The sequence below is a fragment of the Passer montanus genome, unplaced genomic scaffold, assembly GCF_014805655.1.
Source record: "Passer montanus isolate IOZ18808 unplaced genomic scaffold, ASM1480565v1 scaffold72, whole genome shotgun sequence".
Classification (NCBI taxonomy): domain Eukaryota; kingdom Metazoa; phylum Chordata; class Aves; order Passeriformes; family Passeridae; genus Passer; species Passer montanus.
The window spans coordinates 2,071,967-2,207,204 of record NW_024372370.1 but is presented as its reverse complement, the minus strand read 5'-3'; the positions used below and the strand labels follow the sequence as shown (position 1 = coordinate 2,207,204).

Below are 135,238 nucleotides of genomic sequence, written 5' to 3'. Positions count from 1 at the left end.
GAAACTGTCTTCCAAGAGGAATCAGAGAGAGAAGAGAAGCAGCATGTTCACATTGAGCAACACTGTTATGCAGGATTACAGGGAACATACCTAATGACAGGGAAATATTTTTTTAGGAAATCATTAAGAATTTTAGCAGGAAGATTAATATTTTTTCTGAATATGAAGTGAATTGTGTTCATTTTAGGTATTTCAGCAATTGCGTTTTTTCTTTTGGAACCCAGTTGTAAGGGGCAAAGAGTACCAACAGGTTTTTCAGCCTCTATCTATAAATAACTTTGTAAACACAGTCAGATTAATCCACTTCTTAGGCTAAAAACTTTGGAGTGTGAATTTCATAGGGAACCCCACAGATACTTGAACATATCCCTCAAGAATATTTTCATGTCAGGACAAAAGCAAAGCCTGGGAGTTTACTGACTGCTCCTCAAAATGGCTGGGCTTCTTCCTGCTCAGGCTAGACTCGTTGCTGGAATACACCTAGCCATTTCTTTCTTTTAAGCACATGTTTATTCATATGTGTTGAAACATATTTGTCAGAAACGTCTCCTGGAGATACCAACAAACAAATGATTGTCTGTGGCCTTGTAGCAGATTCCTTATCAAAAAAGTAGCATCAGAAACACAGAAATTTTAGTTCTATAATGAATATTACTGCAGTTCAGGATAGCTGAAAGCTATCCTGAGAAGAGTGAGCAGAAACTCACTTTTTGGCGGCTGAGGCTGGAAACATGTATTTTCAGATGTTTTAAAGAACCCTAATCGTGGCAGATGGGTTCCTTTCCATCAGTGGGTCTTTTTCTCTTTGTTTCTCCCTCCTCCTCTCATAAGACTGGAAAGCAAATTGCCATCTCTCACTTTCTACCTAAAATCCTTTTGTTGAGGGAAGGTTGCGATGGGAAGGAGAATAAAGGGTATTACATGATTGAACTCTTACAGTTTTCACTTCTTAGAATCATGGAATCTACCCATCTTTTAAATACCTCCAGGGATGGTTACTCAACCACTTCCATGGGGATCCTGTTCCCTGGGTCGTGTTACAGCCCTTTCAGTGAAGAAATTTTTCCTAATATTCAGTCTAAACCTTCCCTGTTGCAACTTGAGTCCATTTCCTCCTGTCACCTGCTACCTGGGAAAAGAGATCGCCCCCACCTTGCTATAACCTCCTCTCAGGTGCTAGCAGGAAGTGAGAAGGTTTCCCCTGAGCCTCCTTTTCTCCAGGATAAATAATCCCACAACCCTCCTCCACTCCTCATGGGATGTCGGTTTCAGACCTTTGTTACCCTTCTCTGGAGGCACTCCAAAACCTCAATATCTTTACTGTGGCAAACGACACAAAATTGAGCTCAAGGTTCTTCTGGTGAACATGACTGCTAGGTATGGAGATGGTAATGATCACAAAACCTACCACTAGTTTTATAGTAGCTTAAATGTTTAAAGATAATATGCTGCCTAATCAAAGGTTATATTTTGTTCCATATATAGAGGAAGACTTAATTTTCACTGTTTTCTGAGCTGCCAAAGTTTGCAGAGTGTGTAGTTATTTTTTGACTGTGCAGTTTTATAAATTAACAAGTTTTACAGAAAAAGCTGTTATTAATCAGTCAGTAACAGGCCTAATGGGTTGAAAACAGGTCCAAAACTCACAGCTTTGCTATTTCTTTCTTTGCTATTGACACACTGACACTTCAGTGCATCTAAACTTTTCCATCTGTAAAAACAGAACAGCTATGAGTCTTTGCAGATATCAATCAGATTTTCACACTTTAATTTTGTACTTCTTTACCCTGAAAAAGCTAAATAATATGATAATAAAATATCAAGTCAATACATATATTATTCTAAAATTCTTTACAATAGCATTCTAAAAAAACAAGTCTGCTTATAAGGAGATCATCAGTCAGCACATTGTAATTCTAGTGATCCCACACACATGCTACATGAAAACCTTGTAAAAGTAAGATTTCAAATTGCTCAACCTAGCCAACAGATACACTACATATACAGGAAACATTTTATATAACAGAAGCAGTCCCTTCACAGTGCAAAAGCAGAGCAATCTTTCCCTGTAATCTATACTGAAAAGCAATATTAAAAAAAAAAGAGGGAAAGGGCATGCAAGCAGAATTAATTGCTCTATTTTTTGTTTGTTTGGAAACTGATGCAGAACAGATTAGCTTGCATGTAGTGCTTTCTTCCATAAACAAGCAATTACATTTGGCCAAAAGCAAAGCTGATTAAAACACTCCTAGCTAGCTATATGTAAAAGCTCAGGAAAAAAAAAGTAGCCTAAAATGGATGTTATTACGGAAAATTATAATAAATGCTTGTTATTCTGAAAAGTCCTTAAGACCCTTGAACATTTTAGTAATATACTGTGAAATCATCTTCCAGAGAACAAATGTAGCATCAGCTTCTGAAATTGCTTGAACTGGAGTGGCTGGGAACTGATACTTTGTGTATTAGAAGAGAAGAAGGCTTATCCATCCAAAACTGTAGAAGCTCCAGACAAAGCAAGTACTAGAATATGGCCCACATTTATCTGTTTCAATATTGGAGTTAAAAACTCTTAAGTTCCATATTTAACCTTGTATATTGTTACAAGAAACCAGTGCTTTATTAACACCAGTCTCCAGGACATTTAGAAATTCTTTTTAACTGACATAGTATTGGTCAAAAGTGATTTTTTAACCAAGTCCTGCTACTGCTGCAGCAATACCTCTCTTTTGCTTATGGTAAAAAATCAAGTATGTCCAAGCAGAAATGGTTTATCTGTATTCTCTCCATAAGAAACAGAAATGCATTTTTCATTATACTGTACATACTGAATTGTTTTGTACTTTGCAATTTTCTTTCTGATAAAATCATATTGCTTGTCAATTACAACCTCTCTATTACTTACTGGTGTGTCCCAAAAATAAGTATCCCCAGATACATTAAGTCTCATATTGAAACAGATAGATTTTATTTGGGTTTTGAGAACATTCTTAAAAGGGGATGAGAAAATATGGTTAAAGAACAAAGCATCATCCTCTGGCTCCCATAGCCATTCATTTACAGTTCCTGGAGACAAGGAGCAGTTCCTGCATTCTACTAAAATGACTTCCTATTCTTTCTCTTATCAGATAACCTGAACTTCTAACACTGCCTCTCAGCCGTAGGTGGTTTTGTTAATATTCACACTGACCTTTTCCTTTATGGTTCACTTGGTACCAGCTGATGCTGGTATCTGCCTGGGGCTTGAAATACTCCATTCAATAACCCTTGAGGAGTTCCTCCTTGAGGAGTTTCCTCTGAAGGCTAACAAACCTTTCCAGAAAAATAAAAAAAAAGTGTTAGTGTTCAATTGCACTCAGCTGAGACCCCAGAGGTTTTCATAGGGCAAATACTGCCCACTACAGAAAAAACCCAGTATGTTCAGAAATCTTGTGCAGAGATGGATGCTGTCCCACCAAGGATGTTCACTAACACCCCCCATTTGCTTCATGGGGTTATTAATAAGCAGGAAGACACATCTCTGGTGCAAGATGCCCATGGTCAGAATGGATTGAGGTGAGATTTAGGACACCATTGTAGTACAAGTGCACAGTTCAACATATTTGTGTCTAGCTCATCTTAAACATGATGAGCTGAACCATGCCAACATATCAAGATGTTCTGTCTGGTGCTGACCATGGCTAATGTTTGAACATCAATGCTCCTGACACATGCTTTAAAAGAGAAGCTGAACACAGCGAGGGACTTTGGCTAAATGGCTTATCCAACAGGAAGAAAATTACCTTTTTTCCCCCTGGAATGCCACTGGATCTGAAAGGAATGAAAATGGCCAAAAAAGAATGTTCAGAGACTGGGCCTTGCAGATGGACTGGTGAGGAGAAAGACCAGTGGACTTTATCTAAAGAAAGCAATGATACTGACAGAACCAGGCTGCTGAAAGTGAGCTGGCTCAAAAGTCAGATGGAAAGGTGAGTCCAGGCAGAAGGGACACGCCGCACCTGACTTATCTTTTCCCTTATCATGATTAAATATGTATTTTTCACCTCTGCTGTTATGCAATGCAGCTGTACAGTATGAAACCATTGCCACATCTTCCTAACAGGTGCTGCCACATTTTGTATCGGGGTGAAGCTGGAATCATATTAATTGTGTTGGAAATTATTTGGGATACAGAGGTGCCATTTAACTTTCACTACAGTGCCTCACTGTTTTGTTTTGTAACAGCAGTTTGACATATCTGGTAACCCGAACAGACAGATAGAAATGAAATTATGAAACACAGCCAATCTTTCATGCAGTGGTTCAGTTCTCCCAGCAAAGAGGTTTTAAAGAATTAAGGTTTCAGTAAGGGAGAAGCCAGGCCTGAGGAAGGGTCAGGAAGGTGGATGATCCCTCCTATGATCCCTGTGGGTCTCTTCCAACTCACCTGTGATAGAAGATGCTAATATTGCCAGTCAGTAAATTTTTAAAAAAGTATCAGTTATTCTTAAATATAGGACCTGAAAATGGTTCTGATGACAACTGTATATATTAATTGCATGCAATACATAAAAAAGGGAAACAACAATTTAGTGCATGTTTTGGGGAGGAATTTGTAAACTTCAATGGCAATATAACACATCCTGCTAGGAAATGAGGGAGATCTGTTCATGTCTTAATTTACATATAGTGATATAACTAGCTTAGGATAGAGTCAACCTGATATGTATTAGTCTTAAATGAAAGGAATAAAAATAATTTTAAATATACAAAATAAATGGATTAAGCAAATGGTGTTGAAATAGGTTGAATTGAAATGTTTTCTATCAAATATGTAACTGTTTGACAAATAACTCTGATGTAATGTCATGTGTACTTGACTTGCAATTTGGTAGAAGGGGGAAAAAAGCCAAAATTAAAGACTTACAAGGTTTAGGAGGACCACACCTCAATAAACAGCTTTCACAATAAAAAGAGACAACAAAATATACTGTTTTTGTCACATACTTATTATTTAAGTGAACTCAGTTTGCAGTACAGCCCCACTCATATATCTGGAACTTGAGCCAGAACAGGAACAGCTACAAGAACTTGCAGCCATTCCTAGGACATCATTAAATGGCTATATGAAGTTTGAACAGTTTAAAAATTACAAGTCAGGACACAAGACACATCATGGGCAAAATTCAGTTAAGGAATTCCAGCTTCTAAGAACTTCAGCCCAAGACTTTGTTGCTTTTGACAGGATGAGACAAAATACAGCTTTCATGCTGCATGGACCAAATGACATACCTGTGTTGCAGAAGCTGGTAAATATCACCCAAAACTGAGTTCTTGTTGCTACCTGAAAAGTGGAGGCAGAGAAAAGGAACAAGGTTGAAGTTATAGAATATTCATGCAGGACACTGTTCTCTCACAAAAGCATCCCAGGAATTTCTTAATTTATAAATTTCAAACCACTTCAAACACTAGAAGTATTAGGATGTAGTTGCCTGGAAACTGCTTCACCAGTGCTTGTGATTCAAGTTTCTGCTGTGATTAATGCCAGGCTGAAATCTGGCTGTTGAACACAAGTCTTGTGGTAAGTATAAATGCTGAGTTAAAAACTAGTCAACAAGACCACTTTCTAGAATGATAATGACTGCATTCCTCTGTTTTTCCAAAACATTGTTATAAAATAGCCATGAAACAGAGTAGGTTAACATTAGCTTAAGACAGCTAATGATTTCAGGATTTCAAGTTTTGCTTTTAGCACTAAGACCTAAGAGAGACCACTAGCTCTGAGCCAGGTTAACCATACCTGAAATAAAATTGCAATTAAACAACACTGCATCAATACCTTTGGAATTCAGCACCGTTGATAGTGCTTAATGTAGTTGTTGACAGGGATTAAGAATCTGATTTGAATTTCTAGTCTGAATTTACCTTGCTTCAGTATCCAATCTCTATTATGTCTTCCTTAACCAGACTATAAAAGCCTCGCAGCATTCTCTATTCACTTAGAAAAAACTGATTTTGCGTTGTACGCTCCTAGAATTTTACTTGTTAAGTTGAAGTGCTGTTCCCAGATCTCCTATCACATATTCCTTGAGTATAGATTTTTGTGGTCCTTGTATCAATTCTTCAGTATAACATTTCAAAACTTCAGCCCCACTGTTGACCTGATAACAGAGTGCTTTAACAGTGGCTTCACAAGTTCTGTAGGACAAGGGATAAAATCACCACAACACATTCTGTTTACATCCAGTTCCTGCAGTAGTTCTCTTTGCCACAGAATTGCATTAGAAGTTTGTTTATGGGAAGCTCCATGTTCAGAAGATTCCTTAAATCCATTTCACAGGTGCTATTTACCAAGACATAATGTGTATATTTAAGTTATTTTCCTGTTCCTAGAAGCACAACTTTGTAGGTGATTACACTAGCAACAGACACTAGCATACTATGTTTAGAGGTCTGGTGCAATTGAAACAGAAAAGACCAACTTTTGTTTACATGCAATTTAAATAGGCAGGGTTTTTTCACATTTGTTTTTGGAATGCCAGTGAAAATGTTGAATAGTACCAATATGACACCAATCTGTTTGGGAAATCTTGTACAAAGACTCTGTCAATGGTGTCTAGAAATATTTGCCAGGCTGCACTTCACATTTGGACATAGCTTTGTTATAAAGGCCCACCCATGCCACACTGCTCCAGGGAGCTGAAACAGAGACATTAAGAATGGTTTGAATGAAACATTAGTGAGAATTATTTATGTGAAAGCATGAGCAGCAGCACAGTTTGAAGGAACAGCATGAATTGATAACTGAGGACATGACTAACAGCAATTAAACTAGTAAATGCTGAGGAATGTGCTGTTTACACCAAGATCAGGAGGACTGAGCTCTGATAAGGCCATGGCAGGATGACTTGTCAGCAGAGGACCCGAGGTCTAATAGCAGGAGGATGGCAGCAGGGTTCCAGCATAGTGCATGCCTTGTGCTTCTTACCCTAGCATGGAAAAAGGCCAAAAAGTTACTGAAATGAGGAAACACACAGAGGTAACAACCCTCCCTACAATTTATGGGTGATGAGGTAAGCAAGATTATGTTGGAACATCACCTTGTACTACCTGATGGATACAAATACCTGTGTGGCTCTGGTATTTTTATCTGGTATTTAACCCTGGCAGGCAGCTCAGCCCCACACAGGCACCTGTTCATCCCCCTCCCAATGGGATAGGGGAGAGAACTGGACGGGTAAAAATGCAGTAACTTGTGGGATTGAGATAAACATAATTTGCCTAATAAAACAGCAACAACAAAAAACCCCAAATCACCACCATGCCCTCCTTCAAACAAATAGCAGAAAAAACAAAATTTAAAAAGCTAAAATAGGCAAAGATAAAAAAGCCTTAAATCAAGAAAAGTGTTGCCAAAAGCCTAATTGCTCATCAGCGACAGATGCCCAGCCAGTCCCCAAGCAACTGCTGCTCTGGCTGACCTCCCTACCTACCCTCCAGATTAATTCCTGAGTTCAATGTCATATGGTGTGGGATGTCCCTATGGTCATTTGGGATCAGCTGTTCCACCTGTGTCCCCTCCTCCCAACTCCTGGGGCACCCCCAGCCTGCTCCCTGGTGGGCTGAGAGCAGAAAAAGCTGTAACTCAGTGCAAGGGCTGCTCAGCAACAGCTGAAACATCCATGAGTTATCAACGCTGTGTCAGGCACAAATCAAAACCACCCCATACCAGATACTGTGAAGAAAGCCCATGCCAGCCCAAACCAGCACAATGAATAGGTTTTCCACTGCTGAGGAAGAACCCCAGACACATGGCACTTACTCAAGGGTCACTACTCCTTTTCTCCCATGGGCACCTCCAGCCTGCCTGGAGTAGCTGTTTTGACATGGGCTTCCTGGTGCTTGTGAACACGTGGGTGTGAAAACACAGCTGGCTGAAATCTATCTGATTCAATATGAGGGACTGAAATGGGTTGTGTTTAAAATAAATACCAAGTTCCCTTTCCCTCTGGCCTTGAGTTGAATTTTGTCCCATTAATTTCATCCTGCATCTTTTTCTATAAGCATATTTTACAATTGGCTGTGAGCCATTCTCCCCTGCAGATGTGCAAGGCAAGTTAATCCTCCAGTTCTGAGCCCACATTTTAACAACACAGCTCTTCACCAACACATTGCTGCCTCGTGCTTTACCAGCTGGTGCATTGCTTCAGTTCTGCTTCAGCTCCTGCATTTAGCCATTATCAGTATCTCCGAAATAGATAACAAGCTATTTTAGCGTAGTGTGTTACCTCCCCTATTTTATCTTTCTTAACTAAGTAAGTCAAAAAGAAGAAGAAAAAAAATCACAGTCACAGAATTTGTCTAGGTACATTCAAATTCTTTTTTTCAAGGCTTTATTGTCTATTGTGTATGTATTTTTATAGTCTCCTAGCACACTGTGATGAGGAAATATTGAGCTGTTTCTAATTATGGATGCAGAATAAGAATCCAACACTGCTGACAATGAAAGAAAAAGGCTTTAAGCAATCTTAAAAAAAAAACCCTTTCAACAGGCTGTTGTTGATGAAGAGAGTTTTTCTTTTCTGTCACAGGCCTTTAAAAAGTCTAAGTAGTGATGTTGACAATTTTTCCATCTCATTACACCAATTGTAAAAAGCATTGGTCCCCTTAGTGCCTTGTTATTGATTACTATGGGCAACATGGCTACTAAAGCTTCCCTAAAGGAAACACAGCTCTGGGTTTGTCCCTGCCCCGGCAACGTTCATGGAGTTCTGAGAGTTACAGAATGAACAATGAGTTGAACAGTTTTGCTGAACTAAGGTCCTTTCCTTGCAGTTATCTGTACATCCTTGGGAACTGCTTATCTCTTCCTTTCACAGTCCACACCACTGATAAAAACCCAGGATACTTACCAGCTCCATGAGAAGTTTCACTTCTATCTTGGTACTAATAATGTTGACTGGAGCAAAATGATACAGTAACTTTCTTTTTAAGACTTCTAGGCATCAGAATCCTTTTTTTTTTTTTCCCCAAACATTAAATGCTAACTCAAATTTACTTATCCAGGGGCTACCAACATTTTCTTGCATTAAGTCTGATAACTGTCCTGGGCTCGTAGGCATCTGCTTCCCCTCATACACTTGCAGAAAATGTGATGTGTGTATTGTAAATCTGTGCGTCTGTTGTGTACCTGGGTAAGGCCAGTAATTGCTCGCAGATCAGGAAAACCCGAGCACTGCGGAGGGCACCTGCTTCGGGAGCGCTCTCAAAGCCCCGTTTCTTCCATGGATTTTCCAACCCGCCCTAGCTCAGCTGGGGGGAAAGCACACACAGAGTGCGTGTGTGTGCCACCGGCTGAGGTTGCTCATGGCTGGAGAGAAGTGTGACTGTCACCCTGTTTTTCGAAGTTCTTCTCAACCTTCTGATGTTTACATTCTTGTAACGAACCTTCTCATGCACTTTATGTAAACCATTAATTGTTTTGAATTCCTTTCTGGACCAGTGTCATTGGAGAGGTGTCACTGCCATCCTCCAAGCCACTGTCATTTTGGAAATCTGTAAATGTTAAGAGTCAGAAATTAAACTTCCCCTCTTTTTACCTTAGAAATTCCCGTGTCTGCGTCGTTTTATTTCGTATCCTATAGCGACATCTGACCTTGCGAAAGTTTATTTAGTGTTTAACACGCGCGCGTTTTGAATGTGGGGCTCGCCGGGCCATGAACGCGACAGGCTCCTCGGAGCGGCCGGGGCGCGCCCGGCCCCGCCATGGCCCCCACCTCCGGTGCTCCGTCTGTGCAAAGGGACGCCCCAGACCTCGGCAGGCTGCAGCGGGCCAGCTCGGAGAGAGGCTCGGCTTCTGCTGTGAGAAAAGCAGAAATTTTGTGGGGTTTTTTTCCGATATTCTGGGGCAAGGACGAAACCACAGCCTGAAGTCACGGGGCAGTACGGCGAGCGGGGAGACCGCGCCCCCGTGAGGGAAGGAGGGAGCAGCCGCTCTGAGGGGCCGAGCGGCCCTGCGGTCACCCCGGTAACGGCGGGGCGATGGGCCCGGGCCCAGCCCCGAGCCGCCGGTCTGCAGCGAGGGGGAAGCGCCTCTACGCGGCCACGGGAGGTCTGGGCCGGGGGGGCCGGGAATGTGAGACCTGCGGGCGGGGACGCGCTCCCCGGGGGTGGCCCCGCTTCTGAGGCGGCGTGGAGCCGAGGCGCTCGGGGAAGGCGGTGTCTCGTTTATAGGCGGGAGCAGCTTCGTGGCGGTTTCCGGAGTAAGGAGTTTTGTTTAAGACAGACACAGAAGCGGCGGCGGGGGGCGGTCAGCGCGGCTGGGGTGAGCTCGGCGCCCCTCGTGCCCGTCCCCGCGGAGCGCTCCGCATCTGCGCTGGGAGCCACGGGCGGCGGGCAGCGCTCGTGTGCGCTGCGAGGCTCCGGTCGGAGCAGCCGCTCCTGACACTCCGCACAGGTCAGTAAACGCAGTCCTGCTGTAGTAAACCCCTTAGAAGGGAAACTAAGTTAAGGTACTGTAAGTGTTATTAGTACCGCAGGGGTAAGAGAAATGAGACTTTTCTTCCAAACTTTAAAATATTAATTACTGAAACGCTGCGTGATTTATCAGTTTCTCTGTTTGCCAGATTCTCCCAAGAAGGATCTATTGGAATTTTGCAAAAGGAGATTAGCAGATAGTTTAAGATGGTTTACTGTATTAAATTCTAAAATACCTTCTCCTGCACTCCTGCAAATAAGAAAAGCCAAGGACTCTCTGATATCAAGGGAAACAGGGAAAAAGAGCCAGCTCACCAAGACCATCCTGCCTGAGGGTTTAAAGAACAGCCCAGCTATATTCAGGAATCAGGTGGCAAAGGAACTGAAGAGGGCAGCAACTAAGAATTGCAGCATCCAACCATCCGCCAATAATTGCTGCATCCAGCAGTTGCATCCAACTCACTGTAAGTTTATTCTGTGACACTATTAATGACTCAATTTCCTACTAGCTGCAAAATTATTAACACTGTTGTTCTTATGTAAACCAGAGTGACAGAATTAATAAGGATTTGGTTGAAATTTGAAAGCAAATTCGAATTCTGCACCAGGTGATCCACAAAGGACCTCATTAAACCTTGAATATGCCTTCAGTACACTCACTTCATGGTTACCAAACTGGGCCTGGATAAAAGAAGTATTCATAGTAGCTGGCATTTATTTATAGTTGGCATCTCTGTGATATGATGGTGTGATTAAATATGGAGTAGAGACTGGACAAAGCAGAGTCTTGTTAGTGTCTAAAAGAGAGGGAAATTATACCATTTTAGTTTTTACCTTTTTTTCCTCCTCTATATTCACTGTATTCCTTAGGCATATATTTGTAGCATCGTAGCTTCTTATTGTGACATAGCTTCAGCATTTTTCTAGGCAGAAAGACAAAACAAATTTCAAGAACCCACATGCTATCTTGGTTCTCCATGGCTACTAAAGTTGAAAACAGCTCTTTGAGACACATTTTCATAAACAAAGTACAGCAAGTACAAAGGGGGGTCTCCAGAAAAGGAGCTTTACCTGAGGAGGAATTGCATCACCACTTGTCCTCCTAAGTGGTGATTTTTCTCAATGATGCTAATTTCCTAAAACCTATAAAACTGTATTCACCCCTGTGGGAGTAGGATTTTGTGGACATTTTTCCATAACTGCCTCTGGAGGCCTTCAAATAAAGATCCACTTTTATATTACTTCCTATGCTAATTTTATCTCGAAAGTGTGTGTTGTTTCATTTCTAGGTGGAAACAGGCATCAGAACACCAAGCTGGATGGGAGTCTTGATCTGCTGTAGAGTAGGAAGGCTCTGCAGAGGCATCTGGAGAGCAGGGATCCATGGGCAGTGGCCAATGCTACGAGGCTCAAAAAGACCAAGCGACGGGTCCTGCCCTTGGGTCACAACCACCTGTAGTGCTACAGGCTGGGGACAAGGGGCTGGAAAAGTTCCCAGCAGAAAAGTACCTCGGGGTGCTGGTCAAGAGCCGGCTGAACATGAGCCAGCAGCGAGCCCAGGTGGCCAAGAAGACCAGAGTGGCTTCCTGGCTTGCTGCTTATTGCATCAGCAATAGTGTGGCCAGCAGGACCAAAGCAGTGATTGCCCTCCTGTAGCAGCACTGGGGAGGCCACAGCTCAAGTCCTGGGTCCCACATTACAAGAAGGACAGTGAGGTGATGGAGTGAGTCCAGAGAAGGGCAGTGGAACTGGGGAAGGCTCTGGAGCACGAGGCCTGTGAGGAGCAGCTCAGGGGGCTGGGGGTGTTCAGCCTGGAGAAAAGGAGGCTCAGGGGAGACCTGGTCCCTCTCTACAGTGCCTGGAAGGAGAGTGTAGCCAGGTGGGGATCAGTCTGTTCTCCCCAGCAAGGGATGAGAGGAAACAACCTCAGGTTGTGCCAAGGGAGGTTGGGATTGGATGTGAGGAGAAATTCCCTCACTGAAAGAGTGGTTAAACATTAGAATGGGTGCCCTCTCACCAGAAAGGTGGTGGAGTCACCTGGAAGCATTCAAAAAGTGGTTGAATGTGGCACATCAAAATATGGTTCAGTGGGCAGGGTGGTGTTAGATCTAAGCCTGGACTTGATGATCTTGCAGGTCTTTTCCAACCTTAATGATTCTATCTTTTATGTAAACACACAGCTACTTTCTGAAAAGCACAGCTCCTGTTTGGCTCATCTTCCTGTCCTCTCCCTCCTATACAGTCAGAGCAGCTGTTAAACTCCCTGGGATACGGACTGAAGTCCACCTCTGGGGTTAAGGTGGCTCATGCAGAGCTTTGACTCAGGACTGGGAATGAGCATGGGAAAGGGATAACATTTAACAGCCACATTAACAGCTCTCATGTTACCCTTGTGCTGTGCTAAATGACACAAAATCCTGTCCTGCATGGTGGCTGTAGGAAGAACAGCATTGGAGCATCTTTGACTTTCCTCTTCCTCATCGAAGAGGATGATTTTACTGGTTACTTACCTTTAATTAATTTGTCTCCTTTCCACATTTTAAGGCAAAACCCAGTTGCTTTATTGCCAATATTGTAATCTGTGCATGATGGTCTGTGAATGTTATGATAAACTTCAAGCTGTGAAAGAAAGAGGCAAAAGCAAATTGTGGAGTATATATAGGCGGTTTGCAATTGCTTCCAGAAAATTTTAAGAAACCAAACAACTTTGTATAGATGTTTGTCTGTAACTACAGATAAGTTTTTGCAGAGATTATTCTGCTAATAAGCCAATTTTTAGGAACAGCAAATGGCAGAGGATGGATTCACATGGTGGAGAGAATATGATATTGAACTATTTTAAGTCAAGTGCCATTAGGCTGAGCCAAGGGGGAATATGGAAAAAAACATAGAAGCTTTACAATATATTTGTAATATTATTAAGCATACAGATATACACATTCCTGTATCTAATCTATGTCTGTATTAAGCATACAGTATCTACCTGGCCACGCATGAGTGCAGATTGGGTTGCTAGAGCAGGCATCATTCATTACTCTTGCATTTTTTAAAGGCCAATTTTTGTTTAGAATTATCAGCTGTTAATTTGATTAAGAGGGCATCTTCTCTGTAACAGAAAATCATATGTACAAGACTCTCTGAGTAAGTCTCATAGCCTAGTTTAGGATGCTGCTGTCTAAACACTGTCAAACTTAGAGGTTAATTGTACCTCTTTTTCAGGACACCACATTCAGTACAAGAGAGAGAACAATATTCACAGTGAGAGGTTATTTACCCAAATCCCTCCAGCCTCCTCTTTTTGTCTTTCCAGCTAATCCTTCATAGCACAACCCAAACAGCAAAACAGAACCACACAGCTAGAAAAACTCTCAGTGCTTTTTTCATCATTACAACATGTAGTAATTAAACAAGTTGTAGCAATTTCCAAGGTATTTTACTAATATCAATCATGCCTTGTTTTTACAGAAAAAAGTAAGTTGCAAGTTTTGCATTGAGAAGAAATTACAAAACTCCTTCCTAAGCACAAAGTATCAGGAAAAAACCCCTAATATCTACTACAGTTAACTTGAAAGGGATATAATGCCTAGTCTCTAGATATAATTTAAATTATTTATTTGTGTTGAGATCAAAACATATTTAGAGTCTAAAAGATTCTAAATAACTCACTGTATATTCAATATAATACTTAATAAAGGAAAAAAACCATCAAAATATTTAAAGATATTAAATGGTCACTTTCAAAAATATCATAAAAACAATTCCTTTTTTTCATTATCTGTCAAAGCTTTCATTTTTTTCTTCCTGCAGGAAGCTCCAGGACTCCCAGTCTGAATACAATTAAATACAGAATTTTTCAGTTCATGAAAAACCACAGAAGAGCAGTCTTCATAAATTTTAACAGATAACCTTGTAACATGACAGACAGTGGCTTAGATGTCTCCTTTGTACTGAAGTTTTCTCGTAAAGAAATCAAAGATAATAGAAACTGGGTATAAGAAAAAACCTTGCCCAATTTACTAGACTAGGTGCTTTCATTAAGAGCCAGGTCCATCTAAAGACACCATTTTATTTGAAATAATTCTATTTCAACTTAGATACTTATTCTTAATACTTATTCTATTTCTACTTAAATACAATTTAAAACACTATTTTTAACATTTTTGTTAAGTTTAATTTACTGCTTACCATGTCCATCCTCAGACCCAACTGTGAAGACCTGCATCACCTATTATAAGTTGTTGTTGTGTATCTAACTCTGGTGAAACAGAGAGAGTTAGATACAAATTGACAGACTTTAATTTACTGCTTACCATGTCCATCCTCAGACCCAACTGTGAAGACCTGCATCACCTATTTATTATAAGTTGTTGTTGTGTATCTAACTCTGGTGAAACAGAGCCTGCTCAGCAACTTGAAAAAAGATTTTTGAAGAGTATGAATTGGAAAGGTCCAGTTTCATTTGTCCCTACACTGCCTCATCTTTGCAGTCCTTAAGCCCACCCTTAAGCCCACCATGTGGCTTGGCTTCCTGCTCCCTGCAGAGCACGACAGACTGGTCAGCACAGAGCGATGCAGTCGAGTGGAGGGATCTCTGCTTTGGCCAAAGTCTGTTTGTACATCCTCAGATCCTGTCTGTTACTGTCATATTTTCTGAAAGATCCCTTTGTTCAGGGTTTTCCTCTTGGGAAGCTGAGAAGCCTCAGAAAAAAATTAAAACAATAATTATTTGATTTGCTTCTCTTGTGTTTTGCTGTTTTGAAATGTGTTTGGACATTGTTTACCAACAAGTGGTTGTTTCATTGGTTTCACGTGAATTGTTTTGACTTAATGACTAATCACAGTCAAGTTGTGTCGAGACTCTGGAAGGAGTTTTTCTTTAGTATTTTTTAGCTTTTTGTTTGTATCCTTCCTGTATTCTTTAGCATAGTTTAGTATAGTATTCATTAATATAATATAGATCATAAAATAATGGACAATGAGTTAGATTCATCATTCCTTCCAACGTCATGGCACCCTGCAAATACAAGACCTCTCCTCCCCTTGAGGTTCCCAAAGCAGTGCTTGGTAGTCAAGTGTCAGCCCTGGCAGAGTGCTAAGCTGTGTTTCTGCTATAGCCAGGACATCCTTTTTTAGCAAATATTTGATCACCTCAAGATCCTGCACTTGTTCTGTGGTGAAGTCCCAGACTGCCAGAGGTGACAATCCTTGTCACCTGCCCATACTCTCCCACATGCCTTGCTAGCTACAACCTGCCTCAGGACATACCTCTATGTGATATTCTTGAATTAACCTTTTGAAAAGCTGGATGAATATACTTGAAACATGCCAGTAGGAATATCTTAGTTACCAAAGGGTGTCCAAGATACTGAAGAGTTATTGTAGAAAGGGAGAAAACATCTATCCCACAAGAAAAGAAGGGGAAGCTGCCATTCTTTCTCTCATCCACCAAGTGGTTCTTGGAAAAGGGAAAATGCCTAATTGTTCATTGTCCTCATGAGATGGTTTGCAAAGTGCAGGGAAGGCAACAATGCAGGGGCCAAATACCAGTTTAGGTTCAAGGCCAACTCTTTTATCATAGTTCTCCCAAGCAAAACACAACTAAGTAATACACTGCAAATTCAGCCTTTAACAAGCTCTCAAATTTGATGTACAGCAAATAAATAGGGAGCATGGCAGTGATTAGATAAACTAATACTGTGAACAAGTAAATCAACATTGTGACCAACAACCGTCAAATAGATAACAATTATCAGTTCCTTCTATAACACACTGTGGTCAAATCTGTTATCTCAAACCCTTCAAGCATGATACAGGGTGCCAAAACAGGCTTTATGTGATTCAACTTCATCCAGCTGCTCCCTCAATCCTCTGCAGCAGGATAGAGGACACAATCAGAAGAGTAAAAGTGAGAACATTGGTGGGTCTAGATAAAGACAGTATAATATGTAAAAAAAACAAAACAAGACCAAGAAAAAGAAATTATGTAAAAACCCCTCAATTGCTTGCCAGCAGCTGACCAATGTCCAGCCACTCCCTGAGCAAGTGCTGCTCTGGCAAACTTTCTCTGCAGTTTTTATTGCTGCACATGACACCTGTATGGTACAGGACATTCCTCTGGTCAGTTGGGGTCAGCTGTCCTGTCTGTGTCCCCTCCCCACTCCTTGTGCACCCCCAGCCTGATCACTGGTGGGGTGAGAGGCAGAAAAAGCCTTGACTTCATGCAAGCACTGCTCAGCAACAGCTGAAACATCCCTGAGTTATCAACACAGTTTGCAGCACAAACCCAAAACACAGCCCCATACCAGCTACTGTGAAGAAAATGAATCAAAAACCTGTAGAGAGCCCAAGTCTTTATAAATAAATTACCCCGCTATGGATAATTAATTTATGTGTTACAGAAGTAACAACAGAGAGGGGAAGCTGGTACAGAAGGAATTATTCAGGAGGGAAACGCCCATATTTATTACTATGTGTAAAGCTTAACCAGTACAGGGTGTGTTCCCTCAGAAAAAAGCATCACAAGAGATTAAGTCAATAGACATGTCATTTATGTGTTCATTATTAATGATTTAAGCCTGTGTAAACCTACAGCAATGTCAACTACAGTTTGCTGGTTTTCTTAGGCCTCTGTGTGTGTGTATAGATGTATATGTTTGGGTTTTTTTAAATTTTTTTTTCCAGGATTTGGGAATTCCAGGATTTGGGAATTTTGGGAAACTTTGAGCTGGGGAATTCTGGGATTTGTGAATTTCTGGGAATATTTGGGATCAGGAATTTTGGGATTGGGGAATTCTGGGATTTAAGAATTCTGGGATTGGGGAATTCTGGGAATATTTGGGATGGGGAATTCTGGGATTTGGGGATTCCTGGAAATATTTGGGATTCTGATATATATATATATATATATACACACACACACATACATAGACACATACACTGATACATATTCACTTCTGAATACATACTACATTTATAAGTTAGTTGTCAGATGCATCTTAACTCAAGTGAGGTCTCAGTGCAAAAGGGAAACTGTCAGTTCTGTTCCCAAGGCAAAGTGGAAAAAAGTCAGAAAAAGTGAGGCAATTAAAAGAAGCCATCATGATATACACAATAGCTCTTAATACATGGATACAGAAGTCTTCCTGAGAAGCAAAACAGCTTTACAGGATATATTCTATATTCTCCCAGTAATGAAACACCTTTTGAGGGAGGTGTTCCTACACCCATTTCCACAGACGAACAGAAGTGTGAAGCATCTAGGGCAGAGGAGAAGAAAATGTCTCTTACAGCATTGTGAGTTCACAGCCTAGAAGTGTATGATTTTTTTTTCCTCTTTAAGGAAAAGAATTTTAGACAATGATACATTTTGTTTCAGAAACACAGAGAAAGCAGAGTATATGCAGCATTTCACTGCCAAGATGAGCTGCTTTAGAAAAAGCCTTTGATGAGTAATGGCAACATACATGTTTCACACTATGCTACAGAAAAATGACAGCAAACCTCATGTCATAAGGAAAAGATGATTTCTACTGTCATGTGATGAAAAGTTTTGAAGGCTTCCTAAGATTAACTATTCTGGTGAATAACAACCTGTAGTTAGAGTAACATGGCACTAGAGTCAAATGCAAGGGACTCAAAACTGATGTCTCAACTAATAATTTAATTGCCCTTATTGACAAGGAATATGAAATAAGATCTACAAGCGTCTGCATCTCATATGCAGGATGCAAAAAGCCCTGATTTTAAAATCAAGCTTTCATTTTCCCCAAATGTCAGAGGTGAATTTATAACAAAAAAAAATCACAGCACACAGTGAGAAAAGTAACTACCTTTTTTCTTTTAATATAGATGTAGTACAGAATGTTTAATTACAGCAGGACAGTGCTTCCAGTTAAATAAAATTAAAAACCTTTATTTTCCCCAAATATAAAATTACTAAATTAATGTCTTAAAAGAATAAGAATATGGAAAAAGCTTTAAATTATACCACCATTTACCACAGTAACCATGATTACCAATTACATACTCCATTGCTTTGGCAAAAAAGGTTTTTCTTTTAATAACTGCATATAAACCTACCATAGCAAAGACTGTATACATCTTTATATTGCACTTATTTATATACAGGGATAAATGAACTGTAAAGTCTGCATATACTTGGAATGAGCAAATTTTCAAAGTAAACTGAAAGCAGAATGGTAAGAGCAGGTATGAATATTAAAAAAATGCTTAGAAATGTAATACATTTATGTACAGACTGTACGGACTGTATTAACAAACAATATGTACATAACAATTTACTACTATTGATATTTTAGTATAATTCAGTGTTCATTAATACAGACCTTTGGTTGTATTTAGTTGTTTAGTAAGATCTAAGCTCGCATACCTCCAAAATGCAACAAGGTATAAAATAAAGCACAACAATTTGCCAAATGGTACAAAAACTACTATTGTCAGTTCCATTAAACCCCAAAAACTAGTGTCTCTGTCTAGCCCCAAAATAGTTCTTGTACTTGGAATCTCTATGTGCCATACACAAAAAGAACACCTGAATGTTACATATCTGCAAAATTACATCCCACAACACTTTTTTGTAATGTGCAATTCATTTTAATAATACTTTCTAATGAAAAACAGAAGCTAACTTCATAATTTTCCAACACGAACTTCTGCAATGACATTGTGAACACTTTTAAATTTTACCAGCAAGATCAAAAAATATATATGTGTGTCTCCCTTACTCTAAAAGACTATTACCAGTAACTGCTATTTGCTAAGTGTGCTCAGACATTCGTATGAACTACGCAGTTTGCATGTGCCCGACATTTAGCTTCAAGGTCATCCTGAGTTTGCACACAATGAAGCAAATCCACAAACTTCAAAAGAAACAAACATACTTTCCTTTACAAAACAATCATGCAACTGAAGAAGAACTGGGCATCCCGTGAACTGTTGTGCTTGTCGGAGTTCCACTTATGGCGTTGAAAATGTGCAGCGAGTTGGGCATGACACTGGTCTTTTCTTCCACTGGAGTAATCTTAAAATGAAAGACATGTATTTACCAAAATGCTTCAAAATGGCACAGGCATGTCTAAAACAGCTAACCAATTTCTTCATGTGCTGCTTATCGACTCAACCTCCCAGTACTTTTTCAACTGCACAAAACTTTTTGGAAATGGTTACTCTTTTCAGCCATCTCCTAGATTTAGGAGAAGTTACTTCTCCTATCTCAGTTCTCCTAACTCAGATATTACACATGCTTGGAGAGTTTCTATCATTCCTCCTGCTAACTTTCAAAAGGAGTTTCAGAGTGACAACAAGCTAACTTTTTGCCCTTTTTTGGTTTTTCTTTTTTTTTGACTTAGAGGTATAATTTGAGCATTTCTTACAAAAAGCTATCGAAACACCGAAAATATTTCCTTCTTAACTACTATAAAGAAATTGATGCTAAAATTAGAAATACCATTAAAAAAAAAGAATTATATAAAAATTAGACAAACTAATAGAACAGAAGTAGAGAAAACTAATTACCATCCCATCTGATCATATTGGCAAGCAGCAGAGGAGAAAAAAAAAATCTGTTAAGATTCTTTTATGCATTTTTATAACAAATTTTTTGCAGTTGTTAAGACCTGGTATGGTTACATTACAGCTAATAGTTTATTCAGTGATGCAAAGCTCTTTTTCCCAAAACAGCAATAGGCAGATACATAAAGGAGACATTTATAAAGATTTAAGTGAAGACCTTCATGTTTCTAAGCCTTCAGGGGAATTATCAGTCTAACTGAAAAAAACCCAAAACCCTAAAGCAAAACCACCAACAACAGGGCATGTTTTAATTATGTACAACTAATTAGATTGGTATAAGAACACAGTGGTAGGCCTATAGTCCATATTACTGCAGTCAGTGCTGTACTTTCATATTCTGTTCACAGTATCTTATGGATGGATATCAGTTGTTTGCCTAAATGTAAACCAAGAGAAGAAGGGGTAATGTGATTTACTCCCAAAGTTTCAGTCCATGCTTTTTCTTATCACCAATCTTTGGAAACTCACAAACATCAACATTTTTTAGACATCTACATTTTCCACTGAGTTCAAAGTACTTTTTCCTATGTACAAATTTTCATTTTATTCTTTTACTTTTTCCTATGCCAGGGGAATGCTAATCTTGCATTTATCATTAAATTCTTTGAGCAAAACACTTGCCTCTCCTTAGCAAAGGGGTATTCTGTATCACTGTCTAATTGTCTCATGTACCTTGTTCATCTCAATCAGCTTTCCAATCAGTTATCCTCCATTCCAAATCCTCCTCTGCTTATCAATAAATCACACTGAAATATAGTCAAACTGTCCCACTTCTGTTAGCTAAGCAAATTCTTTTTCTGTTCCACAAATCTTTCGAAAGAGTTTCCTTCTACTACTGTTTTTTATTAAAAAAACAAATCCAACCACATAATTCTGGAAAAATGGTATCACTTCCTATAAACTTTGGTTCACAAAGTTTACATCTATTGATGGCAACTAAAAAGAGTTAGTTGTGTCATAAGCTTTTCTCTGTGGCAGGATATCAAAACAGGTGAAGGAAAATAAAGCCAACATGCTTCATCATAATAATATCACAGACTTACTCAGAACACAGTACCTGAGAAACCAGATTGGGAAATAATGGAAAGCAATAAAGCATGTGAAGTGCACTTTACACAAGTGACACATTTTTGAATAAAAAAAAGTTGCTGCAAAAGTTTTGGGTACCATCTAAGCAAAGGCAGAATAAAGGCAAATCTCTCTTTAGAATTATAAACCATTCTGTGGTTCTGGAAAAAGGTTATAAAAGTAAAAGTGGATGAAAGAAAAGGGAGCTAAGTCATGAATATAATGAATAAAAATGTCAAGCATGTCAGGGATTGAGCACTGAACTTCAGCTCTTCCTGTCCTCCTGGAAATAATATCTTTGCCTCTGAACTCATGAGACATTTCTGCCGTAGAACCCAGATGCAAAGATTGAGTGGTACACTCCACTCCACAAAAGTTCTGGTTTTCCTTCCCCCCATATTTGTAACTTGTCAGTATTGGACTTCCCTCAAGAAAATGTATTGGAATACCTCTTAAAAGAGATTTAACTCTTTGTTGCAAAAGCAACTATTTATACCTCCAACAACGATGAAGAAAGGGCTAAACTTGCAGATCATACATACTAATTTCATTACAATTGTTTTATCTTTATTGTAGTCTTCCTCACCTACAAAAAAACAGGCTGGTGCCAAGAAAACACACAAGCAAAAAAAATGAAGGTCCACAATTTCATGACAGGCTTATATTCCCACAGAAAGGAAAAAAAAACCCATTATTTTGTGTAAAGCATCCCATATATTTCCCCTATTCTTTTCACATTATGGTTACATTCTGAATGATAATACTATCATTCATAATAGTTGCATAATGCAACTTCAGCACATACTTGCTCATGCATTATTTCAGAAAGCTCTTTTGCCATTTCTCTGTAGTTTGCCTTCATTTCTTCTTGATATTCCAACTGATCTTCCTTTATCAGTCGTTCATTTACACCCAGAGCATGCCCACAGGCTTCAACAAATTGCCTGATATAGAGAAAATAAGAAAGTCCTCAAACAGAAATCCAAATGATTGATTATCAGCTTAAAGTATATTATTAATGAATCAGAACACTTTAAAAGTTGAAAGTTTCAAAAATTATTTTTATGAGTCTTGGGAAAAAGGTCCATATTCTTTTTTTCCTCTCCCCCATCCCCAAGAAATCCCAAACCTTACATGGCATACCTAAAAACTTCTTTTAGGAGCTTTACTTTATTGTCTGGATATCTTTTGGTGTTAGTGTCATCTAAGAAAGCTCTTGCATATGCTAATGGACCAGCATTAACCTAAAAAGAACAAGAATTAAAGAACAGTCAGATATATGACATACTGTCTTAGCAGTAACAGGTGCTACAGGTGTGTATTGGATCGGATTTTCTTATGAGAATACATTGATTTCAAAAAAGCTGGACTTAGAAAACCAGAAAACTGCTAAAGATGGAGCACTAAAGCAGGAGAGGTCTCTCCAGTGCTATAAACCTGTGCTGGCACAAAGAAACCACTTCAATGATGTGGCAAAGTAACTGCAGATATTATCAATCTGTCATCTCTGTTACGCAATTAGGGTGGGAAAATGAGCTAACCTGCTACTGTTTGGTCTGTGTATCTACTGAAAACACATTTCCAAGCTGAGAATTCTGCAAAAACCTGCAGAAGTTTAATTGTGCTCTTAGGGCAGCTACAGGAAAAGTGGTTTCAGTGACTTATGACTCATCCTTATTATTCTTCATATTATCAACAAGAGCCTCTCCCTTCTCATCCCATAATACTAGCTTGACAGCTTACTGATTCTGGAACCTTGGTTTGGTTTTTTTTCCCTTTTCTGCAGAATGAGACAGCTGGTCATATCAGATGACTGTGTTAACAGTTTCATTGTTTCCAGTCAATTTAAAATAACAGAGCAGCACATTTGTCACTGCATTTTTTGAAGATCCTTTCCATACTGACTTGTACATGCTACACCTGCTTCAGGTACCCTGTTTTGGTGAATCTGATGGCTTTTTTATACATTCCACTTCCTGCCTGCCTTAGGCAAAAAGGCATGCACAATGAGATTTTCTATGGTTATCTTATTCCTATATGTTATCACTCACTCTTTATCTCCATAGTGTTCTTACAAAAATATCCTAGACCTACTGTGGGCAGACCTACAGCTAGGCAAAATATGCTAATTTATCTTCAGCTTCATCTATTATCTTCTAGCAGTTTCAGCTTTACACCAAAATCTGGTGGGGCTTGGAACGCAACATATTCCAGAGATCAATCTTAATTCTTTTGTGTAACTGTCTCTTCATCTATTATCTTCTAGCAGTTTCAGCTTTACACCAAAATCTGGTGGGGCTTGGAACGCAACATTCCAGAGATTAATCTTAATTCTTTTGTGTAACTGTCTTTGATCAGTTGTTTATATTAAATACTTTTATTTCTTTTCCTATTCAGGAAATAACTGCAGACAGTGAGCATATTTCTAATTTAGGACACTCTTGTATGTGCAGAATAGAAACCAACTATAAAATGCTCCTTATATAATTTTTCAAGGACAGAAGTGAATGACACTGCATGGCAAAGGTCTTACCTGAACACTGACACTTCCCTGTAGCTTCAGCTGCAATTTGATCATATCTACTTCAGCTGAAGAACAAAGCTGCCTAAGCTCTGCAACTTTTTTACTCATTTCATCAATGGCTACTTCAATTGGGTTTAAATCAGTGTGGTGCTGGTACATCACTGGAATGCGCTTTTTCACGTATGGGAAACAATGTATGGCTGTGGACAGAAACAAGTTTAACTTAGTCAGGAAAAGGTTTTTTAATAAGGTGTGCTTTGAGAGAATCTTATGCTAAAATCTCATTTTGATGTAATTAGCTGCCCAATTTAATAACTTACATAATTAGAAATATTACCAAATGGACTGGGAAGCAAGACACTGAAATGTAAATGTGCAGTGTTACATGCATTACATCAAAGAAAGATCACTGTCATTACTGCTGTTAATAACCACCAAGAAATAAACCACTGGAACTTAATTTATATGAGAACCCTGAAAAAAATTGCTTAACATTCACAAATCTCAAGGAAAAGAATAATCCCAAAATAGTGAAGCTGTATTTTCTATTATTTCCTCATAAGTACAGGCCATGAACAGCTATAAAGTCACTTTATTATTATAAAATCACTTATTTGTTTTTACAACTATATTAATACAGAAACTCGTACTTAACAGAGACAAAACACAAAATAGTCTTTTTCTAAGAAAAAGGAAAGCCAGAGTCCAGATTCAGAATTCTGAAAGCTTAAGGAAAAGGAGATAATAATTTTGAGAATTCTCCACTGATGAAATCAATCTGAAAAACCTAGCTGTGGCCAAAAATATGAAAAGGATTTTAGCTGATAGCTATAAAGAACTTAGGTGAAATGAAAAAAAAACCATACAGAACAAAATTAGACCATTTCAACTAATGTTTCCAGTGAAAGCATCCATTCCATCAGTACCTGTCAAAATAGTCCTTCGCTTACACTGCTCTTCTACTCCTCCTTGTCTTTTACCACCTTGAGTAAAAGGCATCTCAAACATGAAGCGACGAATGTTATGAGTCCTTTCAAATTCTGTTTTTCTTTCCTGCAGCTCCTTTTCTTCAAAGTATGGAATTACATGTGTAACTTGAATATATGCGTATTTTGAATCTAAATCCTTAGGATTTACCTTAAAAACAGGACAAAAAAAAAAAAAGTCAAATAGCTACATTGTGAATAAAGTGGATCTAATAGTAGTTTACATGTGTAACTTGAATATATGCGTATTTTGAATCTAAATCCTTAGGATTTACCTTAAAAACAGGACAAAAAAAAAGTCAAATAGCTCACACAACTTCCAGAAATTAAATTTGGTCTCTTAACCTCTAAATTATTGAAACTATGGGAAATGTTCATGCTTTCACAGGGGTTTCCTGTATTCACTTTTTCACTAATAGGAAGAAAGACAGCCAGATGCATTACAGCACGTTGTGGATTTTTTGGTTTATTTTGGTTTATTTGGTTTTTGGAGGTTTTTAACCACTCACTATCAGGAAACCCAGCCCTTTCATCAAGTCCTCCTCTCATTTTGAAGTTCAAATATTGAAATGCCCACCATTACTGCACTTTAAGGCCAAAATGCACAGAAATTTTTGAATCAAGTATTCAAAAGGATCCTTATCAAGGAATAAAAAGAGGCATGAAATTATACTAAGAGGAAATCACCCTAAAGTCTAAGGATGAGGAGAAAAACACCATAAATGCTGAGGTGTGGAAAAGGGAAGAACTTCCAAAGAATGACTGTGCATGAATGGGCAAGGAATATAGCTAACATTAACACAGAATATTACCATAATCCAAATTTGTTCTAAGATACAATTATCGTTTTGAGAGGTAACACTTCAGAAATTAAGCTCTTTGGTTGTTCTAAAAGGCACACTTAGTAGGAGATAATACTCCTCTCATGCCTTTCCAACAACAGAGCCTTTAGACGCAGATGCTCGTGTGCCAAAAGAGTAACAGCCAGTGATCCCACAGCATTTCAAATAAATTAATGAAAGCAGTATATTAGAATTTTTTAGAGAAAATAAAGTTCATACTTTGCCAGAATCCTGAATCATTTTGACATTTTCAGCTCCAAATTTGTCAGAGTAGAGTTTTTGGAGTCTTTGGGAAATTTCTGAAAGAGGTGTGAGTTTAGGCTCTTTATAGATATATTCCTTTCCATCTTCATCCTCAAAGAAACCCTGTAAAAAATGAAGTAATCAAAATCTTGGAGAATAAAACAGAGGAGAAATTACTAAGATGGACATAATGGGTGTGTTCAAAGGAAATATAGACATTTAACATCAGTATTCAAGCAAACATAAATAGACAGAAATTAAAATCTAAGTAAAAAGATTTTCTAAGAGAATAAAAAAACAACAAAAAAATGTAATTCTCTACTACAACATGAGCAAAAGATAATGGAAACACAGAGTTTAAATTTTAAAAGTTTGTAGCAGTTCTATGGTGTGACAAGCCTTTGAGATAAGTTTCCTTCACTTTTTCTTAAAAGTGAACTTGCAGCACTGTTTCACTCGCCAAAACAGGTAGTCTTGCCCAACAGGACTATCTGATTCACAAGTGACAACTTTTTTGGCAGAAGTTTACATAAAAATAATCTGAAATTTTTCCTTATGTAGTTATAAAAAGTTAATTCCACAAGATGAAATATAATTATGCAAAGATCTTACTTTTATGATGTACTATTGGCATATACTTCTTTATTTTTATTACACATACCATTGTTTTTAAAACCACACTTAAATGCATGGAAAGTGAAACAGTTCCTTGGTTTAAAACAACAAGCCATGTTGAGTTCATGTTTGAAACCAGAAAATAAATATTTTTGTCATAAACGAAACAGACAAAATAGAAAAGCACAACATATCATGTATAAACACAGGCTAGATCGACAAAAATACCCACACCAAACTAAGGTGAAATGCAGTAGTTGGTACTGCATTGCTTGCTTTGTAAGCAGTTACTGTAATTACCTCAACATCTGTCTCACTGTCTGTAAACTGGTATTGCTATAAAGTCATAAAAGACAACAGAATACATGTAAAATTATACTGCTCAGAGTATTTTACAATTCTCCATGCTCAGCTGGACAATTAAGCAACTGGGCTATGCATGTAGAGAGTGTAGTACTCGATACTGCGTGATACCGTAGGGATACAGAGGCATTCTAGACACGTACCAGAGGATGTGAAGCTGCCCAATACACAGCCAGAACTTTGGTTTGAAGCATGCAATACTGATGCATAGAAAAGAGTGATTTGTTCTCTAAATGGAGCTTGATGTTACTTTTTGACTTGCAATGGCTATTAATGCATACCAATCTAAGAAGCAGCCTTGCAAACCACACCGTAGCACTACAGACATTAAGTCAATGCGTTGCTAAAAACTGACATTACAGAAAACTTACCGCTGCCTTAAGGGAGTAAACAAAAGAAGAAAAAAGGAAAAAAGGCAAAAAAATTTACTGAGGAAAATTGTAAGAGTTTTACTGGAATTGATAAATGTTTTAAAAATAAATTACTGATGGCATTTCTTTATTTCATACAGAATACACTCCATGTGCTTTTGATGTCACGGCATCAATAAAGACGATGAAAGAATAAACCTTGTAAAATAAATTCAGGTTTTTCCTACTGCATAGAGCAGGCCAATAGAAGCAACACTCACTTGTCCAAAGAATGCTACCCTGAAATAAGTCCCCAGCAGCCTCTTGCCTGTATGCATAACTTCAGTAACTTTACTGTATGCTCGATGAAGGGTGTCATATAAGTGGGCAAGCCTCTAAAAGTAAAAGAAAACAATAATGAGGGAGAAGAACAAAGCACAACTTTCCTATCTTAAAATAACAAATTATGTCCTTGTAGCCAGTAACAACTGAAAACATTCTTTTACTGAATGGTAGTATTAGCAGTTGTACAAGGATGGCAATACGTAAGACAAATTTTTAATTATTTATATTTAAAGAAAAAAAAATTTAAATTAAAACAAACATTTCAACACATTGAAATTTCAGTTACTATTTTAATACTCTTATTATGTGATGGTCAATATGTCATGCAGTTAGACTTGAAAATTCAGTATTTTTTTCTTGCTCAAAGTTGTAAATACCTCAAAATCTCTCCGTTTTTCGTAAATGGGAATGATAAGTTTATATATATCAGCAATGAGTTCATAGCGCTCTGCCTTCCAGAGTCCATCAGCACACTGCTCCAACAATTCCATCAGCACATCCTAGATTTGGATACACAATTGAAAGTGTAAATCAATTCAGTACTCATCAAAAGCACAGCAAATAATTATACCAAAATTCTTCCCAGTGAAAAGGGAAATCTTGCCTCAAAACAGAATTATGTACACTTTGTAATTTAAGTTTTTGTGGCAATCAAAAATTGCTAAAAGGAAACAAAACAAGACAGAATGGTCTGAGTGTAAACACATACTCCTTGTATTTACAAACAGCATGAATCTTTCAGATATTCTTTAAATTTCTTTGGATCTTCTTCAACCACTCTTGCATCACAGTGATGAAGCCAGAAGCTGGAAAAAACTCCTTTCATGTTTTGAAGCTACTCCATTCCACCTCCTGCTTCCCTCTGGTAGAGGACTAAGTCAGCTTAAAGACATCACTAAGAAAATCAATTTTTAACACTGCAAGCACAGACTAAAAATTGGTACCATTATCCATGTGCAGCAACAGACCTTAAAATATTTCCTCCTTTCCCCAGTCAGACTCCCCAGTACCTCCATTCTCAGCAGCCAAGTGGTGACAAGTGACAGACCAGTGTCACTGCTGGACCATAAGGGCTGTCCACAAACACTGGTTTATGACACAAGTCTGAATTCAGACACCAGAGGGCATCCAGATGTAGCAAAGTAAAATTTTGTTTACAAAAGAAAAAGAACATGAAGAGCACAAGCTTCTAGTGGGAGAGCTGATAGGAAGGAGCAAAAGAACACAATATTTTTGAGCCACATGTCTCAATATTTATCTATTCTCATGGGAAAAGTTCTTTTTCACATACACAATATTTCCCTTGACACCTGTGAGAACAGGCTCTTGCTCTTAGTGGTGCTCTTCTTGGAAAAGTCTGATTATGGACTGGACTTTTTCCAGTTTGTTGACACCTGTTTTCGGGGTCAGTGCTGGACACAAGGTTAGAGATGGGGCTCCACAAATGCCAGCATAAAAGGGAAAAAATTCACTTCCCTCTGCTTGAGTCAATGCTCTCAAAACACCACACAGCCTGCACTGGCTTTTGTTTCCACAAAGCCACACTGATGATTCCCATTCAACAGGCTGTCCACTAGAACTTCCAGGTCTTTCTGCAGGGCTGCTGCTTAGCCTGTACTGAGATTTTTCTGCTGATTTCTTTTTTTTTTTTTTTTTAAGGTGCAAGGCTTTGCACTTGTCTTTGCACAGCAATGAAGCAATGAGAGGACACTGTGTTCCTGAGAGGCTCCTTCATTTACCCATCTGCCACCCAGGACAATGCCTCTCATGGAATGTCACAGGCAAACAACTGTTTTTATGAAATGCACACAGTAGCCCTGTTAAAAAGCAAAATCCCAAACTAAATTTTTGGCTAGCTTAGGTAACCCTGGCCTCAGGCAGAATTCTTTTAAAATGAGAATGAAATTGAGAATTCCAAAATTTCAATTTTTTTTTTTTAATGAGGAACTATACAAGTCTTTAGAAAAATCTCACTTAACCATGAAGAGGTTTTTTTTAAATGAAGAATATGAAAGATATTTGACCCTTTTAAAAACATGAAGGGATTCTCTCTCATCCTCCAATACTTGTAAATGCTCCTCTGGAAATTTAACTCTAAAATAACTAGCAAAAAGGGAAATCTCAAGTTTTAAGGGAAGAAATTCCAGATGGCTTGTTACCATGTATAGGAAAAATTCTCATCAGGGCATCATTTTGCTAAGTAGTAGTAAAATACAGCCTGAAAGATGTTTCTGCTTTTTGACTTCTGTATCAAATTGATCTAATTTTTTTTCTCAGACAATACAGTTCTGCTTAGTTTAAACACACTGAGGAAACATCCCACTTATGAATATGTTCCTATTCCTGAAGGAACAGGGCTACCTGTTCTGAAGCACTTCTCAAATGATTTTTAGCCTGCTAAAGCCAAACAGTTTTTCCCTAGTGTTACTCTTGTTATCATTACTATTATTAGTTCTCCCCTATTATTACTTTTCCCATGTTTCAGATAACTTTCAGAAGTTATCTGAAAAACAGTAACTTTTTTCAGTATTTCATCAGTTAGAGTACTACATGGTTAAGTTTAGAAAGGGTTGCATGTAGGGAAAAAATGAAATTTGGCTTGGTTTGATCCTTCTGCAAGCTGTACAGGCCTATATTTTCACTCTGGGCTTACTTCCATTCACGGAAATACTGAGAGATGGAAATAAACTTGTGTAGGGTTCAATGACCCAGAAAAATCTGTATCTTCTTTTTGCAGGGAGTGACTAATGAAAAAAAGAATAAAGACATTCCAATTTTAAAAAATGCATAATAATTTAACTCTGACAAATGGTCTGGCAGGAAAACAGTGACAGAAATTTCCAACAAAACTTTCCATCAGCAGTAGTCACTAGAATTCCTGATCTTCAGTAACTTAGAGCAGCTTGCATTTTGCTTTGAGTAACATCTAAAATTCATGCTGGATCAGAAGAAACAATTATTTTAAAAAGACAGCACAGGAATTGAAAAAAAAAACAAAAACAAAAAAACCAAACAAACCACAAAGCCATTTGCACAGTCAAGTAATATTGTCATACAGCTTTAACATACACTAATTAAAACACAAGAAAAATATTTTTGTTGTACCATTACACTTACAAACCAGAGGGTTTTCCAACATGACTGCTGCCAGTTATAGTCTGCCCCTCTCTGCCACAACTATACCAGCAAATACATAGTGCAGACATAACTTTTCTTAAGCAAGATCATTCACATTTTCATACAGGCTGCTTACTAGGAAAATTTACTGTACATTCTGCACAGATGGATCAGCAAAGACAAAAGGAGTGAAACTTAAGCCAGGAAAAACACATGGACATGAGTTTGATGTCAGCAAAACTACTTTCATGTTATGGCATATTTGCTTAGGGAAACTGTAAACAGCAAAAAACCAGTGACCAGATTTTCATGATTTCTGGTGGAGTAATACTGTAAATCCAAGTCAGTTTTACAAAACAACAGATTTTGCTAACTCTAATAAGTAACCCACACTGGTGTTCATCCTGTCAACTAAAATAAACCCCCAATTTGCTTTTATTCCAAAAATGGAATAAAAGTTGAGTTGATGTGCTAGCATTATATTTTAAATATATGTCTAGAGTAAATTCTCTAAATCTAGGCCACCTCACAGAATTTTTTCATTTCAGCTTTAGGGTATGAATAGTAGATCAGAAAACAGCTATTGTATCCCTTATACCAGTAATTCTCCAGACTGTTGTTTTGGCAACATAAAATTTGCCGTAGATCAGAAAACAGCTATTGTATCCCTTATACCTGTAATTCTCCAGACTGAAACATAAAATTTGCAAAAAAAAACTAGCCCTTCCATGTATGTAAATTTTAACATTTTTATGTTTACTTACTTCATTGAAGTGAACATCTTGCATTCCAACATCCTCCATCATTGAAGCCTCTTCATCTATATTCGGTGTGATTACTCTGAAAGCAGTACAACCTTGCCTAAACATCCCTGTCATTGAAAAAGAAATTTGACAAATTTAATTTTTTCCAGCAGGATAACACTGGGCCATTTTGTGATTCTGGATAAAGCAGAAGCCATGTTTAAATATACCCAATTCCAAATAAATAAAAAAATAGATCAGCCTCCCACTGCATTATTAAAATACAAGACCTTACATTACCGTGAATGTACAAATGGGTTTTAAAAAATTCAAAAACATTAATACCTGGACCCTTACCTACCAAACTAAGTAGTGTCTGAATCTTCCTACTTCATTTTAAATTTGTGTCTAATCTACTCCACCCTAAGTCCAAGGTACTCAATGTAATTTTTACAGTATTTAATTAAAGTGCACTCAGCTGGAACTGAGTACAGGGGCAGGACCTGGCACATAATTTTTTCCAGTCTGAACAATATGAATGTCATTAACTATAAAAAATTATCAAGGGATGGCAAACCAGTTTATTCAAACACAGAAAACCAGGAAAAAATTAACAAAATACCAATCTAACTTACTTTATTGAAAAAAAAAAACTTAACAAAAATGGAGTATAGAATGTTCCAACATGAAACCTGCGTCTTTTACTCATGCTGTTTAGATCTTTTTTAATTACATCAGACTGCTGAATTTAAAAAACAGGATTTTCTCTATCAATTAAAACATCAACGGTGATCAGTAAATACTATGGAAGCTTAAGGATTTGCACATACTTATTTTACAACGTATTCCTGCAAAGATTCTTGCTTCTCAGTTAGGAGTTCTGACCATCAGAGGTTTTATTGAATGATTGCCTCAAATGCAAGGGGCTTTTCTGTTCATAGAAGTACCACAGATAGAAGTCTGACACTCTACTGAGAGGAAACGAGTTTTATATGACAGTATACAAAAACACCAGAACACCCAAAGGACTCACAAATAAATAGAAAATATCACTAGTTCTCAGGTATCATCAGGCTTTCAACTGGATGCAGAAATTTGTCCTAGCAGCTTATTTGACATTTGGTCTCAGAGAAGGTTCTGAAATCACTGGGGCAAAGAAAACAGCCTACACACTGCACAAGCATTTGATGAGAAGCACAACAAGAACAGAGATAAGTCATCTTTTAGACTCATGATTTTACTTAATTTTGAACTGTCATGCAAAGGCAAAGCTAAAAAGATGCAAACATGAATTTGCCCACAAATCCAAAACACTATCTCAACATCATAATCAGTTTTAACAGATTCCTGAAATTTTCTTCAAGAGAGCTCTTTTTGTTAATTTAAGTCATATCTGAAATCCCTGACTGGGAACTCTTCTGATCCTGTAGATGAAAGGCAGTTTTCTACTCTATCTCAAGGGTCATCAGAATCCACTTTTACAAACAGCTGCTGGCACAGAATATACCACAACAAGGTGAAACAGCCTGAGCACTATTGCCATTGATGGAACATCTGAAAATTTGTACAAATTTATTTTGACTCCTCTGGCAATGCCAGGTTTCTCTAGAGGCAGTGAGAGACTGCCTACTTGTAGAAACAGGAATACTCATGGATAACTTTGCTTTAGAAAGGATCTGATTTGAGCTATTAGCAGCTCCAGTGTATAATTAAAATTTTTACTTTCCAAAAATTTTACTTTGCCTTCACTTGAAATGCTGCTCCTCAGATATGCAAGTTTAATCTTTAGTATGTGAGTTTGCTACCTGGTTAGGTCACAATTTTTTTCCCTAGTGGACACTGAAATACCTACAACTTCCCCAAGGAAACTATTTATTTTCCCAAACTCTAATAAAAAAAGATATTTGAATACATTAAAATAAGGTTTTGAAATCATACCTTTTCTTGTGAGATATTCTGCAACCAGTGCTGCTACATGGACATAGCACATTGCTGCCTAAAACAGAAACAGTAACAATCTTTTACAATACAATTAGAATGGGAATATTAAAAACAAGGTATATAAAGAGGGCAACAGTATGAGACAAGTTGTTCAGTTTTCCTTTTTGCTGCTTTGCAGGAGATACTCTATGACTACTGCAAGAATTCTCCACCTCATTTATGTAAAGCAGTAACTGTGCAAGTGCACTCCTTCTCAACCAGAGCACTGAGTGGCATGGACAGCAGCTCACAACATAAGAGTGACCCTGGGTCACAAATCACAAGGCAGGAACATCATGCTGTAATCAAACAAGTGAATCTCTCTTTTGGGGAGAGGTATTTTAAGTGTTAAGCTATTAATGATTCTACTCAACATTTGATAGCCCTTCTGCTAACTTGTTTTATCTGCTTTTTGGCTCCTGATCAAGAAAAATGCAGGAGAAACTGGTGACAGGCCATTTGAGAGCAGCAAGAGAGATCTAATCTGCGAATGGAATTTGAAGGAATTTGATTGGTGCAGTTTGGAAAACAGAAAAAAAAAAAGAAGAGGGACAGAATAATTTTCAGATGTCTGAGTTTTTTTATGGATTTGACACTGACCACTTTTCTCCAAAAAATTAAGAAGATTTCACATTCTCGTTTTATTAAAAAGGCTTAGGCTTTCAGCAAAGTAACTATCAGTTGAACAGCTCAAATGTGGAGGCTGCACAACCTCAAACAATGAAGGTGAAGGAAAAAGATAAGAATCTGCCAGCAATTCTAACTCATACTTTGTATCAAGTTCAACTTGATGATTTGCAGACATCTTCATCTAGTTGAACAGTCAAAGATTCTAAGATTTTAACAAAAAAATGAAAAAAATAACTGAAAAGGTCTAAAAGCCCTTGTCTTCTCAGATAGGTGAAGCTGTTGGGTTCAAGAGACAAGCTAATAACAGACAATGTGTATGCCTTCTGTGTTGCTACCATGCAGGAGAAGAGAATTCTAGTACTAAGAACTGAGTTTGGAAGATAGCACCTTCTATTTCTCGGAGGTCTAAACTTGCTTACATGATGCTCATTTTAACAGATGTTTATGAAATGCAATGATTTCATACAAAGTGATTTACTTTCAGATTGCAAAACCTTCTAGAAAGAGACAAAATTAATCTGTATCCAGTTAAAGTGTTAATGTCTCATTAAGACATATAACAATCCCCAGTTCTGCTTTGCGCTAGAACTGAATATTTTAAGAGCATAATAAAAACAGAAAGCTTTCCTTTTTTTCAAATAACACAAGAAATTATTTGTCAGTTTTAAGAACATTAGTAGCTTTTTTTAGTAAGCAATTTGGAATAAAATCAAGGTAATTCTGTAAGGGCAACTGGAGAAGAATTCAAGGAGTGGCTTTAAGTGTTTAAGCAAGTAATAACGAAGATATTTTTAAGCAAAAGGCCTCTCTTCCATGGCTTGCATTGCGCATTCCATTCTTAGAAGCATGTCAGCTATAGCAGTTAAACATGTTCCTTACATTAATAACTAGAAATTACTTACAGATGTACTTGGGTAGGACAAAAACTTATCAACTATTGAAACCAATCCAGCAACAATTCAAAAATTGTTAAAAATACTTATTATGTTACATGCTAGCAGCTGCATATTGTACATTCCCTTTCTATAAAGATAAGCTTAAGTTTATACCAGAGCTAAAACTTATTTTTTTTTCTTCTTACCTCTGAAAGATCTCCATTTTTAACATGGATCCTTGCCATGCTGTCTAACCACGTCTTCCTCAGTTCAGGTGTACTTGCATAAGACTTTGCCAAGCTGTACTGGAGGTCTACAAGCATTTCTGGATCATTCTCATGTTCCTTCATCTGAGCTGTAGCCATCAGGACTGTTCGAATCCGTTTGGTTAAATCCTTAACGTCAGATGGGAATGTAGTGTGCTAAAACATGGAAAAGTCAGGTTAACTACTGTGTTTTCCTAGTCATTGCACAACAAAGTGACAAAGCATAACCGCAAAAGATGCAATGAAAGAGTCTTCAAGCATCCTTCTACAGTATGGAAATAGGAATAGAAACAGACCTTAATAATTCTGTCATTATTGGCACAATTGTTGATGATGGAAAGAGACTGCTGAAATCTAGTTCCTCCAATTCCAACCACATCAGCAATTAATTGGCTTACTGAAATAATAACCTGGAAAGAAACAAATATCTTGTTAGTGCATATTTCATTAAATACCCTTGAGATGTACCTATGAGGCAATTACAAAGGAAGTTTTGTTCTTTTTAATTGAAAAATCATTCTCCTAAATAAAATAATGTTTGGGTGTTCTTTTCCAATTACTTGTACAATAACATAGGCAAGATAAAACAGGCTTGTGTAAATTCAAGACACATGACTGACTGCTAGGTGAACTAGCCAGAGGTCATTAAACTGGCAAACTACTGTTCCCAGCTTTGTCAAGACACACGATTCTCAAGTTATTTGTTTTATTTTAGACTTCTATGTGCTTGTTGCTGCATTCTTTTCCTTCTTCAGATGCAACAGGATACAGCACTTAACAAACAAAATAACATCTACAAAACAGAATGTTTGTACTGACAAATAAAATTTATTTCCTGCTAAACACAGGGTCATCCAACTGTTTCTAAGTATTTCCTTGTACTGAATATATTTTTATGGCCATCTTCTTAGTCTTAGTACCAGCCTTGCTTGAACTCCAAATAAATTATTTCAAGTCTATCTGACAGGGCTTTGCACACTGTATGCAACTGTGTATCTACAATATTTTTTTTAAAAAGAAAATATACTAACTTGCAGATGTGTTCGAACAAAAGATTTCTTCCCTGTGTAGTCAAAATTATTTCTCATCAAAAAGTACAGTAACTGTGAAGCTTCATTACGAATTGAACTCAGCTTGGAATTACAGTACTTCAGAATTTCATAGCACAGTGCAGAACACATATCAGCTCTACCTTCATAAAATGTAGAAGGAAACTGAGGAAAAAGAAGAAAAGAAAGAATTTATTCATCAAAACTAGAGTCAGATCTTGATAAAATAAGCATGTCAAGAAAAACACAAATGTATTCATAAGCTCAAACTATGGAAAGAAAAATTAGAGTAGTTCATGACATAAAATGATTTTTACAGCAAATCAAAGGACAAGCATTCCACACTGTTGAGATCAGATTAGTCCTTATTCACCAATTTTATTTTGGGATGTTAGTTCTTAAATTCTTATATAGTATATTGTTGACTAAAGAACTGGACAAGTACTTGAAGATTAATTTTTTAAAACTTCTTACCTTGTAAATAAGTGCCCTTAAAGCACTGAATACATTTTTCAATGCTGTTTCAGACTGATTCTTCTGAAGGAAGCAGAGGTATACATCAAATACTTTCTTCATCAGTGGATTATGTCCATGATCAGTCAGTAGCTGATTCTTTAAAACAATAGCAAGGATTTAGGAATTTTGTACAGCAATACATTTATACTACTCTAAGAACATATAGAGATCACCAAAAAGCAGGAGATTTAAAAAATATAAGATGTTTAATAACACACATACCTGAATACTAACTAGATATTTCTAAGACTTCATTAATTTTGCTTACAAAGGAAGTTTTGCCTTCTGAACAGACTTACAGAACACAATTGTTTTTATCAGTTGTTAATTAAATCCATTACTATTAATATCTTTTTGAGGGGCACACTCAAAGTATTAACAGACTTTGCTTACACTGGCTTTAGCAGCTCAGACAGGGGGATTTTCTCATAGCAGTATCTCCTACTACAATGAGATTTTACAAGGTCCTGCTCCTTCTGCAACTCGGGGCACTCCACTCTTCCTTGCCATCACTGCACATATACAGGCCTCCAAAGGAGTGGAAGAGCCTGGGTTCAGACTGGACATAAGGAGAACTTTTTCTACAGTGAGGGTGTTGAGGCAATGGGACAGGTTGCCCTGGAAAGCAGAGGATTCCCAGTTCCTTGGGAGGTTTTTTCAAGACCAAGTGGGATGGGGTTTTGAGCAACCCAGCCCAGTGGAAGTTGTCTCTGCCCATGCAGAAGGGTTGAACTAGATGATCTCCGAATGTCCCTTTCTACCCAAACCATCTGATTTTATGCATTTTAGTGCAGTTTATTGAATAGAAGCTCCTGATTGTCCTGTTTTATTTGTATCTTTGAGATTATTCTGGCATATTCTTGCCTACCTTCTCAACATAGAACACACAGATAACCTTGAAGGATTGTCATTCCAAGCATGATGGGTTGATAATTGAAGGAAGAGTGTTCATTCCTCTTTAGATATTTATAGCTAGGTTATTAATTTTCAATTCTATAACCAGGTCTGTGGACAGAACTGGCTCTAAACTCTACTAATTAAATTACCAGAAAAAAAGGAATCTCATTGTTAATAAGCTCATGTTTTCATAACTAAAGATAAGACACTAAATTTGAATCTTCAAGCAAGAATCTGGATACACTGCCTCAATTAGAGCAGAAACAAGCTAAAGTTATCATCTCTCCTTTTTATGGCTTCGATTTTAAAGTCTGGAAAACCTCAGAAAAACAGCCAAGAGGGGTAAGTAAGTGGGTGTGCTATATAAAGATTCCACAGGAGAGGTACAGCAACTGATACAACTAAAAGAAGTCTTATTAGTGGACAAATGGAAAACAGTTACAGAAGAGGAACACACAAATCACTATTAAGGAGTGCATTACTATAATAAGCAGCCAAGTTCGATATGAAAGTCTGAGAGTATCCAATTATGGTTTTGCCATAGATCTTTCACCTCACATGGCCTTTAAGAGCCACTTTTACCACTAATATTAGATAGATACTAAAGCTCCTAGAACAATTTTTAAGTAAGGTTGAGGAAGGAGCTTTTCCCACAGATTACTGCTGGTGTATGATGTGTAGCTGAAGCCAAAGCATTTTGCTGTGAGATATTATTAGTTTTACATGCAAATAATAAAATACAATGCTAGAGAAGCTAAAAATAGCAATGCTATTTGACTAGACTATAAAAATGTAACTTAAAAAATAGTTTTTAAAGTATTTATTCTCAAAGATACTTAGGGAAAAAGTTAACACCAAGTCATGAACAAACCTTAAAAGCCATTGTGAACAATGATAGAGTGTCCAGAATTGTAATGCAAACTTCAGTGGCAATATTTGCTTCAAGTAAAGACTGGTGAAGGACATCTGCATCTGAATGGCCATAGCCTACAGAAATTCCAAATGAAGTGTAAGTGCTGGATATGCTCATTAAAATGTTTCTTATTTCCAAAAGACTTGCTGAACTAGGAAAAGATTAACAAGCCTGACAGAAGTTAGTATTCAATACAGGAAAATAATTCATATGCATATAAATAGTTTCAAATATGGTCAGACAATTATTCTAACATAATTTGCACAGGACTATATATAGATATATATACAGGACTATATATATAAAATACATTAAGTAAGAATTCCAACAATAGAAGCATTAAACAGCAGTTAAAAACTATGTGATATTTCATATATATGTGCATCTAGACACACATGTATATATATATATAAAGCTACACAGTTATATATATATATATACACACATATATTAGTAAGTACTGCAGTAGGATGAAGTTACAGCTGAAAATATGCAGTTTTGGCAATTTAGTGATGTTACAATGGTTTCAAAGTTAATCACAAGTCAACCAGGAAAAAAATACAAAATAGTAAGAGTTGAAGGAATACAATCCTGTACTTATATGCAGTTTACCACCCAAGTAATGAATTCTGCTCTTGTAGCAATACAATGCAATAGCTCCAGATTTAACAAAAACATTCTATCACTTCTAGCTCCATAGTGAATTTTAATAGCTTTCAAAACGTATCCTGCCTCAGCACTGATAATAATGTGTCACTTATGTTCCCTAACACTGGCCATGAAGCACCCGATTGACAAACATGACTGGGCTGCTTTACAAACATTGGTCTGCGTCATGTTTATGTGTCAGATTTACAGACAACTTGGCATCACTAAATCAATGACAAGGATGACAAATATTTTGAGATCAAGTAAAGAACAGAAGAAATACTAAACCCTTTTGTAATGACACCTGGCCACTTCTTTCTGCACCTTCTGGCTTCCCTAGCTGAACTATGCATGTACACACATAACCAGCAGTTTCTTTAGATTTATATGTTCTTTCTTTAAGCACAAAACTATGCTGAAGTTTCTCAGAGATGAAAAGTGCCATACCAGTATTTCAGTTCTATTTCTAGCTTAGGTGGTTAGAAAGGTTGAAAATAAGTTTATAATTTACAGTAATAGACAACTGTCTTGCCAAAGAATCTTGATTTTAGAAACAAGTAAAGCAACTATTTCCACCAGACATTTCCTTTCTTTATGTATCCCACACAAAATATCTGCAAGATTATTCAAGCTCTGAATGTTACTATGGATACATGATAGAGGCAGACTGACAACTGAACAAAACTGGAAGTTAACAACAAGAACAAAGATATAAAAATCAATTTCACACTTGACGTGCTTTTTACAGCAACATATTTTCAATTTGTAAAACCTTGGTCAATACAATGTGTAATATCCTGATATTTATTAACTGTCCATTAAAAAAAACACCTATTATCATTTTAGACAAAGTTATCTGAATAAGACACCTTCCTTCATAATTTCCTTCAGTTGGAAAAGAATGGAAAGTTTCTTTTTACATAAGCATGCATTTTTTAAAATCTTTCAGCTCACTGTTTCCTAAAAAATCAGTAAACATTGCCAAGTTCTGAAAGCATGAAACCTCTTTGCAAAGGGACACGTTATCTGTTTCTCAGAGTTGGTTTTTTTTTAAACCAGTCTTTATCTGCAAAGTATTATACTGTACCAAATGTGCAGCCACATAGTGTAAAGGCTTTCTTCTGTGTATCAACAACCATGTAGAAATTATGATGATACAGCAGTAGCAGACTGATTGCATGGGGAAAAAAAAATTAATTTTCACATACTTGTCTGACATTTTAAAAGCAAGCAATTGCACTTCTTACATTTAAACAGATGTGATAATTCATTTATGAATAGAGAGGTTTTGTGGGATTTTTTTTTTCACTTTTACACAAGACAACGTGATAAGTCTTGTGCAATTAGGCTAAGTTTTGCTTTATATTACAGATAAAGAGCTAAAAGATTTTAAGGGACAGTTAGATACGCTTTGAGAAATCAAAGAATGAACACAGTGAAAATATAGTTAACTGAAATAATTGTTTTACTGCACACAACTCTTTTCAATACCAGTGTTATATTTTACTGAATTAGTCAACCAGTTTCATTGTTTTTGAAGCTGCAATTTAAGAAATGGTGCTTTAGAATACTTTATATACAGTATATTGCAATTTAGAAGCAGAATGTTTAAAAAGATAGGCCACAAGCAGATTTAGTTTTCAATACAGCAGTCTATACAAGCTGACTTCAACCTGATTAAATCTTACCATTGTCTACAGAAATTCCAAGAATACTTGATATCTTTCTCACACTGAAAACAGAAAAATCACTTCATTATTGGACGCTTTTTCACTTCCAGACAAACTAAATCATGGGCTCACAATCTTTGTAGAAATTCTAAGAAACTTATTTCTCTTCAGGGGATGTCAAAACATGGAGATATGGTCAGAATACATATATTTAATTTGAGACTAGTAGTTTATAAGACCACACAGTACAAAAAAATTGAAGCTTAATAAAACAAATAGAAAAAAAAAAAGTAAATTTTGTTACTGTGCGCAGCAAAAGTTTGAGGTGTACATAATTAAAAGAAAATATTAAAACACAGTTTTAAGACAGACTATATGCTCCATGTTATGGCATCACCCAGCAGTGATTGTTCTATCACAAAGCAGAGAACAGACCATGGACTGCTTCCAGCTATTCGTTTCACCTGGAACAGTAAAAGTCATTGGGATGCACTGGTGTGGCTCTGGCACCTGTCTCTGGTGTTGTGGTACTGGTTGAGGATGACAGATGTTATCATGTCATGAGACTTACTGTGGTTAAAAGTGAGAGAGTTATCCAGGCTGCTCAGCTGCTGCAATCTGGCATGCATCATTCCTGTTCTGTTACGGGAAACAGGCAATGTCTGAGATTTTCGATCATGAACTATGGATCCTAACCCCTCCTGGTTCCTGCAAGATGGGTGAAATGGGATAGAAGCAAAAGTTAGACATGTCAAACTGCAGCAAGAAAGGAAGTGCTGTTAGTTAAGCACAAGAAGTTTTATAGGAAGAATTGTAATGCAACCTATTCACTGTTTTCTTTATAAAACAAAAATAGGTAGCTCAAAAAAAAAGCATCACAGCAAACTCTTTCTTAAAACCTCAAAGCATGAAAGCAAAAGCACACAAGCTTTCTTGAAGTGCTAAATTTACTTCAGAGCTTTAAAAAAAATAGTATATGCAAACATAAATATTCTGAAAATATTCAGAACCCAAAGCTGAATCCTCTATTTAGATTGCAAAAAATTTAGCAAAATAGTTAGGACACACAGCAGTAAAATTAGAAAGCATACATGCAACAGGAGAGCAGGAATTAACTGAGATAGTATCATATACTTCTTACCCAAGCAGGAAGGGAGAAGAGCCATAGACTTTGTTAAATTTGCAGCAATCAAATGAAGAAAACAGAAAAGTGATCTGTGTTAGCAATCAGTACAGGCTAACTTCCTATTGTGTACCACCACCAGAGCTGATGAAAAATGAAAACCAGTGCTTGAACTGCAGAATTCCCTGTTCCCTTTTGTTTTCTGTCATTTGTGTATTTTAAGAGTACGTGCATTGACTGTGATACACTTCAGTGCAGTGACAATGTGAAAGACATGAAAGTTACTTTTACTGGGAAAATTCACAACACCAGATGCTTTCCACAGCTCAACATCTTCAACATGAACATGCAGCACACAGACCAGGTGATCAGTAAACAAAAAAGAGGTGTAGTAGTGTCCTCTACAAACTCATCAAACAAAGCAGTTGGAAGAACTTTTACAAAAAGCCTGAGAATTAGAGACTCCTGTACATCCAGAGTTTGACGTTTGAACACAAAGATTACAATCAAAACCTTAAGAAAGCCAGATTTATTTTTGAGGTTTTTACGTTATGTGAACCATTTTTCCCCCCCAGAAAGAAAATCTCCAAGGAGATAGTCAAGTCTGTAGAAGAAGATTCACATTATCTAAATTAAAACCAAAAAAAGCTAACATTATAGTTAGAATGTATTACCATCCAAAGCCAGCAACAACTTCCTCACTGAGTTCAAGAGGGCCAGTATTTTAACCACACCAGTTTAATTACAACACTATTACCATGTCAACCACAGCATAAGGCCTAAAGAAGTTGCTATCTTTTACTCCATTAAAAAACACTTCATATTTAAAAAAAAATTATTGTAAGGATATTTAAATAAATTAATACAAGTTTCTGACTCCCACAGATTTTCTTCAGACTCCAAATTTAAAAACAGCAGTGTTGGAATGTTCACTACTCACCTTCAAGTAAAAACACTATATATATGAAATTTCTAAAACATTTCAATTTGCGTGGTTTTATGGCCAACTGAGTAAACAAAACAACATAAAATTTCTTTCCCAAAGACATTATTTCAAGGAAAAAAATGCTGTAAAAGATAGCATTTAAGGGGTGGCTTCTGAAGTCACAGACATTCTTAAACAGATACCAGACTTCCAGACAGGATACAGATTTGTTAATATGGTAACCAGTTACTTACTTCAAAATCTTATGCATTTCACAATAACTCTTCTACTTGTGCAATTTGTTTGTTACAGAGGTTCAAGGCATACCTTACATGATGCAATTATTAACAAACAAGACAATGAAATTTAAATTCCACACAGTACCTGGCTATGTATCGCTTCCCCATGTACTGGAACTGATGTAAGCACACTCTGCAGAGAACACAAGACAGAGAAGCCACACTTAAAAAAAACCTTTTCTAGATTAATGTACACTGGAATTTATTCAACAATTATTGTTAACTTTAAACTCTTAAATCATAAAAGTTCTTTATTTCTCCCAGCCTTAAAATTCCCTTCCAGACCCCAAGCTAGGAAAAGGTAAATGTGTCAGTTATCTACAAAGGGACACAAGACAGGACAACTAACATGGAAGAGGGAAGCAAAGAGATAACCAGACATTGCCTATTTACACAAATTTTATAAATTGTGTCTAAGTGTTCAAAATAAGGGCAAAACATTTTGCCTCCCCCCACCCCAGCCTAAACTCACTTGGTTACAAATTGGCTTTTTTTGTTTTGTTGGGTTTTATTTAAGGTCTCCAGATTCCAGGATAATAGTTTCTGAAATAACTATTTTCAAAAGGGAATATGCTTTTATAACAAGATGATGACAAAGACAAATTAACAACAAAAATTTTCATTAAAAAAGTAATCTGTATTATTGGTAAGTGCACAATACTAATGACTAATTAACTAGAAGTCATATTTTAAAATCAAGAAAAGTGGTGTGAGGGAAGCTGTAATACTGATTCTATTTCACTCTATTCACACTGTAAACATTTATTCCAATAATACAGAAAACAATACAACATCCCTTGTTCCTCCAATAAGATGTTCTAAAAGTTCTTCTTCAAAGTGTAAAGCCAAAATGAAAGCCAGTTTTCAGGCTCTGTCTTCCATGTGCCAGTTGAGAATGAGAGAAAAGACTGCCTCACTGACTCTTCAACTCAGCTTCATTTTTTACTGAGACCTTGAGTAGCTCAGCTGTCTCCAGCCTTGCTGGGCAGAATGGTGTTTGCCTTCCCCAAACTTGTCATTCTGAGCACAAAATAACCTCAACTCCCCCTTCTGAGATCTCCTTGTCTTTTAGACTAGTGGACTCATGGTGGAACATTGGACTCATCCTGCACCTATTCCCTTAGGGAACAGCAGAGGACACGTGAGGTTGATGAGTCCAATGCTAGGAGCATGGTTCTGAAGTTATGCAATGCAACCAGTTCTGCTACACAACCACGTATTTGCTATTGAGCAGCTGATATTACAAGACACAGTTAATGCAGAAGGATATCAAGACAGCTGGTTCCTCCTCCATGAGCACTGCAATACTCTGAGCACTACTTCTTGTTCAAGAACTTTCTGAGATCCCTTCTGTACAGCCTGATTCCAGAGACTATCATGGACCTGGACAGACACCCAATTGTGGACATCAAGTTAAGGACTTCCAAACAGATCATGACAATATTATTAAAAAACAAAACCCAACAACAACCAAAAAAGCATTTATACATGCTTATATCCACACTCATGTTGTTCACAGAACAGCAAAACATACAGATGCACAAGCACAGCAAAAACCTTTATACATGCTTATATCCACACTCATGTTGTTCACAGAACAGCAAAACACACAAAAAACAAGCACAGCAAAAACTTACTCTGTAATGGTGAAAAAGTCCATGAGTTCAGATTTTGTAGCCTTGTTCCAATATGTAAACAACGCATCTAGGAAAATGAATAACAATTTAAAAGATAACAATTACTATTTTGAAGCTCTCCTTAAAATTGATTATACAAATGCTCATATCAATTCTCCAAATGAGTTTCTGCAACATGATGTTAATTAATAACCCATAATATTCCCATCCAATTTCATATTTTAGTAGTAATAATTATTTCATAGTAATAATTGTGTAGCCTGTAGTGCCTACAGCCCTGTAACAATATAAGACTTCAGAGTATTTCAGACTGTTAGTCCTATAACCTACTTCTTTACAGATGGGTGCCAACTTTTTTTTTTTTTTTCATTAAAATTAATTCTTTTTTTCTTTGATCACAGACAGGGATGATGCCAAGATGTATGATCCTAACAAACAAGTATGATGTGCCATTCATGCCCTATTTCTATACCTCTGTAACCTTCTCCAGGATGACACAACTTTCAAAAATTCAATGGATCATCTCACAAACATCCCAGGAGAATGAAGAAGCACTAACACCCCCATATTCCAGAAATGGAAATATATACAACAATCAAATCATTTGGTTCCTTGTAATACAGCAAGTTCTGCAGGACAGAGCCCAAGACACTTTTACAGAACAATGAATTATTCTTCACCTCTGTTTTCCAAACCAAACTGTACCATTGCACACAAATGTTCACTTTCTTAAAAAGTCCTTTAGTTGACCTCACACTTGGAATAAATAAACCGTACTTAACGCTTACAAGGTTTCAGTCAGAGTTTAATTTGAGTGATCACTCATATCCACACAAATACTCACTTTCTTAAAAAGTCCTTTAGTTGACCTCACACTTTGAATAAATAAAGAGTACTTAATGCTTACAAGGTTTCAGTCAGAGTTTGAGTGATCACACATATTTGTAAAAGGCAGCACATCATGGTACCTACACCTAAAATACTCTGCTGATTTTGCAAAGTTATTGAAACAACAGGCATAAATCCAGGAAAAGGCTTTGAATTTATAAAAAGCACGAGGAATTACCTACCGTCTGACATGCTTCTTAAAATATGAAGGAAACACATGAGCAGACTTTTGATCTCTGCCTGGTCAAGTTTGTCATAGCGAACAACAGAACTTCCTAAAGTGCTGCTCTGTTGATTCTGAAAAGCAAACAGATGTATTTTGGCTGAAGAGTCCTTAAACTGAAAACAAATGAAATTGTTTTCAATTGCTTTAATAATTCCTGCAGCAGAAAAAGTATCTCCAAATGGAGACAGAAATATTTCATGTAGAGACAGGTCACTAAAACACACATTACACACACCAAGTGTACCAAATTAAACCTCTTTGCTTTGCTTGTTTTTAATTCCTCCTAGGTATAATTTTTTTTCCCTAGGAGCAAAAGGAGAAGTTACCTAAGAGTGATTATTGAACAATCACTAGGTACTCACACTGCAGAAATCAAGCCTGACCCTTCTGCTTAGACTGAATACTTGAAAACCAAATGCTATTGTTAGGTGATACATCTATGCTCCTTTGCTTTTCAAGAGACTTTCTGCTGAACTGTAGACAGGACTGCCTCTACAAAATTCATTCCATTTAAAGATCTCAAGCAAAATTCAAAGATCCTCAAGAAAATCATACATGAAGGGCAATAATATACATTCTGGAAGACTGACTACTACTAAGTAACTTGTTCTTGCCCTCCCCTCCTTCCCCAACATACAAACAAACAAATCCTCTCCCTGTTTCATTTTTTTATGTAATTCCTACTCTTGTGGAAAGTTTATCAGCAACCCACAATACCACTGTCAGTGCAAAAAACCCCTCAATAATAGGTCTTTCAAAATGTATACCACCAAATAAAATGGAAAAACAAAAATTGTAAAAACAAATTAATTGAATTTTGGGCAAAGACTTGTAAAAAATAATTTCCACACAGTCAAGTGTTAAAAAATCCTCAGTCTGAAGCTTTATAGATATACTGTATAAACTTTTGTTTAAAGTATCAATTATGCCCTTTATAGTGCCTAATTCTCACATCCAATATGCCACTTATACAAATGGAAAATGAACCAGACATTTAATAAGTTTTCTGTAAAGTCAACATCTGGTATAATTGATCTATACAACTCTTACTATAAAAAATTTACAAATAAAAAGGTAGACTCAAGGGAGAAAAGCACTTGATTTTACAAACAAAGCAAGAACTGACATTAGAATAACCCTTCCTGGCATACTCCTAACTGAAAGCAGGAGACACACTAACCATGAAGGAACATTTCACAGCAACCATTGATTGCTGAGCCCTTTTTATGCATTCTATTGCATTAAAGAATTCCTGTCCTAAAGCAATCTGTGAATCTGATACCAGTAAACGTGTGAATCACATACTAGTCATTGAATGGATGCACAGTGAAAGTGAATTGAAACGATGATGAATACTAGCCAGAAGTTACTGTAATTTAGGAGGAGGTGGACACCTCTATAAGCCCAATTACTGCAAATTCTAAAGACCTCAAAAACTGTTTATCTTTAAAATATCTCTGGTGAAAAGGAGGTGCTACTCTACAGCTTTTTGGATGCCATAACAGAGCAGGCAACCAATGGGTGACAGAGCAGAAACAGAATTGTGTTTCCAACACTTTAAGAAACTGCCCAGAGCACCAGATAATATTCCCACTAAGACTGTTGAAGATACATACAGATAAAATAGGACTATAGCTACTCAGAAGCTTAGTTTAGAATCATGTCAATAACCTACAAAGTACGCACAAATTGAAATAGAAACTGATATACTGCCAGTCTATTCTGATTCCACAAGCATAATACTACAGACTATTCTGAAAGAAAATTAGAACAAAAACATGTCTCTTCACCATAATGATATCAAGCAATGAGCAAAAACTTGGAGATAACATGCACTGAACAACTGATCCACTAGAAAGTAAGTTTAGAAAGCAACAAATAAGAAGCCAGGATTAAGTATTATTTGGGGAAAATATCAACAGCATGCAAAACATAAATCTTCTGTTACCTAAGTTGGCAGACCAGAGTAGAATTTTCAAAGGATGTTGACTCCTTTGAAAACCCTTTTACTTGGTGAAAACACTACACATTAGTAATTAACATGACAACTAAGTAATAGATGACAGCATTGCCATTTAGCAACAGTGTATACCAAGATATTTCTTTATTACCTTGGTCAATACCAAAGAACTTTCAGTTCTATCAAAGACCACAAGACTCAAATTCTGTAGTTATTGAAACTGATTTGATTTTTTTATACTTGAACTAGATCACATGCATGTACCCCAGGTTTGGACATATTTCACATGGTCAAATTGCATATATTGGGTTTGAGATTCAACTGTTGCAAAGAAGCGGCAAAACTACTGACCACACACTTCACTCAGAAGCTTAACTATACCAAGCACAAAAACCAGATACTTCTTGTAACTGAAGAGAGAAAGTAGTATGCAAAATTTTCTCTGGCAAAGCTGGGATTGTCAGAAGTGAAAAATCCATAGTAACACGGTTTTTCTTTGGAGGGTGAGAATTTTCTTCTTCCTCTCCGCTTGGGCGCAGAGCATGAGCAGAGTGCCTTCTGAGAAGCTTCTCTCTCTGCCCCACGAAGGCATGTCAGAGCCAAGGGGAAAAAGTCAATATGTTGTGACTTGCACAATGAGAGCTAAGCAAATGAAACGTGATCAGTATTGACACAAACTCTAGAAAGACAGGACTCAATACCTCATAGCACCCGCAGCCAGAGTTCCTAATTTGTAACAGCTTTAAAGTGAAATGGTTTAGAAAAGTCAAACTAAGATAAAAGAAATCACCCAGGGAAAGCACAAAAACTGTTTTTTTCAACGTTTTAAAAATGCCAAGTATATTGAGCATAGAAAGGGATGGAGTGATGGTCTCCACAAAATCAAAGAAGCTGTTCAAACTGGAATTCAGTTCCCTCAAGCAACAATCAATACAATTCATCTAGTGCCTTTCAGTAGCAAAGGAAACAACTGTTTGCTTTTGTCTCTACATTGAAAATCTGTTTGCATTTTTTGTGAAACAACTCGGTTAATGCAATTCAAAAGGAGACTGCAAGATAATTATTTCACAAAACAATTATATAAAATACTGCCTTGAAGTTATTCTAGAAAAGCCCATTCAAAATAGAGATCAGAGAAGTTAACTTCTATGAGACTTAGGATGAAATTTTAGAAATACACTTTTAGGATTTATTAGTTTGTTTTTTATTACCTTGTCAAGAGAATTGCTCTTGTCACTGTGTCTTTCTGGGAGACTGTTTCCTGAGTCTGTGCTTATAAGAGAGCCTCTTGAGTCAGCATTCCTCACACTATTAATATTTGGAGTTGATGTGGTGTATGGGGAAGCTAAAAAAAAACCAAAACCACAACCTCAAACAACATAAAAATCTCAAACAATACATACAACAAGTCACTCCATAGCTTAGTCAGAATTTTAAAATCACCATATATTTTTAAGAAAGCAAATAATTAATTATATTTACTTATTTTTAATGAAGACAAATTTATTCTAGAACTTCAGCAAAGTATATATGTAAAGATAAACATAGACTTATGTACAACTACGAGACATGCATAAAAAACATATACATATGCACTTCCATGAAGAAGCATGTCTATTTAATAAAAAAAACAAAACAATCTTTTCCCATTTTTTTATTTTAACTATCACTTTTGACAGGGAAAAAGCAGCCCTGCTTCAGAAAATAACATTAGATTCATATAGAAGAGCAAATCCCAAAAGATCCCAAAAGACAGATTTCATGTACAGAGTGAAAAAATAAAACAGTTCCTCTTTAATTATTTTGTTTTGCTTTTTTTAAGTGCTTACCAATGCCAGAGATAACACCAAACAGATCTTTAGGAAGGTTGTTATCCAATGTGTTTCCTGATTTTTGTGGTGTTACTAACTGACTTGCAGTCGGCAAAATCTGTGCATCATCCTTCGTGCTCTGTTTGGAAAAGAGAGGAAAATGTGATTATTTTCCTATATTAAGGACTCAGTGAATATGTCATGTCTTCTAGAGAAATATTTGTTAAATATTTCTTCCTTAAAATTTAATTTCTATTAAATATGCTCAAAAGAATGGAGATGCTCACATACTTGCATAAGCTTGGAATACCTTAAAACTTAAGATACCTCTGGAAACATTGAAGAAATGAGTATTCTGTTGAATTTGAAACACTATAAAACAGATATTTCAAAAAGACTCACATTAATCATATTTCAAACACCCAAATATTTATCTTGTTGGAAGAGTTTAGGAGATTTTTTTTCTAATACTAAATGGAACACAACAAAATAAGGACAGAAGTAAAATATATGAATAATTAAATCTTAGATTCAATAGCTGTGTGCAACTGTATCAATATACACCCTTCTCAAATTGCATTTTAATTAATTCTCCTGTAGTCCTCTTGCACTATAGGTCTCTCAAAATGACTCCTTTAGGGTTAAGTTCTTCTTTAATTTCTAGAAAATTAACAATCTTTCTGTGGTGCATTTTTTTCAGTGCTGGACTTCGCTGAAAAATTGCACAATTCTGAAGCTTACTAAGCTCCTTTTTTGCCAGAAGTATGCAGTGTTTCATATACAGGTTACCAATAAATTATGATAAAAACAAATCAGAATACCAAACAGAAATTGTCACTCACATTGCTGGAAGGGTTAACAGGAAATGGAGACACATCTTTCACATTGATACGCTGAACATTTTCTATGAGCAGACCAAAGAGTGGCAAATACATAGTGGCTATTCTTGCTTGATGGCCCTAAACAGAGTTTTAACAGTTAATTTAAAAACTACAGTTTTAATTTTTAATCACCTACTAGTTTTAATCTATTCACCCCTAAATTGCAAAAAAAAAAAAAAAAGGCACTTGATAAATATTTGCCAATCCAGAGCTTCATAAATGGCAAAAGAAGATCAACAAATTTTATTTACTGTCTGAATACAATGCAGAAAAACTCCAAAATTTATGTCATTTCAGCTAAGACCAACCAAGTAAATTAAGATTGCGTTAGCTCAATGAATTAATGATACCTTTCATTACAATTTTTTCAAAAAAAAAAAAAAAAACGGAAAAAAAAAGGCACTTGAATAAATATTTGCCAACCCAGAGCTCACTCACATTCATAAATTCATAAAAGGCAAAAGCAGTGATCATCACTGTATTTGATTCTAATTTACAAAAGATCAGCAAATTTTATTTACTGTCTGAATATAATACAGAAAACCTCCAAATTTTATGTCATTTTAGCTAAGACTAACCAAGTAAATTAAGATTGTGTTAGCTCAATGAATTAATGATACCTTTCATTACAATTTCTTGGCTTCTCCACAGCACTGCTGATATTAAAAAGACTCAGAAAATTAAAAATCACTCAAAATTTACCACCATGACTTGTAGTTGTCTTATACCCATTTCATAAATAATAGATGATGGAAAGACAGCTCCAAAATATTAAGAGCTAATATTTAATGAAATGAAGAGCTTAAAACACACTTGTAGAAATCTGATTACTTTAAGCACAGCAGTTAGAGTACACTGTGCTAAAATACAAACCCACATATAATTATATTAAAAAATGTTTTGTCATTTCATTTGGTAAAAAGATGGAATTTGCAGATTGGTCTCAATACCAGTTTTCATCACAGTCTGGGTAGCTGAAAATTAACAAGGGTTTCTTCTATGAAAGAAAAACCATTCTGTAGGTGTGCACACCTAATCTTTATTATTTTGTACTACTAGCATAGCAATAGACTTACCCTGGTGGCATATCTATCATCAAAAGAATGCTTTATCATCAAATTCTTGAGCACACTGATGGCAATCTGCCGCACATCTCTGAACTCTTGTAAGGCATTGCCCACCTCCCTTAGAAGCAGTCCAACCAAGAAGTGATTTTTACAGAATTCATCAGTTAATGAATAGTCCAGCTGAAGGTCTGGAAGTAAAATACAGATTTCACATAAGGAATGGTTTTATTTAAATCAATTTATAAATCAACTTAAAGCTGAAGTAAAACCCAGCACATCAGATACAGCAAACTGCTCCCTCTTTAAAGTACCTTTTGTGTAATAAAAGCATCCAGTTTATTTATGTACTGAATGTATGACCTCTTTAGAGAAACTTCAGCTTGAAGGGCTCATTTATTAGAACATATTTATGTTTACAATGTCAGCTGAGGAGGTGTCCAAGAGTTTCTTGTGTTCATTGTCATTGCTCAATACAGTAATCAAAAACAAGATGCTAATCTCAAAGCACTTTCATTTTCCAAAGAACTCTCTCAGTAAGGCAATACCTCAAGTCAGAAAGAAGCATATCTGAGACAGCACAGCCATTACACAGACATCCTACAGGTGTTCTTGTAACACAAGAGCCAGCCACATCACGTGAGATATCTTTTGCTCAACGCAGCAAAACACAGCCAGAAATACTTCTTATAAAGGTCTTCTTTCCTAGCTGAACTCCTAGCTCCCAGGGAGCATTTTATACTCTTCTTTATTGTGCAATCAGAAACACTGTCTTCTCTGGTTTTTCCATTTTCTAAGGTTCCCTAAGCTCATAGTCTCGCTTTTCTAAGAAAATATTTACGCAGTGTTATTAACCAAGACACTCCCAAAGCTAAAAAAAACCAAAGACATAAAAAAATTCTAAGCATTTGTTCAGCTTGTGGTCTCAAATCTTGCTTTATCTTGCTCAACCTTGTTGAAAATGTTAATTAGTGATATTCAACTTTACTAACTAGCAGAGCCTACGGAATAAATATTTCAGAAAAAATAGCCTATTCTACAAAAATATGTTAGGCAGGTTTACTTGTTCCTTGTAAAAGCACCTTCCTTGCCTCTGTTTAGTGACTTCTGCTGTAGTTCAGTGCCTGGAAGAAATTAATGTGTCTTCAGAAGCAATAGCAAACATATGACTTGCTTTGGCACAAGACTGGATGTACCAGGAGCCCAGCTGGGCTACACAGAACTTTCATGACTGAGCTCCTACACACCCAACCACAACAAAAAAAAAAAAAAAAAAAAGAAAAAAGAAAAAAAAAAGAACCATGAAGTGGCTCTGAGAACGAGCTACAAAAGAGGAATACAAAAGTATTCAGGGAGAGTGCCAGAAAAGCCAAAGCTCAGCTACAGCTAGAAAAGAAAAGAAAAGAAAAGAAAAGAAAAGAAAAGAAAAAAGAAAAGAAAGAACCATGAAGTGGAACTGAGAAGGAGCTACAAAAGAGGAATACAGAAGTATTCAGGGAGAGTGCCAGGAAAGCCAAAGCTCAGCAGAAACTGGTAATGGACATCAAGAAAAGCTTTTACCACTACATTAGCATTAAATCCCTGAATAAGGAAAACATGAGATATTTGCTAAATGGGGATTGTGATTTAGAGACAATGGGCTTGGATAAGGCTGAAGTACTCCATAGCTTTGTTACTTTATCCTTCTCTGACAGGAGTCCCAGGCCTTAACAATCCAGAGACTATCTTCAAGAAAGATAATTAGTGCCAGTGGATAAGGATCAGGTCAGATTGCTCACTGTCACCTTTGTTAAGCCATGGTGAAGTCATCTTTCGACTCCTGAAGGAGAAGAGTGTGACTGGGAATGGCCAAAATGAATTTTTAAATTTTAAATCACGTTTTAAGACTGGTCTGTTTTAAGGGGAGAATAGCAGATGTTGACATGGTCAACATCGTATCCAAGCTGGGACATTTCAGTCTAGGTGAAGAGACACCCAAATGTGAAAAATAACTATGTGGATCACTGGGCTCAAAGCTGGAGGTTAATGGTTTGTACCCTACTTAGAGACAGCTGTAAGGAATTTCCCAGTGGCTATCCTACTTATTACTACTTCATCAACAACCTGCAAGGAGAGATGGAACACACCCTCATGAAGTTTGTGGGTAGGTACAGTCCATTGCTCAAAGGGCAGAGCAGCATTTTTGAAGAATCAAGATTCTACAGAAATGGCAATCAAATTCCATAAGGAATAATGCAAAATTCTGCACCTGGGATGGACAAACTTCCTGCAACGACACCAGCTGTGGAAGGATGAGCACTTCTAGAGAAGGGAAGGCCTGACGTGATCAAAGTAGAAAATTGGGCTACAGACCTACTCAAGTCCCTTTAAACCTGAATAAATATATGAAAAAAAGTTTACCATGTCTCGCTTTGGAAAGATTACTCTGCTACCTAAGCACTTCCTTTAGCTTTCAACAAAAGAAGTGAAACTTTAGACTTGTATTTAACAATTTGAAGCTTTCCATCATCTCACAGACCTGAAGTTACACAGTGCACACATTTAATAATAAAAAGCTGACATACAAGAAACATGCCATACACTACTTCAGAAGAATTTACCTTGGTATCTCTGAACTCTGCCTTTTCCAAATGGCATTGGTAGATTCAATGGTATATAGTGCTCATGATTACAGACTACACGAAGAAATTCAAATTTGAATTCAAAAAGAGCCTGCAAAAAGAAAACATAAGTTAAACAACTGATGCAGTGATTTGAAAAACATATTAAAAACAAATTTCTAACACAAAAGGGTGATTCACTTCAGTCTTGCACTATGTTGTATATAGATCTGTCAAAGTTCCACATGTCAGCACAAAATAAATCTAGAGTAACTCATACTTAACAACTGGTCTTATTTACTAAACCCACTGTCCAAAGTTTACAACCCTATTATATACTGATGTAAGAAAAGTTTGGACACACAGCAGAATCTCTTTGGGCATCTGACACATGCTTTCCCCATTCCAGTAAGGGTAGCTTACAATATTCAATATCAGCTCTTCCAACTTCAGACTTCTTGTACTCAATGCTTAAAATTTGTGCTTAGTGTGGCACCCCCACACCCCACTACTTCTGTGATTCACACACTCTAGTGTGGCCAAATTGCACCTGAGGATGGGAATCAAAATAGGAAACAGTGGTTTGATGGAAAAAAAATGCTTTAGGCACAGAGCAGGGACTTCTAATGTTACTGGGAAAAGACTTAATGCAGGACTTTATCCCCATGCATCAAGAAGAGACAACACTTAAAAATAGCTTGTTTAAAAACACCAAGTACCTTGGGATCTCCTGGGGCAAAGCAGCTGATGTAGTTATTGATCTGCTTGAAAACAAAGCCTCTGTCCATAAAAGTGAAACATCTCTGGGGAGAACAAGTAAAACCAAGATAGAATTGATTTACTGCCGTCTCTGCATTCAGTAATTATATTTCTGTATTTAATAAGTTTATTTTTGGAGCACATTATTGACATTTCAGTTTGAATATAAAAACCAATAAAACAAGCAAACTAAATATGTGTATACATATATACAATATATATAATGTTTATGAATACCAAATTTTCCCTTAAGAGTGCTGATCATAAATCACAAATAAAAAGTGGTTTGAAAGGAACTCTATCTTGACAGAAATGAAAATGTCATGCCACTAGAAGTTTTATCTATCACTTCAGTTCCCATCCTTTTCTATCCCCCTGTAGATATTATTGGCTGAAAAATAAAAGACAGTGAAATAAAATGCATTCTAACAAAGCACTGCTGAAAACTATTGCAGGATTTGAAGGCAGCCTAATGGTATTTTTAAAGGAAAAAAAAAGAAAAATCAAAATACATTTTGAATAAAATACAAATTCATTTCTTAAATTGCCAAATTTCTGAATGGATGTCATCTTGTTTACAGAAGATGCAAATCATACTTCAAAGCTTTTAACATGGATATAAAACTATATTTAAAAGGCTTTATGCATGTTCAGCTTTATATGAGTTGGCTTTCAGATTCCACAACAACCATACAGAAGCAATATAACTGAAAGAATAACCACAGAGTCCAAATGTCTTTGTGTACCTACTTTTATAAAGGCAGCCAGGCTATGGTTTGCATTTTTTGAGGCCTCTGGATTGTCTCTGTACTTCTGAGTGATGTGTGGCATTAGCATATTAACAACTGTTTCCACTGCATGATGAAAGGAGGCAGAAAATCTCTGGTTTCTCAACAGCTAGAAATTAATTCAGATGCAATATTAAATATGGTTTATAACACTAGAATATATCAGAAAATTTATTTTAGATAGCATAAAGATAATCTGACAGGAAGAGAGAAAACAGTTTTTGAGCTTTCTCATTTTCTAGAGTGAAGGATCATTTGTTTAAAAGAAAATATTGTAACATGCACTAACATCTATTACTGAAATTCAAGTAAGGCAGTCTTTGATGACAGAAACCACATGTATAAAAGCTTCTAGGTATAATGCATTAATATTTTTATATACTGAGATAAACAACACAAGCTTAAGAAAAAGAGGGAATCTTTTAATTTTACCCATCTTCCTCTCCAAAGAGACACCAGCAGGTTCACATATACTAATTACACTATCAGACAGTCTTTTCTGTCTTGAAAAACAACCCTTTTTTTGCTGTTCTGCAACTATCATGGTAATAACTGCTTTCACCATTGAGAAACTGTCATCCATGCTTCTTTCTTTCTCTTACTCCTCAGCAACTTCAAAATCTCAGCTCTTCAGGCATCAGAATTTTACTCTCTGTGTTTTTAAGTTTCCACAATCAGAACTCTTTTCTCTTACTTTTTGGTAGTTTGCCAACTAGCTTAAAAGATTTCTTCTTCATTTATAATTTCTTTCTTTCCACTCACCAGCTGTATTATCTTCATCAATGAATTTGTACACTATGACAAATTGGTTAGTAAGTGCTCCTCAGCTTTTTGGCACTGCAGATTTTCTTTTATTTCTCTACATCTTACAACCTTTACTACAGATTCTGTCTTTTGTGTGAAGAGACTAAATGACATGTGGTGTGAGGCTGATGGCATTGACAAAAATTGTTTCAATTGTACAGTCATTATCTCTTTTCTTTTTGAAAACTGAAAGTAAAACATGTGATCTAAGTATTTTTATACAAATGTAGTTTTTTGAACTGCATTAAATGCAACATTCCTAAACAGAATAAGTCATTGTCAAGGCCCTGCATAAATCAATGATTACATAATTTGCTTCCTTTGTGTTGAATTCTGGTCCAAAACCTCCAGCTTTAGTTTAAAACAAAATTAAAAATAGACATTAAGGCTGAAAAAGATCCCTTTATAAATATAAACAGTATTATAAATATAAACAGCAAGAAGAAACAAATAAGAACTAAAGGTTGTTTTGGTGAGTATGCCAGTGTCCTACAACACCCTTGTAACTCAGTCTTTGTTGGACAGTAATTAAACATATTCCTTGCTACAGAAATAATTTGGTGCACATAGAAATGCATCTTTTTATCAGATATCATAAGCAGGAAACATCTGAGTGCATGTTGCATTTATTACATTATCTAGTCAGGCAGAAAAATATAAAGTATTTAGCTAGATTTTTAAGGGGCTTGTAAATCATGAAGCAATGTTCAGGGGTGAAAATACTTGCAAACTGTAGCAAGTTCTACTCCTCTCTCTTTCATATTACAGAGAAGGTGACAATGAGGTTCATTGAACTGGGACTCAAACTCTACTGATGATACCCCAGAATACAAAATGTAGAACTATAAAGCTTTTTTCCTGATTGTACAGTTATTTTTCTCTCATGTACTTCAGGCTTCCAGTTGTATTCTAAATACACAGTGAGAATATTGATAACAATATCACAGCTACCTCATATGTTACTCAGATGAGAATATGCTGTAGACTTGAAACTTTCAAAACTTGTTTCAATCCAGAAGTAAATACACTAAAAAGTTGTCAATAATGCAAAAACCACTGCCTACAGGCTAATCTTGTAGAAAAATGCATTTCTGAAGTTTTAGCATTCTCCTTCCAGCATAGGAAATAACACGAAATTAAATATTGACACTTCTTACTACATACAGAAGACTGTAAATTTCATGACTCACTGTTCCCAGGGTCATTTAATATCACAGCTACAGTACTGCTCAAGAAAAAGCCCACATTTTTTTGGATACTGCTTACATCAAATGCTATCTACTGGTCCCAACTTCTTTGTACCACAAGAATTACAAATTCTTAATAGAGAGAGTCTGATGATTTACACAGACTGCTCTACTACATGAATTTTAAGGATTTCCATTATTTTATATTAATGTTGAATCCAGCCCTGTAGTTTATTCCATCTATTATTTCAACTGATTTCTCTTGCTGCCTCTTTCTCTCCCTTTCTTTCTAATGTGCAATAAGAAACATGTGATTGGAGGAAGAAGAGACCATCCAGATCTTCCCTACAATATTTTTGGCAAAAGTTGACATACCTTCACTTTGGAGTTTTCTATCAAATGTTGAGCCATTGACTTTATCAGAACTTCAAAGAAAAACCATGAATACTGCAGAGGAAAGAAAAATTCAGTAAGATTGCCACATGTGTTCAACAACTATTTCAGTACACTTAGTTCCTGTTTTTCAGTTATGACTAGGTAAGAAGAGGCAACAAAAAGTGCAGTTCAACACATACCTTAAGCAGTTTGTTGCTTGTAAGAAAGTCAGCAGATGGCTTTAAAATTGTTGTCATTGACTTTGTCAACTCCTCATGTACTGTCTTATATTCAGAAGCAACATAGGGTTCTGCTTTATATGCATACTTGGGGAGGAAAACCAGAATTAAATACAAAATTATGGCACAATACAAAAGAATTGAAATTAAATAGATGCAACTGAATTTAAATAGATTCTTTCTTAGGGAAATAAAAAAAGGAAATATTTAATTTACTTTTACCTACCTTCACATAAGATCTCAGGTAGCTATCCAAACCTTCTTCATGACACTGAGCAACAATATGGATAATAACCCTAAACATAAGTCAGAAAACAAGTAAACTTATAAGGAAAGCTGTGATTGCAACAGCAAAAATGCTACTCAGTTACAGATTTATGTGATAACTCAGTCATCATGTATGAACCACTTTAAATTCTTTAAATTATTTATTTAAATTCTTTACCTTGTCACATTGACTGCAACTTCCTCTTGAGTTGCTCTGGTAAGAACTCTGAACAACTGGTTTAGAATAGTTGGCAGGAAAGCTATCATCACATGGCCTTCCATAGCATGAAGGCTCTAAAAGAGAGTAGTAATGCTGTCACTCCTGTGAATCAACAGCATTTAAATCACAAATTCTGAAACCAAAAAATTTATTGAAAATCTTTTTCCAAAAATACAAGCTGATTGCACCACTTGGTGTTTGTTACCAAAAATATGGCATAGAAAGCAATTGAGGATCTTTTCCAAAATAAATATTTAGTAAATGGTTTCTACAGGAAAGCAAATTAGGGATGCAAATTAGGTGTTATTAACAGCATTTTAGAAGTACTTATTTGTACTTTTCCATTGAAATGCACTCTAGGTAATGATTCAGTGAGAAGTCTGTCCATGTGCCCAACAGCACACTGTTTTGTATTTCATCCACCAATGCAGACATTTAGCAAACATAAGTTCCACAAAAACATGCAGATTTCTTGCCTGAGCTAAGTGCAATACTAATTATACTAGTTACTGCTAAACAATAAACTAACAACAATGTTAAAACTGAGGATGAACTAAAATCCCTAACTACTTAATGGAAATTGGAGACTGTGAATTATTAATGACAATTTCTTCCTGAAATGCCTTTGCACTCCATCACATGCAAAAGATCCTACAGACATAACCACCCAAACAAAAAAGGAAGTGTATGAAGTTAATCCTACAAAGTATTATGCCAGAAAATTCCCTGGCATTAAGAGAATTTGACAAAAATAATGTATTTGCTGAATGTGCATGCGGATAACAAATGTCAAACGTTTCCATTTAGTGTTGGGTGTTAGGCAGCTGTCTTGTCTCTGACTGTTTGCCTGCACATCCACACTATTCAGGAGACAAAATGGCCTTTCTTCCTAAGTGATCTGTGTCAGAAAAAATTGAAGTGGAAACCATTCACTCACTCTATTGATCTAATCTCAAAAGAGAACTGAAGACATGACAATGATGACCTTCTAGGCAAAATTTTAGAAAAACCAAGAGTTGTGATTCCTTACAATTTCCATACAAAGTTCAATTTGATTATTTTGACAAACTAAGCCATTAGTATTTTGAAATCATGACTCATAAAGCTGACCAATTCTATCTCATTATTTCTTTGTGGTTTCCTCTTACATTGCAATTGTAAATTTATTTAAGGCTTTGTGGGCTTTTTCCACAGCATATTCCATTATTACAAGTCATAGTCAAAGTACTAATCCTCACACTGAAAAATGAGACCAGTAAAATGTCTGAAGCTCCAAGGCTCTGCAAAATCATAAATGAATTATATAATCTGTTATTCACTCTCATTTTATACCTTAAGATATTTCACAAGATCAGTTCCTAGTGCACGAGCTCCGGACTCTGTTTTCTGACAGTACTGAAAAAAATTATGCAAGTGCTGGTCCTGTCAAAGACAAAAAGAACAACAAATTAAACAATATCTAACATTACTATCTATAATCCATTTAAATATTTGTTTATGTGTAAATATGTATCTTTGTCCATAGATTCAATTTGCAAAAGTAATAGCTGAAGTCCACTATTCTGAAGACCTATTACGTCTTATTTTTTTAATGAAATTTCGAGTGTTATACAAAATGCTACCTAGATTTGCTTCCTACTGACATGCAGAAAATAACATACTTAATTATCCCAACCAATCATAATATGTTTTCTATGAAAAGGTCTAACAGGACTCATTGCTCTGCAGACAGTGAACAGCTTTCAGACAACTATGACCTCTCATCTAACTGGAAAATTCACACTAGAATGGATGACAGGAGACAAAAGGCTCATGTTTTGAATAGCTTCCATTTAAAATCTTCTGGTTTTCACATCTGATGTAAAAGAAAGAGACCATCAGAAAAGCCCAAGAGACAAAAAAGAAGTGAGCATACTGAGTTTAAAATCTTCCCATGTGTTGGATATGCATACTATAAACATAGGTAATTCCTAAAAAGTTCTCTAACTAAATTTGCTTTATAACTCACCTGTGTATACACAGTTGACACCAGATGAGTGGATATTTTCAGCAGTTGCTTGCCTCCATCTACCCATTTAATTTCAGGACCAGAATGCTGCACACACATGAGGAGAAATGTAGTAGTATATTAAAATGAAACAATTAACAGTCATTAACAATACTTCTTTCAAAAAGAAAAAAACAGGTTGAAGAAATGCAGTGTTCAATGAATAAAGTCATAAATAAAGCAAAATTATGCAGGCAATATTTCCAAAAGCATTTATGAAGCTTAGAATGTATTTTACAAGTCCCACAGTATTTTCCTTGGTGGCTAACAAAATTTACTCTCTGTGAGTCACAGATTTTGTGTTTCCCCTACAACTCTGCAAAGAAACTTCTGACTAGAGAGAAATATTTACTAGATTTCTCAGAAAAATAACACAAGGATTTCCACAGATACTCATAAGATTTAAAACTTAACATATGCCACTGATAGGTAGCAGCCAGTCCTTCCTTCTCATCCCATTTCCAAATAACTGAGAATGAGAATGCTGACCCTGATATCCAGTTAGGGAGAGATTTTATTGCTAAATCTACCACTTGTCATATTGGCCCTTACATTCTACCCATGGGCATGAGCAGAGACAAACAGCAGAGGCATAAAGAATACACCTACAAGGTGAGAAGATGAAAGATGTGAAGGAGACAATGGCTGGAAAGCTTACAGCAGAGTTTAAAAAAGACCAGGTGGTAGAACAGGAGGAGAGCAGCACCTCTTGCTGTTGATTTTAGGTCTCGTCCTCCAAAATTAGTCAATTTTGTCTCTGCATTCAAACTTTGTCAAATTCCCTATCACATTTTAATTTTGTATCCTCCTTGGTATGATTTTTATGACTACAATTATGCAAGCTTTCTGCTTTGAAAAATACAACCATAAATTTTACTTGTGAAGTATAGAGATCACAAAAATCAAGATGTGAGAATAAGACTTGTTCAGGAATAAAGGACTTACTGAAAGGAGACAGCATGAAATGCTAAAAAAAATTTAGTAAAGGACTTCAGATTATTTGCATACCTTCATAAACTCAAAATAATTTTAAATGTTCAAAAATTACTGTAGCTTCTGGTTAATTATTACTATAGAAAATGAAACATAAGCATTTCTTAATTGTATCAGCTAAATAACATTAGAAGTAAGTATGCAACAACTTTCTGACTTTTACAAGAATTTGACTCAACCTGTCCTAATACATTTTTTTTTGTCTCCCACATCTCTTTCGGTTTGGTTTTATTCTCTAATCTGGACATCTGACTTTTGCTAAGCATTCCATTTCAACTATAAAAGAAAATAAATTCTATTAGAAAATTACTTAAATCTTATCAGCAGACTGGGAAATTACAACCAAACCTTCTCTCCACTATGTTTGGGTTCTTTTTTAAGATTAGAGGCATTTTCTACAACATACCTTTCCAACACCCACTTCTTGATAACTAAGATAGCCTGAGGGAAGATTTGCTGACACTGGGATTTGTTGCTCATTGGTGACCACTCTTCCATCTTTTATCAAAGGAAGCCAAGAATACCCAACTGCAGAATATGAAAGGTAAGTAACTTTAAATATTATGAAACTCCACATACACCCTTATAACAAAAGTCTTACCAAATAATTCTGACATGTAATTTATAAAATAAAAAATGTTACTGTAAAGGCCAAATGATTTGAACACAAACAACTACAAAACATTGAAAGCACAAAGTAATTGTCACTGATTTTGAAAAACACTGTACATTCAATGGACACTCTAAATCAAAATTTGAAACATTTAAATTAGAAGAAATATTTTATTAAATCTTTCAGTCAGTCCTACGTAATTAGAAAGCATGATATAGATCATACAAGTTATGGGTTACCAGATAAGCATACTTCAAAAAAGTTCCCCAGTAAGTACTGAAAGTAAGGCATTAGTGTACAAACCTTGTGTTTCAACAACATCTTTCTTCTTTGTACTCCCTTTGCTTGAATTATCACAGCTGACATGGTAGAATGTGAACAACAAATGGTGCTTTTCATGTAACTGAGTGGGGAGCTCTATTTTAATCTGAAAGGCAAAGAAATCTCTGCAGAAGTTTTCAGCTGGAGCACTGACATGTGTTACTGGTTCTACATTTAAAGAGCAATTCCAGGTTGTATGTTATCTGAAGCTACACCACAAATCAAACACACAAAACCTTAAAAAAGTCCTTAGAAAGGGGACCTGATTTAACTGGGAACTTTGCAATCCTCAAATATTTTCTTGTATTTTGAAACTTACACAGTAGCTGACCTGGTAAAGTTTCCTCAGAAAGGCAGCTTACCTCATCATAAAACTCTGGGTTTTGATGGTGATGCAGAACAGCAGCAAATGCACTTCTAGTAAATACTGGTCCACCAGGCCTACCATAGATACACTGAGAACAGAGAAAAGGAAAAAAGAGCAAAAAGACCCTGTGATCCTTTTTTACTCTCAGCTTAGGATGTCTCACCCAGAATCTGAAATACTTCAACTTGTGTTTAACTTGGTTTCTTTACATGATGTTAAGTCTGCCTGCTGTGCAGTAGAGCTGACACTGTGATCTCACTTCAGGCTGTCTCTACATTTCTCTACTTCTGGTCTTCCAGGCACCTTTTATACACTGTGATTGCTCATCAAATGGAGTTTGGCTCTGCAGTTGAAATAAATCTTTAATGTTTTAACTTACTGGGAAGCAGGTAAAAGCTACCCTTGTTTGCAACAAGTTTATTCCTGGAATTTTAGTAAAAAAATATTAAAGACATGAAGTGCTCTGAGGACTCTTTAGAATCTCTTTTTTCAGAAACAAGCAATCCAGAAGTTACTCTCAAGCCACCATCCCAAACTAGATCAATTAATCCAGTACTACTGTTACTTAGCTAACTGCTCACTACTTACTTCTATCAGCCACAAAAATGCAAAGACTGACCTTCAAAGGCAAGGAATCCTCTTCATCAGAATCCTTGAACTCAACACACACTGCAATATTTCTAGCCTAAAGCAGTAGTTAAAAACATAAACCCAAGCAATTAATCATAAGGATCATCACAGAAATAAATATGCAAACAATCTTAACTAAACCTGAGAAAGAAGGTGGTACAGTTTTCCCCTACTCACCTTTGCAAAAGACTTTTGACTGTCATATTTTAAGTGCTTGGGATAAACATAAAGATGATTGTTGTAGATGGTAAAAGGCTGAGTGCATTTTGGTATACAGGGAACAAACTCCTCTATTTCAAATGCTGTGAGTGTCTTGGTACTGTTTTCAAACTGTTTCATGGGAATGTATGATGAGTTAACATAATCTGAAAATACATTGAAAAAAACAAATAAAGAACTGAAGAGGAAAAAGCCTGAATGTTCATTTAACAGTGTTTGTTAATACTTACTTGGAAAATCTGGTGACACATTGTCAATTGTAACATCCAGATTTCCTAAAATAACAGGAAGTTTGGCCATCTTTTCAGGTCTGCAGGAAGGAAAAAAAGAAAAAAAACCACCTCAAAGTCAGGCTAAATGCAAATCAGATGCCAGTAAAAAAAGATAATAGGAAACAGAGGCAAAAGTAATATCCTGAAACAGGAGTATGAGAGGAAAGGTGGTCTGAGGGTGCATGACTGACGTGGTCTTGCTTTTTGCCTAGATACACAGTTTTCTTTTCCTTTAGATTCTCAGGAAAAAAAAAAAAAGACTTGATACACAAGTGTGTCAAAGGTCACAGAAAAGCATGACTTTTTCTTTAAATTGAGATTAAACACTTTTTCAAAAGCAAGTTTTGCTATGTAATAACTCACTATCATTTGCAGGAAAGAGGGAATCTGTAAGTTTTAAATCTCAGTGGCCAGTGATAAGGATTCACAGCAGTAAGATAAACTTGGGGGAAGAGAAATCAGCAAGTTTCTGTATTCTCCATTTTCCAGACTAGCAATTGACCTTGCAAAACCCAAGTATAGATGTTATGGTGTAGCTACTTCAGAAACATGAAGTACAAGTATTTTCCATGCCAAAACCATGCAGAATCCTTTATTAGTAAAGCCAGTCAGCAGCATGATTTTTTAATATTATTGCACAGAAAGTGGATGCAAAGTTTTCCCAAAAAGTAATATCATGCTGTGAAGCAAACTTCTGGTTGGAGTTGGGATTCTAATTCCAACAGATATGCCTTAGACATTAGAACCCCTTTCTTACTGTAATTCCTATGAAATACTGTACATGGTTCCAGAAACAGGATGCTGAAATAACCAAAAGCACTCCCTTAACTCACAAAGTTGTATGGCAGGCTAATTTACTGCTTGTTTCAATTCCAGCAATTGCATTTATGGCAAGGAGTACCAGTATAGAGAGCAATTCCACTGCTACGTGAGGTTCAACAAAACCTTCAGCCACTTGCTAAAAGTGAGCTAAAATATCTGTTACAAAGTGAGCTAAAGTATCTATTATTGTCAGATTTGCTAAGCAAAAAGAAACTATAGCTCATTTTGTGCTTGGTGATTGTTCAAGTTAATACTCATAAGCCTTGCACACAAACTGGTGAAATCTTTAAGAATACTTGGTAAAAATGTTCTGCTATTTAGGTACACATTCCCAAGAAAGGTGGACTGGAGACTTGCTTTAATCCCTCTCCCTGAGAGCCAGCATACCCTCTCCAAGGTCAGGGAACAGATGATTTATGCTGACTTGTTTTCTTTTGAGAAACAGATGAGCATATTGTGCAAACATAACTCCTAGCACACAGAGATACTTCAGGATATAATGCTGCCTGCATGTTACATGTGGGATTATACTTCAGTCCTGCTTATAGCCCCAAACCATGTAAAAGAAAGATCTGTAGCTCATTTGAAGGCCTTAGTTATATTTATACAGCTTCTATATTTGGGGTTAAAGACATAAATACATACATCAAAATATTAGATGTTCCAGTTCAAGAACATAACAAAATATGGTGTGGCTTAGGGTTAGGAGTGAGGGGTTTTAGGTTGGTTTGTTTCTGTTTTTTCAAGTGGGAAAATCAGACTTACTTCCTGAAATCTGCTAACAATTTTAACATGTCTTCATTTGAGAGTTTATTACTGTCTTGTCTGAAGAGAGCAGAAAATCTTGCATTTTTGTCCAGGGTTCCTGAGGCATCTTTAAACAATGTCCTGAAAGTAAAAATCCTGCGTTTAGTTGAGTTTATGAAAGTGTTGAAATTCATTTCAGGAAATTTTTTTATTACAAAGCAGATTATCCTTCACCTTCCTTCATTAATATTTATAAGCATTAAATATTCTACTCATTGTAGGTGAGTTTAACATATAAATAGCTCAGTCTAACAAATAAGTGTGAACCATTTCATCCTTAATAACACAAAAATATTGACAACAGAAAACAGCTGGCAATATCAACTGTTTGAATAATAATGGACATTTATAACTTTTTTCCTACTACAGAGCTGAAGTGCAAAGTTGCTGGAAATCTTTAGTTAATTGAAAGCAAAAGAAGAAAGAATTTAAACAGCACATTAAGTTTTACAAGAAGGGAGATGCAAAAAACCGTGTTAGAGAAAAGTTAGGAAAAAATACAGATTGACAAGATTTGTCCTCACCTAGCTGCCCAGGCAAAAGGCATTCTATATTGACCTAATCTCTGGCATGCCTGCTTAGCATTCTTCAAAACTTTCTGTGCAACCTACAAGGGACATAAGAAATAGCCATATTGGAAAAGCTACATTTTTCTGAACCATTAGTACTTAAGAATAAAACCCACATATTGACAGTGATATGAATGAGAAAATCTTCTTTAGAAGATTAAAGATTAATCCTAAATATGTGAAGGGAACGACAATTGATAATGCCTCTTAACTATTCATTTCAGGTTAAGCACAGCCTGCTCATTTCACAGCACTTCTTGGGTGAAAACATACCCATCTACCTATCTACATTTCTGATAAGAAATAATTAAGCTTGAGAAACATTATTATACACAGAATACAGACTGAAAGCTAGAGCAAAATTAAACTGTTTTTAAAAATAAAGCTCCAATTCAAAAGAAAAAAACAAACAAACAAACAAACATTTCCCCTCTCACTTGCTCCCCCACCTATATCCACCACTCACTCTATGTACCAGAACACACTTCTGCAGAATGAGTAGTACAATACTCTGCAAGATTTGTACTACAAATACACAGAGACTAAGGGGAAGAGTCACTCTATGTACCAGAACACACTTCTGCAGAATGAGTAGTACAATACTCTGAGGATTTGTACTACAAGTACACACAGATTATGGGGAAGAGCTGTATGAAGATCACATGGACAACCCTGTGTATGGACATTGCAACACTGTTCTCATCAAAAGTTAAAATTCTTGATTTTGTTAACTTTTAAATGAACAAAAAACTCCCATTATACAGAACCAACAAATACAACAATCAGAAGCTAGAAACCCATTGGTTTGAGATGTTCAACACTGAGCTGAACCACTTGGGCTTCTCTCTTCCAGAAATCAGCTTTTGCCATGTGTTCACACACAGCAAAACACTTTGCCAGAGGCAAAAGCAACTACAGAGTAAAACTTCCTGAATATTATCCCTGATCTGTGCTGTTGGTATTATAAAGAGGTGATTCTATTATTGTGTTTGAGAGAACACTCCATTACGCTTTCCTGCAAAAAAGGGGGAAATAGCACTCGGAAGCATAAAACCTTAGTAAGCAATGACCACTAAATCACTGTATTCAACATTAAAGGGGAGAAAAAGTGATTTTTTTTTTTTTGGCTATAGAATTTGCTGTTTCATTTTCCCTTTTTCTTGTCCAGAGTAGTAAATTTCCAGGGAACTGGAATTCACTCCCTACACTGACCCACATGGAGGCTTATATAGCTGGTACTGTTCTATTTTATTTCAGATTAATACAGTGTAGTCCCTGAGAACAAGAACAGAAGAAAAATCCAAACTAAGCATTCATTTGTATAAAATTGTAAGTGATTGAATGCTAGAAAGCATAAGTTAATATAACTATGAGCATTCTCATTGTCTACTCCCATCATACAGGGCAACTACAAATCCAGAACTCAGCATCAAATGTGGGAACACCTAGGCTTACTTAACCCCCCAACATGGCTCAGGCCCAAGGACACCAAAATCACCTACACTCAGTTCAGGTTTTATTTTAACTCAGTAACAGTCAACATCAAAACCAGATTCCTAAAATACAAAACTGCTGTTTTCCAACAATAGCTGGGGGGGGAAAAAATAACTTGCACATTCCTGGAAAAACAAATCAGTAGGCTGATCTATATTAAGACCAAGTGAAAAATACATGTTTTTTTACATGCAGCTTAGCCAGCATCAAATTTGTAGGAAAGAACACTGTTGCCCTGCAGAGACTGAAAGTTAACTGTTTCTTCTTAGCTGAAAACAGGCAGAATGTCAACAGTAGCTGACTCTGCTTACAAAAACACTTTTCTCTTGTATGCTGGTCTGGCTACTTAAGCATAACTGTAAATCAAAAACACTGAACCTCTGCTTCTTCACTAGCAAACAAGAAGCAGCAACTAACAAAACTTTTTGTAGCTATGTTTCAGAGAAAATCAAAATGTTATGCCATCTTAGATTCCTGGAAACTTAAGATGTTCCAGTGGATTATTTCCAGAAGTGACTGGGGGTTCTATCAAATCTGCAAAGCATTTTATACATAATACCAGAAGCTTAATGATCTCAGTGGTTCTGGAGGAAAAAACCAGCAAGAATGCAGATGAAGTTATAGTAAATATTGTCACCAAAAAGTAAGACAAAACATCAACTGTGTTACACTAAGTAAGATGCATTAACTAAGAGAGACATGCAGTTATCATCTATATTTAACATTTCACTGTTCAACAATTTTCAATTCAACTTTCACACTGAAGTCCAATATTCTTTTATCAAATCAGTCTACTTAAAGACATCCTAAAAATTACATTGGCACAATTATAAGAAGTGAAATAAATGTTTCCAACAAAATGTTCCTTTATATATAATGTAATAATAGTTACTAGAAATAACTACAACTTACTGAATCAAATTATCCAGTTACACTAATTTACTATAAAACAATCAAGATTTTGATTTATAGTTATTAATTTGAAATCAATCTGGTTTGCCTCAACATTTTTTTCACGCCACAGAAGAAAATTACATACCTTTGATGAATCTGAACTTTTCATATATGGCTCAGCACAATGTGTAATACTTCCCTGTAACACCTTTTCTATTCTAGCCACAAGAAAAATGTCAGTATGAGGACATGTGACTGAGAATATCCCCTGGAAATAAAACAACAGATAAATAAAGAAGGAAAATGCACATCTTACATCACTTACTAGAAAGCCAAAGAAATCATGTAGGAAACTTGTATCCAAAATCCTACTAGTTGAAGTTCCTAGCTCTTACCTGCTTTGGGTATTGCAAGACAGCTTCATGAATGTCCTGAATTCTGTGTAAGCTGTCACCACTGCCATTCATCATTTGTTGAGATGCACTGGACAGCATGTGCCTTACCGAGGCGTGGTTCAAATCAACGTGGAAATCTGCTGAAATCTTCCTGTTGTTTTTAATATCAAATAGTGACAGTGTGACAAAGAAAGGCTCTACCTAGACATTAAAATAAAAAGAATCAAGCGTCAGTGCTAGCATCTAGATCACTGTAAAAATGTGTACGAAAAAAGATAAGTAACATTGAGGCCTTCATTGTGATTTAAAAGAGCAAAAATCCCCCTAACATACAATTCTCAATCACAACAAGGAATCTCTGCCATTAAGGATAGTACTAACTAAACATTAGGACACTCATTTCCGAATTAACAGAAAGTAATTAGATTAATTATTTACATTTGTTGTTGGTCCTTCTTCATTTTCTGCAACGCAGCTTTGCAAATTAAAAGATAAATCATTACACCTTACAAGAATTTTTTTTCCAAATTTCTCTTCAAATGGCTTCACTTCTGGTTCAATACTAGAAAAGTCAAGTTTCTTTAAAAAGAAAAAAGAAAAATAAATGTTAAATTTGCTTTCATCTCAAAAGGATTAACATAAAAGACCCCTGCTTCCATGTAAGAAGTCTAACCTGTGCATCTGGATCCAAGGCAAAAAGTTTTACTCTGCTTTCAGTTTTCAGCTTGATTTCTGCTTCTCTGGTACTCTGTTCAAAATAAGAAAAGTGGTCTTGATATCACACTATTAAAGTGGGCTTTAATTTCATGCCTTTTTCTGTGATGTTCAAAGCCCCACACATTTTTGATTTATGCATTCATTTCTCCCTCACTGAGCTTTGTACCTCCTTAGTTCACACTGATCAAACATGACTAAGCACAAAGTGAGAGCCTCTTCTCCTAATGCTTTTTTCCAGCCCTAGAAGTATAAAACCTTACATCAGCAACATAGAACCTTCCAAGCTCATGGGAATTACACTTCAGCACAATTTATAAATCTGCCTCCTTAAACAGTAACTTTCATAATCCTATTTTATTTAAATAAAACCACATAGTATGACTGCAGGTTAAAGCTCAGAGCTATCCTGAGACCATAAGATTGCTGAGGAAACAACAGATCACCTAAATTAAGAAACATCATCATAGCTTGCTTTCTTTTTTCTTTTTGTTGGTTGTTTTCATTTAACTTTTCTTGAGCTCTACAGCCAAAGAAGTGGTTTTCCTGTGGGCAGCTGGAGAAAACCCAAAAACTTCCAAAAGATAAACCCCTCACATTTAAAAGTTACTTTGCAGAGTTCACCGTACACTGGGGTTTGTGGATACCTATCTATTCACAGTAAAACAAAAGTGAAGTGGAACAAAATGGAATGTGAAAACTGATGGTATACATAGGTTACCTTTGTTTGAAAAAGGTCTTATTTAAAGAGCATTCTATGACAGGTTACCTTTGTTTGAAAAAGGTCTTATTCTATGATTTTTAAAGTCACAGGACACAGCAAATGAACAGATGCATGTACCAAAATTACCCACGCAGAAGAAATGCCATTCTTAAAGTAGCAGCTGGCTAAACAAGGATACAAAATATTACATTACAGGCAGGTGTTTCTTTTTGGATCAGCCTGTATGGGTTAAAAGAAGTTATAAACCCAAAATGCTCATCACTGACCAGCAGCAGGAAGTGATCTACTGCCTACATCTGCTTTGCTGGAGACTGAAGAAACTTCTACTATGTCTCAAGAGAAAGAAAAAACAAAAAAACAAAAGAACAATCTCTAAGAGCTCATAACCATATTTTTAGGTTGATAACAGGAATTAAAAAATAGAATTTTGCTTAGAGGATGTATTGCAGGAGAGAAAATCCTGAGTTGCTATTTTGAATATAAATGCTCCAATGGTTTTCATTTACTTTACTTTTTAACCTTAACACAAAAAGAAGAAAAGAGGAGAGTTGCCATGAAAGAGACGACCCAGATACTCAAGACCAGCAGAGTACTGGCAGAATTAGCTTGTTGAACAACTAGTATAATTGGGAAATACAGGAAATATTAAAAAGTTTAAGGATCGCAAGAAAGCTGTGTGCATGTTTTGCAAAGGTAGTATTTAGTGGCAAGACCTGAGGAGGAAGATTGCCTAGCCATAGGAACTAGACAGAAACTGCTTCAGCTAAAGCATCTTGACTAGTTTTAGATTCTTTAGTGTTTTTTGCATGAAGACCAGATGATTATATGCATTTTTGACTGACAGAACAGGGGCAGTTGTCAGAACTTGAGAATTGAGAATGCATGAACCTGTCCCCTGCTACCATGAACCCTGTCTACAGCACATCAGTGGCTCTGTGATTTTATTGCCTCATCTGTAAAACCGAGAATATTTTCCCACCTCAAGGTATTCTGGGACCAATAATGGTTAACGAGGTGCTTGGGCACACTGATCATGACAGTCACAGCTATTTTAGAGGTCTAATTTATATTAAGATTAATAAATGCAACAAAAACAAACAACCCCAACCAACCACACAAAAAATCTCTACACAAAACCCCTTCATTCACCATTGGCAATTAAATTACAGAAAAATGGAACATATCATAGGTAGTAAAGACAGATTGAGACAGATGTGTGTGCATCTATGCACTGAAGTGCAAAGTACCATCTTATTTAGTTTATGTGATAAACTAAGAGCTACTGATAGAAAAATGAAGGCTTGGAGATGTATGTGCTCACAAGGGTTAAACCCTTCCTAGGAAATCTGTTTTTTCCCCTTCTGTCAGGTGCTCTACAATCACCCCTGAAGGAATTTCTCTCTCCTCATAAGGATATGAGGTCAACTATTGTGAAATTTTCCTCCTAGAACCAACACAAATAATAGAGCAGCTATAAACTCTTCTAAAAGAAAGCCCAATGCCCTGCAAGGCTTCCACTGGGGAAAAAAAGAACCAAATGCAAACAACAGCTGAAAAGACAAGGCAAGAAAGAATAAAGGACAGAAAAATCCTCCAAACAAACACCATTTATCTAAAGCAATGAAGTTAAGACACAAAGAGTAATTAAAAGGGGCAGAGTTTTCCCTGTAATTTTCCTCAGGAAAAAAGGGCTACGGAAGTACATTAGAGGAAATTATTTTGAAAGGCAATGTTTAGGAAAGATGAATTAGAAGGGGAAATTTAAAAAAATATTTTGAAGGAAGCAGAAATGTAAATGGGCTATAACAATGGAATAAATAATAATAATAATAAAACATGCCAGCGCTTAAAGAGCTGAGCAGAAAAGAAATTCTAAAAAAAATGAGCCTTAAGAGCTGCATGTTCCTGATCCAAAAGTTATGGAAACAGCAAGTGGCAACTGTAGTATTAGAACTATATGCAGCCCTGAAGTGAAGTCCCCTTTGTAAGGAATATGGACCATAAGCATTATAATAACTGACTGGGAAGAAAGAAAAATCTTCCACACAATAAGAGCATCTAATTTAGTATTTCTTTCTGAAATAAATGTTCATTGCCTCTTGCAAATAAGCTGTTTGATGCTTACAGCCCTTCCAAGGAAGCCTTGATTATATGCACCACAATCCAAATTAATTTCCAAGTACAGCTATAGCTGGAGCTAGATTATCACAAAACAGCTTTTTGTGTACCTGTGCTAAATTGATTACAAAGCAGTAACAGAAAGAATTAAGTCAGCTAATCAATTTGTGTGCTAAAAGCTTGTTAATGTATTCTGACTGGATCCTTTGATATGTTAGCTACTGTAGTAAATAGAATTTGGTTTGCTTATTCTCAGTTCATGAGCTGCACTACCTTCAGGGGGAGTTACTAGGTCAGACAGATCCTCAGGAAAGAAAGGGAGAGCATTCCACACAATGGTCAAGCAGAAAAGTTTCAATACTCCAGCCTGTACCACATAGAAGAAAGAGTAAGGAAGTCACAGAGAGGAGTTTGGATTCTGCAGCTTCAATAAAAAAGGTCATCAGTTTCAGTTCTTGGTGATTTAACAAAAATTTCTCCTTTACAAAATTCACAAAACCAACTGCAACACACAACTCACTGATTTGACTGAAAGTCTGCAAATGGGCTGCGGAAGAGTTACTGTTATTTTCTATTTGGTTCCATTTTATTTCATGCTTGTTTATATCACACTTCTCTAAGAAAAAAAATTGAAAAGCAAGAACCATGGCAACACAGGAAGCATCCATGGATCTTACAGTTCATTATAAACAGAAACATCTTAAAATACATTCACTTCATCACTGCTATTAGGCTGCTCTGGATTTTTAAGTCTAAAAATAAAAATTTACTTCAGTACAACTAGATTTCTATACAAACACTTCAACACTTACCTGAATGCAATAAACCAACACAAAATGTAATGAATTAATAAAATAATAAGACATGCTGCATTTGAATACCATGTTAAGATTTATATAGGAAACTTCAAGACAGTATCTTGTTTCCTTCCAAAAGCAGAAAATGAAGCTCAATAACCACATCTCATAAAAGAGCTTCTAAGCTTTCCAAGCACCACAAACTGACTGGAAGCTACAAGCCAATGCCTTACCTTTAGTGAAAGTTCATGTGGCTAACTTATGTTTAATACTTCATATCCCATATTGACATTTACAATATATATTACCTTGGCAATTTCAGGATAGTAGTTATCAAAACTACTTGATGAGCTTTCCAGTTTGCTTTGTTCATCATCTGAAATTATAAAACTCATTTTAAAATAAATATAAAAATTCCAACGTGCTCACAAAACTCCATAACAAAATAATTTCATTTTTTTAAATCTCCAAGCCCCTCAAAAATGACAACTGCTAACATAAATAGGTTGTGGACAACTGCATCATTTTTATGCAGTGATTTCTTGAAAGATGTAACTAGTTACAAAAATCATTAAAGTAGCAGTTATTTCTAATCTTACCAGAACACATCTTTAATTTTAATTTTGATATCTGCATGAGGCAAGAAGATACTCAGTGCACAAACTTACATTACTCTTTCCACAATGCATTGTAACTTGATTTCAAAACAAGTTCCCTCTGTTCATTAGGTTCCCAGCTCTACTCACCAACAGTTACTGGATTTACAAAGCAGCCATTCAGTTAGCTATAAACATCTTGCAGCGCTAAGGTCAGCTAAGGACCACAGAATAAAATGTCTTTCCCGGATTTAGATGCTTCTCCTTTTCAGATTTGCTTTTGTTGCAAACATCACACTAAATTCTGACAGTCTTTGAAGACTGTGAGATCTCATTTTAAACTCTCTTTTGGTACTTTGTACTATCTATAAAAATACAACCTTCTATAATATCCTCCACGTTCTTTTGGATATTCATACAGTCGGGTTCACACCAGTTCCCTCCCCATCCACCCTCAAGATGAAAAGTGAATGAGAGGTTATCTTGACTATCCTGTTGTCACTGAAATACTGGTGACATACACTGCATTCCTTACAGATACCTGCCTTACCTATTCTTAAAGGGCTCCAACAGAAAGGATTCTACACCCAAGCAGTCTATTTCAATACTTGCAGGAAATATTTGTGGTCAAGGGAATTATATTTAAATTTAAGCCCCACACTGTAACCACCATTTCTACTTACAGTGACCACAGAACAGATTATCTCATTTTCAGCAGAATTTTACACATTTCAAAACAAGTCCATCTTAAGTTTCTCTTCTTCCTTAAACTGCCTCAGTCCTGTTTCTACATTGTGGGTTCTACTTTTCTAGGCTTAATCAGTCTCATAATTATCTTGTGGACTTGACTCAACTGGAATCAATACAGAACAGTACTGTTTTAATGCCCAAAAGGTTAAAATCCTCATCAGTTGAAGTGGACAGTAAAAAGGCCTGCAATTTTTATGACCAAAGAAGACAAACAAACAAAAAATTACCCACATTAAAGCCCTTCTTTCCAAAATGCATGTAAGAAGACGTGCTCACATAACATTAGCCTTGCTGGAAACCCTGCTTACCTTCGTGGGACTCGCCATTTCTTTTTTCTTGCATTGCAGCCTCAAAGTTAAGCTGAAGGATTTTGTTCAGAGTGTTTATCCACTCTTCCATTTCAAGTTCACTGTCTGCAGCTAAAAGGAAACTACTCTTGTCTTGCATCTTGAGCTCAAATGCGAAACGTCTGACTTTATTGTTCTATAAGAAAATAAAAGACCTGTGTAGCACTTCACATACTGTCTAACCACTATCAAAGGAAGTTACACATATTTCAGATAATAAGTACAATTTGATATTTTGAAAAAATGTGCCATAATGACACTTTTTGCTCTCTGACATTTGACCTTTTGAAGTTATTCGTGGCAATGCAACAAGTGCAAGTAGGAAAGAGAACAGCCTGTTTTCCAGTTTCCAGTCATCATTCTGCTTGCAATCATTTTATAAAAACCCAAAAGATCCCATTTCCAAATCTTTATGTACTCAGATCACCTAGAAATGAAGCTAACTAAGCTCCACCAAAAAAAAAAAAAGAAGAAAACAAAAAGCATGAAACGCTACTATATTTGAGTGACAACTGTTTGCACACTGGGATTTTAAACTGGAGGTAAAATTATAACCAACAGCAACCCCAAATGCTCTGATATTGTTAGTCATATAGATATACATAAAGTTGTGAATCAGTTCCTCCTTTTTTCTTCAACCATTTCTATCATCCTTCTCTGCACAATTTAAACCAGGGTTTCAAATGCTACTTAGCCTGACTCATGTTTCTGGGAATGAATTCAGAAGTCTTAAATGAAAATTCTACAATATCATCAATTTAATTTTACAAATGGATAATGCATTAGATAAACATTAAATAAACAGTAAGACAGACTTAATGTTGGGGGATTTTTTGTTTAAGTTAAATTAAATGCCAAATTATATATTACTTTCACTGTATCTCAGATTCTTTAATTAACAGACTAACTAGTTTTTGACAAAACAGTCAGCTTTCCACCAAAGCTGAGTTTCTGTCAAGCATACAAACAAAAGTATGGACTTCAGACAGACCTAAGGCAATCTTACCAGCTGAAATCAGTGCTGAAATAAATGAAAAATCCTGAGAAAAGTAACCTCTGTATTTCACAGTAGAAAACCTTGACACAGGCAGTAAAGGTCACAGATCTCAGATTTCACAAAACACTGAATTAAAGTAACTATACCTACACATGTGGTTGGATGTGTGAATAGATACACTTGTATATATTATGTGTTCCACATCTCTAATCAGAAAAGTCTCTGTATAATTTAGTATTAAAACAAAAACCCCAACAAAACAAAACCAAATGCAAAAACACCAAACAGAATTCTGGGAATTCCAGTCTCTTTATGTAAGTTTGGGAGAAAAAAGAAACTCACCCAACCCAAGAACCCCAACCAAATAAAACCTCTTTATTGCACAAATTCAGCATTACTCCTGATGCAAGTTCTGATGAAGCATATTCTGGTCTACCTTCATGTCTATAAGTGAAGTCAGTATTTTTCTCTCAGGCATCTACTGTCTTTGAAAAAATAAGTAAACAAATGCACTGAATGAACCCAGACCAGAGGAGTGATATAGCAATGCAATAGGAACTGATCTCCCCTCCATGAAAAGACTGACTCTGAAACCAGTAGTTTCATTCTAAGAACAAAATCTTGTAAGTCTAACTACTTAAGAAGAACCATTTCTAGTAATTCCATGTCAGACCACTTCAAAGTAATATGGCTGGGGCCGTTACATATTTTTTTCCTTTATTTTCCCCTTCTGTTAAATGGAAGTGCAATTTCTACTGTGGAGATACCACTTTTTCCCATATGAGTTTTTAAATGCTAATTCAACACCAACAGTAAGGAACAGTAAAACAACAAGGTCAGCCAGAAAGAATACAGGACAAGATAATAAAACTACACATCTGGAATAGGGACATTATGGATAACATTTGATAGTTTTAATCTGCATTTACTTGCCCCCCACCAGAAATTCAAGTGAAGAAAATAGTTATTTCCAAACCCCTTTATTCTAGCCACTGACTTGGCTTCTTGGAAGTGAGCACTAACTGGTTTTGATTTTGCACGTGATGCTAATTCATAGCTAGTCTCTAATTTTTATATGCAGTTTTGCAGACCAGGTACCAAGATGACCACAGAGGGTACTGTACAATACAGTACAGCATTAGAGACATAGCCAACTATAAATTTTAAAGCATCCAAAGCACAGTTTTACTTAAAGATGACTGTATCAGCCCTACTTGCAGAAGAACAAAAGAAACAGTAATACATTGTTTGTTTTAAAAAGCAAGCTTCTGGCAGAGTCTGAGGAAACTTGAGGTTAATTGGATTGAACTGCCGGAACAGAAAGTATGGAACAGCATGAAAGTATGTGTGAGGAAAAGAGATTTTCAGGTTTTAAATCCCAAATGATAGAACAGTTAGAGGTTAGAAGGGGCCTCTGGTCGTCATTTCATCCAACACTCCCTCCTCAAGCACAGCCAATTAGAGCCATTTAGCACAGGATCGTGGCCAGGGAGCTTTTGAGTATCTCCAAGGATGGAGACTCCACAACCCCCCAGGACAGCCTGTGCCAGTGCTCAGTCACCCTCAAGGTGAAAAAGTGTTCCCTGATGTTCATAGGGATCCTCCAGTGGTTGTGCCTGTTGCCTCCAGCCCTGTCACTGGGCAGCCCTGAGCAGAGCCAGGCTCTGTCCTCTTTGCACCCTCCATCAGTATTTGTATTTATTGATGAGACTACAGCTGTGTTTAAGAACCACTTTTGTGTTTGTTGGCTTGTTTTAAAAACACAAATGCAATTCATTTCAGTGAAGTTGGCCAGAATTGTATCTCTAAGGCATAATAATTCCTGTAAAATTATATATATAACTTGCAATATGATAAAATTTATTACAGTTAGAAGATTTTTATAGAAGTCACCTATTAAATGTGTATGCATAAAACAGTATTACAATATTTGGGTGGAAAAAATCCTCTGTAAAGCTGTTTTATCTCTTTGTGTAAATGTCCAAACAACTTTTTGCTACAAAAATATTATTTAAGTACTACATTTTTATTAAACTTTGCTTATTTCTTTATTTATTGTTCAAGTTAAAAAAAGCTCTAAGACCCACGGGGTTTTTCCAGGTATGCTGCGCCTAACAGAACAGTTACATGCTGTACTATAAATACATAAAAAAAAGAAAAACAATCTTTTCTTTGGCAGTTGCTACTGACAAACATTTTACCAAAGCCCTTAACTTTTCAAAATAAAGAAAAGCACAAAAAAGTAACATTATAAAGGTCAAATGAAAGCATCTGGAAGGGTGTTTGAATTCAATGCAACTCCCGCAACAAAAATCCCACACAAGAAGCTATGAAAAACATTTTACAGCTCATGCAAGCACAAAAATCTAACTGAAATAAACTTCAATTTTATGCTGTCATTACCTTGCCAAGTTTGGGGTTCTTTGTGCATTTGCCTTAGAATTTGGTTTGCTAATTACTTGACATCAACCAGCAATTTATGTTCTTTTCAGAAAGATTTCAAAAATTCAGTCTCCTGCCCTTTGAAATCTTGTTCACTGCTTTAGCAAGATGCAGCCTGTCTATTTGTTTCTCTGCATAATAGGTACTTATCTACATTCAACAACACTAATCTATATTTTAAATAACATTTCACTTGCTAATAAATACAGAATTAATTGGCAAACAGGCAGAATAATTATAATTACCTGAACCACTCCCATGCATGAATCTAGAAATATTGATCCTTTAGGTTCTTTTGATATTTTTTCATCTTTGTAGAAATTGAGATTATAGGATCCATCACCAAGCTGGATTAAGTGGAAAAATCTTCTTTTAAATGACTAGTGAAAAGAAAGGAAGGAAGAAGAACAGTGACAACACTGGTATTAATTAGCTTCACATTATATACTCATAAATGCTATTTACATAGCAGGTAATAGGAAAAAAAGTTTTTATTTATAGATAACCTAATCAGTATCTGCAGAAAAGAAAACAGAAACCATTAATTTAAAAAAAAAACAACTCATTATATTGGCAGCAGGACTGTACTATATATTGACAGTATTTTTGACCTATTGAAAGGTATTTAAAACTGACTATCATATACATAAAAGGGACATTGGAAATTATAGTTTTATATACAAATAAATAACTTCCCCATCAATATTACACAGTCCCTTTCCAGTAAAATCACACAAGGGTACAAAACTTAACTCCTCCCACATCCTAGATTTTTCATGGCTTTTTTTCTGATTTACATAAAACAAAAGCAAGGTTTCACATATATGAAGTACATACAAGCTTCCCTCTTGCTTTTCATACGATTTTTTTCTAGAATTAAACCACATATCACAGACTGACTTCTCCAAGGCACAGGGATATTGAATATCAGTGTTCACGTTTTTGTTATATGTAAGATATTCTTAAACTTACTCTCATTGTCACACTGATTGCACTGTTCATGTTGCCTTTGTACAGCCATCCTTGTTTTGTTATTCCACCCTTCTGAGACCCAAGAGATGCTGCATCCTGGAGATGAAGAAAGGAATACAGGGCAAGTAAGAAAGAAGAAAAGAAGGAAAAAGAAAAGGTAAATGTTTGCATCTCAGTCCATGTAGTATTTATCAGTAATTTCAGAAGTAATTTTAGAAGTTGGAATAAGTATGGTCATAACATAATTATAATAATGTACCATGAGTCTCTGCTGAAATTCTATAGCTTTTCCATTCATTTATTTAAGGACCTGGGATGAGATTGACCTCATCCAACTTTTCCTATGTAATCTGGCCACTTTTACAGGCTTTATCTACAGCCAACAGGATGATCCAGCCTATAGACAGCTACACATTAGTCAAGACAAATCCCAATGAAACAGGGGAAAGAGCAAACTTAACGAGTCAAAACTTAAAACATTTGCTTACATTTACCTTGTAACCTTTTCCACAGAGTGTAAGAATTTTTACCAATTTCTATTGCCAAAAAGAACAATGCAAACACATGTTTATCCAAAACTTCAATCAAGATTTCTCAAAACATTTTGCTTTACATACAGTACTTCAAACACATTACTTTCTTAAGAATTTACAGAGAATTAATTCTTGAATTGGGTCTGCCCTTTTACAGATCAGAATCAAAGCTTTGCAGAGAGAACAAGACTGAACTTGGCAGTGATGGCAAGTTCACAAACAGCAGATCCAATGCAAGCATCACACATCACACCCACTGCCTGTACCCCACATCCATCTGCCAGGGGAGGGAACTGAATGACTGCAGCAAAAACCTTAGGATGTTAACAACCACCAAAAAGCAGCCCTCTGCAATCAAAACAGATCAAAAAGACAGATTTATAACTGCCAGAGAATAAATATTAAATCACCAGTTCCAAGTAATCTTTTAGAGTACTACGAAGATGATGTTACCATGGTTTCCAGTTGATGTAGCCCATTTTGAAATAAAGCTATTAATGAATTAGACATGTAGGAGGATTTTCATCCATCTAAAGGAGAAATACTCCTGGTAATTTTTTTTTTACTGGAACATTCAGAATTAGCTGAACATCCAGCTGAAAACAAAATCACAAAACATCCTTGAGTACCTCAAGTACTTTTTCTAATTCCTTTTCTTGGCTGTTAAAGAAAACATGCAACAAAACCTGATTATATAATGGGGAGAGAGTCACTAGCTCAACAACTGAACATTAAACCAAATCTTGAAATAACATGAATTTGTTTCTGGAACTGAATCAAGGAACATTCTGTAAAATGTTAGTAGGTAATTTATTTACAGATCATTTAGTCTGTCTAGCTTGCATACTCGTAAGCTTATGCACATGTGAACTTCAAAAAACTGTGAACAGAAGGCAAAAGATGCATCAGTCTGACCTCTTAAAATTTATAGTCAGCTTGGTACTATTGAAGTTAGGCCCAGTAAGGATGACATGGTCATCAACTATCAGAGCATCTGATACAATGGCCCAAAGGCACAGACCAGAAATACTCAGTAAATATTTTCATGTGCCCCAAAGAGTCTCACTGTCCAAGCAACACAGTTATCATTTTTCCATATTTTCAAGTCATTAGCCTCCGCTGCTCTTCTATTACCTAGATAATTATTTTTCTTGTACAAGAATAAAGATACAGACACCACTTAAAACACTGGGTTTCCAAATATGACTCTATATGACTCTTCACCTCCCCTGGGGCATGAGTTGTACCCAAGGAAAGGGTGGGTTTCAATCACCTTTACAAGTGTAAGGCCACGAGTAGATCATGAGTTATTACCAAAACTTGCACAAAACAGCCAATGCTTTTCTGTAATTGCACAAACCATGCATAGGATCACCTCACATGACTAAAATTCAATCATTACCTGAGCTAACAAAGATTAAGATTTAGCTCCATTAAGACTCCAGTTCCCATTCTCTGAGGTGCACAATTTCCCAACTCTGTTGAGCTGCATGCTGCGTTCTAGCAATAAAACTGAGCGTCATTTGGGCCTCTCTAGTTACACCATTTCTTCTGTCAGGCAGAATTCCTGCCTACAGAGCCAAAAAGCTACTGAATCTTTCCAGCTGACCATCTGTTAATACAAAGGAGCCCAGGATCCAGTTGTTAACACATGACTCTCACACTGAAAACACACTTCCTGTTTCCAACTGGTAAGGCAATTTCCTCACTTTTATCATTACTGCTGCACACTGTGCTGCACTTTAAAAAGTGATCTTTCCCACAAACCTGGCTCCAAAGTTTACTTCAACAGCAACTGTTTCAACAAAAACAATCCCCTATCTTGATCCCATACCGGATTGAAAAATTCCATTTGCAAACATCAACCTGATGGCCTGATAGCCTGAATTAGTTTTGGATAGGTAATTTTCTCCTTTTTGATGATGCATGATAAAACCAATATTTATCTGATTTTCCTCCCTTTTAAAATCACTTTTAGCTTTTTGTTTTCTATTACTCTCTTAATAAATCAGCTTTCTTCAGATACAAACAAAAGCAAAACAAAAAGACCAAACAACTTTCAATCTAAGGTTTGCATCTGTGCTTTTTGGCATAGAAAGATATTAATGTCTGAAAGAAACACCTCTGGCATTAAATCTTTCCTTGATGAAAGAATTTATGGTCCCCCCACTCTATTGTCCCACTAACTTCCCTTTTCCTCCTAGCATGTCCTTTTCTTGTGTTTATTTTCCAAGTTCCTCAAAGAGCAGCAGATCTCTCCTCCAGTGCTTGTACTTCTGAAAGAGGTACCCTGCTCCTGCCTGTTCCTACAGGACACAGGCAGTCCTCTCTACCTACATTTCCTAATAAAACAAATACTACCTGCTAATAACCAAATTATAGTTTTTCAGTTTTTAACTAACTCTACCCATAATGTATTTCCTGGTAAGAATTATAGTCAATTATACATCCATTTAATTTTTTAGTGTTTAACTCACTGTTTTCTAATACACTTCTGTTGTCAGAAATATTATCACAGTAAATACTGCCAAGTCTTTTAAATGTATAATAGTAATCATAATTACTCTCATCCTACAAATAGGAAGTTTTGGATATAGATGCATAAAGTTATTTTTCCAAATATCACAGTGCAGATTAATAGCAGTGCTGGATAAACATCAGCCTGGGACTATCTGCTTGGGAATCTATCCACTCAGATGAATTCCCTAAACAACTTCTTCACATTTAATCCTTTCATTTCATATGCAGCAGTTCTGAGTACCAGGAATTTAGAAGCAAAGTAATTGCCAAGAGGCAAAAACCACAAAAAAGAAAAATTATTTTATTTTAATTCTTGTTTGAGATGTAAGAGTTCAAGTATCTGTAAGAAAAGGTAACAGTGGCATTTTAAAATGTGCTTTAGAACAGGGTGTGGTAAAAAATAAATAAATCACAAAAATAACAGAGGCAGTTGCTGGAAAAGTCTTTGGCATTTGAAATATTCTTGAAAATTGCTCGACATTATACATCTCTCCTTTCCCTAAGTCAACGACACAACAGAAAATATCTAGGAGTTTTAGTCAATTTTTAAAGCCTTTGTTTCCATGACAGCTCCTCAAGTCTCATCCTATACTCATATTTCTGTTTAATTGATTTTAGCTCACACTGTACTGTCATGCATGCTGAAGTGTGTGTGCTGCTGTGCTGGAACGGATTCACCTATGGTTTTACTCAATTCCATTATTAAACTGCAGGAAACACTTCTCTCTGGAAACCTGCCTACATAGACACAGCATAAAACAGATTTTATGACAGCTGAAGGATTATATGTCACCAAGTACTAAAACTTCAATTTTATTGTTTGTCAAAACTTCTTCTAGCTCACCTGACAGATCACCAAAGAACAAGGTTATTTGAAAGGAGACAGGAAAAACAACTGATTTACTTCCCAATAAGGTGGTTCAAACTAATCTCTGTTTTCATGTACTGACATTAACACTTAACCAAACTCACAACCTCTACACACCCAACATTCTTTAATGAAAACAAGAGAAAGTAAGGAATTGCTATTATCTCACCTCATCTTTATCTGCTTCTTCATCCACTTCATATAAATGAACAGGAAGCTTGTCTGGCTTGGTCCCTTTACTACAAAAGAAAAAGCTTCTGAAGTACTAGGAACTTTGTGATTAGTTACATATTTTATTGATGCAAAAATTAAGATGTTTTTTTCCTACTGAAGAGGGAAAAGCACAAGAATAACTAAGTAAAAACATGTATTTTTCATTAATTCTATTTCTTAGAAAGCACTTTCCTCATTTGTACATCTGGCTGCCAGGTCTCTTTTGTTCTGCTTGTTACTGTGCTAAAGTGTAACTGAAGAGAACAAATGCCTTCTCATTCAATGCACTCCTAATATCTTATCAGCAAGAATTCATACCTGCAACCACTGGCCCCTGGCAGGACAATGAATTTTTTTTTAAATTCCTATTGTGGTTTCAGTTCAGAGCAAGTGAAAGCCAGATACTGACTTGTACAAAACCTGTGAGTAAATCAGAACTCTCCAGAGGGCAAGGTAACTATTTCTTAGCTGACAGATGCAGGAGAGCACTTAGGGAAGACATAGATCTTCCAGAGTTGGGGTATTCAGAGCATTTAGCTACTCTCACACATTCTGAACTAAGGTTCTAATCTCTATACTCTTCCTACAAAATTTTGAAAAAGTGGGAAAACATTTCTCTAGCAGATGGTTTAGAAAGTTTGTAACAGATGTCAGCTAGGCTTGTTCTTTGAATCATCCTTGTGAAAACCTGCTCCAACCATCTCAGTTAGGTTCTATTCCCCAAGCTCCTAAAAGGAGTTCCAAAAGCTGCCTTTGAAGTGATGAAAACAGGATATTACCATTTTAGGTTCATCTAAACATTAGCCTGTTTTAGTTATCATACTTAAAGTCACATTGTCAATGATACAATGTCTTGTTTTGACTTGCCTGTTTACTAAGGCAATGTTATTACAGTACCTTCCCAGAAAATAGAAAATGGTTTAACATGATATTACATTCAAGTTCATCAATTCCATCCATCCAGTCTTTATCATCTCTACTGACCATTAAACATGGATATAGCACATTTCAGTTTACAAATTACACATATTAATATGCTCCTCTAATAAATAAGCCTATATTAAATGCAAAGTTCCTTCACAATTTCAATTCATCATGCCATTAAATAAATTGAATAACATACTTACTTTGGAAGCTGTCGAAACTCTCCTGAGTAATCTTCATATCTATAGTTAACAATATGCCAGTCTGAGTTGTAGGTTTTGATGCACTGTTTAAATTAAAACCCAGTATCAATATTAACTGTAAGAGCATTAAAGGCATTCAGTAGACACAGCACAAGAAAATCTCTTAAGATATGTCTGTTTATGAACTATTATGGTTACATATCAATCTCTGAAAATTCTGTACACTTCCTTTCTTTTGAAATAGTCTAATGCAATATAGGTTTCTGGAACAAGTTATATGTTTCAATAGAATGTTATCATCCATGCTAGCCAGGTATTTAATAAAACCAGAAAACGATAAATGCACTCAGCATCTGGATTATCTTCAGTCATCCAGAAAGTTAAACCAGCATTTTGCTGCAGCTGAAAACATGGCCAAGCCTTCAGAAAATTCAGCTGAAGCTGAAAATGTGACTGAGTCCTTAGACAATTCAGCACAAAAACAGACACCTTATTAAAATAGAATATTCAATTGTGCACATAGCGATACAGAAAGCCAAAAACATATTTTCCTGGATTTATACTTCTAGTGCAATTAAATTAATACTTAAATTTAAACTGTATGCTTGCAGTGGTTGAAAAGCAATTATGTCATTAAGTTCTGATCTAGATCACAGGAAATACCATTTTACTCCACCCATATTGTTACAACATAAAAGTACTGATTTATCTTGGCTTTGAACAAAGTAACATAAAACTGACAAAATCTGTTGATAGAAACCATTCCATACAACATTTTATGTTACACAATAAACCTACATATACACAAACACAGCATCCAATAAATCGTAAATATTTTCTTTGTATTTCAAAACACAACTTTAATACTTGCCAAGCAATTGTTTCAGCAGAAACTCATTAAACTCCATTAATTACCTCTAACACTCCTCCCTCCTCTTGTCTATCCTCTTCAAGTTTATCTCAGCAATGTTTAGGTTAGGTATTAAGGGTATTTATCAGTGTGGATAAAATACTTTGATGTTGATTCAGCTATGTGGAGCTCCTTCAGTTTTATTACTTACAACAGACATTTACTTGTTTCAGACATTAAAATATCAGCTTAAAGCATATCAGTAGAAAACACAAGAAAAAAAAAGGAAAAACAATTGAACCTTTAATTCCTTAAAGGATTCAGCAAGACAATAAATGAAGAACAACCTCACAAAACCAAAGGAATGCCAACCTAAGCAAACAGTTCTGAAAAACTTTAGGGTTGAGGATGTTTTTTCTACATATAGCATATAAGTTGAACAGTCATAATGAATTTTGGCATCCACAAGTGTTAGAATTCTGGATACCTCTGTTCCAGCAATCTGTAGAAGATTATTATGAACAAAGTAAGAATGGCTGGTGTGAGAGACTTTATCAGAAAAAACAAGTCACAATGATTCATTCCAGATTTATTGTAGATCCAATATTATGTATTGAAGTCACCCACATTCATCTGGAAAAGCCAAAAGCATAATGAAGGTGGAGGAGAACCATCTGCAAAAGCCAGTGACGCAAACAAAGTAATTAAAATCTATCCTGTAAAACTTCTTTTCCAGCCACCAATGGAAAAAAATACTGGGTTTTAATATTGGGTTTTCCGGGAAATTTTTCCTTGAAATAATTGACAAGTACCAATAAATATTTAGTTCTTTTTCCAGAGCTTATTTTTCTGGTTTTTTTAAATGGCAAATGAAGGAGAGAATAAACAATTCAGGTATAATATTGTTGTTACACATAGTCACATGCAACTTCAGTATTACCTCAGTTACAAACAGGCTCTGAGCTTCTTTCTCTGCATTTTCAGGAACTGTTGAACGAATGTATCGACTCTGCCGCTGCAATAATGCTGTCTGATAAACAACAAAAGCAATTAATGAAAATTGCAATTAAAAAGAAGGTGACACATGATGGCCACACTCAGTTACACCTCTACAATGAAGAAAAGCTCAGCAGAACACATCCTATGAATACGATGTTTCAGAATAGCCAGTTAGTGAGAATTTGCCTTCATTCAAGCAACGTGTTCCTTCTTTCACAATAAGGGCAAGATTGGAATCAGTGAGGAAGATTCCATAGGACAGTTTTTTCCACTACATTGTCAACATGGGGAAGAAAATGCTAGAAAAAAAAATTCCACCATGGCAACATGACTCAAACATTTTGAAGACAAACATTAAGGCAGTGTTATTACTACACATAAAAACTATTATTCAAGGAAGGTAAGAAAATCACACCAAAATAAAAGAGTCATTTAACTGCAGATCTCAATGATAAAAAATGAGACTACCACTGTTTAACTGCAGGTTTAGAGAGGTGTGGGTCACTGAAGTATATATATACTTCAGCCTACCAAGCCAGAACTTACTCCTGTCCTATGCCAGAACCCAGAGAGGCACAGGAAGGTTGCCAGAGAGCAGGAAATCTCCCTGTGACCATGAAACTCTGCTTGTCAGACCTGTGCTGAATAAGCCTTAGGATACTTTACATTTGTAAAGTGAAAAAGATGAAAACTTAACAAAATCTTCTAGACCACAAATGAAAATAACCCCACAACAATAGAACTTGGTTTTGCTCTATGTGGAAAGGAATCTCATAGCTTAGGCCATCAAAGGTGAGCAAGAGAGTTTACACAGCCAGGGCCTGGAAGGGGGTTGTGGTCCCTCACCTGCTAGTTACAGGACTCCACACATCCAGGAAGGATCAGATGAAAATGTGACAACAAAAAGCTCCACATGTTACATTGAAAAACAAAGGGTGCATAAGCACATTAGCCTAACTTATCTCTGTTGAGAGTCTGATCCATAAGGTGATTATCTTGGTCATTACCAAAGCCCCACTCCATTAACTGGGAGGGTATTTAAGTAAGAACATTCAATTACCGTAAAGATTGAAAGGGGAAAAAAATTAATCCCATAGTCACAGTCAACTCATTCATCTAGTCTAGAGCACTAAAAGTGACATTGTTGAATTCCTGGGTGGGAGAGGTGGGGAGGTATTAAAAACAAATATGACAAACCCCAAAATATTTAATATGACCAATAAATCTTACGAACTACAGTTAAAAAAAAAAAAAAGCTGCAAGAAGATATACATTTATATGCTAACAGCTTTTAAAAATGAAGTTTTCTTAATTCTGGAAATAGCTTCAAACCGTATTAGGAATTTGTTTTCAGAAGCTATGGAAATAAAAACTTCTATTAAGAGTAGTAAACTTCCTTAAGACCAGAATTTCTAGATACTATTTTATTGAAATAGCCTGATATTTGATGAGAAATTATTTATACTTTATATAATGCATAAATATTATATGCAGCATTTATATATATTCTACAAGCATACAGTTATATCGTGCTTTCCTAAAAAAATATTATTTTAAGAAAAAGATACTAAGGTGGCATCTTACCAGGCACTTCTCATGGGAAACCCATGAACTCATCAATCAAATTTTAACACTAGCATAATTTGGTAAAATTGAATTTGCTGAACTTACTTTCAAAATGTCTGCTGCTGTTATCCTGCTAGATAACTATCAATACAATACTAAGGGCTTTTTTCTAGTTGTTCACACATAATAAGATTTTTATCTTAGTACTGTATCAATATCAGTGACAAAACAGAAGAATCTGACTTGTCATTTTGTTCATATTAGTAATTGTCTTAATGCATCCATCTCCTTCTCAGTGCATCCATCAGCTGCAGTAGTGCATCAATGAGCCAGGAAATGAGTGAGTGAGTGAGGTATTGTGATTTGGAACAAACTCCTAGAAATAATTACTTGAGCAGCACCACAATATTTTAAAAGCAAGCATGAACATAAATACACATTCTATTCCAAAAGAAAAATTAGGAAAGGAAGGACTGTCTTCTCAACAAACTCCCTTCACAATTACTTTGGCTGAACTGTTTTGTAGAAATTAAACTTTTCAAGTCTCTGGGTTTGAGTGTTCATTTGATTTATGGCAGCATCAGAAACCATAAAGTGTTTGTCTCATGCTCTCAAAGAAAATTAAAAAACCCTTTCAATTAGTCTACTGTCAAAACTAAGGAAGGCCACTTTTAACAGGAGCCAGGGCTCACACACACTTACTGAGGCACACAGTGAACAGACTCTTTTACTGACAACTCCCTGACTGAGTCCCAGGGATTCAGGACATGTTGAGGTCTCACAATAGAGAACAGCAGCAAGAACATTTCACCAAGTCAACCAAGCAGTCCTCAGTACCCGAAACCCGATGGAATACGGATAGTGAACCAGTCCACAAGGGGAGCAGACTGCAATGGATGCTCTTTCTGTCCCAAGGCTGTGTTTGCCACTGAGACTGTAACCACAGAGGTTCATGCTCCAGATGCAGAGACAGAAATTGTTCTAAAAGACTCAGTGGAAAAGATGTCAAGCTGTGAGATCCTGTCCTTAAAACAACCATGTGTCAGAAGTGACTTAACCTTGACTTGGGAAGTGTCAGATCCTTTGTATGGCAAGTGTCAGAACCTGTATTATAAAGTAATTTCTAAATTAAATCAATTTAGAACAGTTGGCTAAAAACTTAAAGAAAAACACCAAATAGATTTTAAAGGGGAAAAATAATAGAGAAATTACTTTGAACATTTAAAAATTAGTATTTGAGGAGTTTAATTTGTGCTCTCTAAAATAAGGACATTACTTGAGCATTTTTTTGCTTTTCCTCTACTGAAGATGTGCCTTCTCATAGAATGACCTGGATTTAGTTTTATTTCTGCAAAGTTGGCATAATATCTATTTTCAGAAGTACTTAACTCGCATTAAATAAAAGCTGAGAGCTTTAAGTGAAAGTGTGTTAAATCCAAATGGCTCAAACCCAGAAATAACAAAGGTGAAATGATGTCTAAGCTAAAGCACTAAACTGCCTTCAAAATAACACTGTGATAACTTTGCAGAGACAAATTTAACATGGGTAGGAATGTACCCAGATTTTATTTGCTACAAGCAAATTTTGCCCGCGTTTGCATTATTTGACAGGACAAAGGGGAATGGATGCAAACTGAAAGAAAGCAGTTTAGATGAGGTATTAGGAAAAAGTTCTTTACTGGGAGGGTGGTGAGGTACTGGAACAGGTTGCCCAGACAAGCTGTGGATGCTCCATCCCTGGAGATGTTCAAGGCCAGGTTAGAAAGCAAACCTGAGCAAACTTGTCTAGTGGAAAGTGCTCTTGCCCATGCCAGGGGGTTAAAACAAGATGATCTTTAAGGTTGCTTCCCACCCAAACCCTTCTATGGTTTTATGATTTCCTTTAAAAATTGAGGTAGTACCCAAAACTCATGTATTTTGAAAGAAAAAAAAAGGTATTTAGATAAGGGTGACTTATTGCCAAGTAGACACTAGTACTGCTTTGGGTTAAGGTTTCTTTAAATAATTTACCCACTGTGCAATTAACATAAACTTCACCAATTTTGCAGTCATGGAGCAGACAACTTTTAACATCACCACCACAACCACCATGAAGGTGGCCTGTTTTAAACTAATGCTATTTTGTTATGGAGCCATTTCGTTATTGAGCAAATTACTGAAATTCAGGTGAGAAATTTACAAGCAGCCATGAAGAGGCACAAGCTTGGATACAAGAGTATCTAATGGATATGGTAATATGCTGTTACAAAGGACATGGTCTTCCCCCCAAGAGGCTAGAACAGGGATAGCCTTGAAAATCTGGCAGCATTGCTGTGACTGAGATAGCAAGAACATTAACAGAGATGTTTCAATGGGTGGCAGAAAAGTGGTTCTATCATAAGTAACAAACACATTGTATGTGCACTAAAATGAAAGAGGACAAAAATGCAGCTAAAAATGAACAGGCTACAAAGCATGAACAAAGAGAAGACTTACTAAGACTGAAAGCAAATTCCATTATGCCAACAGCAAAACATGTCTCCAAACACGACATGTCTGCCCCTATAAATCTGTTGAGAACGAGGCAGGGAGTAACCTGATAAGTGAATTCAGTGCAGAAAACTCAGAGCTTGAGGCTTGTGAAAAGCAGCTGAAAAAATCTTCAAATGGTAAATTTAAAAAGACCCAACATATGGAGATGAAATTTCTGATTAAGAGCTCTTCTGGTAACTACAGAAAAGCAAATCTTGCTATTATTTAGATATAAGAGCATGAAGGGAAAAAAATAACTTGAAAGAAAAAATTACAAGCAAACTTTTTTGGATTTGAAGCTCTGCACAAAGCAGAACAGAAATCATGTTCTTATGGAAATAAATGAACTGATATCAAACATATATAAAAGACAGAAAATAGGTTTCATAACCTCAGCTAACCACATTTGGGACAATGGCAAATGCAGTTAAGTAGAAATCTGGACAGGATCCTGTAACTAGATAGCTGGCTGAAAAACAATCCTTCAAATTTTATGAGTTTTCCAAGACTGGAGCATTTTCTGAGCATTTTGAGCATCCTTGCTCAAATGTATCTTTGGCAGTCATTTGAGCTTAGAGCTGCTTCTGACAGCATGTTTAGAGAACAGTCATACATGAACAGAAAAAGAGTTATTTTCCCCCTTTGTGTTGTTTTTTTTTCCCCCCTTCCCTCACTAGACAATTTTAACCTGAGGAAGAAACAAAGCCAGTTGCTGTGCTTTTTAATTTCTGATATGGAGTAAAAATTAATATTGTCCTCCTTTAATACTAGCTTCTCACAACTTACAAATTAACTTTCAGTTATCTAACTGCATTACCTGAAAAAATCCAAATCAAGCACAAATATTTATTTCCAATTTCTCTCTAAATAATTCAAACTTTAACGTAAACTCAATGGTGGTATCATCAATGGTGCTTCTTTGAAAACATGCAGCTTCTTCTGTAATCTTCCAAAAACTCTAAAACTGATATCTAGTACTGCAAGCTAATTATTTTCTGTGCCATTTTAAGTGCTAGTTTTAGGGCCATGCTGAACAAAATAGCCTTACTCTTAATGTCATTATAAATTAACACTGATGGGCTTCCTTTCCAGGCAAGGATTTTTACATTGTAATCAATTTAACCTAAGTGTGAGGAAGAACTTTGCAAAGATAAAAACTGAATGATCTAAAAGGAAATAGCTTGAACAGGTTTCTAGACAATGGTAGGCATTTCCACCTATAAACAGTCCTAAGTGTGTTTCCAGGTAGTTCTAAATGCTCTAGCTCACTATTTTAAATTTTTCTTGAGGGGGATGAGGCCACTATGAAACATTTGAGCCATGGCTTACCCAAGAGCTGCTCATACACTGAGTGACAGCCACAAGACATAAGAGGAATTAAAAAATACATGTGAAGCTGAATGGCAAACACAGGAAGTATGCCTTAATATTTTTTTTAATTATTAAAATTATACTGGCAGCTATATAATGACTAGTGATTTCAAACCTGTTAATATGGCTACGGAAAACTGAACGGGGTTAAACGGTTTAACTTTCAAATAAAAATAATAAGCACTTAAGAGTTTTCTGTTCTCTGACTTGGGAATATTTCCTTAATACGTTGAATGACAGATTTAAATGCTTTGTGTTGTTGAAAACAAGGTAGATAGATCAAAGTAGTGCAGAAGAGTCATGTGTACAACAAAAATATTTGGAGTTAGCTTGTGTCAGCAAGTCTTCGAAGGAAATAAAAGTTTGATAGCACAAACCAGACTTCACACAAATCACATATAAAATGAGACTCTGCCAAAACTGGGGAAACCCAGAAAACTTGTTCAGATATTATACTGATGAGGGATAAAGAAACAGGAAAACTGACTATATTCCAAAACTGTGACCACTTGAAGGAGATCTTCTGATGCAACCCACACTTCAATGCCTGCCTTGATGAAAATCTGACCACAGAATCCAAACAAAGGATGACAAAAGCCATTATGATTTATGACAAAATTCAGTCATGCCTTTTGAAGGATGAGACTGAGAGCTATGGACTAGCTTCATTCATACAGGCCTGAGGATAAGAATTGCAGGAGGTCACTAGAAATAGCAGTTAAACACTTCAGCCATACCCCCAGACTGCTCAGACAAAATGCCTGAGGATATTCTTAATGGGTTTTCTTTCTTCTCCATTGATAATTCAGAGCTGCTCACCGGAATGACCCTGCTAAGTGAACCAGGTAAGAGCACACTTAGCAGAAGTAACCTGGGTTCCTCTTGATCTGTGATACTGAAGAGGCACACTACAGAAGGGGATTTTGGTGGTGTAGCTTACTTATGTTTTTCATGGCTACACCAAAGCCAACACGTGGTGCAGGGTATCATCCTGAGAGATTCCATATTCGAGAACTTGCCTCAGTACAACATCCTTTTCAAGAAGTCTTACTTCCATCCTACGAACTTTCACATGTGGATGTGAACACATGAAGCCCAAACTCCTTTCTAAATAATTGTAGCTTCCCAAAACAAATTTTTTTTAGCTGAGAGTGGGAAGACCACAAGTAGAGTTAGTCATGTCAGAATCAAAGAAAAAGAAGTCCCCAGACTGTATTAAAAAAAGACTCCAGCTGCATTCAGGTAAACACTCTAATAGGCCAGAGAAAATTCACTGGAAATTCAACACGTAATTTGTAGAACTTTAGATGTCCTTCTGTAGACATATACTAACTCATCATCAACTTTCCCCACAGTAAACAAACTTAGCTCCAGCTACTTGGTTGAATAAAATTAATTTACAGACTGTTCAGATGTCTGCATACTTTTCAAACAGACATTTCGATTGCAGGTATGGGCATGTGGACAAGAGACTTTCCTCACTATTTACTCCAACTCCAGTCTCTAAGATGCTTGGTATTTATCCTAACAGGATCTACAAGAAGATTTTTTTAAAAGGTGTACTGAAATAAACTATTTATTTAGATAAACATTGTCATTTAAAAAATATAACAAAGCTTGGTTCAGTCTGGCTTAATCAAGTCAGAAACTCTGTTGTGTAAGGGGTATTTTGCTAGAACACACTTTTGGCTGGGATGATGCAGCTAAGAGTAGAAGACTGCATTTGAACAGGTTCATGTCCTTCACTATTACGAATGAGGGGGAAAAAAATCAGTTTAAGAATTAAAGAAAGCAGATGCTTTTTTTAAACAGTTATCACATAACTTCCTGCATTGGAAAGGGAGGGGGAATACCTACAACTGATCATTTACTTCAAAAGGCAGTAAAATTGTTGAGTTGCAGAAGTAGATCTTATAACATGGTCAGATAAGGAAATTTTTACTTCAAAAGGCAGTAAAATTGTTGAGTTGCAGAAGTAGATCTTATGGTCAGATAAGGAAATGGTACTATTTCTGCTGTACCCAGAAGAATAAATCAATTAGGGTAATGGGACTCACAGCAAAGATTTTGTGGGGATTTTTGGAGCTAAAGAGAGTTAAGAAACAAAGAAATAGGGAGTTATGATCTCATGGCTCATACTACTAAAAACCTGAGGTAAAAAAAAAAAACAAAAACCAACGCCAAACAAACAAACCAAAAAAAACCAAAAAAAAACAAAAAAAAAAAAACCACAACAAAACCAGGGTGGATTAAATTACCTGGAAGTCATCATAAGGGAACAGTAGCATCTCACGTAGAGGATCATTCAAAATCTGTGTTTTCCTCTGAACAATGACATTTTCATAGTCTATTGGTTCTATAAGTTTTGGTTTTGCCTACAGGAAAAAAGAAAAAAATCAAAATAAATTCAGGTATATTGAGGGAATATTACAATTGTTAACTTATTCTAGAAGTTACTCTTTAAAAGACTGGCAGAATTATATTGCATCTACATAAAAAACATGCAGTATTCAAAATGCAGACTTTGTCATGTTACACCATATGGGGAAGTGCAAGTGACAATTAGAGACAAGCATGCTGATTGCCTCAGAATTATTTCACAAAATCCAGTAAGCCAGAGCTTATTAGCATAATAACATATGTATTTTCACTACAAAAAAAAAAAAAAAAAATTAAAAAAATTACTAGTCTCTTATGTTAATGGTTGCCTTTCCTTGATACAGCCCAGAAAGCTCTGATCTGGGCTTCAGAGGAATGAAACCAACCTTAGCTCAAAGACTGAGCTTTTAATTCAGCAGTAACCTGCAGCAGGGGCAGGCTAATTGACATTTCTCCTTCTTTCTATTTTTTTTTTTTTTTTTTTTCAAAATTCCCATAGGCCATCTACTTCCCTCTTAATTGCACAAGTAGCTTTCCTCAGTAACTGTGCATTGATTCCACATTAAAACCCCTTTCCACAAATGAGGCATTACAGCTGCCCCTGCACAATCAGACAGAGAAAAACCTTCACCCTGCCAAGCATTCTGTTAAGTGGTCAGCTCTGCCTTGGAGTGTGCAAAAATGGGGTCACAATCTAGCTTGAACTTTCTGCAACCAAAATTCAGCATCACAGAAACATAAAATCAGAAGATATAAAATTACATTTTTTTACAAGCAACAATTACAAGAGACTTTAGAAATTATAATTTCTCAAGATCAGTGGTACTAATTTATAGGTAAGGTATATTAAGGATAGTTGTAGCAGCAAGACCAGCTTCTGTCATCATTATAGGTAAAATGATAAGATAAGCTTTATATATATTTTTTGTATAACTCATGAGAATAACCTTCCAAATTCTAATTGTCCTACACAGAACAAATCTCTATCAGTAACTGCTGTTAATCACTAGTATATTAATAATATTCCTAAGAAACCATACAGGTGTTTTCTTCATCCAAAAGTGAATCAAATAAATTTGTTTGTCAAGGAATTAGGAAAGCTTTGGTCAGAGAAAGTTATCAAAGTTTTCAGGCTTACTTCACAGGCTATTTAAAAACTATTTGAGATTTCCTCATATGCACCACACAGTAGTTTTTTATTGGCAAGAAAAATGTGGGAACATAACAAAGCATAACAGCTGAAGAGGCAAAGAAAAGCCAAGTCTGGAAAAATCTACCAAAAATTATGAACAAAATGTGGCTTTGTTAAGAAAAATAGCTAGCATTTACAATCACACAGGAAGGATTTACTAGAAGTTCATTAGCTATGTAACAACATAACAGCACAGACCAATACTTCTAAGAGCCATAATTACTATGTTGTGTTTGACATCTTTGTGCTCAGATGAGATGGAGAAGGGCTGTTCAGTTCACTCCACATTGCACTCTGACGCGTTTGCAGAGCTCGTGACCTGAACCCCAGCTACTGCCTCATCTTCTGCTGTCATTCATGAACATGAGCTATCACAAAGCCAAGAACTAATGTCAGCGTCCATCAGAAAAGGCTTAAGTTTATGTTCATGCACCCTTCTGTAGCTTAAATGGTTGGAAAATTTAGCTCAGAAAAGCATATACAACCTAAGAAAAGATTACGTTTTTATTAAGAAGGCACACACAACCTAAGAAAAGATTATGTTTTCTCTAATGTACTAATTTACACAAAATATTTTGGTTGCAAGTTTGCATGTGTGTGTTCAGACTGCTGCAGTGAATCCCAAGCTAATGAAATGATGTGCCCCACACCTCCTTAACACCTTGTCCGCCCAACTATTAGAAACATTTCCTGCATACTGACACTGCAAAATTACCCCTTCACAAAATTTCAGATTGAGCAGCCCCACTCCAACAGATTGTCATAACCAGTTCTGATTCCAAATAAACTACAGTAACTTCACCACTTCCAACTCATTCACTACGGCAGTAACTGTCCTTTACAAATTTTCTTCCTTAAGCACAGAGCTAACAGAATACAAAGAGCATTTCAAACTTTACTGGTCTACAAATGAAGTACAAGGCAACGCATCAGCCAGAAAACAAAACACCCTTTGCTCACCTTTCTCTCACTTCAGTGTAACAGGTCTCTCTCTACCCATCCAAGCAAGCAACATGCCCACCTGCCAACCCCTGAGCCTGAGCTCTTATGCAGGACACTCTTTCTTAAGTTAAAGCAAGGTTTAGAGACTACTAGAGTAACATGGCCCAGCCACTCCTTTTGGTCAAGTTTGCCCTTCCCATGTGACCACTCCTTCTCAAGAGTTTGTCATGAGAAATTATACACAGCATGCTGTGGTGACAGGTTGGTTTGAGAGTGGTGCAGGATGACTGACCTTTAGCAGAAACAAAAGTAAATACTGCAAATTAAACTGTGCCAGAGAAGGACCATTTGATTTGTGTAGACAGTCTCTGCAGTTAGCTGAAAAGGCTTGGCTTCACAATTGGCTTAAAGCCACTAAAAGCAGGGCTGACACCAGAAGGACCCTTCCCCTCTCTCGTGGATCCTTTCTGAGAAGTGGCCTTCTCACACAAAGACCAGCCAGAGCTTTTGTGACAGATCAGGAGGTGATCTGGCTTGAGAGAATTCCTTCCAACCAGGGGCCTTCCAGCCAGATTGTGTCTGAAATGCTGATCAGACACTGTGTGACCACTTGGGGCAATTTGGGGAGTTTTTCAAAGGGAAGAATAAACACGTGCATGGTCAATATTGTCAGAAAGCTCACAAAGCAGGACAGCTACTATCTGAACTAGCAAGTGGATAGATGACAGCCCCAGTTCCACAGCCTGGTAGCAAGGAAAAGTTGTCATCTCCAATGGGTAATGGATTTTGACACGGTGCTGCATATGATCAGCACTCTCATCCACTTCTCCCTGCTGCTGACGAGTTATGTCCATCCTCCTCTTAATTCTCTTAGGAAGGTGACAGATGAAGACTGGGAGAAAGCTAGTTCTGGCTTCTCTCATTTTACCAGCAAAACCAGAGGAAAAGGATTACTTTTAAAGAAAATGCAACTGGGCATGCAAACACACACACTTGTCTAGCACAGCTGATTTAAAACCCAAAAATGCAGCTTTAGAAATCATCCAATTAATTGCAAATGCCTCTCTTTGCTCAGTCGCAAAACTGGCTTGCCACACCTATAAAATTAATGAAAAGGAATCTTAAAAGAATATAAGCTTTGCTTATATTTTGTTTGCATGCTGTAAAGACAAGATGAAAAAAAAAATCCTCCCTCATGAGAAGCTTTTAAAGAATCTAAAGCTCACTGGAGCTGAGGTCTTAAATACAGACTTCTATTTAATCAGTGAGGTACTTGATTTGCAGAAATATCATTTATGAAAAAAATTAATGAAGAATTTGCTTCCTTGGGTTTTGCTTAAATGTTACTCATTTCTTTCTTAGTCATTTGTCAGATTCAAAAGGAAGAGGATGTTTTATCAGTTTGGACCAGATATGAAAAAAGAAAACAATAAACAACACACTGATGCTGGCATTTAGCCAGACATAAAACAGCACAAGGAAGCAGATTCTCTTGCAGGCTCTTCTAAACTTAAAAAAAAAAAAAAATCTGGTCAATTACTTCATGCAATATAAAAGAAAATATGATGGGTAGTTACAGGATTGTTAAATACGATTTATGGCCAGCAGATACAGATAAAACTCAGCCCAGTTAAAACTGCAACATCAAATTTATAGGCACTAAAATCAGTCTTTACAACAAGGCTTAACTTTTCCTATTAATCTGCAGCCAACAACACTTTTATTTCTGTAATCTAGGAAAATGCTAAGAGCATAGGCGTTCATGGCTGGTCTCGAGCCAGCCAATGCTATATTTTTGAAAGATAAAAGAGCAAATTTTCTGCCATACCATTTTGGGTTTTGCCTGAGTATTATAAGCATGGAAACTTATCAGAAATAGGAAATATTTCAAAACAGCACTCATGACACCCACACAGCAATCATTTTAATCTGTCAGAATACAGCATATATATTTGGACAAGCAGTGTCAAAATTCATCAGATAAAATAAATTTTAAGCTAAGAGTTCAGTGATTACCTACACTACACATTACAGAAAAAAACCCACAAGACATGTTTTTCTCACACACTTAAATTGAGACAATTGTTATTGTCCAATTCTCTTCTCAGAGAACAAAAGATGGTAAGGCAAAGCACACTGAATATTGTTAGCCTCCTGCTACAAAACATCATTTACCTTATAAAAACATGCTTGGCTTATACACCTGCAAATTAACAAGTTCCCATAAGGAGGAAAATGGAGCTACAGGCACTAGCAGGAAGCAGATATAAATAGATGAATAGGTGTTATGTATTTTTTAATAGTGGCCTGAGGAAAGCCACTGTGGCCATACAGTAAGATTATTTTATACTAAATATGGGTAACAGCTCCATGTTTGTATACTGTCCCATAATAAACATAAAATAAATTGCTTAGCTTGAGGTTTTAAAAATTAATTCAATAAATTATTTGCATTCTAGAGCTTACTTTTAACTATTATATTTTATACTGACAGCAAGTTTCCAAGCAGAAAGACGACCTCCAAAAGATCCAACTTCCCAGAAACATCAAATGTTTTGATAAGCAGTTACTACTTGTGACCATCAAAATGCAGCTGGACAGCAGGCACACTCATCCAGCAACTTCTACAACAGCTAGCACAACAGCAGCTCATCCCAAGCAGGGTTTTGAGGCACCACCTGGAAAATCTAAATGCTTTTTCCATGGGCTCTCCTTGCTTGTTAACCTCAAGAGCAAAGTTATGACACAATGTAATTCAAACCACAGGGACACAGGACACACAAACTGACATACTGGCACTGAAAGCAGCAGATGACTCTTTCCATGAACCCACCCACCTAATCAGGAAAAGTTAATTCTAGCACAGCACTCAATCAAATAACATTGTTGCAACAACACATGGGATGCTTCCAGTGATAGACACGCAGCTGCCTCAATACACCCCTAGTCCCAGTAAATATTAAAAAATTAAATTAATATGACATAAATTAATATCACAAAAAACCTGTTGCTTTTCGACAGCTGATTCTTTCTCATCTTTATAAAGAATATTTAATCTGAGTGCTAGGCAAATCACATCATATTTGCACAAAAGGAATACATCTACACTCAAAAAATATTTTAGACAATAGTAAATGAGAAGTATTACTAGAGTAAACCTACTGTTTACTCTAGTAAACAGTAACTAGTTAGTTACTCTAGTAAACTACTAAAGAAGCCTACTGTTTCATATGCCTCTTTTGAGGATTGCTATCTAATGTGATTCCCAGGTTTTTAACCCAGGAAACAAGAAGTTCTGCTGTTTAGAATTTGTTACAGCAACTAGCAACTTTGTCACTCTTAGTTATTACCTCACTGCACCCATGACAGGGTACCCACCTTCACTGTGCCAGTAAAAATTTACTGCAACATCACAGCCCAAGGAAATAAAAATGGACCCAAATGTCAATGTCAAATGAAACATTACACCTTACTTTTTGCTTTGTGCCTGGCAGCACACTTGCTGCAGGTTACTTGTACCACTTTATCTATCCCAGGCAAAAGGGATCTATAATTATGCTATATATACACTTATGCATATATATATGTAAACAGATTAAGAACAAATTAGTAACTGAAATGAAAGTAAAGACATTTTTACAGTGACCTATGCAAAACCTATATGTTCTTCCCTTTAAATATTGACCTTTGTGTTGAATGCATGCACTTTATCCAAAAATGAAAATGAGAGCAAACACTGGAGGTGTACTATTCCATGAACATTAAATTAAGTAGTATTTGAAAAATTATAAGGAGGTACTTAAATGGTGATAAGTAAACACAGTATTGTTTTATACTTTTTTTTTCCTTAAATAAGTACATATGCCTTGCTGATTAGCTGCAGTACTCCAAGTATCTGCAGAAACACTAATATCCTCTCTGAGTATTCATAGGGGAATAAAAACAATTCTAAATAAAGTTAAACATTCCAAAGGCAGGAAAGCACACAGAAGATTAGCTCATATTGTACTGATGAAAATCTGGACCAGAAATCGGAACACACCCATCCAAAAAAACCCCACATTCTACTAACAACTCTCTGAATAGAACAAAACCAAAAAAAAAAACAGTGACAAGGAAAAGAAAGTTTGTCTTACTAGCACACATGTAAGCTTTTGGTTATACACAGTAGCAATTGCCAAAAAGTTACAGATGAGTATTACTAATGCAGATGGCCAAAATGTTTTAGTTCAATTCTTAAATACGTAGTGTGAAGCTCAATTAGGGCTTGGGGGGGACATTATAATTTGAAGATCATCCCACTAACTTCAACTACAGGCATACAAATAAAGAGAGGACCATCAGCAGCAGCAATTAAGCATGAAATAACACTAATTAAAGTTGAAATTTTAGTAAGAACTACCAAAGTACTTCTTTCTACTCATATGTAAGTACTAGTTTACCAATCCTCCTCTGAAGAGAGTTGGTGGATTCATTGCAGCTCACTTACTACATTCTCTTGTTGTACTATTAAAGTTTCAACAGAACTAAGTGTCTAGAAGTGTTTCAGACAAAAAAGTTCTTATCTGATTATTTCCCCCACAGACAGAAAATTCCCCTTTTCCTTCACTGGAAGCTACTTTAAAACTTTAAATTTCTCAGTAATCTACACTGAAAGAATTGAAAAATAAGTCCTTTAACAGACAGACAGATACTTTAACAGAAGTAGTCATTAATTATTTAGATGGTTCTTTGATCATTTAAGTTACTCTTTAGGGAGTTCAAAGATACATTAATTGGAAGATATGCCGGGCAATTAAAAACAGAGGTGCTAGAAAGTGTTTTAAAGCATATGCAGTTTCCATGCTAGGTTCAAAGAGCTGTTTAGATATGCTAGATAGAAGAGACTGAAAAGCAGCTAGTCTGAAAATCAAATCCCGAAGTCACACTCAAAGAGAACCAAAGATCTGGTAAACTAGAACAGTAAAAATCAATTAAAAAGGCAGACAACACACAGAGAATCAAACCTAAATCCTAAATGCAAATTATTCACAAGTAAGAATGCTGGAACTTCTCATCTGCACCAGATTAAGAAGTTTTTCACTGACAGAGAGAACAGGAATTATTAAAGGGAAGAGACAGCTTGTTTAAAGAATTCTTACCAGCACAACCACAGGACTCTCCGCTTGCACTTCACAAGGACCTGCATCCTTGCCCTTCTGTGGAGATTCTACAGAAAGCTCTTTCTTAGGATTTCTGTTTGTTCTTGCCTGCATTCTTTCATTGAAAACACAGACAGCAGCAAAACTGTATGCTTTTTGGCATCAAAGTAATCAACATGCCAGTGATTCAGTGAAAACAAAAGCTTTTTCCCTGGCACAAGCAGCACAAAGTACAAACTAGTCTAACTTCTCAGCTGCAGTTTGCTAAATCTGTTATGGTGGGAATGCATGACAGACAAAGGCCAGCCCCTAAACACGCTGTACTCCTCTGGGGAAGGAAAAAAAAAAAGGTGGATCCATTTTAATGCCTTAAGGTTATGAGCCAAACACAAAAGAGAATGTGCATATCTAAAAATACTATATAAAACAGGCTGAGTCTTTTACAGCATGTATAAAATCAAGCCTGCAATAATTTAAAAATATTTTTAGTGTAAGAATTAGTCACTTATTGACAACTGTATCTTCTCAGAAGTATGAAACCCTAAGTATTGTGCTTTTTAAATTTTTTTTTTGCATTAATGTCACTTACTCAGGTGCTATCAACAATCCACCACGACCCAAGGACATTCTCCCTGAACAGATACACTGCCCTTTTTTGGGGGTAGAGTGGGCATGACCCTTTTTATCTTAGTGCTAAATCCATATTAAAAGTTTCACTTAATACCAAATTGCCTTCACAATAAAAATCTTACATACTTTACAAAGATACTAATTCAAAATAAAATTCAAAAAACTTAACTCTTCAACTACCAGGATGCCTCTGCCTCTTTCCTCTCATCAGTCAGTTAGCTCACTCCTGTATTGCATGTTATTTTTGCTCATTCCTCACTCCTCAGAACCCTTCAACACTGTAGGTGTCCATGACTGATCAGCATCCAAAAACACAGAGAAGACAATGCAACAAAATGTTCAAACATTTTGAGAGAAGACACTTGGGAAGAAGACACTTCTGCAGCCATGAAGGCCAGCCAGCCATCACTCGCTGCCTTTGGCCAGCACAGAACCCTGCAGGGTGTCAGCCTTGTCTGCTGAACAGCTTGCAGAAGTGTCTCCTGGCCTCAGGATATCCAGGCTACAAACAGTGCTCAGTAGTTGCTCTCTTCATTCTGGTCCTTAATTACAACATAAACTCCATCACAGGACGACTAGGTTGGAAGAGATCTTGAAGATCATAGAGTCCAACCCATGCCCCAACACCTCAACTAAACCATGGCACCAAGTGCCACATCCAGGCTTTTTTTAAACACATCCAGGGATGGTGACTCCACCACCTCCCCGGGCAGGTGACAAGTCATGCCTCCATTTTGCTTTTTTAACCCAACCTACTCTCTTACCATACCTGTACTTACAGCCACTGTGCACACACACATACAGTGGCAAAGTAAGAAGCAGCAATTTTATTGGAATCATTTCTGTGCAATTGCAAAGGAATTTTGCATGCAACCTAGCTGACATTTTTGGAAATTTTTAAGGTTTGACTACTCCAACTTCCCCACAGAGTAGTTTTAGCTAAATTCCTCCTGGGGGAAAAAAAAAAAAGTGAATGGTGATGAGCAGTTTTCTCCAGGTTTTGAGAGGAATATTCTGGTTTTCCCTTTGTTTCTTTCCAACACTAATGAGTTGCAACCTCCAAGTTCACAAACCTCAGTAGCTGTATTTACCAAGCAAAAATACATCTGAGAGAAAATTCAACTCCCCAGAGAAACACATCCTTATTTTAGACTCTCTGTCTACTAAGGAACCAGACAGCTGTGGAAACTAAGCCACCACCTTCATTCAGTTCTCAGTTCTCTTGGGACAGTTAGTTATCTCAGTTCAATATAACTCATGTCCTAAATTTAACTTGGCATGAACTTTTATCTATTCTCTAATAGAAGAGAAAGTCACCTTAAACTGCAGAAAGAAGATGAAGTTGTGGAGAAGCACAAATATCCTCCTTTATTGTTAGAATTGTTAAGAAGGCACAACTTGAGCCACAAGTTTTTTATTCTTCAGACCTAACATAAGATGTTGATCTCCCTTTCTCTTCCCCTTCTCTCCACTCCCACACTTGTGTAACATACTCCTACTTCAGCCCACACTTGTGAAATTCAGTCTGAACAAGTCTGAAATTGAGTCCACAATGCAACTACATTTCTAAAGAGTGGACACAAAGAAATAATAACATTTTATTCCAAACAATAATGATTTTTTATGTTTCTGACTTTTTCTCTAGGAAATACAAGTTCAATCCATGTACTTTTTAAGCTGCCTCTCTCATACTGAGAAACCAAACTCCAGAAAACAGTACTTTATGAAGCTTCATAAAGAGTTAAGAAGGAAACCAGCAGTTTAGTCAAATTTACAAAACAGATCTTCCTGTGTAAAGCAAGGTACACAATAGTTCAAGAACATTTAGTTACACTTTTTATTTTGCACCAGCCCCCTTTGTTTTCAGAGAACGGAAGCACAAAACAGCTTAGACTAAATTACACCATTACTTGAGGATGCAGCTGCCAAACAGGAATTTGTTTCATTGAGATGGTCTGCAATTATACTTAACTGCAAACAGAAATGCACAACCTTATTAGCAAAAGGCATTTGTGAACACTAACACTAATAAAGATTTTAAAATTATATATACATTGTAAGTAGTACTTCTTCTGCTTAATTTAACAAAGGATTCTTCTTCTAAATGGCAACATTATTTTACCCTGGTCAGGTACTTCTCCTGAATGCAATGCATTACTTTAATTCATTATAAATGTGATTTTCTTTCCCAGCCATTCTTCTTGTTCCTCTCAAAATGTGGTGAGGGACAAGAAGAAAGCCAACAGGCTAACATTTTAACCTGTGATTTTAGTTTGAGGTTGTAAAACCTCAAATTTAAATCACAGGAAAATCACATCAGTTTAAAGATATAGAAGCAATTTTTCCTTATGAATGACTCATGTAATTTCTATCTTGCATTTCATTCACTGACATACCTTTAGAAGAGGTTCTTTCATTTAACAAAAACAGAAGTGTGAGGCAGTACCTCTGGAACTCTATCCTGCATAAAACAGACCTTAACTGCCAAAATGTACTTCCAACATTTATTTTCTGTTGAGGACTTAGTGATTACCTCAAGAATTTAATTAATGTAAAAATACTTAGGGGGAAAAACAAACAAACAAAAAACCACAGCAAAAATATCAATGCAAGCCAAACAAACAAAATCCCAAGAGATATTGTTTATCCAGGCATCATACAGTCAAAATATTTAAGCTACTTTAATAAAGTAGTGTATTGAAACAATTTCCCAATAATACAGTAAAATTCAAAAAGTGAAAGATGAAAACCAGAACTTTAAGACATGATGAAACTTTTACCATCTTGTTACGTGACCTGTAGTTTTAACCTCCTTAACTGCAATTTTTTTTAAAAGTAACAAAAAAAATACTCAGTTTGTTGCATCGGTCAGTTGGTTACCTCAACAATGATCAACAGAATATCCAGGAATATAACACATACACAAAAAATATCACTGTACAAAAACTGACTGCATTTCCAAAACTACAGGAAATTACTAGCTAGAGACTATCTGCAAAATAACTCACAATATTATGGAAACAGTGCAATTCATCTTTTTACAAACACTGTGGCTTGAAGGACTTCACATGGCACTTCTAGCAACCATAGTTTTTACAACACTTCCAACAGCCAAATATTTGGTTCTCTTCTTGCATCATACAGTCCTAAGGAACAGGCTAAGTAATTACAAAATTACATATGTAACAAAGTTCTCAGTAGTTCTGGCATACCCCAGTGATTCATCCAGCCAATCTGCTGTCCAAAAGACAAATTATTTGAGTCCTTCAAATCAATTTTCAGTTCAGTAACTTAGTTCATGCACAATACCACAAAATAAAAAGTGAGTGATGGTAAGGGAACAGGCAGCATATGAGAACTTCCTTTGAACTTTAATGGAAGAATAGATGACTACCCAACCTCCATGTAGGAACAGTCTAAAATCTGAGTAGTTTGGTTTGATGGCCCTTCTTTTGCTTCAAGTCCCACTTAAAGTCTGCATTAAGATCACTAAACCTACTGGCTATAATTACAGGCACCAAACTTTCCTCTCTAAGCTGTTCTAGGAAAAGAACTGTCCTTAACCTCTAACAGTTGGCAGGGAGAAGTTGGGGAGAAGAAGAGAAGAAGGAATAATATTACTATAGGCTTGCACGTCCTGTATATGGGAAAACAGAAGGATTTTATATTATTTGCTAAAACCCTACACCTGTTCTCTGCTCTGTGGCTACACTCTCCACTTTGTGTCTCTAAATTTCCTGGCAACTCACAGCATCTCTTAAAAAAAAATTCAAAAATGAGAAGGACGGATAACTGGAGGGGAGTTGATGCTTTATTTTGCTAGGGCTTTGAGGGTTGGGTTTTTTTTTGGTTGGTTGGTTTTTGGTTTGGGCTGGATTTTTAAGGCAGAAGCACAACTGAAAGTATGGACCCACCTTAGCAGTGTAACAAGGACCATTAAAAAGCCAGTACTTCTTGCTCTCATCTGTGTTAGTACAAGATATTCCAGCACTGCCCTCCCACACCTGGCAGCCTGCCTTGCAGCTGTATCCAAGGCTAACATTTCACAAGTCAGTGGAAGATTCAGTGTTGCAGCTATACATATCTTAATGCTGCCAAGTTTCATAAGTGACCAACACATAAGTGCTTCCCTGGAAGAACATATTTACGAGTTCAAGAAAAAGGCTGATAGCAGATGGAATGCAGCACGCAATTCACCTGCCAATTCCCTACCATCCCTGCTACACTCAGATGAAACAGAAAATTCAGGAAGACTCCTTCTATGACAAACACTGCAAATGTGTAATTTGCAGTCCCACCAATAAGGAGAACATTCTCAATTGGAAACTGGGATAAGAAAAGAAAATGTGTAAGACACAGATAGGAGTGTGCTACACATTACGCAACTTTTCATGTTCACTTTCTTTGGCAAAGCAAGAAATAAGCCTATTTCATAATAGGGAGAACAACAACCACTCTTTGTAGAGGTATCTCTAAATCAGTATAAATGATGCAATCTCAAATTTTGCATTGCAGGGAAAATTACTCTCAAAACACTATTTTTAGGGAGAGAGTTAAGTAGCCTGGACAGGACAGAGATGCTACACAGAAGAGATTTCAATCATGAGCAGGTTGCATCAATGAAAAAAAGTAACATCAATGTACAGGTCAATGTACCACTCAAGAAGCTGGAGTAAAAAAACCCTTTCTTTCAGTAGCAGTTAAAGGATTCTTGCAGTGAGTGTCTTTATTGGATCCACAGTGATTCTCTACAATGCATTTTTTAAAAGCTTTATTTCACAGAATAAGAATTTGGCTAAAGTTGTCAACACAGACATGGCATATCTCATTATACAGTAGCTTAGCTGGGGCACTCTCACACTGTGACAAATAAAAATCAAAACAAGTGTAAAATCACAGCAGAGCTAAACAAAATACAGATTAACTTTTGTCCATGTCACATATCTGCATACCATTACCTATGAAGTATCAACTTGTGGTGCAATTAATTTCATACCATCTTAGTAGGAATCTGTTTTCAGGCAAAACCAGACTTCCTTAATGTCCCAGAGGAAAAAAATAAAAGAAAACAAATCAAACAAATAGGAGATGTCAAGACTAAAACTGCACTGACATATGTCCTTACAGAGAGGACATACACAGGCAGACTGACTGTGAGAACATTATTGCCCTAAAGATGGCTTTTTTCTTACCTGGATAGGACCTTATGACTGTCAGAAACTAACAGGACAGAACAGGCACACAAGAAGTGGATCAAACCCCCAAGTCTGAAGATCTGTCAAATGGCAGTAGTTCTGCGCCAAGCAAGCTTGAGGATGGGGGGGAAGGGAGATGTTGGAAGGTGCCTGGAGGTGTCCAATGCCAGGTTTGATGGGCCTCCAAACAACCTCTAGGGGAAGGTGTCCCTTCCAAACCAAAGGATTCCATGATTCTATGATGGACTCTAGATGCATTTAATTTCATGACAGAATAGGGTATCTCTTGCATTTCCTGAGACCCCCAACGAAGGTGACAAAATGATGAATCTGACTCCACATTCTTAGAAGACTAATTTATTATTTTATGATCTATATTCTATTATAGAAAGCTATACTAAACTATATTAAACTATACTAAAGAATACAGAAAGGATACAGACAGAAGGCGAAAAGATACTAGCAAGAAACTCGTGACTCTCTCCGACACAGCTTGGCTGTGATTGGCCAATAAGTAAAAACAATTCACATGAAACCACCTGTTGGATAAACAATCTCCAAACCACATTTCCAAGCAACAAAACACAGGAGAAGCAAATGAGATAATATTGTTTTCCTTTTTCTCTGAGGCTTCTCAGCTTCCCAGGAGAGAAATCCTGGGCAAGGGATTTTTCCAGAAAATATGACAGTGACAGGTACCTACATCTATAGATGAGTTAAATGAGCATTCAGGCTGTTGCTAAGGCAAGTGCATAGAAGTATTAATTGAGAAAGAGGAGCAGAGATGTGAACTCCTTTCCATATGCTCACGAAGTCCAGACTCTAGTCTTAAAAGCCCCACCTGTGCAGCTTCTCCACCACAGAGGTCTTCTCATTCCTTAAATCCATGTACAACTTTATAGGGAGGTTTTAAGAGGTTTTTTAATGGGGTTTTTAGGGTGGTTTAGGCACTTTTTAAAAATTTTTTTGGGGGGTGGGTTGGTTTTTTTGCTTTGGTTTGGTTTTTTTGTTTTGGTTTGGTTTGGGGTTTTTTGTTCATTTGTTTTTGGTTTTTTGTTGTTTTTTTTTTGTTTGATGGGGTTGTGTTGTTCTTTGGGGTTTTTTTAGCTCCACACATTTTGACTTCTTTCAGGGGTATCACAAGATACCCCTCTGCTACATTCAGGAAGAACATGTTTTCCACCTGGATGTAAACTAGTGCCATATATTTGGGTTGGCTATCTTTCTGTGCTAGTTCAACATATATTGTCATGGATTAACAATAATAGATTATTCATGTAGAATTAACAATAATAGATTATTCATGTAGACTTGACCAACTACCCTGATTTTATCCCCAAGCCTGAAGATTTTTTTTTCCTGAAGATAAAATGCTTAATCTTATCTTCTGCATGCCAGTGCACTGAGTGCTTGCCAGCCTGTTTCTGATAGTCCTCTCAATGCATCTTTCAAAGACGTGTATTTGATGTAGGTACTACACACTTGGTGAATATGTGCTGCAATTTCCCCTGCTGAGAGGGCAGAGGGATATGAGGAAATGGACATTCGAGCATTCTTCCCAAAGGAATCTAATGAAAGGTCAAAAGAAGTCTACAGAAACCACCAGGAGACAGCCAAAACTACAAGTCAGCACATCAGATGCCAGGTTTTTTATTCAGCCAGAGCAGTAAGATGAAAGGAGATAAAAGAAGCGCTCTAATTCAAGTGACCCATGAAAAACCCCATGCCACAGTTAGATGCTGTACTCATACATATCTGTTTCTTCCTCATTAAGAGGCCTAATGCTCCCCTTGCTGATGAATAAAAGCCACTCGTAATACAGTTACAAGTTGAAGCAAGTTATGAGAGTGCAACAACAGACTAACTCGTACAAATTGTCTCCACACCATTACAGGATTGCTGCATAAGCTTTTTGAGCATATTAAAATAAAACAACTTCCACTTACTCAGCACAATTACTTCCTCAGAACTCTTTCCTTTTATATATTTCTACTTTATTTCTTCTAAACCTTTCTACCTCATATAAACAAGTTGATATTAATTTGCAAATTCAGACAGCAAGAACACACCTTAATATAAGCTGTTCATTTAAATGAAGGCTTTAAATTTTATTTAAAACGCAACACATATTAAATTGAGGAGAATCTTTTAAAAAAATTATACATATATAGTTTATTTTGAAATCAAAATATCTGCAACTTGAGTGTCTCCGGTGGAATTATTTCCAGAATGATGTAGCTCACTGCTGTCATAAGTCAATCTTCCCACATGCCCAGACTTTGGTGTATCTTAAAAGATGTCACAGTTTATTAATAAACCAGATGACTCATGAGCAGCACAGGAAAAGCAGTCACCAAAAAACTCAGGAACACCTAATGACGATGCTGCTGTCAAGTCAACTGGTGACACAGACTAAGACACTGCAGCTACTAAAATGTAGCAGGTTCAGTTTCCAGCCAACACCTAAATTGACCCTATTAAAAGCTGTACATGTACTATTTCAAAATGCCCCACATTTCTTTTCAGAAATTGTGTAAGAGCAATTTAAGTAAGAGATATTTTCAACACCAGACATAACAAATTTAAAGACTACTTAAAATTATTAGACCCCATCTTGCACAAGCTACAGCCATCATGCTAACTTAAGTATGTTTACCAAACTACAAGGTTCTAAAGCTTAATGTGAGAAATGCCAGCGCTGGATAGGCCATTAGAAGCAAACTGAGCAGAAAGCATTTCAAGCATGGAAAAAAAAGGATTTGTTTTCTGCAATCTTCAGACAAATATGTAAAAAAAAGTTAATGTCCTTCAGCGCAGTCTGTCTCACTTCGGAATTTTCTAGCTCTTCCATAGGTGCTGGTAGCCACTCACCCCAGCTTCTTCCATCCCTGAACACTTCAAGAGGCTTGTTAGCAAGCCTCAAACTTTTTAAATTTTGCTAGTTCTGTTATCACCACATAATTTACCCTTGCTCATTTTCCACCTTTATCACCCACCCAACAACATCCTAGCTGTTTAGGACCTAACTTGTACACTAACATTCAACTCTGAGGTAATGTTTGCTTATACAGTGATAACAAAAAAACCCAAAACCAAAAAACCAAGCAAACAAAAAAAGAATTTGAATATAAAAAGAAATAACATGCAATATTGTTCTGAAGATTAATTTTTTTAAAATCACAAGAAAATTGAGACAAATTAAGTAAAGTAAATAAGCATTCAAGCTGGTATTCTGAAACTATATCCTTCAAGTTACTACAAAATTAAGCACATTAAAATGTTTTCTCAACATTTGCCAAGAAGAAATATGCCCAAGATGGGCATTCGGGGAAAATATATTTTCATTAATTTTGGTGCAACTTTCAACAGCATCTCAAACTAAATTTATCATCTTTTTTTTAAATAAAGATCCATATCCATGTGGACCTAAAGACCCTACAAGATCCCGTGTTCTAGCAATACAAAGTGATAGGTTAGAAATATGCCTGAAGCTAAGCTACACCATTTTCATTGCAAGTTTGAATGACATGAGATGGACAGAAATAAACTGTACTCCTGAGAACACATTCTCACATGGGCTTCACTTTATCTTTCCTTCAAGCAATCAAAAGAGCAAGTCTTCTTAAGATAAAAATGTAATTAGATTTAACTAGATTTTAGATTTAACCCCCTGACATCGGGGTTAAAGGGTAAATAAGAAAAACATACGCTAAATCAACTGCTTTTTTCTCCTTACTTTCTCCTCAGAGGAGGTGATTTTTCCTTCAAGTGGAGCTACTTCCCTGAGAGTTTCCTTTTCAGTGTTGAAAACCTGGAAATTTTCAGGTTTTCAACCTGGAAAACCTGGAAATTTTCAGGTTTTCAACACTGATTTTACAAGAGGATCAATGTGTTGTTAAATGAAAGGACTCCCTGAAACTCACTGGTGTTTTGACAATAGCTCTGTATCAGGAGATATTTGATCCAAAGTGGCTAAGCAGACGTGATAGGAGGTACATCCCAATAGGCTAAGCTAAGGCATTGCAGCTCAGATATGTTACAGCGCAGACAAAGAGGTGAAACCACACACCCACTTGCATCTGTTGCAACAATCACCAAAATAAAAAACAACACAAACAAGTGACACTGCTTCTGGTGTCATTCTTGTTCTTGGCCGTACAGGTTCTCTTCAGAGATGAGATTACTGGAGCCTTCACCTCCATGCACAGCTTCTTGATGAGGAGTAACACAATTTCCCCCCCTGAAAGCCACCACTTTGGAAGGGAAAGAGCTAGACAAGCTAGTTTTCATAGCAAAGCATACAGACATTATGTAATTTAAGAAATACAAGTCCTATATACTCCTAGGAGTTCCATAAAATCACTTGTCACTGTTGCCAGGATTGCAGTATCTTCCCCCTCCTTCCCATCCTTCTCACAATCCCACTTCCCAGGCTTCAGGGCTAAATCTGCAGCAACTGCTCCCCAGCCTCAGACAACACCTAAGAAAGCAATAGCCAGTGCCAGCTCTGATTATAAGAGCATGACCTTTAAACAAAGGTTCCCGGATTTTTCTTGTAAAACCCTGACTTTTATTTGTCTGGACTACGCTGGTCCATTACAATGACCAGGAAGTCATTCTGACTCCTTGATTCCACACACTCCTCCATACTAACATTCAGGTATTTTTCCCCAGAAAACATCTTCTATTAATCCACCATTTCCAGTTTAACCAAGCTAATAAAGCCATACTGGAAAATTCAAAAAAATAATGCTATTATTTAAAAGAATCTAGACATTTTGGAGTTGGAAAAAATCCATCCCCCAAAGAGACAGATGTAGAACTTCAGTTGTAAATGGCAGATTAAGCACATTTTGTGTTTAATCTTGCCAGTTGGTACCAATTCTGTAGGATGAAATTAAAGAGAAATTATTGCTGGAACAGTACCGTGTGAAACAAAGAAAAAATACATACAAAAACATTTCACTGCATACTCCAAGTTGCAGTAAGTCATATTATATTAAAAAAAAAGTATTTCTTCATTCAGCCACCTAACTATCTGTAGAATTCCAGGCCAGTAAGGGTGTTAGGTCTTAAATTCAATGGGTCACCAAAGTATTTGCAAGTACTCATTACACAGAATTTAACAAATTTCTAACAATATTCTTTATGAGGCTAACTTAAAAATGGCTAACAGTGTAAAAAGGCTTCTAATACCCAGAGGAAGCCATTTTATTTGTAATATCAAACTATATTAAGCAAATGCAATGCTATCATGAAGGATAATATACATCCTATGAGTTATTTAAAGCATCTGAAGACAGTTCAGATTATTCTGTGTTTTCTCCTAGAAGCTTGTGTATCCATGAATAAAAATATACATACATGTGTGCATACATACACACACGTGTATATAGATTGATTCACGCACCTTTTTTTTTCCCTTAAATTTCAGTTCAGCAAAAAAAGGACCTGAACAGCACAAAGGCAACAAAAGCTTTATGAAATTTCTAAAGACTTTCCAGGGCTGCAGTTGCACAGCATGGGTATGCCAGCCAGATAACAAGCTCAAAATCTGTCCAGCTATTTCAGTGTACCACGCCCCTCTCATTCCAACTACTGAGACAGTGACAAAGCAATTAGCAAGTAAACTCAAATTGGTTTGCATTAATGTTAAAATCCTTGACTAGCCCAATTGCGAAGCAAGCTAAGCACACTAGTTAGCTCTTGCAATTCCACCCCCTCAAGCTTAAATGTAATACACCTGACGCACGAACACGTCATGAACCTGGGGGGTACAAAGACCACAGTCTCACTTTAAAGCCTGGTTTCTATATATGAGGAAACACCTAGAAAGCTTTTCAGAGCAAAGCAGGTTCAGGAAACACTTATTGCTACCTTTAACAATTTTTTTTTCCTTCTAGAATGCTCCTTTATCCCTTTCAGGAAGTTAAACAGAAATAGAACAGTTAAACCATTTCAGAGGAAAAAAAAACACTCAAATCCATAAGAAAAAAAATAAACCTTAAATGCTGGGTTACTGTTTCCTCAACAATGCCTTCCTCAGTTTTTTCAAATAACATAACAATCACTTGTTCCTCAGTCCAAGTGCCAAATACATTCCAAGAGTATGTTTAGAAAGATCTAAGAGCAGACAATCTTCTACAACAATTACAGAGTAGAAACTCTTCAGAGCTATCAATACAAATCTAAATGATAGAAGGAATATGAATCTTAAGCTTTAACATTACAGCTGCATGCACACATACATAACATGCCACATACATGCACAAACATCCTACAATATCAGGACAAGACATACATCCCTGTCTGTACATAGCAGATGTTAAATAAACATGCTATTCTGGTTTTAGTTTAGCTTTCAATTAGAAGATAAAATTATTAATGAAACAAGTTTTTATTTACCAGGAATGAATGAATCAATATTTCTGAATCTTCATCTGGCAAGCTGAATGCTGTGTATTCAAGGGCATTGTTTTCCCCTTGCTGTTTGCATATATAACCACAGTTTCTCTCAAAAACTGTACGAATGCCTTTAAACAGAATCACACTTGTCGTGCAACCCATTCCCAATCTGTTGAATTTTGCATTTCTAGCAGCCCTGATTGCATTTGCAGAATGTCTTCTTCCGTTGCTCGACTCGAGTAATTTTCCTGTGCTTTGCAGAAATATTTCTTTGTACAATCCTCATTATGTCCCACATTTAGTATCTTCCTCGACTAGAAACCATCAGCTGCTGAAATGTAATCCTATTTGCTTAAGCCAAATACTGCCAAAAATCCAGCCGCTGAAGACAAAAAATCAGAGGGCGATGAGAAGCAAAGGATACCTCAGCTGTAGAAGGTAGGAGGCTTTCAGCATGTGCTGCACTCCACCAGAGAGATGAAAAGATATTCCAAGGGGTTATGGAAAGAGCTCCTGTATTCAGAGATCCTTAGAACATAATCAAAGATGAAAGGAAACTGCAAAGATACTGCTGCAGTTTCTGCTGCCAGCCACAAAGAATCCTCATCTGCTGCAAGAAAGCAGTCTCCCAGAATGCTTAGCACAGAGTTCGTACTGGCAAACACTTCTTTACTTGACCTACATGTGCTTTTTAATGTCTGAAACAAAAAGCTTCAACATAAAACACTGGAAATATGAGGGGGAAATTCTTAAATCACAGCTGCTATGCAAAGAAAACAGCACCCTATATACACTTCTTTCAATCAAATCTCTATGTCAGAGCATGCTATTATCAGTTCAGGCAAACCACAAGGGAGCTGAAGACTGTTTTCACTTTTCCCTTTCTTTCTTTCTTACATGCAAAGTGAACTGTCAATTCCCACCTGCCAAAAGCTGAATTTATTAGTCCTTGATTGCAAATAATCCATAGTCACAAAATTGAAAAAAAAAAAAAAAAGAAAATACTATCTCATTCAGATTAACATCCATTTCTAAAACAAAAACATAGAATGAAATTTAAAATACATACATTTCTTGGTTTTATAGTGACTCACACCCGTACTGATTGAATTTATCACTACAGGACACTAGTTCACATACTGCAACAGTATCCGCTGTACAAGTACATAAATATCTTTAACTGACACTGAGAATGTTAATTTTTTAAAAATACTTTTAAAGGCAAGCAATTTGCAAAAAAACCCTGTCCCAATCCACATCGTAAGAGTGCTGTATCACCCTGTCAGAAAGTGCTGGTGAGTTTTATATTTCTGCTAAACTGAAAGCACTGAGTATTCACTTACTTACTTACCAAATTGTAAAACTGGATGAAAAAGTGATCTTACAGAATCACAGTCGTTGCAGTGGAGTTAAAACAAGCTAAATTAAAAGCATGAAGGGAGGGAATAAACAGATACAAGATGTCAGCTACAGAATTGTCCCCATGAAAATTTTCTTCTCAAGGAAATATTTGCAAGCTATAATGACACTTCACAAAAAATATTTCAAACTTAATAGCATTTTCCTCTGACATCTGCCTAGCTAATACATGTCAATATGCTTCTCATTACATTTCTAACCTAGATAAAACATAATAACATGCAGACACATCAATTAAAAAACCCCAAAAACCCAACAATACTTGACAGTGATCCAATACTTGACAGTATTTCCTGTCAGTCCCATATTCAGAAAGGCAGAAGTTAGACCATTTCTCGTACTGGGAGAAATACCAATTGTTTTAAGGCAGTTCTGCTAATAATGAACAGCTTTATCATGAGGGAGAACAAAGAAGGTCATGGCAAAGAATTTGGCATAAATTCTACAATGAAGGACAGAGATCCTTCATACATAACCATGAACCCTGCGCAGCAACGTCTCCCTACCTATCCTACCCTCTTTGAAAAGAAGTAGGTCAGTGAGGGAAATGCAGTGCTCCATTCACTAAGGCTGGATAACGACATCCTTACAAACATGCAAGGGAAAACAGTCATGGGAATTACCACAGAAGGCATTCCCCAAATATATATTCAAGTTAACTGTTTCTAATGCAGAAGCCCATTTTGTTCCCATCTGAAATGCAGGTTTACAGAGACCTGACAAAGTTCAGGTTACAAACGTGGTATCAAAAGTTAAGAGATCATTAAAAGGAAGCACTGATTAGAGGCTTTTCCACGCAGTTTCAAAGACTTTATAATAGCAAATGTCTCTAACAAAGAAAAAAGAAAAAGTAGCTCACACCTTAAGAGAGTGTGAGAAAAACAGGTCACTTAACAACAAGTTATCATACACTAGACAGTTCTCCCAAATGTCTAGAAAATTACCTTACTTGCAAAATACTAGCTAGGTTATGGAGAAACAGGAAGACAAAAAAATTCAATTTGAAAAGAAAGACCATGTAAACACCATAGACTAATTCAGATGACCCTGGGAGGTGTTCTAATTCAAAATCAATTAAGAGAAAATTTAATTCCAATTATATCTTGACTAAATTTAGCATCAGGTTTCTACAGTATTTTAGAAACAGCAACTGAAACTGATGTGGATCAACACAATGGTAATGCCACCATGAAAAGCATCCTCATCACAGTCTAGAACTTCCTCAGGGAAGAGAAAGGGCAGACACTGATCGCTTCTCTGTGGTGACCAGGGAGAGAACTGAGGGAACGACCTGGCATTGTGTCAGGGGAGGTTTGGGTTGGATATCAGAAAAAGGTTTTTTGTCCAGAGGGTGTTTGGGCACTGGAACAGGCTCCCCAGGGCAGTGGTCACAGTCTGACAGAGCTCAAGACAGAGCGTTTGGACAATGCTCTCAGGCACATGGTGTGACTCTTGGGGATGGTCCAGTGCAGGGCCAGGAGTCAGACTGGATGATCCTTGTGGCTTCCATTCAACTCAGCTTAGATTGTGCAATTCCAAGTAGACCTTGGAAGGGAAATAATTATGGTGACATGAGGGGTAGGAGGAAACCAGGGTAGGAGGGAGCAGCAGAAATCTGAATAGTACACAATGCAAAGAAGTCTGCCAACAAGCAGACTTTTCATTACTTTGGCGCAAAGTAGAAGTTTCCAGCTTCATTAAGGAGATCACTTGAATGAGCAAGCAGAGCTCAACACTGCACAAGCAGAGGCCATCGAGGCAGCAACGTGACACAATGAAATATTATTCACTTCAGTATCACATCTCAAAGTGAAATGGTGTCACGGTTTAATAAAGGCATTCCCCAATTTAGTGTCCCCAGTGAAACCCTCCAAATCATGCACCCCTCATTCATTGCCCACTGCTCTTCCATGAAGTGGATGGCTGGAGAAGAGAATCGGAGGCATGAAACATAAAAATCACAGGCTGAGATAGGAAAAATTTACTGGAAACAGCAATTAAATAAGAAAGCACAGTAACAGCAGCAATACTAATAACAGTGTACAAGAAAGAGGTGAACAGTTGACACAATTGCTCACCACACCCCCTGGTAATACCAGAACCACCATCACAATACCCCCACTGTACAAGATCCCTTCCCCTGTCCCCAGAAAATGGCATAAGGTGGTAAAGAATAACTTCTGGGAACTAGCCATGCCCCCTCTTGGTTACTGCAAATATTAACCCTGTCCTGGCCAGAACCAGGACAAATGGGAGGCTAGAAAAAAATCTTACAAAGGTCTGACAGCACTTTGTCCACTGAAGAGACTAAAAGACAGCCCAAGGTAGGTAAAAGTCTTAATCCAATGCTAAAGATACCAAAGCAGAAAAAAACAATGTATGAACAAGCCCAGACTGTAAATATGAGCAGCAAACTACCCATTGCAAACTGCCTTTAGCTGAGCCTGGGTTATGGAAAGGTCTTTTTCCATAAGGCAGAGAGTGGAGGGGAGGAATGTAAAGCTATAGAGAGGAGACAACATTGATGCCTGCCCTCTCTTGGTTCATGAAAAAAGGCCTATACCAGAAAGCATGCAGACTTACGAGCTATTTGTGTTAGTACACATTGCAAACATTACACCCCTAAGCCAAACCACTCATTTATATGGGGAACAACAAGCTCCTCCCTGCTATATACCATATTCAATCTGCACTGACTGCACCAGGAGGACAAAAAAATTATTTAGCTCTGTTAGCTCTAGATTGTTCAGAAACATGTAATTTTGACACATGTTCTTTTGGAAAAGTAATAAAGAAGTTCTAGTTTCCTCCCAAAAAAAATTGCTTTAAGGGCCTAACCACTCCTCTGATTCCAGTAAATTACTAATAATCCACTTTCCACTTGGGAACTGGAGGATTTCAAATCAACATGTTAAACAATCCTTTGCCAACCAAATGAGTTCCAAGAAAGCATAATGACACAGGTACAAATTAAATGTGTGTTAGCAATCAGACAGTTCTAAACAATGTTTACAAGTTTCCATTTGACAATGTTTAATGCATACAAAGGCTAGGGAATCAACCTGGCTTGATATAAAATCTTCAGTTCATCCTGTAAAATTCAAAAAGAGAACTTAGAGACTCCTAGACAGAAATTGTATAGTTAAGAGGGCAGAGATCAAACTAGGGAGACCTTCCAATTGAATGGGTTACTGCAAAACATACTTCTGGCTTCAGAAAAGCCACTACTAAAGGAAAACACCTCATAAAAACACAGCCCCCTATCTGCAAGAGAACGTACTTCAGAGAGGATTCAAGCACCTAAGTCATAGCATAAGAGCCTCAAAAACATCCTTAATCTCTTGAAACATTAGCATAAGTACTTGTATTTTTACCTGCAAAGTTGTCCACGACATTTAAAATACCCAAACTAAAGCCATCTTGACATGACTGAACGTCTGATTCCTTAGAGATCTTAACACATCCTGACAGAATTTTGCTTTTCACAAAACGTGAAGTATTTGTAGGTGGAACATTACCTCTCATCTGGCAGCTGCCTGTATATTGGCTCAGAACACTAAAGATGGGGCCCTAAAGCCTCTTCAGTCTAGAGGTCAAAACCAACATCACTTGGCATTTTTTGGAGTGCCTTAACAATTCAATGACAGTGTTTCAAAGGCAACATGAAATTTTCATTTCTGCCTGAACAAGCTGTGCTGCAGAAAAGACCTGAAGATCCAATAGCCCTTGAAGAGTAAAAAGAAATGTATATGAAACACTTCATACTTAATAGGAGTGTTCATAGAGGACCAGAAAGTCCAGATGCTGGTTCCTTTTGCAAATACTGTTTCTGCAATGACTGCTGCATGCAGATTTCATAGAAGACTTTTACCAGGTAATTCTCTTCAAGAAGTAAGGTTCCTTCAGAAAGAAGCAACTATGCTGGAAGTTTCTTTGTGGTCACAACACTGAGTTTTATTTTGTCTTAAAATTCTTAAGCACTTGATTTGTAAAACTAGTGCAGAGGATGTGTTTGAATATGGATTATCCTTAGTTACCCTCATATTTGCTCTCCAAAATGGTAAGGAGAATATGGAAAACTACAATCTGGTAAGATTCACTCCAATCTCCAGGCAAATTATGATGCAAACCCTCCTGGAAGCAATTTCTTGATGTATAGAGAGTAAGAGATGTATATCAGTTCCAAGAAGACTACATGGATTTACTAAGGACAAATTATGCCTGACCAACCTGTTTGTCTTCTGTGACGTGATGGTTGGCTCTGTGGACTAGGAGATAGCATTGGACACTGAATACTGTTAGTGAAAGAATGTTTCTGACAGTCTCCCATAGCATCCTTGTACCCCAGTTAGCTAGATGTGGTCTGGATGAGTGGATAAGGATGGATGAGTGGATAAGGATGACATCCTGCTGAACGGGCTTCTCAGGACAAGAAAGATACTGATATATTGGACTGAGTCTAATGGAGGGCCATCATGGTGTTTCACATATGAGAAAAATCTAAGAGATCTATCTTGCACAGTTCAGCCTTAAGTGAAGGCTAAAAGGAAATCTTGTTGCTGTTGCAATACCTAATGGGAAGCTAGAGAGAAGAGCCAGACTCTTCTTGAAGATACAGTCACAGAACAGAAGGAAACAGACACAGAATATTCCATTTGCATACAAGGATTTGTTTCATTTCTTTTTAACCATGAAGACTGACAGCTACTGGGGTTAAAGTATTTCCATCTTTGTGGATATTAAAACCAGGTTGTCACAGTCTCTGAGCAATCTGCTCTAACCAGATCTGTTTTGAGCAGGGGATTGCACTAGGTAACTTCTAGAGATCTGCATTTCAGCCAGTGCATTTCCATGGTTCTGTGGTGGTACACTGGATAGCCACACACTAACCACTGAAACAGAGAAAGACAAAAGCTCCAAGAGAATTTTGTCCTTCAGAAGAAAGCCAGTGTAGTTATTCCAGGAGTAGTCATGAGAACAGCATGGTTAAATTCCCAGCAATTTTGACTAAGCATTTATGCACTCAGCAACACCCTAAGAAGAGATTTTCATCCAACAGAAACAAAAAGCTACCATGACATTAGAAATACTGAGTATAGCACCAGGCTGAAGACCAGAGCCTGTTTATCATTCACACAAGATGCCATGAATGTCAAAGACCACATCTAAAGTAAAAGGAAATGCTTATGAAAATTGGAGCAAGATTTAGTCTGTCCTACCTGTACAAAGTATTTTAATGTCTATTATGCCTTTTATATATTTAGAGAAATGAGGAGGCATAGATGAAGCAATCTAAGATATGCTATTTCAAATCTTACATCCACTTATGACAGGTATTACCTAGGCACTGATGGGAGATGCACACAGATTTATAGCCCTGCTAGCTGCAAAATGCTAAATATCTTCGCTAATAGTTTTAAGTTTCATATTTGAGAGCTGCAGAAAGCTCAGTCTTCTCACAGGTCCATTCTTACATGAGTAATACACTTTGATTCACAGATGAGCAAAGGGATCTGCCAGTTCTGTGCCTTAAGCTCAAGCTTAACTCAAATATACCTTGAGGACAGACACACCAAGAACAACAAAGAACTTTGAGAAGCTGACCACACCAATCTAAACTGAATAAATAAGCATTTATTGCTAAGCATGAGACACAAAACACCTACCCCTTTTAACTCTGCAAGCCATAACACAGGATTTCTGATATTGAAATATGCTCAGTGGACTCCATCTAGTGGTCACGTAACTTTCAGCTTTCTGAAGTTAAAGTGATTATTCTGGGATTTTAAGTAGCTGATACAATAACCATAACAGAATATTATTTCCATTAGAGAGCTACAAACCAAGACAGTAATTACAAGATATTATTTTAGAAACACTGATGAAACCATGATAGAATAAATAATGGTCAACAATAGAGCAGACTAGGAAAATAAAATTTAAATCCATTTTTTTATCAAGCTTACTGTATTCAGGTTAAGAGCAGCAGACACTTCAGGCTCAGACATCCTTTTTTTACTTTAATTTGTCTAAGAAGGTCATTCAGGTTCAGGTCTTTCTCCTTTCCTTTGTTCCGAGCTCTGCCAGGAACAAGTTCCAACTTCCCCTACAGGAGATGAATTGCTGCCAAAATATTATGCTGGATGTATTGTCCCTTGAACTTCATCAGCAAGACTGTATACAGCAGGATTATTTGATTTTTCTTTCCTAATAAGAACCTCATATTTAATGTGAGGAAAAACTTAATGGATCATGTTGTATGCTCTGGCTGGGAAGAAATTAACATCTGTATTAAGCCATATACAATACCAGGTAAAAAACCCTGAAGTGATAACAAGCCTGGCAAGCAAAAATCCCAGGACAATTTCTCAAGGAAACTAGAATAGCATCCTTCAAATAATTATGATGTGTGTCATCTATTCATTAACCTGAATGCTCTTTTTAAACTCACTGACGTTTTGAGGACCAACACAGGTTTAAAAGCCGTTTTGGACTAGCAAACAGTGAGAGTGTGGCCTCCTTGAACATCCCTTAAAGACAAACATCCTACTACAATTTTCACATACACCACCTACCAGATCAGACAACATGACATTGCACATATAAGTGCCAGTGCAAGTGGGTGCAAATATGCCTGGCAGAAAGGCATCTGAAATACCACTTCACAACATCACTGTACTGGGAAAAATGAGACATGGGCTAGCTGAGATCACTGTCTATCTTATTTTCACAAAGCTTCACTTCTGTATTATTTTGTTGCCCAGTAGTCCCTTGCTAACATGGCTACAAACAAGCCCAGAAAGGCATGAAGTGAAGAGCAAGCAGATTCTCTGTCAGAATCAGCATCCTGGTGAAGGACAGGACGTCCTCTGAAACCAAGGGATATAAAGACCATTATGCAGCATTAAAGAACACAGTGTGAAATAGTATTGTCAATGTGATCAAACTGGAAAATGGATGACAACCCTTCCATCACCTTAAAACTCAAGTCTCTTTTCTGTGTGTTGATACCCACAGCATTTCCATTTGACTTTTGATTTCTTGACAAACCTGTTAAAATAAGAACAGGAACTATCTTACTGACACCCAGCTCTTTCTGTGGAGCATCCACCTTCTCATTTCAGCACTCCTTTCAGCCTATAAAGGGCAGTTGTGCGTTGGGTAACCAGTAAGGTAGCAAGATCATGCATCTCCATATCAGAACTAAAGCATGCAAAGGCAGTGGAGGCTCTGGATTTGCAGGCTGAAACCGGATTTTAGGTCTATAAACTCAGCCACACTGAATTCCAGGCTCCTGAAATCAGCTACTTTACAATTTGGGTGTTATAACAAGTGATACGTATTACATCCTGCACTGATGTAACCCGATCTTTAAATGCTTTCTCTACTTCAAATTATGCAAGCTTTATCTATTCTGATTTAAATTCTCCCACTCTTTGTTGGCAGAATAATTTTATAGTAGTCAAAATATAAGCTCCTGTCTTATCTCTGAATTCAACAAGCAACTCCTCCCCACCCACAGAGTACCTGGAAGTACTAAAAACAGTTTCATCTGTGCTTCAAATTTCCAAACCCAGATCAGTATCTGTCAACATGCCATTTCTTCTTAAGTCAATAGCTTCACCTGAGTATCAAAAAACACACAGAAGTACACAAAGCAGCAGCTAAGGATTATTTATTTACACTGATGGATCTATATTACAGGCTTCTCTGAACCCTAGCAGCTATGGATCAGCATTACTCCTTCTCAGGTTTGTTGTGATTACATTCATGTGTTCATCTCCCTTGGTTTTTTTTCATTTTGGGTGGTTTGGCATTTTTTCTCTTGTTTTATTTGGGTTTGGGGAAAAGCTGTGTTTTAAAGCATATTTAGGTAGCTTAGCTAATTTTATGTGAGGTCACTTGATATTTCCATTGCATGAAAAATAAAAAAATGTTTCTTAGGAGAAGAAACTTCAGAAGGGACTACTTGATTGTGACTTGTAAGGACTAACACTGATCATTCTTCTCTGAAAACTTTAAACAAGTTTAGAAGAGTAAAGTATCATTTTGAAAAGTGACTACTTTTGTAGATTCAGTGTCCTACATTTTTTATTTTCCAGTGTTCTTTCCTAGAATTGTTACTAGAAGAAATTTTCCATGAGTACTATAAATAGTTAGAAGGAAAAAAAAAGTCTAAATCATGTTTCCTTTATTTATTAATTTCAGAATTATAAAGCTGACACTTGCTTTCTGAACTATTGTTACTGAGAATGCTCCACAAAACAAGGTCTGCTTTGCATTTAACCTTTCCAAATACTGTGAATCTGATTTTTTAGGCAATGTGCAGCCTCAGCTGACTTATTTCTTCCTCCTCCCAGTCTCCAGATTGAAAAATGACCCAGAACTTTCATAGGTTTTTGGTTTGGGGTTTTTTTTGTTTGGTTGGTTCTGGGGTTTTTTTTATACAGTTGCAGGGGTTGAATTACAAATGTTTTTCTAAAGCAACCTGGCATCCTTTTCATCAGCTACTGAGCTGAAAAAAATTCTAGCTGGCTTCTAGTGGAATGGGCCTTTCTATTCAGAGAGGGCCCCAACACAAAACTTGGCCTGGACCCAGAGATTTAAAACTACAATTCCAGAAAAAGCTTCCATGAACACTGACACCAACAAGTACTCCAGTCTGAAAGAGCCTGCAATCTGCTTGAGCCACGGATGTACTGGACAGAGCACAGCAATGGGCCAGAAAGATGATTAAGGAACTGGAGCACCCCTCCCATGAGGACAATCAGAGAACTGGCACTGTTCTGCCTGGAGAAGGCTCAGGGATCCCATCAATGTGTATAAACACCTGCAGGGAGGGTGCAAAGAGGACAGAGCCAGGCTCTGCTCAGGGCTGCCCAGTGACAGGGCTGGAGGCAACAGGCACAACCTGAACCACAGGAGGATCCCTCTGAACATCAGGGAACACCTCTTCACTGTGAGGGTGACTGAGCACTGGCACAGGCTGCCCGGAAAGGTTGTGGACACTGCATCCTTGGAGATACTCAAAAGCTTCCTGGACACAGCCTTGGCAACTGGCTCTAGGTGACACTGCTTGAGACAGAGTTGGACCAAATGACCTCCAAAGGTCCCTTCCAGGCTCAGGCAGCCTGGGACTGTGTGACAGAACCATGGCACTCCTTTGCATCTCATTCCTTGGAGAGATCTTACCTGCTGATTTTGGGTTGTTTTTTTTTTTTAATTCTGGATATTCACCACTTGGCCCAAGGTTAACAGTGCCTTACACAGAGCCCTAGTCCAGAAGGGAATGGTTAGTTTCACCAGCCTGAGGTGCCAGATACAGAGTTTTTAACAAAGGGGTTTGGTTTTTCCACTCACTTGAACTGCCAGGAATCTCTGGACCTGGCAGGAGAATGCAGAAGACAATACCTGGATTCCCACTCCTCTTCTTACATCTGATTCATTGGGCACAGATGAAGAGATGACACACTGCTGTAACAGATGCAGCCGTCCATCCTTACACTAACAAAGAATCCCATCTCTCACTCTTTGCAGTCAGAGTAAGACTTTTTATTTTCTTAATGTACCTGCAGCAAAGCTGCTATTTCTCCCAAATAGTCACAATGTAAGTAGAAGACAACGCCAGCAACAGATGTTGGATCCAACCTTTTTGGTCCACAGGAATTTTCTTCATAAAATCCCGTTAAGAGCTTCTAATTACTTTTTGAAGAGCTTCAAACAACCCAGCACACTTTTTTGCCAAAGCAGAGCTCATTCCACCAATGAAATTCTAGCCCTTGCTTAATACAAGAAATCTAGTCCATAATGTTAAAAGGGTTAGGTTTCAATGTGTGTTAATTTATTTTTACTGCCATAAGGAATCTCTATTTTGAGATAATACATGTTTACTTTCAGTCTCACAAAAAGAACTTTACTTACAGTAAAATAAAATTTTTTAAAAACCCTGTAACTTTCTCAAGATGCAATAGCTACCACTGTCTCATAGCTTGTTAAATTTAAGAAACCAAAAACATCGGTGCCTCTGGACTAAGACAGAATGTAAGCCACCTTTCACAAATCTATCTATCTTCTAAATTAAGGTCTTGAATATGCTACATGACCAGAATTATTGGAGTATCTTCTTGTCTTTAGAAATAAATTATTTCAAAAATACTTCAATGAGAAAAGCATTGTGTAATTCATGGACTACTGCAACTTTTCTGCCTTGCATATTTAATGCTCTCCATGGACATAGACAATCTAAGGAAGAGCAAGGGAAAATGGATTTCTTTACTCTCCTAAAATGATGGAGTACCCAAGCCCAATGAAGCACTTGAGACTGTTCAATTTAAAAATAAACAATAAACACTAGCTAAGGAAAGAAGTTTTACATATATATTATTTTAATACATATTATTTTTTAGAGTCATTGCATTAGTAAATCCATCAGCCACCATCAGACACTTCAGGTCTAAATGAGAGCTCCCTGAACACCAGCACAGAAGATGTCATTGCACCTTTTATCTCCATAAAGAACCAGTGGCATCAAACTACCTCTAACAATTACAGAAATTCTTAAATAAAAGCACTACTGGCTATACATTTCTCAGGAGGCCACAATCAAGCTGTTTGCTGTCTTGAAAATTGAACTCCCCTTGTTTGCTTCAACAGCTTATGAATAACCTCTCATTATTTTTAGAGCAGACCCATATGAACTTGGCAGAATCTCCAAGTTACCTAAAAAATACAAATATCTGGCAAAATGGACAAGTTCACAAATTGTTGATCTTGCATACACATTCATACCTCTGATGCTCATCTAATCTCAGGTACACACTACTCACAAGAGAACCCAGTGACCACATAGGCTTAAACATTACTTGAGCATGCACACCCATGCAACAGAAAAGACAGTTTACACTAAAGGTCTAGTTTTTTCTAGATGAGTGGCTACAGACCTTTTTTGAAGCATTTGCATTGAAGCATAATGAAGCATAACCAATGACTTTAAGCTAGATACATGCTTTTAAGTTTATTGCACGAGATCTTAAAAAAGTAATAATCACAGAGTTGTGAAAGTCGCAAGTTTAAATGTAGGTGTAATGAGTTCTACTTCCATTAAGATAGAAACATCCTGATGGAGGATTAAAGGGCATGAGTAGGAGGAAGAGAGGAAAGATAAGGTATGCTGTGGTATCTCATATTGAGTAAGATGGGAAACCCAAATCAGCATCAGGTACATCTGACATTTGCTGTATTAGAAACAACTACTTATATAAAGCACTTATTCTTCTATCTTAAATATAATTATCCTTGTCTAGCAGGAAAGAAAAATTTCCAGAAAATAATAAAGAAAGAAATTGCACCTCACAAGAACGATCTAATGTTGTTGAAAGTTTAAATGTCTACCTGTTCACACAGAAACTCAACTGTCCTGTATTTTGTCTCTCAAATTGCCTTCCTGAGCAAGAGCTTTAATATTCAAATAAGTTTAATGGTATTTCTTAATGGAAATTTTAGTACTGTAGTCCAGCCTCTGAATCTTTACAACCACAGAAATGTCTATCACACCCAGTGAGTCCTCTTTGCAGTATCAGACTTTCCAGAAGTGTTCTAACTACTCTCTTGTATCCAATCAAAAAGGTTTATATATTGCACTTTGCAAAAATAAAATTAGCACCTTTATTAAAAATATCTTATTCTCTGAAAATTCTTATTTCCTTTACAAAAGGTAAGCAGTACATACCCTAAACTAAAATAACTTTTTAGGGCCAAGTACTAGGCTTTTTCCCCCAGGTAAAGAAAGTTCAGCAGTTCAGAGTGACTGAATTAGCATTACCATTTTTAGCACGTTCCTACAAGATGAAATATGTTATGGTGATGTTCATTGCCAGCAAGGATTTTTCCTTTAAAATCTTGAGTGTCAGTTCACATCTCCCTGCTTTCACTCACCCATTCATAACAATTGGCTACTTCTAATTCCTTATGTATACAATTTCACATTCCATGTACAGAAAGTTCAAGCTTCATCCATGCTTCCAGCTTTTCTGTACCCATCAGCTCTAAAAGATCCCAGTCCTTCCTCATCCCTTTAGCATTACATACCACTTTTGAATCCCTACTTGGCTAAAGGAAGCCATCAACCCTCTTTTCTAGACACACTACAAATGAAATCTGGCACTTAATGAGGATGCAAATACTCTGTTCATCACAAACAGAGAAGCTGCTTTGGAGAGAAGCACACAAGCCCTCTGTGCACATGGCATATGAAATGATATGGAATCAGAAAGGAAAATTCCAACCCAAAATACATACTACATAATCCTCCCAGTATTTTTAGGAAAACACTGTATTAAAAACTTGGCAATAACACAGCACAGAGTGCACCTCACCATCTTTTCTTAATGAGTGGAGATTCACAGGAAGCAGTGATCAGGATTGGAAGGACAAAGTTGACATAAGTTTTCTTATAAAGAAAAGAAAGAATATCAATGAATTTAAGACCAAAGACTCAGTAGGAGATCCAAGCACTGTCTTTGTGATATACTGATTTTCTACTATGTCTGAAAAGCTGAATTTCTGGAAGAGTTTTAGAACTCAAGAGCTCCTTCAGGTATCTGAACTTAACATATGAAGCCCAAGACTGTCTTAAGATACAGTTCTAGCCTTTAAATAATTAAAACCTATTTTACATATCCAAATCAAGAAGAAGAACTGCATAGAGCAATTTAGAAATCTCTCAAATTTCATCCTATTTTCTCATATTGCAAATTTTTCTGTACAATATTAATTTTGACATGGGGGAAACAACTTTTGCTGCATTATTTGGCATATTTAATCATTTTCATTATCTGCATATTGGACAAAGGCATTTTATTCACAGCTAGGCTAAAGCAGATCAAATTTCATAGGCCAAACATTATCTTAATTGCTTATTGTCCTTAAATGTCAGCTCTGATATAGGCATATTATTATAAATAACCCCAATGTAATTTTGTCACTGAGATGAGTTATCATTAACATACTACTGAACAAGACACTGATCTGTATGCAACATGCTTTGAGTAACTCATCATCACTTAAAGACATCACTTTCAATTATGCATAATACTAAAACTGCATTGAAAACTGCTCTTGGCAAGATTGCTGGTTTAAGAGACACACTTGTCATCCCCATAATCTTCCCTCTCAGACATAAATGTATTTGGGTGGCCAGAGGCATCAAATTAAGTCACATGACAAGTCTGAAGTCAAAACAACATCAACAATGCACAAGAGGATATTCAGTAAGGATGCTACTGTCAAGCAGAAAATATAAAAACTGAATAAAATAATCAAGAAATACATTCTGTGCCTTACAACACAGCGAAAAGCTGATTGCCAAATAACAAGATTTCCTTTCAGCCAACCAAACTGTACTTGTTGGTTCAGCAAACTACATCCAGCAGAGAGAACGTACGAGATGTCAAATGCTGACAAGACAGCTTGCTTCATTCTGTGATGAAAACTAGCTTGGCAAACCACATCTGCTCCATGTTTTTCTACTACACAGTCGAGTTATTTAGTCTGTCAGCTGGCTGAAAGTCTCTGACTTTTAGATCCAATGAAGAGCAATCTGAAAATTTATGATATACCACACTATCCTACTGACATGCTGTTTCAGTTCTCTTTCATCATTATATTATTAATATAATTTATTAATTTTATTAATATCAAGGATATTAATAAAATGGGAAAAATATTAATAAAATGGGGGGAAAAGCATATTTTAGTAATGTGATCTAATAAACCTCATTTAAATATGGGCAAAACTTTTCTTTTCCCTTTTTGATCTAGCCATACATTGTTGATTGTAAAAATGGATGGAACTGTTAAACAGTACCCACAAGAGCAACTTACAGAATCTACTCAAGCTCAGAGATATTCGTAGCTCCCATTTATCTGCTACTGCAAGTAATGACTGGATGTTTTGCATCACTGCTCAGTACATTCTGCTGCAGAGATGCACAGTCCAAAGCAACAGCTGGTTGCAAAGATCTGGACAGATCATCCACCATGAACTACTAGTTGGAATTAATTCCTTCCTACCTCCAGATTTCACACAGCACGACTAGCCAATGGCAAACAGCAGTTTTCCAGTACTGGAAAACCTCAGCACTTGCTCATGAGCAAGTGATGACAGTAAGATCCCTTTAGTTACCAGTGCTGAACTATGTTTTAAGCAAGACAATTTGCTGACAACTCAGTTGAAAAAATCCTGGGAAAGTGCTATATCAAAGAGCTTTGAGAGGCAGCTTTGGAAGAAAAGTGGGTCTCCTTTACTTTAAAGTCCCACATTGAACAGAGCATTCCACAACTACTGTAACACTGGTAAGACTCGTATTTTCACCAGGTCAGCCTAAGAGATTGTTCAGATAACAAAGCCCAGAAACTCCAACAGATAAGAAATAAGTCAACCTGTCAAACTTAGAGATGCAAATTTTTTTTTAAGTCTTATGTAGCAAAAAACAATACTATCCCACCTAAATTTCTCCTTTAAAAAAGTACTATTTCATTCCTAACATCAACGTTCAACAAAAAGAGTTACAGTATACTAACAGGAGGAAGAAAATGTAAATGTAAACTTGCAATTACTAGCCTTTTATTTCATTATTTAAACAGTGTGTGCAGAAGAACACTGGAGTTCAGTGATAAAAAGAACAGCACTTATAGTAAGAGCCTGGTAAAATACAGCTGAAATAGGAAGGTGAACTTCAGCACAAGACTGTATGTGAGGGAGATGGGGATTCAGCTTCATGCATCAAGCTAACATTAAAGGATCAAAAACCTGACGTGAATGTTAAGGCACCATGAATGGTAAGTCACCTCTTTTGCTCTCTAAAATGCTGATGAAGACCTTATCCAGGATAAGATCAAGACAGTACATCACTCTGCACCATCACTTCTTTAATCTCCACAAAATCCTGCAGAATATGCTGTTGCAACAGCATAAAAACACCTGGGATATTAGTGCCTATCACCCCATTATGTACTTAATAATTTAATTAATACAGGTTGACCATTATTATGGTCTACCTGAATTAATTAAAGATGCACATAAATATTTTCCAACTCACTGACACTAGTCATGAGTGACCAAAGGAAAAACCTTCTAAAGGCAGAGAAGGGAATGGCAGGGTTGCAGATTACTGCAAAAGAAATATTTATGTTATGACAATACCTAAATCTTTTTTTGTGTCCCCCAAAACAAAAAATATTTTAAAATACATATACTCTTTTTCCACAGTTCCCAAAAAGTACTTGATCCCTAGAGAAGTGTTAACATATTTGGATGCTCACTCCATGAAAATGTGCTAACACCTTGTGAAAAGTTATCAGTATCCAGGAAGACTCCAAATCTGCACATTTTATAAATTCTGTGATGCATAGATAAGTAAAGAGCAATTTCATTTTAGGGCCATTGTCTTTTTTAAAAAAAGGTATTTGTCTTTCAATCACAGCTACAGCATTTGTTATTCTCACAACACACAGCTATGAAAAGACACTGTCCCAACAGGAGGTTTAAAAAACAGACAAGATCATACTTAGCAAGAGCAAAGAACAAAGGACAGATCAGCTTCCAGTATCAGGAATCCCAGCACCAAAACGTCTTCACTTACACAGACTTAAATGCTTACTGCAACATTCTCCTTGGAGATAACAAAACCACAAAGAAAACAAATGCATACCATGAATAAGAGTCCTAGGAGAGAAACCCTGGAAAGTCTTACTGAGGCTGTTTAAGATGTCATCACCTGCTGCCTCAGTACAGCATCTTACAGAATTAAATCCTTAAGGTTGGAAAGGACTTCTGGAGATCATCTAGTCCAAACCCCCTGCCAAGGCAGGGTCACCTGGAGCAGATGACAGAGGAACACATCCAGGTGGGTTTCAAATGTCTCCAGAGAGGGAAACTCCATGACCTCCCTGGGAAGCCTGTTCCACTGGTCTGCCACCCTCAATGGAAAGAAGCTCTCCCTCATCTTGAGGTGGAAATTCTTGTGTTTACATCATTGCTCCTTGTCCTTTTATTGGGCACCACTGCAAAGAGTTTGGCACCATCCTCTTGACACCTGCCTTTGAGATGTTTATAAGCACAGATAAGATCCCCTCTCAGCTTTCTCTAAACTAAAGCACCTGGTTCAGACAACTACTTACACAAATTTACTTTCGGCAGTTTAAATTAAATGAACGCGCCCAACCGTGCACTGGAGAGAGCGACAACCATGTGCGAGCGCGGTACAGGACAGCCGGCATAAACAACACGCTAACACATCCCTGCTGCACTTGCCAGCGCTCATCGTCCATTCCGCACAGCGAAAAGCTGCATCTTAGTTGTAAAGAGAGGAGGGAGCAGCGAGACGAAAAATCACTTTCGCGCCGCTATTTCGACACGGGCGAAGCGACCGGGTCCCGTCAGGCCGGGCGCAGCTGCCCGCTCCACAGGTGAAGTTCGCCCGGCCGTGCCCGCCGGGAGCCGCATCCCGCAGCGCCCGGAGCGCCCGCGGCAGCGCCGCAGCCCCGCGAGGCCGCGGGCCGGAGCCCCGCCCGGGCCGCCGCCGCACTCACCAGGAGCACGGAGCCGCGCACCACCTCGGAGACGCTCTGCCGCAGCTCGGCCGCCGTGCCGGGCTTGCTCAGCGCCCGCGTGAACTTCCGAGTCTCCGGAGCCACGAGTGCCATGGCTGCTGCCTCCGCGCTCCCTCCCTCGGCGCGGGGCCGCCGCAGCCCTCCCGGCGCGGCCGCCGGACGGACGGACGGACGGACGCACGGACGGACCCCGCCGCTGGGCGCCGCGGGCAGCCCCTCCTCCCGCTCCCCTCCCTGCCCCGATTGGCGCGGCCGCCAGCGGGGCGGGGGGCGGGGCCTCGCCGTGCCCACCTGTTCCCGCAGCGCCCTTCTGATTGGCCGCCGGGTTACCTGCCCGGCTGCGGCTCCGCGCCCTCATTGGCCCGGCGCGGAGCCGGGGCTGCGGCGGGGCGGGGCCAGCCCGAGCCGGAAGTTGCCGCCTGGGCAGCGGCCCCGCCCCGGCGGGAGCGGCGGCGGCGGCTCCATCGCGGTGCCCTGGCCGGCTCTGCTGCTCCTGGCTGTACCTGCACGGGGTAGAACACATCGTGCCCCCCTGCTCGGCCCGGGTGAAGCCGCATCTGGAGTGCTGTGTCCAGTACAGTGCAGGGGAGTCCTGGAGCGGGTCCAGCGGCGGGGAACAAAGATGAGGAGGGACCGGAGCATCTCTCGTGTGAGAGCGGCTGAGGGAGCTGGGCCTGTTCAGCGCCGAGAAGACTGAGACAGGACCGCATCAGGGTCTGTCAGCGCTGAGGATGGAGCCAGGCTGTGCTCGGTGGTGCCGAGAGCCGGACAAGAGGCAACGGCAGAGAGAGACCAATGCACGGGAAATCCAGTGCAATGTAAGGAAGAACTTCTTTGCTGGGCGAGTGACCGAGCACTGGAAAAGGTTGCCCAGAGAGACTAAAGATTCTCGTTATGGGAGATTCAAGAACCTCCTGGCACAGCCCTGTGCTCTGGGATGACCCTGTTTGAGCAGGGACCAGACATCCCACCGTGGTCCCTTCCAGCCTGTCCCTTCCATGATTCTGTACCTGTAGACACAGATGCACATGGAGCTGCATAAGTGAAAGAGTCCAAAACCTTGGGAAATGGTTGCGGGAGTTGCAGCACCCACAGTGTGGTATGAGCATGTGTGCTGCTCATGCTTCTCTGAGGCTTTCCTTTTTACTTTTTTGCCCTCACAAATAGTACCTATTTGTAGGTAAAGTTGCACATGTCCTTATTTGAGTAAGGACCACAAAGGTGATGAGGGCTCTGGAGCATTTCTTAGGAGGAGAGAATGAGGCAGCCTGACCTGTTTAGTCTAGAGAAGACTACAAGGGGATCTCATTAATGCATATAAATGTCTAACGTGCAGGTGTCAAAAGGATAGTGCCAGACACTTCACGGTGCCCAGAGACAGGATGAGAAATGGCCACAGACACAAGAATTTCCACCTCAAGATGAGGGAGAGCTTCTTTCCATTGAGGGTGGCAGACCAGTGGAACAGGTTTCCCAGGGAGGTCACCTGCTCCAGGTGACCCTGCCTTGGCAGGGGGCTTGGATTAGATGATCTCCAGAAGTCCTTTCCACCCCTAAGGATTTGATTCTGTGGTTCTGTAAAAGTGTGGATGCCTCCAGCAAACTTAATTACCAGGAATTCCTGCTGAGAGCCTGGCAGGCAGCACTGCTGGAAGGTGTGCAGGCATTAGGCACGTTTAAATGCCTGGAGCATTTGAGAGCATTAGAGCTTGTGCACCTTTATCTTCTTAAGCACCTTTTTATATCAACTAACAACGCTTGTCTACACTGAATATACAGCTTACAGCTGGAGGGAGGGAGAGACTGAGTGCTGTGGACAAGGGGTAAGGGGGCTTTCAGGTGGGAAAAAAACAGCACAAAGTGTTTGTGTATGAGGATGCACACTGCTGGATAAAGGGCCTACTTTTTTGGCTGCTTCACAGATACATCTGTAACTAATAAGATTCCAAGTAATTGAGGTAATTCCTTCAGAAAGACAGAGGATAAAAAATGTTCAAACACACAAATGTGTGTCTTACGCAGAGTTTTTGTCCTTGAAGGATCTTTCCTACAGATGCTCTGCAGACCTGCATCAAAGGCTCGTTTATTGAAATGCACAAACTGGGATTTTTTAGCAGCATGTCTGTCACAACTTGAATGTTCAAACTAGTTTATACCTTAAGAAAGACATAAAGTGCAGAGAGTGTGACTTGCCAGGCTCAGTAAAGATCACTAGAGTTTCTGTTTTCACAAGTCCAAGACCTGGTGTGTTTATGAGTCAATGTTTAGGCTGATAAATCAGAAAATTGCATACTGGTGAGACAGATTATCTGAACACAGAACTGGATGAGCAGTTATGTAAACATTTAGGTAGAATGAGTTATCTTATGATCATCTTTTTAATTTTTGTATCTCAATCTGTAAGATATGTCTGGATCTCCAACCTCCACAAGTAAACATGCCCTAGATTTTATATAAATAATACATGATTATTTTCTAAAATTAAATAATTTGTTATTTTCAGAGCTCTCAGGTGCTTTAAATCCTGACAATTCTGACCAATATAAAAATAGTTTAATCTAGAGATTTTAACCATTGCTTGAATGTAAAATGGCATAATTTAACTATGCCTGCATGATTTAACTGTTTGTTATCTATAAATAATTCTCATGTCTATTATGCATTTTTCTGGAAAAAAGACAGTGTTCCAAGTCTGAAAAAACTCTAAATGACATCTGTATAGGTAAAAATATCCAGGAAAATTGATAAATGATAGTTTATTTAACAAAACCATACAAAACCAAACCTAACAAAAAATTAGGTTATGACAATCATCAGAGTTTCTTTTCAGCTAAACACATTCAGTTGAAGAAGGAAAAAGAATGTGACAATTCTGTGTATAAAACAAAATGAAAATATGAAAGCTGATAAACAGAAATGGTGAATTACAGTTGTGAAACAATGAGAATGACTAATAGTAGCTAAATACAGGAATGAAAAGTCTTGGATCATTGCCTAAAGGGCAAGGGGAATAATTTTTTTTAAAACATGAGGATCAAGAAAGAAAAAAATCCAGACAATGGCATGGTTTCCCTGCTACTTTGAAATACACAACTTTCAGTAACAATGCCAATGCATAAAAGCTTTTTTT

The 135,238-nt window shown here is 37.0% G+C and overlaps 1 protein-coding gene across 15 annotated transcripts; it reads right to left on the bottom strand.

Annotated features, from left to right (window-relative positions):
• Positions 1-18,268: 18,268 nt before the first annotated feature.
• DOCK9 (dedicator of cytokinesis 9) lies at positions 18,269-132,266 on the bottom strand. 15 transcript variants are annotated; one of them, XM_039730399.1, is made up of 56 exons: positions 114,079-114,240; positions 94,453-94,569; positions 86,688-86,777; positions 84,898-84,980; positions 83,727-83,796; positions 79,637-79,732; positions 78,910-79,044; positions 75,187-75,361; positions 73,841-73,908; positions 69,853-69,927; positions 69,618-69,758; positions 69,180-69,380; positions 68,930-69,052; positions 66,352-66,434; positions 65,786-65,908; positions 64,157-64,236; positions 63,885-64,072; positions 63,697-63,762; positions 63,073-63,165; positions 62,693-62,816; positions 62,183-62,304; positions 60,745-60,831; positions 60,069-60,158; positions 58,695-58,810; positions 58,476-58,545; positions 58,211-58,336; positions 58,011-58,082; positions 55,607-55,753; positions 54,817-54,900; positions 54,098-54,209; positions 51,510-51,688; positions 50,395-50,511; positions 49,571-49,691; positions 48,953-49,086; positions 45,738-45,852; positions 44,668-44,734; positions 43,116-43,163; positions 41,255-41,391; positions 38,324-38,439; positions 36,514-36,651; positions 36,022-36,204; positions 35,287-35,400; positions 34,931-35,146; positions 33,178-33,235; positions 31,261-31,367; positions 27,757-27,879; positions 27,316-27,429; positions 27,056-27,061; positions 26,622-26,657; positions 25,683-25,829; positions 24,562-24,772; positions 23,645-23,835; positions 22,255-22,355; positions 21,917-22,055; positions 19,987-19,994; positions 18,269-19,492 (listed from the first exon to the last, which is right to left on the bottom strand). In XM_039730399.1, coding segments are annotated over exons 1-56 (6,246 nt in total). In that variant the 3' UTR covers positions 18,269-19,491. The 15 variants fall into 15 exon arrangements, with proteins under 15 accessions (XP_039586333.1, XP_039586328.1, XP_039586336.1 ...); XM_039730394.1 differs by lacking the exons at positions 19,987-19,994; positions 114,079-114,240 and adding an exon at positions 132,088-132,266; XM_039730402.1 differs by lacking the exons at positions 19,987-19,994; positions 114,079-114,240 and adding an exon at positions 132,088-132,266 and having other exon boundaries at positions 41,255-41,322.
• Between the last annotated feature and the right edge of the window lie 2,972 nt (positions 132,267-135,238).

Bases quoted from the DNA above. Each gene is read 5' to 3' on its own strand.
- DOCK9 (XM_039730391.1), bottom strand. From the start codon at position 114,240: ATGGGTTGCACGACAAGTGTGATTCTGTTTAAAGGCATTCGTACAGTT. The intron at 69,759-69,852 runs GTTAGACTTCTT...TTCTTTTTAAAG, and splicing joins CCTTGGATCCAGATGCACAG to AAACTTGACTTTTCTAGTAT. The intron at 64,237-65,785 runs GTAAGTCTGATT...TCCTTCCTGCAG, and splicing joins TTGTTAGCAGATTTCAGGAA to ACCTGAAAAGATGGCCAAAC.